Source organism: Falco cherrug, chromosome 9 (assembly GCF_023634085.1).
Source record: "Falco cherrug isolate bFalChe1 chromosome 9, bFalChe1.pri, whole genome shotgun sequence".
In the NCBI taxonomy this organism is placed as follows: Eukaryota; Metazoa; Chordata; class Aves; order Falconiformes; family Falconidae; genus Falco; species Falco cherrug.
Window position 1 is genome coordinate 50,439,059 of NC_073705.1, and position 142,503 is coordinate 50,581,561.

At 45.2% G+C, this 142,503-nt stretch overlaps 6 protein-coding genes and 1 long non-coding RNA gene across 10 annotated transcripts in view; 4 read left to right on the forward strand and 3 right to left on the reverse strand.

The window, feature by feature from the left end:
- The window catches only part of VDAC2 (voltage dependent anion channel 2), a 12,825-nt gene extending 10,102 nt beyond the window's left edge, over positions 1–2,723 (reverse strand). Inside the window, exon 1 of the mRNA XM_055720442.1 lies at positions 2,559–2,723. The gene's annotated coding sequence lies outside the window, so the exon portion shown is untranslated. The remainder of the gene's footprint in view (positions 1–2,558) is intronic.
- A 15,731-nt stretch (positions 2,724–18,454) lies between these two features.
- Positions 18,455–36,977, reverse strand: SAMD8 (sterile alpha motif domain containing 8). Of its 2 annotated transcripts, none has more exons than XM_055720620.1 (6): positions 36,793–36,977; positions 28,823–29,432; positions 26,958–27,053; positions 26,130–26,247; positions 25,175–25,325; positions 18,455–24,198 (listed from the first exon to the last, which is right to left on the reverse strand). In XM_055720620.1, exons 2-6 carry the CDS (start codon positions 29,401–29,403, stop codon positions 23,894–23,896), a joined length of 1,251 nt encoding a protein of 416 aa, XP_055576595.1. In that variant the 5' UTR covers positions 29,404–29,432; positions 36,793–36,977; the 3' UTR covers positions 18,455–23,893. The 2 variants fall into 2 exon arrangements, with proteins under 2 accessions (XP_055576595.1, XP_055576596.1); XM_055720621.1 differs by having other exon boundaries at positions 36,783–36,977.
- A 7,631-nt stretch (positions 36,978–44,608) lies between these two features.
- On the forward strand, positions 44,609–46,625 carry DUSP13A (dual specificity phosphatase 13A). The gene is made up of 3 exons (XM_027805500.2): positions 44,609–44,824; positions 45,110–45,327; positions 46,376–46,625. Exons 1-3 carry the CDS (start codon positions 44,664–44,666, stop codon positions 46,573–46,575), a joined length of 579 nt encoding a protein of 192 aa, XP_027661301.2. The 5' UTR covers positions 44,609–44,663; the 3' UTR covers positions 46,576–46,625.
- A 3,626-nt stretch (positions 46,626–50,251) lies between these two features.
- LOC102057132 (dual specificity protein phosphatase 13-like) lies at positions 50,252–74,576 on the forward strand. Of its 2 annotated transcripts, XM_027805502.2 has the most exons (5): positions 50,252–50,701; positions 53,392–53,587; positions 70,744–70,951; positions 72,072–72,292; positions 73,453–74,576. In XM_027805502.2, the coding sequence occupies exons 2-5, from the start codon at positions 53,464–53,466 to the stop codon at positions 73,677–73,679; spliced, it is 780 nt and encodes a 259-aa protein (XP_027661303.1). In that variant the 5' UTR covers positions 50,252–50,701; positions 53,392–53,463; the 3' UTR covers positions 73,680–74,576. The 2 variants fall into 2 exon arrangements, with proteins under 2 accessions (XP_027661303.1, XP_055577348.1); XM_055721373.1 differs by lacking the exon at positions 50,252–50,701 and having other exon boundaries at positions 52,170–53,587.
- On the reverse strand, positions 53,608–76,363 carry LOC114015868 (uncharacterized). 2 transcript variants are annotated; one of them, XR_003560042.2, is made up of 6 exons: positions 76,265–76,363; positions 73,866–73,917; positions 69,214–69,340; positions 65,966–66,049; positions 58,525–58,953; positions 53,608–55,295 (listed from the first exon to the last, which is right to left on the reverse strand). It is a non-coding gene; the product is annotated as an uncharacterized LOC114015868 (long non-coding RNA). The 2 variants fall into 2 exon arrangements; XR_003560040.2 differs by having other exon boundaries at positions 53,608–58,953.
- Positions 76,364–90,907: 14,544 nt separating this feature from the next.
- On the forward strand, positions 90,908–100,197 carry LOC102056957 (dual specificity protein phosphatase 13-like). The gene is made up of 3 exons (XM_005439209.3): positions 90,908–91,113; positions 91,823–92,043; positions 99,777–100,197. The coding sequence occupies exons 1-3, from the start codon at positions 90,923–90,925 to the stop codon at positions 99,989–99,991; spliced, it is 627 nt and encodes a 208-aa protein (XP_005439266.1). The 5' UTR covers positions 90,908–90,922; the 3' UTR covers positions 99,992–100,197.
- Positions 100,198–127,005: 26,808 nt separating this feature from the next.
- Positions 127,006–142,503, forward strand: part of DUSP29 (dual specificity phosphatase 29) — a 16,205-nt gene continuing 707 nt past the window's right edge. The window contains exons 1-3 of the mRNA XM_005439208.4: positions 127,006–127,216; positions 136,765–136,985; positions 142,100–142,503. The exon at positions 142,100–142,503 is cut by the window's right edge and continues 707 nt beyond it. Coding sequence (XP_005439265.1) covers positions 127,032–127,216; positions 136,765–136,985; positions 142,100–142,347 — 654 coding nt within the window. The 5' untranslated portion in view covers positions 127,006–127,031 and the 3' untranslated portion in view covers positions 142,348–142,503. The remainder of the gene's footprint in view (positions 127,217–136,764; positions 136,986–142,099) is intronic.

The window sequence follows — 142,503 nt, forward strand, 5'->3', positions numbered from 1 at the left end:
TAGAAGGAAAACTCTCCTGGAACACCTGATCCAGTAAAATTTCCTTTAGGACACCATTCCTCTACAGAGATTGTAGTTTCAGAATAGCAACCACATTAAAAAAAAAACCAAACCAAAAACTAACTCAAATTACACCTGCCATATACAGCCTAATTGTACGAACTGCTACTGGTTTTAAAAATTCCACTATTTTAGCAAGCAATGGTAAGGCACAAGACTGTTTCTTACCTTGCTACAATTTCTAATGAAGTTTTCCAAAGTATCTTATTCCACCTCCCTACGCCATAAGAAGGTAACTTCAACCTCCTCTGAGCAAAAAAATTTACATTCACAGTTTAACTAAAAAAAAAATAACTAACTAAACCCACCCTTCTTTAGTAAGGAGTTTTAAATTCTACAAACAGGTCACTGTAGTAAGACATCCATTGCTTGTTCAAGAACACAAAACAAGTCTGTTTTTCCACAGAGTTAAAGCAAACTGACTCTTAATAAAAGAGGGAAAAAAAAAAAAAAAAGACATGAAAATTACTTAAGAGCATTGGAAGTTTAAAAAGGCTTAGCCCAAATTTGAGTCCGTAATAAATAACCCTAAGTCTTGAGGGAAAACAGAATTCTATAGCAGAACAAATACTAATCCCTAAACCAAACTATTAAATGGTTCCCATTATTTATTCAATAGAAAGACGCAGGTGGTAGACCAAATTACAAAAAAGTGTGGGAACACTGCTCTTTCCTCTAAATTTCTGCTGCATGGCAACTGTACAGTTCATTAGCAATTTAAAACAATTTAGAGATGGTTTAGCTGTGTATTTTTTCCTTTAATGAATAGGTCTCACTACTAACTAGCATCTTCAGAAGAATAATTACTTCTAAAGTTTTATAATAGCCTTTAGCACAGACATGCTTCTACAGTACAAATGAGCTTTTCACTTTTATTTCCAATCTGACTAGACAACCATTACAGACAGCAGATATGCTAAGCAGTAGTGCCCCGAGAAGTTACCAAACTGGTACCTGTGTCTAAATTCAAAGGTTTACTACAGTAAAAAGGATGCTGCCATTTCATCTGGCCTAGTTAAGCATCTTCCCATTGCAAGGAAACCAAACAGTATTTGTCAACCAGTCTACAAGATGCAAGTTTTGCAATAAAAAGTTGAAACAGAACACAGCTGTCACACTGCTGTTCTCATCCTATACTAACAGGGATGGACAAGGACAAAAGGGGAAAACAAGGAGTTAATTCTGGGTATACTAAATACCCCAGAAGCCATTGCCATCACCAGAATGCTCAATAAATGAAAACAGGACACCACCACCACCCCAAAAAATAAAATAAAATCATTCCTGTGTCCTCCAATGTTGGCAACTTAGCTAGGTTTGCAAATTCTTATAATCAAAAGTGATTTTCTTCTACCGTATTTTCAAGTATCTTTCACTTAACAACTACTAATTACAAGTCAGTAAAATATAAGTAACATTTAGCTACAAGAGGTTTGCTGTGAAAGTGACTACCAGATAATCTTATTCCTCATTTCAAGAACACAGAATCCACTTGAAGCAAGCGGGAGCTCCACCCTGAAAAAAAAAAGCGGCAGCTACCACCCCAAAAAAATAAGTTTAATTAATCTGTTACTCAAGAGCCATAAACACGTTTTCTTCTTCTGTTAAAAAAAAATAAATCCCAAGAACAGAAAAAGGCTTTAATGTTATCAGAATTATTACATCGCAGTTTTCCTCAGAGTTTTGAAATAACAATCTCAACACCTTACAATTAAAGGAATGCCAAGGACTTCTACAAAGATTTCTAGCAATTTTAGGACCTCCGTATGTCGAAGATCAGGCTAGAGATTAGACCTAGCTATAATAAAAAGAGCTTCAGTACTCACGCAATTTAAAAAAAAAATAGCAATATCTACAGGGAATTTTTTTTTTTCCAGAGATGTGAAGAGCAGCGGAGAAATTACTGGGAAAATACTTTGTTAAAACACATGAAACACGTAGCGATCTTTCAACCTAAGCTGCCGCTACAGCTTAATAATTAAAAAACATATGAGAGCTCTCGCCACGGGCAGCGGCCGCGCCGCCACCGCCGGGCCGCGCACCGGCCCACGGCCCACCGCCCTCCGAGCGGGGCACCGGCAGGGCCGCGGGGAGGCGAGGAGCCCGGCCGGGAGGCGGCACACCCTGCCCCGCGCCAGCTCCCTCCCGCCGCCGGCCCGCCGCAAGGTGAACTCCTCGGCGCGGCCATCTTGGCCATCCCGGCCTGACCCCCGCGCGCCCGCCGCGCCGCCCCTTATGTAACCGCGGCCCGGCCCGCACGCCCGGTACGGCGCGGCGCCCGCCCAGGCCGCGGGGGCAGGCGGAGGGGGCAGCGCGCCTGAGAACCCCCCACACGCAGGCACACGCCCCGCCGGCCACCCCCGCCCCGCCGTCAGCCTGGGCGCTGGGGCTGGCACCACCGAAGCCCCCAGCCCCGCTCACCACCCCTCCGCCCGCCCGGGCGAGCCCCGCCCGCCTCCCTTGCTCCCGCGGAGCCGGTCGCGGCGGCGGGCCGGCACCTGGCTATAGCGCGGGAGGGCGGCGAGGCCGGGGGCTCGGGCGGGTCTCGCCGTGAGGAGGCCGCACTGCTGCAGCCGCTGGCACTGGAGGGCGAAGTGAAGGAGACACCGATCCGCCCGCCGCCGCGCAGGACCCCAGCGAGCCGGGGCCGCCCCGCCCGCCGCCTGGCCCGCCCGCCGCGCCGCACCGCCACCCGCCCGCCCGCCGCGCCGCCGCCCGCGCTGCAGAGCCGGGGGAGCGGCGGGAGCGGCCGCGGGGCCGAGCGAGGAGGCGGGCAGCGGGCACGGCGGCGCGGCAGGCGCTCGGCGGGGCAGCCCCGGCGGCCAGGCGGGGTCCTGCGGGCGGGGCGGGGCGGTAACGGCCGCGCCAGGGCCGGCGGGGCGGGAGGGGCAGCCTGCCGGGGGTGCTGCGCGGCGCGGCCGGCTTCGTCAGGGGCGGCGGAGCTGGGCGGCACAGAAAGGGCTGGGGGAGCCCGCCGCCCCCCCCCCCCCCCCCCCCCAGCCCCGGCCGTCTGTGGCGGCCGCCCCCCAAGCGCATTTCGCCGTAGGAGAGTTTATAAAGAAATCGGCGTTTTCCTCCACATGGTGCTGGGAGGCTGCGGCGCGGCGCCCGGCAGCGTGCCCGAGAGGATCCGTGCCCAGGGGCGCTGCTCCTCCGCACTAGCGGTATACTAGTCCTCCGTTCAGGGCCCACCTGCCATCGCGCCTGAGCTTGCGACGCCCTTTGCCCAAGGAACAGCCACCGAGACCGGCTCCGCAGCCAGGCACGGCACTGCCGGTGGCATTGGCCGGGGAGCACTGGTCTGGTCGGAGGCAGCCCTTGCGCCTCGCAGCCCCCCAGGACCCCTTCCCCACAGCAGCGGCCCTCGCGGGGTGCTGGGTGCCAGCGCAGTGCCCAGCATCCCTCCGCAGGGATGCTCGCCTTGCCTGTCCCCTGAAAGTTGAACACATGGCACTCTGTGTGCTCTCCTGTTGCTGCCCCTGAACCTGCAGATGCAGCGACGCGCCTGTCCCACAGCTGATCTGGCAGCTTCTGCACCCTCTAACCAGGTTTGCTGCCTCTTCAGACAAGTGCCACAATCTCCACGCTGCCTAAGCTCCTTTCTCACCTTCCAATCCCCAGAAGACCCCACAACAGAAGACAGCCTGTAACCCTCGGAAAGCTTTCTTAGTGGTGTCCGGATCATAAATAAGACCTCTTGGAGAAAACAGTCAAATGACTGTTCTGCAGCAGCCACTGCACTGCTCTGCAGCAGGAATCACTGAGTCACCCAAGGCAGGCCATTGCTAGGCCAAGGAACTGCACAACAGGCATTTATGAAATTCCTGCTTCTCCCCTGCTTGCTTATATTATGACATGATCAAAATTCCTCAAGAAAGTAAAAAACATTTACAAATACACATTATGTTTGCATAGTATGAAAAGTATGTATTATCCAGCACCACCAATTTACCAGAACACGTGGGACAACAGTACTTTTCCAGGTTATTAAAAAGAGAGCAGGTTAGCAGCAAGGTCTGACATAATACCAGTCAGCACCTGCTAGTTACATCTAAAGATAAGCAACTGATTTATTTTTTGTTGTTATGTAAGCCCAATACTTTCACATCAGAAGGCACAATGGGTTAGTATGTTTCATTCTGATATTTTTAAGTAAGACAGCTTGGCATTCCACAGAAGGATTTATATTGATGAATCAAGGAGGAAAACCACATGCTAAGAGAATGCATAGCAGTAGGGAAACTTGTGTGTTACTGTATACACGAACGTGCATTTCAAATAAAGGTCTGATTAAGTAAAAATAGATTATGGCTTAAGTTGTTCATTATTTAAAGGCATGCATTTGTTACTCATACCCATAGTATAAATCCATTCTGAATAAAAGTTCAGTCACATACACGAAACATCAGCTTTTTTTCCTTTTTCCTTCTTTTTTAAAGATTAGTATTTTAGTCATGGCTCAGCTTTATTTTTAGCAATCCAGGAAAGTAATTACTGCCCCACCCTGAGCAAAAAAAAAAAAAAAAAAAAAAAAAGCAATGAATCACTTGCTTTGTGTGACAAAGCAAAGACCTAATCTGAGACAGACTTACACAGCACACAAACTCCTCTACATTTATGTTCCAGGCTTCTGTGGCGACAGTCCCTGCTCGCCAGTGGTTTTCACTCTCACTCTCCCTGTTCCTCACTCGTACAACCAGGCCTTACTTCTCACAGCATATCTGCTAAAGCTCAGACTGCCACGAAAGGCATGCCTTCAAGCTTGCGATGGCAAGCCATCTAAATTATTCTGAACCTTTCTTCTTAGTCCTTTCCTCATACCACCCAGTACACACACCTCCTGCGCTCGCTCTAAATGGGCTGGTTTTCCATTCAAACTAAGCAGCTCTCGGGTTTTGTGCCACTTGCAGTTTAGTGATTACTGCTTCGTATGAATACAGCCATGTGTATGCATAACTTAGCGAGTCATAGGTTGGTGCCACTCAAAAAAGAATTTTAAAAACCCCAACACATCACTGCAGAAGTTTACTGCCATTTGAACAAAAACTCTGCTTATCTCTCCGTATATTGGAATCACAATTACGTAAGTAATGAACGTGACCAACAAGAAGCGAGCATGTGGCCACAGCGCACATCAAACAACTTAGATCCAAGTTTGTTTGCTTCTAACACGAGCCTAAAGTTGTCTGCTTTTTCCTCCAGATGCAGAGCTTCAAGCTGGAGATTCAGTGAAGAAGAAACATTAGCAAAAGCCTAGCAATGAACAGCTAAGTAAATTCAGACTCCTTGTTCTGAAACAAGTTGACCTGAGGGATACCACAGAGACTATGAAAGTATAACCAGCAGGGAAAGTGTGGAAAACAGCTGAAGCTAGCAGGAAACAAGTTCAGAACAAGAAAGCAAAGATGTTTTTTTCAACCAACGAGTGCCATTTGGTGCAATTACCTGCCACAAGAAGCTAAATGTTTATATGGGCTCTGGGGGAAGCTAAACAGGTTTGGGGAAGAGAAATCTAGTGAGGATTACTAATTATTAATCCATTCAACCACTACATATGGCTGTATGGTCAGAAAATCCCTGCGCTGCTAACAGAAGTATCATTTAAGCTTACTCTGTTCTTACACTTTTTTTTTTAGGACCCATTGCCTAAATCATTGCTTAATTCCATTGTCTCAGAAGCAGGAACATTAGGCTGGCTACACCTTCTGTTCGATACCATACATCTGCCCTTATGCAAACCAGGCACCTGGAAAGCCCCAAGAGACGGCAGAAAAGGCCCAATACTGCCAGGATCCTTTAGATTGACAGACTTCATACCTTTTAATTTATCTCACACACACCGCCCCCCCAGCTATTTTAAGTAGCCTTCTTTCAGTTTAGCTTAAACATTTAGGAGGAAGTTGAACTTAAACCAGATTTTAAGACACACTCAAAACAACAGGTCCACACAGAAGCCAACACATTTAAATTGTCTGATACAGACACATAGGCAGCTAATCCCTTAGCTCAGAGGACCACCAATAAATATTAGTGATTTTAGAGCTTAGAAGGCAAACAGAAAGCAAATTTGAGAAAGCCAACAAGAGAATCAACTTGTTTTCAGGCCCTACTGAGACTAACGGAGACATGGAGCACCTTAACAGCTACGCAGCTAACGAAAGCTTACTGCCCATGGCTCTGTAGCCAAAGCAAACCGAAAATCCAGTCCTCCTCCTTATGACCTGTGGAGACACTGCACACTCTTTAGTACATGTTCAATGCTAAAGCACCTTATTTCCAAATAAATAGCGGAAGGGATGTGGAAAAGGTTCTGTTAAAGACCAATGAGAAATTGAAATGAAAACCAGCCCCACATGGAAGAGCCTGTACTTGTTCCTTCTTCTGGATTTATCTATGACTGTAAATTCTTTTCCTTCATTTTTCTTTCTGTTGCAGTTTCCATTCCCTCAGGATTGGTGTTTTTTTATCCTCAGTAGCTCAAGCAATAAGCAACTTTTTAACAAAGCTAACTACTACCTGATAGATCTACAAACCATCAGGTTTCCTGACACCTTGAAATAAGTAAATTAATAAGCTTGATTCCTTGGAGGAGGTACCTCCTGGAGAGACAACCAAGTAATCAAATGCCGATCTGTGAGCAAAACACAGTCATTCATGCAAAACTCACTGAGAAAATCAGAGAGACTTGTTCAGTGTTCCTAAATCACTTACGTGGAACAGTAGGTTTGTGTGAGTGGTGCAACAATTCTCAGCTGACGTAAGTCTGAGAATGACGACTGATTCCTCCGGTACTGCTGACATTCCTGCTCACGGTACAGACTAGCAGTTCCTGTGTCTGGTGGATGCATGGCACTTTGTTTCAGAGTTACAAATTTTTCAATTATCTGAAGTTTTTCATAAGTTCCATGAGGATTACATGCCTCAGAAAACTCAGTGTATTTTACACCAAAGAAATTACATCGCAGAGCAACAGGCCTCTAAGGTGTTACTCGCCTAGCTGCAAACAGTTTGGTGGCTTCCATGAAACTGATCACTTCTCTCCTTGTAAGGCTTGACCCAGTGGGGGACACAGGTGCACAAGGTGCTGAGCGATGGTTTTATGGCCTTGCCTCTCAGTGAAGCCACGCCAGGGTTACGCCTAAATTCTGCAGATGACACCATGAAGGTGGTGGGGGAACAAGCAAAGCTGAGCCATGCAGGAGGAAGAACACGTGGAGGGCTGCGCCCAAGCTATCGCACGCTATGTACGGTGTGCAGAAGTGCTAACGGGGGGCTCGGGGAGGGGGAGTGCACAACAGTTTGGCCCCAAGCAGATCCTTCCCTAAAAAAAAAAAAAAAAAAAAAGTGCTTCCCCGACATTACAACTTTTTACATTATCTATAGGGTGTCCTTATGACGCTCAGAGAATTCTGATGATGGCCTTTACTGTAAACCGCTCTGGATGCGCAGCTCCAAACCCGAAAGCATCTCTACGGTAACAACACATGCTGCCAGCCGTTTGATTTGTGAGGGATTACGTTCTCTTCTTCAACAAATAAACCATGTAAACGTCGTAAGAATATTTGCTGTCATTCCAACCTGCATTTCAAACTATTTCCTCCTGAAAGCAAGTCTTTCTTAAGGTCACCTCTCTTCCTAGGGTGACCGGTGGTAGGAGGCTTTACAAGCGCAGTAGGTGATGGGAGGCGGTTCGGGAGAGCCGAGCCACAGGGTTTCAGGCTGCAGTAACCTGAGCTGGGGCCACAAAGGGCCTCAGACTTCGAGGACGCTGCAGCCGGGGTCGGGCTGGCTGAGGGCTGGCGCGGGTGCCTGATGCCACTGCCCCATCTGGGTACGTAAGGCAGGCTGACTTGGGGTAGGACCACGTGGTGGGACGTGGGTCTTGAAATAGGTGGAAATCAGCAGATTTCTGGAAGCAGATATGTTAGGGGTAAGTTGGTGGTGCTGAGCAACAGGACAAGGTCAGCGGTGCCCTGCACCACGCTGTGGCCATGGCTTTTTTCGGCTGCATGTGACGTGATGCCAGTGAGCTCAGGACCAGCCACCGCCCACCCTTAAGGAGTGTGGGGTGGCCTCATTTTTATCCTGTAGGCACACAGGAATAAAGTCTGCACACGTCTGCTCTGTTCCTCAGCCCCAGCAGTCAAGAGAGTGCTGAACACCAATTCCCCGGCTGCTGCCTTTCAGGAGCGCAGGCAGTGGAGGGCAGGCTTTCCCGGCTGGCTGAGCACGGCCAGGTCGGGTTGTAGGAGGGAAACGCAACTGTAGATGCTGAAATACAGCCCAGACTTTGGGAGAAGAAAAAAAAAAAAAAAAAAAAAAAAAAAAAAAAAGAGAGAGAGGAAAAGAGTGGGGATTTGGGTTTCTTTCCACGGTCCTGGTAAAAGCAAGCCGACCCCCTGGGTTACGCTGAATGCTTGGTAGCTCCCGCACCACCCGGCAGTACATCCCATGGGAAACAGGCAACAGAGAGAGAGGTGACCTAAACCTGATCGATCTGTGATCAGCTAAAGTTTCGCCGGAGCAATCTGACACAGCTGGTTATCTGGGAGGAGAGGCTTATCTTGATAGGACAAGCCTGTTATAAAACCTACAAGAAGTGATTTACCTACAGATCTATTTTGACAGCTCTCATGCTAACAAATACAGTAGTAGTGAGTGACTTACCTTTTCCACCTGCATGATTTCCTTGGAAAACTTTGTAGTCCACACCCTCATGTGGCACAGGCATGTGCAAAGCAAGCAACCTTTGCCAACATATCTGAATCCTCCACTCCCCCAAGGGTTTTAATTTTCATTTGAATACCAAGGGTTTAGAACACACACAGAAAAAGAGCTGTGGCATAATCTACTCACTCACTCTGGCAGATTTTCCCTTTCACAGAAATTTGACTGTGATTATGCACTCTCAGGTTCTAGTCAGTTGCCAGGTGTAGGTGTCAGTGCAGCAGAGCTGATGATAATGATTCTTAGCATTAGGTCTGCCTAACAACCCCCAGTAAAATGTCAGATTTTAGTAATAGATTATTTCATTGACTCCTTTACTCAGAGAGGACGCGCTAGTCCAGAAATCTGTGTCAGCCTGAACGTTTGTTTGAAAGTTTTGATTAAAATGCTCAGTGTTTTATAAGGGGAAAATGCTGTTTACCTAGTTGAAATAGTTCTAATGGTTTAATTGAGATGGCTCTGTGCTTGTCATGTCAAAACAGGTATTTCAGCCATCGCCTGGAAGGACTGCCCTTTTGCTGTCTAGTAAAACTCACCCAAAGAATCTCCCCTGGTGCAATTTGGCAATTGATTTCTTTAAAAGACTTACTGATGGAGCATGCTTAATCTCTGCATTTAGCGTAATTGGTCAAGGCCATCTCCCAGGAGCAACTGTGCATACTTCATCCCACAGCTGAACAAGAGGGATGGGATTTCTTACGTGATTTTAACTCTGTATTGTAAACCCAACTGTGATTCTGAGCAGAACGGGAAGTCCCTACAGGTAACTCTTCACGAGCACGTGAACCCCAAATGCCTCCTGTGCGGAAAGCAAAGAACAGAAAACGATACAGAAACAAAAGGCAAGACAGTCAGAAGCTCTGAGTACTAACACAAGAAGATAATGAACTGTGACAGGAACAAGGGCAAAGGTGTCTGTTGCTAAGAATGAAGAAATCAGGGCTGTACTGCAGATTTACCTGCAGCAATTAATTTCACATCTCTTTCAGACTCTTTGCCCTTCTGCAAAAAGGGAGTAATGATATTGACCTCTTTTGTAGAGCTCAGCACAAAGCGAATGTTGGGGAAAAAAAAACCTGTCCTGCTTTCCAACCATTACGTAACTACAACTTCTTTTTTTTAGTGTCACATTGAAAAACTTGCACGCTCAGATGTAAAACAACAGAGCACGTAATAGAAAGGTAAGATATTACTTGAAAATCTACACAGCCAAAAATCCTCCACATTCAAGGGTGACGAGATAGGAACAACTGTGGCATCTCACAGACAGAAGAGGCAATATTACTTGTACACAACCAAACCACCAGGAGAACACACACACCGTTCTAAATTAAACAACTTCTTAGCTATCCCCTTTTCCTTCTGTTTGGAAGGAAGGTGTGTCTAGGCATACCTATTTCATACCCTGAGAACACATTCACATTCTTAGAATTCAAACATTTAAAAAATTTCTCCTACACTATGGTTTGGAGAGACGTTGGTCTGGCACTGCTGCATATTGGTTTATGAACAGTGGGAACGCATTTTATAACACAAATGCTGAGCAATTTGTAAAATAATGAAGCATTAAAACAAATTTTAGATCACCCAAGAGTTCAGGCAGAGCAGAGGATGGACATACAGCCATGCTGTTTCATTAGAGCCACAGAGAGCTCCATCTCCCCGAGCTGGGAGCAGAGAGGAACCATGGCATTCCCGGGGTGGTGAGCTAACATGGATAATCTGGGCATTCATAAGCATATGCCACACGGAGGCTGACCCTCGATCCTGTTGCTGTACCTCCACATTTGCACTGCAGATTCCATTCTAGCAAAACAAGAAACAAAGCAAGAGTAACAACTTAAAGGTTTTTACCAAAATAGAGAACCCCATCTTTTATATCTGATGCTTTGGTTTAAATAGGCACGTGACTACTTTGGGTTAAATATTCATATGCAGAATATGAAAACTGAAATTTACTCAGCCTATATTTCACACGGACTTTGCCCGAGCACCCAGAAAGTAGCAGTTTTATCATATAAGTGGCTATAATCAAAAAGCATAAAGCTTACTACATATTGTAAGATTAAAAAAGGTCAATTTTTGAAAATTTGTATTTTGATGGAGGAACAGGAAGAAATACTTTTTGTATGGGTATCTGTATATACATGTGTTTTCAAAACTAGCCTAGACAACATGCATCAACCTAGGAAAACCATCAAGAACTATTCTAATGATCACAATGTTATTGTCTATGCGGCCTGGAAGGCAAATGGGCATTAACTTTTTTTCCAAAAGTTATCTTGTGTTAGCCAGATATAGCAAATGTGACAAAACTAGGTATAAGTTATTGCTGAAAATGACTGGCTTTCAGATACAGCGTGATGCAGAGACTTGAAAAGCCTGCGCTGGGGAAAATGGATGGCATGTGTTTGCAGACAGGCTCACAGGTGCAGGCTGTGGAAAAATTCAGCATCACTCACTTCATCAGTGTCAGTTACAACCAAAGACAGATCTTCAGAACAAAGACCTGCAAGCAATGACCCACGCAATACACATTTCTTTAAAAGAACATCACTGAGGACTGGCAACCGAACAGAGCTCTCTCACTTGATGGGTACTCACAGCAGGACACAGGCCAACAGTTCAATTAACCCAGCAACAGATTAAGGAAGCCATAAACATTAAGAGGCTAGCTAGGGCATATACAGAGAAATAGCATCTGCTTCATAGGCCATAGGGAGTGATAGCAAGGAAGGAGTCCTTTCGGCAAGAGAAGTGAGCCTTTGCTCCATTTTTGTCATGTGGAGGTAAGTCTTCTAGAAGGATGTTCTCAGACCCAGGAGGAAAGGTTCCAGGCTTCCACAGTGATTCAAGCCGAAAATAAAACTTACAAGATGCTTGTACACTGGCATCTCTGTTCTGCTTGACCACGGGAAATAGCTCCATCAAGCAGCAGCCTGCCAAGCCTCAGCTGGATGACTGGGTCATCCAGGGTCATGCCATCATGGAAGATTCACCCAGCAGCAGCAAACAGAAACACCTACACTTTGGGAGTGTGAATTCCCTCAGACAATTAAGTTCATGGTTTTTTCAAACACTTTTAAGCCAGGAAGGGCAGAATCACCTCCCTTTGAAAGTCAAACCCTGTGAAATTCAAGTTTTTTGACAGTGTCTCAGGTTGGGAAAAAGCAGTAATGAAAGTTGAAACAAAAACCCTAAAATAATGACCTTTGCATTAATAAACTGCAGTTTCAGCGGTATATCCACCAGCACAGTCCAGGACGACCGATTCAGTGGTACGATGGACTTCTGACCTTTGTGCCATTATCTGGCTGCTCCCATTTGTTCAGTACTACAGCGCAACGTTAACTGCACGGGCAGGTGAGCGCCAGATACGGGACAGGTCACACCGTGTACAGCTTCACCCCATCCCAGGCGGTCTCAGCTGAGCTGTGCTTGTTCCTGTGAGTGACACCTTCCGTCTCCGGGCTTCCATGCTTCCAGCACCATTTTCAAGAGTCGGCAGCTTGCTTCTGACACAGGCTGCAGTTAGTGTGAAGCGATGCTGTGGATGCATTCTGAGGCACCTGCCTCCCTGCCTTTCTCTGCAGCATACAGCATCACAAACAGCCTACAGCCTTGCCTTCTCCGTGCCCCTGCGGCTGTCACTGCCAGCAGCCCGTAAGGTCGTGGTGAGCTGGCTTACGCAGACTGCTAGATGCGTGGGACTGAGAACAATTGTGTATGCTTTCTTTTTCTCTCTCTCTCTCTTTTTTTTTTTTTTTTTTTTTTTTTGTAGTTTCACTCAGCCGTTCATCGCAGGCACAAACAGGCAGTTTTACTAGCAGTGTGTTTATTTTCTTTGACTGCAGTCCTGATTTCTTACTGCTCAGGGAATTTAGATACAAGAGACTATTATTTGAAGATACTCTCACTGTTTTAAATAAGCTATCTGAGAAGCCAGATGCAGTATAATAGGTTTGTCTGATTAAGCCCACTGCAGTCTTTGGCATGCCTGGGACTACTTCTGTGCTTTCATTTTCCAGGAGGATGAATTTCAGATGTGCTTTGAAATCCTCAGAGCAGGATACAGATGTTCAAGTGACAAAAGCCAGCGCTTAGCAATCTTAATGCATAAGCATACTTCTTTTGGCGGGATCCTGGCACTCCAGCTTGCTATTCCGATCTGATGGCCGACTGCTTTCCATTAATCACTTCTGGCAGAGAAAAAAGGCTTTCCAAAGATGTTTTACCTTTGGCCTGTGCTCAAGCAGCAAAAAGGACGTCACAGCATGTAAGGCTTGTGCCAGAAGGGATCTCCAGCCTAACAGACAGCATGATTCTGAGTATTTTTGCCATGACATTCCCCACAGGTCCATCCTAAAAGACTCAACTATCTTGTCAGCCACACAGCATCGTAGGTTTCTATATCTAAATAAGGCGTCATTCCTCTGTTACTCTGCCTGTGGTTGTAGGTAGCTGATAGGTTAGTTCACGCCTAGCAAAGATCTAGCAAGACACCACCACAGGAAGGATGATTAGAAGACATAATACAACACAAGCTTTGTAAGACTTCCATGGTTGAGGGGAAGAAAAGAAGGAAAAGGAATCAGGAAAATACAGATGTCAATCCAAGTCAGCCTCACCCTTTCTTTCCTGCATTTGGGAACATCAGTGTACAGAAATCCTTAGACAAACCTAAATTCCTCTTAGTGACCTAAAAAGGAGAAAACTTTTCTAGAACACTGCATTTCACTCAATATTAAGATTAAATATTTAAGGAAGACAGTGCACTTGATTAAGGAACCCAAGCTACCTTTATTCTGCTTCTGGTAAATGCCCTCAGAAACACTGATGAGTTTATTTGTCTCAGTGCGCTCTCATCAAACTCCCTCATTTCTTACTAGAGGGAGGTAAGGAAACCGCCTTCCTAAGCCAGCGTCTGTCTTACCTGTCTGAGAATGAATTCACACAGTTCTTCAGCTGTTAGACTGGAGTTGGAGATGCCAGGGACCTGCATCCAACCACCCACTGTCCCAGGATCCAACCGAGTTTAAATTACCACATCTTTACACATCTGGAGACTGGGGACCGGCGCCTCCTAAGAGCTGAAACAAAGAATGATACTGAAAGCTATATGCGCATTTATACATATACTATACATTATGGGGGGCGGGAGGGTGGATTTCTTAAGATCAAGTCAAAGGGTTTCCGTAGGGTTCTTTAGTCTTTGCGCAACTCTAGGTGTAAACTATTCCTGCACCTGACGTGCTAGCATTTATTAGTATCGGATTAGTTGGCACTGGGCTTTGGACACCTAGATGGGACGTGGATACATACATACACCAGGTAGCCCAAGGTAAGCTCAGGCTACTGTCTTCTCACGGATAACGTGCTCACCGCACCAGTGCTGGCAGGGAAGGTCCTGTGACTTCCTTTTGCGCTGCAGCAATCTGGGCTGTTCTGTTGTTCCCCGCCTGTTCCCCCATGCCGCAGGGAAAGCGGAGGAGGGATTTCTGTGTATAAATAGTATGCGGAAAACCAAGGGCAAATCAATAGCCATCGCATGACAGTCTACATCCCCAGCGAAAAGCCAAAGTGAAAACGACACAAGTTGTGATGCATCCATCGACCACGCCAGCAAGCGCAGGCGTGGATTTAACTCAGATGCAGTTGGATGTGGTAGAGAATGCCCGAGCGGGAGCCTGGCCGGGGATTTAGCTGCTGCTGTAACTCTGTCTTGTAGGCAACCACTCCTGGAGCACAATAAGCTAATTCTGGCATGTAACCCCTGGTCTGTTCCCAGCCAGCGTGCACACTGCAGCAGCATGACACACGGTCATGCCATCGCACCAGCCCATCCCTGCTTGGACAATCCCCGTCGGAAGCACCGAGGCAGCATTTCTGCGGCGCTGGGGCAGAGGTGGCACCTGACTGTGCTTTCACGTTGCCAGCTGGCCAGAAGCAGTCATCAGCCTTCTGCTAAAGCTCTGGTTTTCAATTACTGCAACCCACAGCTCGGAGAAACAGCCCAGTTAAGAGAAAACCAGAACAATGCTTTGAAGACCGTCGTTGTGAAAGACCACCTTTGCAAGGAGCCATCTCGGGAATGGCCAGAGACCTTCAGCACGGGCTGCTTAGCAGAGACCTTCCTAGTTATTTCCAGTCTCATGACTGACGGCGTGCGATTGTCACATGAGGGGCTGTTACGCCCCTTGGCATTAGCCAGGGTGACTATTCTTAGTAGGCAGGACAGAAACGGAGGCAGAGCCTTCGGATGAGTACACCGCAACCCTCTGTTACTCACAGATTGAATCACTTTTTGGCACCCTCATTGAAGCGTTTGGCTAACCCCTGCTTTCCTCTTCAGAAACACTGCTATCAGCGAGCGGTTCCCCCTGTAACACACCGCAGAGGCATTCATCAGGGCATGGCTAACAGGGGTGCCCCTCCCCCCCAGCCCCCGAGTCAAGTCAGTACCTCGCAAGAGAAGGCAGAGCTTGCAAAGACACATGGAAATCTACTGAGAAATAAAATAGGGGCTGCAAGAATCTAGGCCTAATGTGGGCATTGACTGCGATTTAGCTTGGCCGGAGCTTGATCTGGTGCAAAACAACATATGTGGTTTCGCAGAAGCTGGAGCCAGTGCTTTATGTTACTGCCTTCGCTCTCCCTAACCTGGGCGCTTGTTTCTAGGTCAAACTGTCCCTTTCTGCCAACAACCGGGGCACGCCTCTGAAGGCCCCCTGGAGCACAGCGCCGCCGTCACCCCGCTCCTCGGGCAGGACCCGCTCCCCTTTGCTTCCCACCCTCCACGAAGCACGGCTCGTGCTTACCTTGGAGCACAGGAGGGTGGGGAGAACATCACTTACCTCTGGCAGAAGCAGGCACAAAACAAGTGTAACAGTTTTATGGCTATTGTTTAAACATGCATAATCAGGTTATTGTTCTGTGCATATTCAGTATTACAAGCCTCCCCCCAACGTTAAAAAAAATCCAAAACCACTACTGAATTTTTTTTTTTTTAAAAGTACCATTAGGATACAGAAGTCTTAATGTCTTGGAATTGCCACTGCCTAACATGATGAAATCATTTCAATCCAAAAACTTAAGCTCTGGAGGGGGCCTTTGTGATGAGACTTGCAACGCAGCTGCAAAAGCCAGCAAAACTGCCGTTTGGTCTATCAGCCCCTTTCAGTGCTTCCGTTCGTACAGCAAACTGATTCCTCAGTGGACACAGTCACCTCTTTAATAATATGTTTTGGTAATCACCCCGAGCTTCATTTTCCACTCTCCACAGTATTTGTGAAATGAACTGCTTTTCCCTGCTCTACTAAAGACCCTCTGCAGTGCAAACTCGTCGCCAGCCGCTGTCTCCTTTTCCTCTCTACCCCTCTTTTTAGGGCTATTGCCTCCAATTACAGTACTCGAGACTCTACCAGTGAGCAAGAGAGACAGGCTCAGTTTTAGCAGAATGAGGGACAAAAAAAGTTAATTGCTTTTTATATTTAAATTGAACTATGCTTCTTTGAAAAGAAGCATTCCCTGTCTCTTTTCAAACTTATCTTGCTTGCTGTGGTATGCTAGAGATTAGAGCTCAAAAAGAACCTCTGGAACATACCAACACTGTTATGAAAAAACACTGTTGGAAAAAAACCAGTTACCAAACTGGATGTCAATACTTTGCACAAGTCAAATTATTACTATAAACAGTCCAGCGAGTACCTGTCCAAGCATCAAACTTCAGTACAGTTTTGACAGCAACAGGAATTATTTATTATCTGGCAGCTGTTTAGCAATCCAGAGAGAGCCTGGAATTTCACCAGAATTTGTCATAGGCAAGTGCCGAAATCAAAAACCAACCTGTCCTAGGTAGCTGCAGGCTTAAGACTGTCGCTGTAACCTTTAATTACTATCTCACCCAGAGCAGCTATTTCTCCAGAAATAGTTTGAAGTATAGGCACATACTTGTAACAGATTCAGGTAGCATGTCCCAACTATATTTCTGTCAGCATTCCTGTTTTCCATACTGGAGAAAGAGCTCGTAATACCATCACACCTATGCTTCAAGAAACCCATTTCAGTTAGCCCGCAGCGAGTTTTGAAAACATGCTCAGCCTTCATGAACTATGACAGCTCTATGAATGGCCAAGATTAACAATTCAATACATGTTTTGAGTGCTGAACGGTAAATGAGATTGACACCTTCACATTTAATAGATAAGAATATACTTCCTTGGAAGAGTTCACTGGAGATAGAATGCAATGATATAATTAAACACTTTGTAGATCCTAAAGGTATTTTCATGTCATGCATTTCACTAATCAGGATAGGAGCTTCTGTTCTGTACCAATTTCCTTACAAGAGTTTTGAAAATACACCTGAACAAAGCGGTCTGAGAAGGACCATCTGAAGTTGATTATCCCAATCGCACCCAGTAAGAGCGCAGGCTAGGGAGAGGTGTTCCACCTGCATTGTAACACCAAGCTCGAGCCCATCTCCATAGAGTCTGGTTTATTTCTTCATTACAGGTAGCAGCAACTATTTCTCTTGATAGCTCTGGTTGTAACACTGAGAAGTGCAAGTTACTAAAGAGGGGAAAGATTTTTTTATTCAAAGTCCACATCTCTGAGCAGTATTGTAACATATTCTTGGAAGCAGGCAGCTGTTTTCCCTGGAAGTTTTCCCAATCTGTTTTACCAGGCACAAAGCACATACTCAAAGTTGCCTAGAACACAATCTACTGCTTCCCAGAATATTAGACTAAAGGCCACTGTAAGTACTCTGCAACTGGTACACTGGATGTTATTGCTTTTGCTCCCCCTCTTTCCCTGTACTTTTTTTTTTTTTCCCCCAGAAAGTTGTGCTGTGCCACACACACCCGTTTCCTTTTTTAATCTGGTCTTTAACAACTGAGTTAAGAAAAAAAAAAAAAAAAAAAAATCACACTGAGGAAGGACTTCATATCAAGGATTCTTTCTCTAAATTATCAGATCGATCAAGATTTTTTAATTCAGAGCGAGGTAAATGAAAAACTTCCTAACAGTTCAGTATGCTAAGTTTACCTGGCTCACGCTAACTGACGAATGTTTTAGCTGGATTAAGGTCACAAAACACATGTCAAAATTGCCATTTACAAGTACGAACATACAACTCCAGGGTGCACAGCATGCCTGGTGTATACTGTTTTAAGAACAAGTACACATCCTTTCACATACCAGATGACTGAAATCCATGACTTAAAGTAACAACAAACCTAACATACAATCCCATTAGAAGGGTATAAAAGTTTTCAGAAGTTATCTTTACTCTTTCACAATTTTTCCAATAGTGTTTAAACTCTTGATTTACTGTAACGCTATTCACCACCAATATCCAGAGACATTAAAGTTACTTCAGCTGAAGAGTCTTTGAAAGCCCTCTTCTCATACTTCACTGAGATCTTCAAGATTAAATAATTTTTTTAATAACACAAATATTAAAGCTATCTGCCAAAACAATTTACAACTGACAAAAACATCAGGCATACCAATACACGCATTAGGCAGCATATGTTTTCACACCAGTAAAACAGAGCTTTGGGGAGAAACAACTCTAAACCCTAGATTACTCAGGCACACTTTTATGGTCACAACACTAACAGAGATAATAAGCCATCATTTTACATATAAAATAAATCAAACATTTGCCATCTTTCAAATATTTATTTTATTTTAGTCCTTTTAAATACGTTTTAATACAACAAAGATATAAAACAATATATTAATTCAATCCGAGTTTAGAATCAAAACAATATTTACTTATTTACAGTACTCACTTTAAACTTCACTGGCATACCTTCTAGCCATTAGGTAATACTATTTTCTCTGTTGGAACGAAATTGAAGGAACTGTTCAGTGTCAAAAGCCACGTTCCTGCATCCCTATTATGTTAAGTACCGTGTATAATGCAGTTTGTGGTTTCTCACATCTGAGAAATTTCTCAGATTTGACAAAACTTAATTGAAAGAGCAAACTAAAGTTAGAGTTAGTCTTTCTAACTACGCAGTCACGGGGCATCTAGGTCAGGTTATTGTGTTCCACATTTGTCACCTTAAGTTTTACACACCTATTACAAACTGGCTTTAAAATGTGCATGTCACGGAATTATGTACATAATACTCACTGCAAATTTCTTAAGATGCAAATGGTAAGTATGCAGGACACTGCTACATGGAAAGTTCAGTGTTCACAATACTATAGTGTTTGAGCTGAGGGCTTATGAGGGTTTTTTGGGTGTTTTCCTTCATATAATGAACAAGACATCAGTAGGTTCACTCCAAAGGACTTTTTTTTTTCCCCCCCCAGAAATACTGTTTCAACTAGAATAGCGACAATGTCAAAAGATACATCAGAAATAGTAATCTGTATAAATCATCAATGGTTTATCAATTAACACTTGATTGATAAAGTCCACATGCACAAAACAGTTCAGACGGTAAGCTGGCTCACTGCTGCCAAATATACTTCCATCTCGACAAGACTATGATGGGTTTCATAGTTACAGGTCAAGTTTCTACAAAAGTATCCTAGACTATTCAAAAAAACCCAGGAAAATCAGTATTGTCTGTACATTACTGCAATTTGTCAACTCTTCAGTAGGAACTACGTGGACAGGATGAAAAACCACCGTCATTACAGCTTGCTCTTCTTGTGCTCCTCATCCACAAAATCTACTTTTTTTTTTTCCCTAAGATATCTGCTATTTCTTCAAATGTGTATTTAATGATTAAGACTCAGCTCCACAACAGTTTTGGTGCTTGAAAACCAAATGGACTTTTGCACATCAAAAAACTAGCTAAATAATAATGAACAAGTAGCACTAAGTATGCGAGCACTGCTTAAAAAAATCCAAGGAATTGCAAAGGCCTTGCAAAAGACTGATGTCCCAAGTTCAACCCTTCTGTCCTCCCCTTCGGTGCTCTTTTTGGCACTACATGAGACAGCTGTACAGAAACGATTATAGGAACCCATGCTTTTATCCTCATTGCAGGGTTTCAATACTTCTAAATAACCTTATTTAACATGCGTGCATCAAAAAACATCTTCCCCCTCCCCCCCAAGTCATTTAACTGACTCTTGCTTCTCAAAACGGCTATCAAGGTTTTATTTTGATGCTTTGTTGGGGCTTTTTGGTTTTTTGTGGGGGTTTTTGTTTGGGTGGGGTTTTTTCTTTTACTGATTTATTCTCTGAGATCACAGTTAAGTAATAATTTCTTTGAAATTCTACTGGAATGTTTCCTTCTATAGTAGATGGGGGGGCGGGAAAAGAGGGAAAACCAAAAGCGACATTACCTGTTCCCCATTACTGTAGCACGACACCACGCACAGCACGCGCTTGGCCTTATCCACCAGAATGCTTGAACTAAAATGGTAACCCTCACTGAAATCCAGAGTATTCAGTGATTTGCTTAAAGTTAAGCATATCTATTTGCTTCATCACAAGCAGTATACCAACAGGATCCATCCAATTTTTGCTAGTGTTGGACATGTAAATACTTCAGGCCTATCTACATTTCTGTACCAACACTTGTGTTACCTTGCTTACCAGAGGACATTAAGATAATTAGCATATATGGAAGCTTTCTGTATTGTTATTCAAGAACAGCTGGAGGAACCTTGCTAAAATATACACCTACGGAAGTCCAAATTCTGTATGCAGGTGTGACAGCATAAACTCACTAGTTTAAGGGATCTTCCAGAAAGTGAAAACTAAAGGCAAAACGTTTAGGAAAGCTATTATAAGCAGCTGTGTCATAAGATACAATAACAAGAAAACAAACAAAACAAAAAAAAAAAAAGAGGGGGGCAGTGTCTATGTGTCTATCACTTGCAGGCATGGGCACATATATCCCCAAACTGATAATAAGGAAGAGCTCAAGACTATTGTTAAGTCTCAAATATTACCAATTTGCTAAGCTACCAAAAAAATACGCCACCCTCCCCTGCTTCCATATATCCAGAGTTATTCAGTTAAGACTTCTCTACTTGATTAGTTACTGGACTAGATTACTAGTGTTGTTAAGACACTTGCACTCGCTGACGTAACACAGTAATTCATTGATTCCTCTGAATTCAGATTATGTGCGCGCTTCCCACAGACCACTGAAGATTGCTTTGCACACAACAGGTGCAGCAAGTTAAAGGACAGCAAAAAGACCAGCGCACAAACAGAAGGGAGAAGGACAACCTAAAAATACTCAGCATTAAATCCAAGGCCCAATGATGCTTTGCTGCCTTTACTTGAAAGTGCTTGTCAGCAGCAGAGAAGCTGCAAAATGTTTTTAGAACACCGACTCTCTGAAAAGAAGATATAGAATTTTAAGCCTGTCAGTTATTTGCAACTTGTTTCCATCTATTAACAATAAAGCTTACATTACTAACTTTACAGACCAACCTGTGCTCTTTGGCATGGGAGATCAGATTTTTTCTGTCTTCTAGCAATTTCAAGCCTTACCCTTGCATGTCTATAGACAGACAACACAAAATTCCAAAAACAGAAGCGGAGAATTGTCCTGACAATGTTTTAAACCCACTTTATGCTCACAAAACCAACCTCTGTTTATTACTTATCTTGGACTCAGATACTTAGCATCAAGAAAAACAGCACAAAAGAACAAGCTTCCTTTAAAAACCACCGACAGCCAATGCTGATTTAAAACATGGATTTACTTAACAGAATTTGAAAAATTAAATTAGAAAAAAAGAGAAGCCTTATGTTTCAAAGTATATGATCTCCAGTTAAAAAAAGAAAGTATTGAAATAATAGCTTTACTTTATGTAAACATTATTACACTGGGCTGCACTTGAAAATTCTCCTGCATGTCCAAGTTGCAAAGTAATTTTTCAGTTTAGACACAGCTACAGCAGTTAGCACTGACATGGTTCTTTTCAGAATCAGCAGCTTTGCAAGTTTAACTGCATACCTCTCCATATGTTATAACTCAGAAAACAATCCTGCACATACAGAGAACAGATGCTTCCTAGAGTTTAAAAAAAAAAACCCACCAACATTCACAACTGTGTGTGCATTGCAAAGGCAAATATAAATTAACAAATAGAACTCTTTGATTATAAAGTCTCAAGAGGAATGTTCAAATTGCTTTTCTGAAATCAGAAAGGTAAGAACGAGAAATGAAAAATCTTTCAAATCTTTCAGAATATTTTTTCCTTTTTTTCTAAGTGTCAGCATACTCCCCCAATCTGGATGGCAAGAGCCACCAGGCTACGGCAGATAGAACAATACAGCATTAAACCTGCAATTTTGCTAAAAAATTGGAATGTTACAAATATCAAAGTCTGCGGAATAGTACAATGTATGTGTGCTCAATACAGCTGGCAGAGATACTCTAAGACACACAGTTCCTCTGTGGAATAGGAGCTAAATTAAGTTACAAGAGTAACGTACTACAGAGAGGGGAAGATAGTCAAGTTAGTACAATCCAGGTTTATAAAAGAAACACAATACAGCAAGGAGTAGCCCACAGTAAGTTACAAGCCTCCAAGACATGTCTTGCAAAATTCCCAAGGGATTCCTTTTCATGCAAACATAAGTAATTGTGGCCATTAAAAGTCAGCTTGTATCAAACTGGCAATGCTTAATCTAACTTTCCAAGGCTGACTTACATTACCTTCTGCACATACCTATTCTGAAACTGCAATAACCAAATAAAATGCTCTAAAACATTTTTCTGATTTGCACCTTTTACCTATCAGTCTTCATTTAGCATAAATCTAACTTAAAAGTCTCTACAGCCAACGTTAATATTGCCCCCTCACAAACCACAGCACAAGAAATTACCTACCAGCTGTGTGACCCTTGTTTACACATTATGGACTCGGAGTGTTGGTTTGGGGTTTTTGTGGGTGTTTTCTTGTGCCTGTTTTGTTTTTTAAACAACCAAAACTCAACTGCTTATGGTACTTTTATCTTTCAGTATAGTAAACGAGCAACTTAATTTAAGAACTAGTCTCTTTTCACACTTGCTAGAAGAACTTATACTGCATGTGTTTACATATATATAAACAAATATACTGTGTATATATATATATCCAGAGATAGTCACCATATTGTTGACACCAGAGTGCTAAAACATACATCAATAAGAGCACTATTTCCAATACTCACTATTACTTTTCCTGATAGAGTTACTACATGCATTTTCCCCATCCATTTATGGGACAGTAAGATATATGAAGATAACTGTTCCATTTTTCCAATGTTAAAGAGCTGCTCCTAAAACACATGCACAGGTTTGGGTATAAAGCAATTAAAACCACACAGAAGTCATTTTGTGGCTTTAAACTCACTAAAGCTAAATTAACATTACTTTCAGTGCATGTAGCATTTACTTTAACTCATTTAGTTAAACACAAAAGGGAAAACTTCCAAGTGCTAGAACAATCATACAGACAACTGATAGACTAGACTAAATAAGCTGTCATTAAAAAAAGACATCACTGCATAGCCACAAGGCAGACTTTCATTTTTGGCAACCTGTATGCAGACCATTTATACTGTCAATTATACTTTAAGACTTGTTATTTAACAGTTAAGAGACCCTTTTAGCAAGGAACTATACTGCTTTCTTCATTATGACACAGTACTCCTCAGTCTTTTAAGTATACACAGAGTTTGTTTTGAAAATTACATTTATGACTGTTTTAGAAGAAAGTCTTCATCAGGTTCTAATGTTTTAGTGTATGTAAAGGCTGGCACGTCAGGTAACGAAGATTATGTGGACCTGTAAAGGGTCTGTTCTATTCAGTACAAGCATGTGTTTGAGGTTACAGTTACATAACACTCACATACAACCTTTCTAAGGGTAACAGTATTCTGGTTTATATTCACGGTTCACTGATAGCCTCTACCGTTCCCTGCATCGTTTTCTATTTCAGCAACAAGAAAACAAAACACATCCCTGTGAAGTACAGGAACCCTATTTCACGGTTAGGAATCTAAGAAACAAGACAAGGAGGAAGAGATCACGGAGTGAAAAACGTTACTTTACATCCCCCCACAGCTAGCCTTGTAGGATCTTAAGTCATGACACTTCACAAAAATCTGAACTGTCACACACACTCTTCAGCCAATCAATCTTTTCAGTATGGTAGGTTTCGAAAAGGGCCAGCAATACTCGTTGGGAACAGTTCCATTAACATTGCACTCAAAAAAAGAAAACATTGGAAACCAGATCCTTGCTCTCCTACTCTGTTGATATGCTCTAGTATTAGCCAACGTATGGTAATACAAGAAGAGTCTTGTAGTGATGTAAAAGGCAATGAAGACGTCTATAGAATAATGTTCATGTGCAGCCAAAATGAAGAAGATTCCAAAGAGATTCAGGACCCAGGACAAGGTGTGCAAGAAGTTCCAGCTCCTTGGCGTATCTAGGAGAAAACAGAAAGCGACTAACCTTGAATGTCTCAACAGTCTGGGTCATTGTGAAATCCAGGCCCAAACGCTCCAAGTTTTTGCACAGATTTTTTTTTATCCAAAAATGTGATGAAGTCACTGTCTTCATCTGGAAATACTGTTTACATCTACAGGTCCAATAAACCCAATAAAAGCAACCACAGAAGTTATAAATGTCTATCGATGACTTCCTTTACAAATACAGCTATTACACATTTCTGGATTAAGAGAGCATCCTGAAATGGTTTAGGACCACACAAAGCAGAACTGTTTGTTCAACTGATTTCTTTTAATGAAAATCATGCCTTTTCCATGTAGTAAGGGGAACTATGTCATAAAACATACATTACTTTGTTACTGCAGTCATTCAATCATAGATTAACTCAAACTAATTACCTTAGTTATTATTTACTTACTGTATAATGTATCAAATCACACTTTGTATTTACAGAGAAGCACTACTGTTTCATATACTCTTACTCATTATGAGGTTTTGTATTTTGGCTTTAGGGCTTACACTGAACATACAGCCACCTAGTCAGGTGTTTCCCCTGACGGGGGGGGGGGTGTCAGTGGCAGATACCTACAGAAGCCTACAAAGTAAGTATTTTCCCTAGTATTCTCTCAGTAGCAAATCAGAGAGCCTTCCTAATTTTCTTGGCTCACGTGTTCTGTCAAATGTGCCCTATCCGTCCTTTCATTATTCTGAGCAGTGCTGTTCCTCTCCTGGCTGCAAGTAAACAGTCACAAACCTGAGCAACAGCACAGAAATCCAAATTTCTATCTGTTTGCTTAGATGTAACGCTCTGAACTTTTTGAGGAGGTCACGCCGCAGATATTCTTAATACTTAAGGACATCTAAGCATTTACACTCTCACACCCTTGGTCGACAGCAAGCAGTACGTATTCTTAACACTGAGGGACACCGAAGTATCGACACACTGTACTTACATTCTGTGACAAAGAAGTTGAGCATGGTCAGGACGACAGTGTGGCCACTGAACATATAATCTCCACACGTATGTACTCCAGTCAGAGTCATTCCAAAGCCACTCCATATTGCAAATGCCCGCTGGAGTTTTGCCCAAACATTGCCATACAACTAAAAGACAGTAACATTAACCTTTACTAAGTTCCAACCCCACTGCCTGAACAATATGTCCTTACAGTTAGCTGTACAGCTATGGATGTTTAATACCGTTTATCATGTCGGGTCTTTTATTAACATGCAGGTTAGCACATATTTGGATTTCATCGTGGCAGTGAATCACATTAGTAACTACAATTACTAATTGTATACATCATACCTCTGGTGAATACTGGAATTTAGATAGAGTGTTTTATTGCAAGTGATTTACACACAGGGTCTTCTTGAATATATTCAACCTCCCAATGTGTCTTTGTTAAGCTCCCAATATATTCAGCTTAAACTGTCTTCTAACTAAAAGTTAGGAACCATAAAATCCCGTGTTCTGGAATATCTCTCAGGGTGAAAGGGTGAAATAATAATAGGTTTTGGGGTTGGGTTTTTTTTTTTTGAAACCATACATCCAACAAGACAAAGACGCAATTACTCCACTTTCAGACTTTCTTCATGAAGTCATTATCTTAAGTGCACACTTCTATGATGTATTCTTTCCAGTTTACATTGTGAAATGCTCTGAACACCCTTCCACAAGGAACTGTCTCCTTTCCAATGTGGCAAGTGCTTCTAAGACCCCTAAGGATGCTTGCCTGCATAATGGCAGTTAATGAAGGTGTGTGGAGGGGAACAGCAGAGAAATGATGATGCCGTTTGAACAAACACACATCTAACATTATGGTCACAACAATCTTAATCATATCTGAGATACAATATTTTCAAAAGGGAAACAAGAAAATAATTTAAAGCATTTTAAGTTTTTACCTTTCCAGTACATTGCAAGTGCTGGCCTGGCACAGAGAGTGAGGTAACAAACATTGTAATGCAGCGTAGTAAAAATACTGTCCCCATGAGGCTGCACAGCCTTCGCAGAAGTATAGATCTGGGAAAAGTACAGAGGAACTGATTGCAAGAATCCTGATACAATGTATCTTTAAATCAGGAAAGCTACAATAAACATCCCCTTGCACCCCAACTTAATCCCATTAAATCCCTTCATCATTGTTGCAAGTTTCACAGTAAAAAAAAAAATTTTTTTTTCAGTAGTACTGTAAAGGTATGATTCCACATGGCAGGGTGAAACACTGTAGCAGGCTTACTGTATAGGTAAGCTCCACTTCACTGCAGCTACACTCCTACCAGCTTTGGCACTCATACCTTCTGTTGGCAAACTGATAAAAATCAACAAAACTGGTAAAAATTTAACTTAAAACACACACAAAAGGATTTCCTACCCTTTAGTGACAGCAAGCTGCTAGGCTGCCTCAGTCATCCTGCAGAATTTCACTCTCATACAATTTTCTTATATACAAAACTGTTATCGTATGAAGGTATTTACTGACAACTCTCAAACACGTGTTCTGAAGGAAATTACATACAAATCTGGTAGAAAAGTAAAGTCAGATTACTCCTTTGTAAGATTCACAAGTCACCATTCTTGATTAAACCCTCCCTAATCCGTTTTTACAGGGACATATTAGAAGCTTACATGATTCTCACTGAACAGAAAGTCTTAAACAATCACCATGAATTCTTGCCACAGTCCTTTCTCTGAATCTAAGTAGCAGTTAATTTGGATTTTATACACCGTACCTGTGTTTGTGAAGCAGAAGAACCAACAGCCAAATATAGCAAAGAATGACACCACATACTTCAGTCATAGCAAAAGCCCATGGTATCCTAGGGACGCTAAAAAAAAAAAAAAACAAAAAAAGGATGAAGCAAGAACATTAACTTACAAATACAAAGGTTTATTTTTTCTTTCTAGTCTCAGTATTGAGTACAAAGGCATACAAAGTCCTTACTACAAAACTTGCATTAGTCTAACGACAGTTTAGACTACAACTAAGAATTATTTTGTTAGACTGAATGAAATAGAATTTGAATTATTTTTTATTTACATTATCTCCTTTCTAATAATGTATTTTCAGCAGGCATTTACCCAGAATTCATTAAGTCAAAGAAAATCTCTAGTATGCTCTCTTAATTAACGCATCATATACTGACAGGATGTGTTCCTCTACCACTGTTGCCCAAGAACTTTTTTCATTGTGACACAAACTTGCATCATGTCAATTATGCTGCTTATGCTTATAAGAACGCCTTGTCAACACAATTAACGATGCAGTCTAAAATCCCAAATACTTGTAATGAAGCACAACTGCACAGAAGTGTTAGAAAAAATAGAAATTGTTTTCACAGTTAGATTTCAGTGATAATCACTACACATAAATCTTTCAGCCTTGCTTATCAAAAGATTTAAGAATTTCTTGCACACGTATGGCACCAATAACAATTTCCACTCTGCAATTAACCAAAATACATATCAACAGGTTTCAAGAGAGGCTGCTCCTCATAGTTACATGTTCCCCCTGATACAAAGGGGTAACAAAGCACTGCTCAAATTCTAGCTTTGTAGTAATCCCCTCGCATTGTTTTGTGAACTGCTGCTTTCCAACCTCCCCCATCCTCCTGCCCACTGAAAACCGTGGTAGTGCCCGAGGAACAAAATCCAGTAATGCCATAGCTCCTGTCCTCTCTCCCCTCTTCCACTCTGCTGGATGTGGTCCATTCTTGCTGAGTTTTATCTAAACTTATGGGGGAGTCTGCAACTTACTCAAAAGATTAAAGTCCTACTGACTTCACGAAAATGGAAATTACTGACAGGGATAAGGAGATCACAAAGACTGAACTCTTAAATGGTTTATCTTGTCTTTTAAAACTTTCTAGACAATAAGTTCTCTGCGATGCACCTGCACTTCCTCAAAGGGAGCATTTATTCTCTATTAATCTGCAGTCAATGACTAGAATTTCACATGTGCTACTGTCTTTCTCTTCTGCCTGAAGTGGAATATTTTCTTTACAAACTGAGCAGGGTGCCTGAGCAGTAACAGTGTTTTAGTACACAGATACCCGACAGTTAAAAAAGATACTGGTCTATTCATTCTGCCTCAGAGTTTCCCTAAACCACCCAACAAGTTGACAGCAGCTCGGGAGACAAGAAAAATACAGCATCAATGCTATTCCCTTTCAATTTCCTTGCTCACTGGCAGACCAAAATACTCCTTCATCAAAAGTTTTTCTGCATCAAGATATGTTAAGCTTCATAGGAAACATCTGGATTTCAGAAAAAGCATATGGCTGCTTACCTATGCCAGCTGACCATTACCCTTTTTACTAGATTAAGAGGATGGAAATTCCCATGTTGTGATTAGATGAAGACACAGAATTAAATAAAAACTGGGTAGAACAGCAGCTCAATTTATTTTCCCCGAGAATACTAAATCTCTGCATTAACTGATGTGCATTTCAATCTTAGCAGATGGGTTTACGACAATCTAATTACTACTATTTTGCAGAGGCATCTTCCAGAGCGTATGAAACTTTGAGAATGAAGAAAAGACAGCCTACACTTTCACCATGAGGTTACTACTTTGTTTTAAAAGAAAATTTCTTACCTATCTAGAAATATGTCTGGTAGAGGTGGATATGTTTGCATGTCAGGTACTCGCTCATGCACTATAACCATGACAAATGATGTAAAGCCAAACACTATGAAGACATACACACAACTTAAAACCGTCTTCCAATACTCTGGGTCCAGTCTTCGTGTAGTGTGTTTGTTTTTTCCATTTGCATATTGATACTGATCACCATTCAAGTCAGTAATTGCTCCGTCATAGTCCCGAGGTACTTCGCCGTTACAAAACCAATCTGTGCCCTGTAGTGAACCAACACTTGGGCATGTTGTGCCAACATGACTATCGCTGTTGTAACCAAGCTCTTCCAGGACATCAATATGTTGCTTCTGCAGTTTGCGTATGGACAACATTAGCCTTTTGATATCCCCCAGGACTTTGATTTCCAAAGGAGGGGATCGTAAATCATACTCTGTAAGTGTCAGCAGTGTAATTCCATCTAGCCTGTGTCTATAGCACAAAACATCCACATATTCACAGAATCCTTCTTCCTTCAGCCACTTGGCCACGTTCTTGGTAGTCCAACGTCGAATGCAGAGCTGGTTATTGCCTGCCATCATCCTTCTCTATCCGCCAATAAAAAAATCACCTGTTACATAACAGAGAAAGAGAAGACTTGATGTTTAACAAAGATTACTGAAATGCCACTGTATTTTTGTGTGATTTTAGATCCTTCATTAGCCAAAGGCTTTTTATGTAAGAGCCAGCTAAAAATCAGACCTGTAATTCATTAGGTAAATAATATAAAAATGCTTTAAAAACATTTTTATTCAAACAAAGTTAAATTAAGATTTTTCTCACTTGTTCTTAAATAGAAATTTAAAGCTGCCAAGCAGCAGAGTACTTCCTAGATGTACCCAGTTTACTTTTATTCTTTTGTTAAAAAAAATAAATAAATCCAAGTTTGTTAATTACACTAGGTGATGAAAAGCAAAGATTACTCTGTTTAAATACCAGATTAATCATTAGTCTTTTCTACTGTTGGTAGTTCATAACTTAAGCAAGAATATATAGCCAGCAACCACATAAGACTGAATTAAAGCTAAAATAGTATATTACAGGTCCAATACATTCTGCTGTTTTAAAACATATACTGAAGCTTTGGTGGCACGACACTTCCCCCTCCACCTCTTCCAAGTAAACTTAAAACTAGGGATCTACGATTCTATTGACCTGAGGCACCTTAGTTGTATGTTGACAGTGCAGTCATCATATTTCTTTGTTCAATCTCACTAATTAAGACAGATGCTTGCTTACTATATTGTGAAGCCTTTACAAATATTCAGCTTTCGAAATAACATAACTAGAAATTAGAGCATAAGCTTTAATTCCAAAGCATCTTCAAAAGCAATGTGGTAATAGCTAACATCACACACCAAACTCAAAAAAAGAGGTATTCTCTTCATACAGATTTCTCAATAATTGTTTTCTTAAGTCTGGAATATTCCTTGAAGGTAGGCAAGACATCTCAGCGCCATTTTAGTCACATGTTGATGACAAGTCACCAGAACAAGTTAGAACAACCACCAGGAAAAAAAATGCACCACTGAATGTTACATGGGATACATGAAAAAACTTTCAAAGGCTACCGGTGATGTAAAAGTAATAAAAAGCTTATCCAATATTTAAGACCCACAGCAGTACAGAATGGATTTGTGCATAATTTATATTTGGTGGCTTACGTACAGCTACAATCTAAGAAACAGCTACAATTTCACAGCTCTTTTGTACTTGAAAGAACAGCTTAATTAACTAGAATGCTTCAATCATGCCAATCAAATCTCAGAAAATACAAGATAGTACAATACACCAGTGCCACATATATCATTCAAGGTTTTCAGAATGAAAGCAAGGAAACAGCCTATTTAATCTATTATTTAGCTTCTCTATATAGTAAACAGGTACTCAAACCCATCACGAATATTCAACACAGTTTTACATCTTTTTTAGGGGCAGAGATCTTGCAAAACCAAGAAGCTCTTCCCTTCTCCCTTCTCTTTTTAAAGAGGTACTGTACCTATTATTAGAAGTAGCTCTTATTATTGGATGCAACTTTTTCTTCCATCTAATTAGCTTACATCTACCAGGACCACACGCTATTTTATTCTGTATCAGAGAAGATTCAATTTGTCCAGTGAGACCTCCCAGCAGTACAAAAGCTTAGATTAGAAACAAGCGCAAAGTTGCCCTTCTAAAAGAATCAAGGGAGTGACACTTCTGAATATATTCTTGAGTTGATTGTGTATTAACAACATGTACTTAACACCTAGTTTTAATTTCTCAAAACTCCATACACAGCCAATATGTATACATGTGTTCATACCTTGACTTAAACAGTTGACAAAACATCCATAAAGCCCCACTAGAATCTCTGCATTTACTGTATACTCTTCCTTCTACACACAAAAGGGTATTTTCTCACTTCTGTGTTACCTTACCATTTTCAAAAGTCTTGTTCAGAACACCTGTAACAACTACTTGGCTCACACAGCTATTAACAAAAGGAATTATGACATATAATTTGTAATTAGTGATCAATTAATTGAGCTTCTTTGTACTACCTATTTTTACCTTACTCCAGCAAAACAAGCAAACAAACTTGAATTGCTTATCTGGACTTCCAGCTTTCCTCGTTCAGAAACACAGATGAAATACTGAAAAAATCCTTAATCAGTGTTTTTTATAACACTGTAACCATCACAAGTTTTCTAAAAGCAGTAAATTCAGACTCACCAAAAATATGATCCACTTACTATTTTGTCTTCTAAGCAAAGCAACTTGTGAGGACAAAGTCAGGCAACGCTCCCTAACGAGAATTCTGTTCATTCGTCACTAGTCAAGTAGCCTAACACCAGCCTGGCATTTCTTCATCGGGCGTTACAGGAATACAAATCAACCCTTACCAAACACGCAATAAAAGTAACATTACAACACGGAGTGAGCATACTCATCAAAGGTCACTACTGAATAGGCTGGACCTGGGAGAAAGTCTACATTAACTTTAAGATGAACCTGATAGGACCCGCTCCTGTTTTTAGAGCTGTCAAAGACAAGACATGTAACCAACTGGAAAAGACGAAGAAATCAACAAAGAAACAACCACTTATGCAAAACAAATTTAAACCACTGCGCACAGCTGGTAGCTAATTTCATCTCAACAGCAACAGTTAAGGATCAGTTTTGATGACAAGGCAATTTCTTTAAACTCAGAAACTGCCTCCTCCTTCAGACTACTCATTTAAGCGCCACTCTTGTGGTTTAAAGGGTAAAAAGGGCCCTCCCTAAGAGTCTCCGCACTTGGCATACAATACAGATCTCTGCGCCCAACTGCTCCTATCAACTTTTGAAGCTTAGGAAGGCCAGGCCACAAAACATTTGTTACACTAACGTAGCAAGAGACCAACAGATAATAAAGAGATTACCTAGATAACTGTACTGGTTCTCCTGAAAGAAAACAGCACCAGTAACTACTTCGCCTTCTACATTACTGGTTTTATCACTGAAACCAAATAACGGATAACATTATTTAATGATGAATAATATGCATGAGTAACACAGAGCAAGCAGACTTAAGCATTAGAGGGCAAAATATACTTTTCGCTTGACATCAGCAATATTTCTAGCTAGCTAGTTGATTACTTTCCTGGTACTGTGACTTCATACTTAGTCAGCTCATCAGCAGTACATATCATGTGTCCCATTTCTCTTTTTCCTTCCCCAGCCTCTCAGTTAACAGCAAAACCACAACTGAACGCGCACTTCTTGCACACGTGTTACATGTTTATTTTTTTCAAAGAAAAACTTTACTTTATGAACCATGAACATTTCTACAATTTGGTTAGGGCATTTTAAGAAATGAGATGCCAAGTATACCCTAGCTGTTATCACAATATTTTTCCTAGATGTATATTTAAACATGGAAAAGTAACCTTTCTCAGAATGACTACCCAATATTCCACCATTTCTTCCTCTACTGAATTACTGCCAGTCAACCATTAAATACCTAACTTTCCCAGCATACAGACTTTGAGTCAGTATGTTTAGGTAAAAACACAGGAAGCTGAACATGCTTATCAGTACTCTAGAATAGCATTAATATCACACTAACTGCAGTCTTGTTACAAAAACAAAATGTGATTTTATATATATATATATTATACCAGAATCATGGCTGAATGGTGAAATAAGAACCTAGTTATGTCCGCAGCAGTTCACAGCACGTTGACTAGATTTGTTTACTCCGGACAGGCATGCAGAACTCTACCAGCACTATTACTGCTTCACCACCTGCCCTCATGTGCCTGGGAGAGCCTGTGATGATATGGGCTCTTGATTTCAGCCCCGGCTAGGTTCAATTCTCAATTCCTTGAGAGGAATTTTAGGAAGAACGCTGAAGAACTATCAGATCTCAAGTGATTTAACCTACATTTCTTTGTGGAAGGTTTCAGGCTGAAGTCTGAATATAGGCAATTCCAACTCAGCCTCTCCTTCGCTGGCTCTGCTGGCCTAGGAGCACGACATCTCGCACCCAGGGGGAAAGCTGTTCTATACGCAGGCTGCTGGTTCACAATGTGGGTGAGACCCAGGTTTGAGGCCTCGGCTCCCCAGCACAAAAAAGCTACACTCAAAAACATGTGCTGAGCCAGCCTGCAATAATAAGGCTACTGTCACATACCAACTTAGTAATGCTGTGCTGGAAAAGGAACATACAGCACTGCCTTGTTATGTGTCAAAAGCCTCGGATGCTCTGCTGACTTGCATCAAAAGCTTGTCGCTTGCGCTTCCTGAAAACTCTGAATTCTCCAGTGCTTATTTAAAGCAAACAGCACCAAAGGTTTCATTGCCATGTAGTATACAGTGACTTAAGCCTTACCCTCTAAATGCCACCATATACAGTACAGTATCTTGTAAACAACTGGAGAAAGAGACTGCTTGCAAAAACAATACATGATTTTTCAAGGGTTTTTTTAATACAATAGCTACTATAGTATATATAAAACTGATCAAACGCAGCACAACACCCACCACGAGACTGAAAAACTGGGTATTTTCCTAAGGCAAGCATACAACAATTTCAAATGCAGAAATATCCCTGTAAAACTTGCATTCAGTTTTACTTAGTGCCTTTGCTGTCAGAGTTGTTTCATAAACATTTATAGTTAGTGAGATTATCAGCAGTACCTTAGCTGTACCCAAAGGTCTTAGTGCTATTTATGAAGGTAAGATAAGAAATCTCATAAAGTAACACTTGTTTAGTTTACTGTATGTCTTGGGTTTTAAACCATCAATGAAGACGTGCTTTTCAAGAAGTATTTATTGAAGTGCTGCATTGTGGAAAATATAGAACCAGTACTGTAAAATCAAAGATTGGCTCTGTACACTCAGAAGTCTTTCTGTTGGAACGCCTCCATGCAAAACTGACAGCAGCTGCTACAGAAAGTCCCGAAAGCTAAACATACTTGTCTTAAGAACCACTAAAAGCAGTTACATACAGCGGCAAGCTGAACAGAACACATACTGCTCCCTGACTTTTACACCTCATTAAACCAAAGGGGTTGTACTGTACTCAAGTGAACACTAAGAACAGCTCAACTCCTAATCTACTAACCAGCTAACAAAACATTTTTTATCCTATCACCATACTTCGAGGTACACACAAGTGATTTTTAAACAACTGATCAAGTACTCCACCACTCATCTTAGGATGCAATTCACAGTACTGCATTAATATTTGTATAAGATCTTGAACATTTCACATACTAAGTGTCATGTGTCAAGTGTTTTTTCCTCCAGCTTCAAGAAACAGCATATCCATCTCATAACGGAACACTTTCTGCTCTTTATCCTTATACAACTCATCAGCAAAACAATTCAGATATGCTTTTCCCCCTTTTATTTCTTTCTTCTCTTCCCACAGCCTCATCTTCGGATGGAAACAGGGGAAGATATGAGGAAACTCCCCATCCAGATTAAAACCAGCACACTATCTTAAATGAAACTCTGTTCTTACTCTCCACAATCATTTACAACCTCATCTTTCTGGTCTAATGAAAAATCTAGGAGTCTTCCTTATTCCAGATGTATTAAAATAAGTAAGAAAAAAAAACCCTTAAAAAAGTTATGTGATTATCAAATCAGCATCTATAATGTAATATGGTTTATGGATCTCAACCTGCTTAGCAGGCTGCAAAACTGAGCTCTGTATGAAGAGTGATAGTATAGAGCCTGAAAGATCTCAACTCCTAGGACAGCTTGTGTTTTTAATTGTATATTACCAAAAAAGACCCCAACCAGCCAGCAAAAAGAAGGTCACATAGAATAGCAAACAAGATAAAATTCTTGCTCTTTACAAATCTACAGGATGTTTCCTTCACATCCAAGTAGCACTTTCGCAACAAAATCTTGCAAAACCTCCCGAAAAACTTCCTTCCACTGGGTATAAAAATCAGTTCGCCCCAGCCCTGCGTTAATTCCACCTTTTTTCTGTATCACAGAAAGCAAAAGGAAGAACAAGACTACCTCCGATACCCAGAAAGGGCCCCCACCCATCAAACGGGAGGGGCATTTAATTACCAGGAAACATCTTGCTGAGCTCTTGCCGCTCCAAAACACTGCATGAGCAGCAGCTCTGCAGGGGTGGCACTGACGCTGTGCTACACTGGGCCAGCAGCACGAGGGCTCCGTGGAGACGGAGCACACTTAGCACAATTGGAATGTTCCATCAAATCATCTTACAACATGCAACATGTGTCGGGTTTTTATAAAACAAATTTTGCAAACTGAGGCATCAAATACAAAACCATGAGACCACTTCAACTCCAGTTACAAACCCACTAAACACGTGGATGTCAAAACTGCCTCTCATTTACCTCTTCCGTCAACTTACAGAGCTGATAAACCTATGCTTTTTAAGTATTGTTTTTTAAACATAGCAATCAGCAATCGTTAAGTGAGTAGCGCCAGAGGCCACCTAATGCACTGTCAGCATAGGTTTGACAGCCTGAGTGGACAACAGCTCCTGCAAAGTTTCAACTTTCTAAATACACCCAGGCCTTGAACTCACACAAAATCTGTCGGGTCCAGGCAGACTCCTCCATTTAACCCTCAAACCTGAACAGCAGGTGTGCAAACCAGCAGCAGCACTCTCCCATGATGCCTTATCAAATCCTACAGGCTCAAAAACTTTTTGACTCAAAACTAAGTACTTTGCCCTTAGAAAATCCACTGATTTTACACCACTGGAGTTGAAAATTGCAAGATAGCAGCCTCTGTTTGCCTTGGCACGACTGGTTTGTTATCCAACTGTAAGACTGACACAAAGCATCATTTCCAGAAAGGATTTGTTTCCTGGGCAGGCTGACACAGGACTGAGAAAACAAGTGATTTCCCTCTCCTCCTACACCTGCTACAATAACAAAAAATAAACCCTGCAAGAAGCCAGCCCCCACCTGCCTGGGCTGGGAGCCCCCATCCCGCCCAGCGCCTCCCCTGCCCCCTCAGCCTGTCACGGAGAAAACGTGCACGGTTCAGAGGGAAACCGACCCGGCTGGGCACAGAGCCTAACCCCCTCCTCCTTTCTACAGCAGAGGGAATAACTTCAGGGAGAAACGAGCAGGATTTTAGTTTCTGAGCAGAGTGGTTTCCTCAGCAGCCGGCAGGGGAGCGCCGGGCCGCCAGCACGGGGAGCCGCCGCACCTCAGCGGAGCCCAGCCCGCGCACCGTACGCGCACGAACCACGGCGGAGCGGGCTTCAGCGCAGACAACCCACGCCGGAGGCTCTTCCCGCTCCTGCGGCGGGCGAGCCCACTTCCCTCCCCTCACACCCCCGGCCCGAGGCAGCTCTGTCCCTGCCGAGACCCGCGGAACACACACACCGCCCTCAGCCCCACCTCAGCGGGACGAGCGCCCGGCCCCTTCCCGGCGGGAAGAGCCTCCTCACCTCCCCTCACCTGCCGCCGCGCCAGCAGCGCTAAGTAGCGGTGCCGCAGCGCCCGGCCCCGGGGCGGCGGCAGCGGCGGCGGCTCCTGCGCGCCCTCCCTCTCTCCGGCGGCGGCGGCCACCGCCAGCACCCCATCACCCCGCCGGAAGTGGCGGCCGCCGGCGCCAGCTCCTCGCGGGCGGCGGAAGGGGCGGAGACAGCGCGGGGGCCGCTTCCGGGCGAGGTGGTACCTCAGCGCGGCCTGCCGCCGCCCACCGGGCCCTGTCGTGGGCCCCCGGGGCCCTGCCGCCGCCGCCGGGCCCTATTGTGGCCCTCAGGGCTCTGCCGCTGCCCGCCGGGCCCTATCGGCCAGCGCACAGCCAGGCCGTGGGCGGCCGGACCCCGCCGCTGCGGGCTCGGAGCGCTTGAGGCGTTGCCTTCGGGAACGCCTGCAGCCCTGTGTTCCTCTGCGTTCCTGCCGCGCGGAGTGCAGGCCGTGCAGCTGGCGGCGGGGTCACTGGGCTGCCTGGGCCCGGGGAATGGACGTCTTAAATCTTAAGTATATGGAAGTACAGTCACAAGTGCTTCAAGCTGTGTGAAAACCTCAAAATCTGTATACATAGGGCAGCATATTTTCTATTAAAAAAGAATGTCGAGATTCTTTTGTCCTAAGAAAAGAACAAATCATCCATAATCACAGAGATCAGCTGAGGGGAGAAGGAAGGGCTTTTTTTTTTTTCTAACTGAAGAACAGAACGTGCTTCAACAAGGCTAAGAGTATAAAGCTGTACTGGAAGATGCAGTGGTGTGTTTTCCCAGTATGATCTTTCTGTCCATTGTCAGGAAGTACCTTGGTACAGCCTGAACCTGAGAAAGATGGAGGTTTCTAACAACCTAAGTAGGTTTTTTTCGCTGACTTTTTTATGCAAGATGAATAGTCAGAGAATGATCCTGACGATTTAAAAAACCACTAGTGCAGTAACAAAAATACACCCATCCTTCATTTAAAGGCATATGTCAGGACAAAATCACAGAGGAATCTTACAGGAGTCATTCTGCCAATTTTCGTATCAAGCAATCATTACAAAACATTTTCCTTCCCTTGAGATGCACCGGTTTTTGCAACGTTACTCTTTTCTGATGTCTGCAGGAAAAAATACATCAAAACTGGCAGCTGGCCGACAGCGCTCACTCAGGTCTCTCCAAGGTGATCCAAAGCACAGATGTGAACAGCACAGATGACTTATGAAAGCCTCAGCAAGGCACCTTAACTTCAGGAGCCAGGGACTCCATAACCTATCAATAATACAGATGGAGGGGATTGGAGACAGACATTTTAGAAACAAATTGCTTCAGAAGTAAACTTATTCTGCAAATTCAACTGAATGTGAGAGCAGCCAGCCCTTTGCAGCAGTCTGAAGAACATGCAGAATTTGCTTTGTTGGTGATGTAATTACTATCAGGTCCAAGACAAGTCTTAAATTGTAGCTTCTGTTGAAGTAAAAAGCAGGTGCCAACATAGCTCCATTAAATCAACTACACCAGCCTTTTCAGAGAGCTTGGCCTTGTATTCTTTCTCCACAGAGAAAAAAAAAAAAAAAAAGATCTTTTGCAATGCTTACATGCCACTACAGTGAAACAAGGAAATTTTGCATTTCAAAATGCTTCAAAGCTACATCAACTTGCCAAGTCATCAAACAAGCTAATACAAATGTGCAATCCATGACTGTACAATCTCAATTGTAACAGGCTATACACATTTTAAATAGATCAAGTACTGGATGTTCAGAACCGAAACAAGCTCTAAGAACTTCTGCTCATTGCCACATGCCCTGATACCTCTTCAAAGATGCTTATCTCTAAGCAGCCTGTTCCATCCTGCTTTTATTTTTTTACACCAAAGAATGTGTAGTTTTCCAAATGAGTTGCTGAAATTGGATGGAATATACCACTGTTTGCCAGTTTAGCAGCTTCTGCAAATAACGTAGGAATTAAGTACAATTTCAGTCCTCACAATGTTCCCCTTCTTTTACTATATGAAAAATGGACAAGTCTGAATTCATCAGTGACAAACCATAACATACGCATTAATCTGAAACCTGCCTCCCCCCCAAAAAAAAACCCAACAAAACTCCAAAACCGCAAATGGACCTTGTCTTCCTGTTAATAAAGCAGATTGAAAGTCGAGGCAATTTTGCTTACTCCATGTCCACATAGTCACATTCAAAATAACTAGCAGTTATCTGACAAGGAAAACACAGAGTTGTAGCAAGTAAGGCACTTCAGTTAAACAAGAGATTGTGCTTCTCTATTACATGCATTCTTTGCTTTTCCTGCCATCAATTTTTCTTCACCAACTGCTAGTCAATCACAACTTTTTGCACACTTTGGGACGCCAGGTTGATACAACTTACAATACTTTACCACATTTGCTTATATCTGAAAAACTGGTTTAAGCTACAAATGTAAAGCAGAAACTGAAATTAAAAAATGCTGCAGAAATAATTGTAGCAGGCTACAGAAGTATCTCATCACAGAATTTGTCACCCTGTCAGTGTTTGAAGCACAGTCCTGGAGCTAAGGCACCTTTTGGGATCTCATTCTTAGCTTTTTCATGGAGGTGCCAGGAAAGTGCTGCTTTGGTCAGTGCTATGGCTTTGGTGTGGGCTTTTTTAACATAAATATGCACTGGAGTCCACCAGCCCACCAGACTGCAGGAAAGAAGCAAAAATGAAAGCAGAATTTTCCTTACCCTGTTTCCCTACACCATTTATAGCAAGACCAGCAATCCACCTACAAATGACTTATCAAATCCAGCCTCCAGAAGCCCAGGCTGGAAAATGAACAATATTTATATGTGCATGTGAATCCAGGACCATCTGAAGTTTACAGGCCCTAAGTATGTTATATCAGCAAAAGATTTCCGTGCAGTGAACCCCTGGCCAAGAGTTTCATCCACAGTAAATGTGGAGAAGACAAGACATACACCGCCTGGCCACACATCATTGGAGAGAGCCCTGTGCCTGGCTATGGAGGCTGCTGGGCTGGTTTGCAGCAGTGATTTGGCAACCTCTGCACTGGGGAAAGCCTCAATGGTTAGTTTCTGTCTGAAGTTATCACTTCTAATAGCATTTTTCTGTTCTGTCTAGTTTCATCACCTAACAAATATTTTGAAAATGACCAAATTAGCTTGCACAGAAAGGTGATAAAGAGCGTAATTTAAAACTTGTGACTTTTAAATGAAAGTAGACATGTAATAGCTACTTAGCCACTGCACTTCAAAGCTGAAAACTGTTTCTCCTTGCTAACATATTATGTTCTTTAAAAGGGTGAATTATCTAAATAGTTTGTGCTTTATTTAACAAAAATTTCCAATAAACCTCATTCCGTCACTTTGAGTTATGTCACTTCATGCCATGTGACATGAAGGCATTGATGTAAGTTTGACAGGCAGTGCCAATGCTGACATGTCAGTCTGAGAATTTATGACAAATTATATGCTACAGATATTTTTAAAACTACCACAGATTGCTAAGAAAAAAGGTCTTTAAAATGTGTAATTACACTGGGTGCATCTTTAGATTGAAAACAATTTATTCAATTCACATAGTTACATTGATTCAATGTTCAGGATGACACTTAATCAAAAGAAAAAGAAAGAAAATTTATATTGAAATCTGTATTGAAATTTCCTGACTAGCTCCAGTTACAATATATTATATAGCAAAAAAAAATGAGCTGTGTTAATGTAATAGGGTTTTTATTCTTTAAACACTCTGTCATTAAGTAATACTGTTAGCATTTAATAATTTGAAACAATCAACCTCAAATAAATCTCAAGACCCTGCACAGGAAAGAAAGGCCCCAGCTGAACAGAAAATGAATTGCTTATGAAAACTCTCTTCCAGCAAAGAATACAACACGGCAAGAGGAGATCTTTCAACAGAAGAGCTAATTGATCTAAATAATTACGTTTTTTCTTTTTCCAGGTTTTGGGGCGGGGTTTTTTTGTAATCTCATTTTTGTACAGATCAGGTCCTGCCTTATAATTTCTTTGTAATCTCTGTGCCTCAGTTGAAGGCTACATAGGTCAGTCATGTGTGAACTTTCAGCCATCTATTTTCTCTTCGAATTTCTTACTCCCTTAACAGAAGAAAAAGAGACTAAATGCCTAAGAACTAATCAAATTAGTGAAACCTAATGTTTTCCAAGACAGAAAATGAACTTATTGGGGGGTGGGGGTGAAGAAAGTAGAAAAAAAAAAAAAGAAAAAAAAAAAGATTAAACTATGTGCTAATCAGACAAAATTGTTCCATACATTAAAAATACATTAATGTTGTAGGACACCAGAAAACAGTGTCACTTAGTATTGACCTAAATGTACCAGAACTCAATTAGTTCAATCTTCCTCAATAGCGAACCATCCTGAAAATCAAATCCTGGAAACAGGCTGATGCGTGAAATGAGTAGAAGTTTTGCAGTTGGAGATGACTGTACGTATGGAATCATAGCTAGCTGAACTTCCATGCAGTTAACACTTTCAGTATAAAAGCTTTCTTCTCTCAGGATATGTGAAAGGAGTTTGATTTTGGCCCGGTTTTCACTAGAGAGAGGGAAAGATGTCGCAGGCGTGGCATCAGTTATTATCGACAGCAGTATTTTCAGTAGAAGAGCCTTCATGAATGTCCTGGTTTCGACTTGCACTTTTTCCTGGTACTGCCATGCTGCATGATACTAGAGCATTCCATGGCAGTTTACACTGTTGCCACTTTCTTAGCCAGGGAATGTTTGATTTAGATTATTGCACCAAGTACTACCTACTAAGTAATCACAAAAGCATAGTCCAATTAGAAGGACTCCTTCTGTTGGGTGTTCCAAAATTAATCATGCTCTAATTTCACCTGAAACAGCAGCTATTTTAACATCATATATAATTGCATGCAAATGTTTGGCTTAGAGCTGCCCACCATTCTAACAGTGAGAATGTCCAAATTCTTCAAATCTCAGTAAGTCCCTACTTCACAGAAAACCAATTTTGCCTCTATTCACTGTGACCATGTATCAGTTAGTTGCTTTTTACATCCATCCTTAGTAGCTTTAAAAGGGCCAGGCAAGAAGCAAAGCTGTAGAAAGCTAAATCCATCCAGACAGAAGATTACACCTGGAAGGAATCTCCTGCCAAATTTGAGGACAAAGCTAAGTTCATGCTTTTCACAGTTTTTTAGCATTTGCATTCAGGCTACTTTTATACAAACTAAAATACAATTATTCACAAAGTCAGAGAATCATGGACTTTTCCTGAATGTTAACTTAAGGACAAAATAAGGCGCTGCAGGAGCAAGGAGATGCTGGAACAAAGCCTTCAGCTTCGCTTAGGGGAGTTTGCACTTCTGCTGAGAAGGATCTCCAGCTTCCTGGGCGCTACCTGTCAAGGCACATCTTGGCAGCAGGGAGCCTGACTATCCGCAGACCTGATGGCTAAATCCTGCATAAACACACAGAAGGAGACGTATACTCTTGAGACATCTGACTACAGTGCTGTACGCCAAACAGCAGCCCAGGGGGAACACGGAGTGGGAAAAGATGGTCTTGCTCTCTCTAGTGGGGTTACATCCTGTGGGTTGGTGTGTAACAGAGCTGGCCTGAAAGCCGGATCTTTGCCTCATGTCTGTTTCAAAGACAGCTCTTAACAAAAAAAGTCAGTAACAGCTTAAACAAAGTCGTGTTTGCAGACTATTACATGTTTGGATGATGCTAAACAGTGTGGAAGGCTGGAGTTTTGCAGCAGATGGCTGTGTGCCATACAAATGTTGGAGGCACACAGGGTTTGGAGATCATTCTTCTGGAGTTCCTGTTTTTCTGCTCATCAGCTTTCCTGCTGCAGCTGAACTCTGAATTCTTAGCCAGTGCACTTGGAGTGGAGGCCAACAAAAGTTTTACAGCTGAAAAGGGCTAGACTTAAACAGGAGTGTCACCTTTCTGACAGAACTTGATTGGCAACAAATGGGCTGTGCTTATATTTTAAAAAACCCTGCTAGTAAAGCCTCACCTTGGGCCTCCACCCAGAAGCTTGAGAAAAGTAAACTAAACTACACATCTGCACCTGCTCAGTCAGTTAATTGCCCTCATTCATGAGCACAAATAAATCAATCGGCTTAAAACCTGCTAGTTTACCAAAGGAAAAAAGAACAATAAAACAGAAAACCAAGGTGACATATTAAGGACATACACATAGTGCTTGAAGTACAACCATTTTTGCAGTCCTCTCCTCCGCCTGGATGCGGCCAGCTGGCTGCCTGCCCCCCTGCCCCCTCTAGATCAGCACTGCTGCTCATAGTGCCTCTTACTGCACCCTTTAGGCCAGAACCTATGTGGCAGTGGGAATTTAACAGTCTCTTTGTAGACAGGAGGCTCTTAAACAGTTTCTTTGCTAAAATTCCGTGGATTCAGAGATTCCTGCTTCATGAGAGACTCTAAATGAAGTCACCTTTTTTTCTTCTTGCATATAACTTTTGCCCCCTGATGCGGCAAACTATTTTCTTGTATTAGGGTGATCTCTCACCGTAAGTACTCCTAAGCATAGTTAATTAGTCCAGACTTCAATACCCTGGTTCACATGATATGTATCTTGGTAAGATAATATTAAGCAAACCTCCTCTCCATCATAGTAAATAAATGCCTGTGGAATAAAGGCAGCTCAGACCTCACCAAGGGTTCTTTCCATTCATCACCTTTTTTTCTACAGAGCAGCAAGCTCCTCCTCTTGGGTCACCTCTTCCGGACTGCTTTGGTAGAAGAACTACGACTCTGCAGGTCAGCTGCTAGGGTTACAAAGGAAGAGCATCAGCATTCCATGTGCTTTGCCCAGTAGCTCCATCGCTGACAGCTTTGCAGCCCCCTGCCAGGAACCACACATCCCACAGACCAGAAGCACAGGCGCTCCCTTGCTTGGAAAAAAACTCGCTAACATTACAAAGAGATACAATAGATCTCCACCCTGTGGCTTACCAGACCTTCCTATATAAACTATCTCAGTGGCGTACAAGTTTCACCTGACAAGCATTATCCTCATGTTCTCTGTTCTCCTTTCAACAGAGGGAGCTAGCATACAATACGTGGCAGGTGTATTGTATTAACACAGTGATGAAAGCAGTAACTGCGACAGAAGTGATTGAATGCATAACACACAGTTAGGCTCAGATAATTTTACTTGGTGAAAAGACAGTAGCTTCAGAAACATATTTCTCTAGATTATTGATGATAGGCAAGGCATCATCATCATCCACTTGGTGTTTAACCTCCTAGTGACCATGCCGGTGCATTTCTGACCCTCTCACAGCTATGTTTTTAAGCACCTCAAAATAAACAGGAGACAGTTGTTACTGGGAGAGAGCTGCCAGTCTTCTTGCACTGGACAGGTTGCTGGTTTTCCTTTATCAAGCCTTTAATTGCTTGTGATGAACGGCCAGATCTCACTGGCTGCAACTGCTGCATCAAGGACCCACTGAGGATGGTCACAGCCATGTCTTGGTGGGCATCCTGCAGGCTAGAGCCCCCAGCACCGAGGCTGCTGCGCAGCAGAGCAGAGCAGCTCTAGGGACGAGCCCTGGGGAGTGGACTTGAACCAGTGAGGACTCAGTAATGTCCAGTTTGGTACATGCATCTGTTTCAACTGACTGTGCCTGTCAGGGGAGCACGCAGGCGAGCGGCCAACCCTGGGGAGGGGGCCTGGGGGCCGCTGCAGCACAGGGGCAGCGTGGCTCTGTGGCGGGAGCTGCTGCCCAGCACCTGCCCCGGCCCATCTCCCAGCCGCCCCCGTGACTGTGCCGGTGGCTGGCGGCACCCCAGCGCTCAGCAGCATGCCACCGGCCGGTGGGAGCCACGTCTCTCTCGGATCTCAGCATGTCGGGGTCAGAGGTGCAGGGGCCCCCCGGACCCGAAGGTGCTGGGGCATGCACAGGGGACGTCCCCTCCCTTAAAGAGATCGAACAGCTCCTGAGCACTGGCCGGCCCTCTTGCAACCATGTGGATGAAGTGTGGCCTAATCTCTTCCTAGGAGACCTGTAAGTACAGCTTTACGGACACACCTCGCCACACTGTCTGTCTGTTAGTATGCCTCATAGGTGCTTAGACAGCTCATAGTTTTGCTAATTGCTGTCATTTACACTGCAGACAGCAGGGTTTCTGAGGTAAAATTATGACTAAGCTGGGGCTCACTTCTCAGTTAGCCCTTAGAAGCAATGCAGGGGCTGATGCTCCAGCAAATGGCTTGGGACATAAAATTGCAGCGTTTCTGCAGCTCCCTGAGTGTCTCTGCACGCATCTCAATTTGTTTGTCTTTTCCTTAGAGTAACAGCTCACAACAGATTTGTTTTGTGGAAGATGGGTGTGACCCATGTTTTAAATGCTGCCCACGGCACAGCGTACAGCCATGGAGGCCAGGACTTCTATGGAGTGACCATCAATTATTATGGTGTACCAGCCCATGACCTCCCAAGCTTTGATATAAGCCAGTTTTTCTTCTCTGCAGCACAATTTATCCACAACGCCTTGAACACGCCAGGAGGTATGAAAACTATCATTGGTCACATTTTGATGCGAGTCAGCAGCCTCTCATAACAGGTCAGCTCCACGAACTCAGTGGTGGACAGGTCACTCCGTGGTCTCCTGCCAGCTGCTGGTAACCTGCACCGTGGGTGGCAGCAGGAGGGAGTGCTGGGTGTAGCTCTAACTAGGTACCAAAAAGTTGACATAACGGATGAACAGTGCAGGAGAGAGACAGGGGCAGAGAGGAGAGGAGGCAGAGACAAAAATACCTTGCATGAAACGCTAGTTCAAAAAGGGAGAGGTAGACACCTGTATTTGTAAGAACAAATGAATAAAGAGACAAAAGTCCTGATTTCTATGGCCACCGACTGCACAAAGAGGCTCCTATATTGCAGATGAGCATCTTGTGTGAACGGCACCTGTAGGGCTGTGCCCCCAGGGAGAAGATTTACCTTTACCCAAGGAGATTTACAGCATGTTGCACAAGAGACTGAGCTTCTTGGCACTGCTGCAGTAAAACACTAATTAACCTGTGTTGCATAAAAGGCTATTTCTTAGCATGAGTAAACTGGCATTAATGGAGCTCTCAGTTTGTATCACGTTCTGCCTTCAAAAGAGAATTACAGTCACAGCAAATTGCCTTATGATGCAATGGTACTAGGCCAGTCATTTTTCTTGGTGGCTAATGTGTTAGTGCCACCCTTACGGGCCAGATTTTAGCATTCTTCACCTAAGTAAGCCCTTCTGAAACCAATGGTCTCATTTTCCTCTTGTTCACAACAGAACAACTTCATTACTTCAACAGGGCTTTCTTTGATTTACCAGTGTTTCCAAAATCAGGTTGGGATCTCATGGCAATTCTCACACAAGTGAGTGTAACAATTGCAAATTAGAGTTAATTGTTAGTTCACACGATCTATCATAAGGGTAACATCATGTTTGTGGTGTTACTCTGACCAAGCTGGAGAAGGCAGAAGGGGGTTTCCTTCCTTTTAAATTATCCTTCATCCACTGTACTGCTTCTCTTCTATGGTTATAATTTTTATTTATTTTCTTTTTTTAACCAGCTAAAATTTTGGTACATTGTGCAGTTGGAGTAAGCAGGTCAGCTTCCCTAGTCCTAGCATATCTCATGATAAATCACCACCTCCCATTGGTTGAAGCCATCAAAACAGTGAAGGAACATCGATGGATTTCACCCAACCGTGGCTTCCTGAAACACCTGCGAAATTTGGATGTTCAGCTACGGCAAAAGAAAGGCTGCTGAAAGGGCAAATCCATTTACATTCACTTTTCTGAGTTTCAGCCTTCATAGCCATTGTGCATATACAGCTTCCTATCATCAATGCATGTTGAAAAAAATGAAGAAAATTACACACCAAAGGAAAAAGTCAACAGAACTGTAAATGGATTAATTCTGATAGCTCAGTTCTTCCAAGACCAGCGAGCCAACGCCACCACCGTAAACACTGTGTGCTGCAGAGCTGCTGTGCCTAGCGTGGTGCTACCAGAATACTCCACCAGAGTGGTTAAGATGGGCTGAATTTATTCCTGGTTTGTGCTAATGCCAGAGGCAAATTCAGTAATTGCATTGAGCTGTACAGTAAGTTTGAGTCCCCTCTACTTGGGAGCGCAACATAACCAGCTTCCTTGGTTTGGTTACAGTTCTCATAAGAAAGGTTTTTTGTGTTTCAGGCCTGGTGATGTGGCGAGGGCAGTTTCTTAAGAGCCCAGGCACTGCTATGGAATGCTACAGAAACATTCCTCTCTCACTACTCATAAATATTCCAGTGCTACTGAGAGCTGTGGCAGCCTGAAGACCCACACCAGCAGAACAAACTTCTGTGCAGCTCTTGCTGCAGTCTCTGGGTCAGCAAACCCATAAACATTTTCTTGTGTAAATGTGTTTTCAGCAAGATGATGTATATTCTGTAGTATATTGAGGACATTAACAAAGAGATGTCAGATCCTCAAAGCATTTTGTAAGCTTGAACTCATCAGTTTGCTTTCCCTCCAAATTATCCCAAATCAGTTCTGCGTAAGTGGCTTTGAATCGTCCCTGGCTGAACATTGGGTAGGAACTTAGTTAGCTTATATCAGTGGCTAGGCTTCATTGACACAAATTCATTTTTAGCTGTTTCGAAGATGTCACTTTTCCTATTGCCAGTTATTCGGTACTTAACCAATGTGATTTTTAATACAGCAACGGCATTTGAAATTCATGCTACCACTCTGCCTGAAAATTAGCTTGTTAACTTGTGGTGAACCATGAAGTGATAATCAAATCTATTTTTTGCCCTTTGCTACTGGTTTGATTTATTGATTAGCTGACCTTATAAACCTTCCCTGTTAGATTAAGTAAATACATTTCTGCTTGTTTGTTTGCATCTGAAGCATCAGTTCTAATCATTTTCCTCTCTGCTGGAAGCGATTTGCAAGGTTATTAGAAGACTTAAATAGTGGTGACTTGTGAGTTGAACCTCTTCCTTCTCAGACCCCCTACACTCCTTAATTCTTGGGGAGGTTTATGACATGAATGCTGATTCTGGCTAGCGCTTATGGGAATATGGAAATCCCTCTCTACTTCAATGTACACAAATGCATTGCAAAATAAGTATATTTAAGATCCTTTCAGAGCTCTATTTGGCTGTCTGTTCAGATTTTCCTAAATCTTGCCAAAGAGCTCCACTGGCAAGAGAAAGAGAAGACATTGTAGTGTAAAAAGATCAAATAGAAAATCACATTTACAACCCAACAGTGCTAGGACAATCTTTATACCTCACAAAGCAGCAGAGTGGGGAAGGAGGCGCTGGTTTTGCTTTGAAGTTCTCCATTAGAGTTAATAGGGATTTATATGAGTTAATATTTCATTATAATTTATACTTCATTCACCTTACAGTAGGTTTTAGTCTGGAAACCTTTTGAAGATGTGGCACTGAAAAATCTGAAATTCATGTGAGTGAAATAACACATCTTAATGGCTTTAGGCTGGGCAAAATTAGACACATGTGAGCAAGATTAATGGAAACCTCCATCAGGATAATGCCTTGCATGCCCCTGAACATCTGTCCCACAAAGCCACAGCTGTGAAAGCTGCTCCTGTTATAAATTAGTACCTGCTCTCAGACATACTGCTCATCCTGGGAGAGTATTGTTTCACCAGGGACAGAGAAGAGGAGTACAGCGCGAAGCTGAGTCAGTATGGCATTCATACCACCAATGACATGCTAGTGATCTTGTACAGAAGACTTACTTATCCCAGTGGAGGGAATGAATTAGAAACTCTTTTCAAGGGCACTGGCAAATCACAGCAGTTTTTTTAATCTGTTGGGTTAGTGTTGCCTATATTTCCAGCCTGCCTGTATTGCTCCCTTCCTTCCATACAGTTTAGCTTCGGCTCCAGGTCTGCTCAGGGAAAAAGATTCCAGGCAACATAAGAAAAAGTGGTAGAATTAGTCTTGTAACTTCTTAAAACAGAAAACATTGTCTGCTGTGATGTTCTAGGAGGAAAAGAGACCTTCTCACCTGTCACACTACCTGTAGTCCAAGTCATGATGTGATGTGACATCAGTACGTCACTGGTTTTTGCTGTCCACAAGAAAGCTTGTATTCCAGATATTGGTGTGGCAAGTTAGACTAACGGACCCAACCAGAAGAAAAATACTGCCTCAGCGGTGGCACTTTGTTCAGAAAATGCGTGTCTTTCAAGAGGGTCTACGCAACGTCGGGAGACTAATGGCACTGAATGTTAACCCCTAACTGAGGAAGGGTCCCGTTTTGGAAGATACTGAAGTACCTAAAGGTAGGCTGGGTCCTGGCTAAGCCGACCAAAGCACCTAGGCTCTGGCAGCAGTGCCTGCCCAGCCTCCCAGGAGCCCGCAGGAGCTGTCAGGCCTGGAGATCCAGCCTGACCAGGAGCCGATTGCCTCCCATCTCCCCTGAAACAAGCAGATGCGCAGGTCTTCCTGCCCCAAGGCTTGCCTTATCATCCCATCTTTCCTCAGCCTGTTCTTAATTCCTTTATGCCTTTTCAACTACTTTTAGTGTTTAGCTGAAGAATGCATCTGGCAAAGCCCACTGCAGAGTGCATACAGTTCAGGAATGAGCTTCTCCCGTGGGAAAAGATTATGCCTGAAAGAAGAGTTAGAACTCCTCTGAAGAGGATCTGAAAACCAGTGTTTTGTTCTTTTGAGGCAGTTTTCATCTAGATCCAGTTCCTGAGCCACCTTACCAAGTGGGTCAGGAGGGCTAGTGCAGGCTCAGTGGAGGCTGCGTGTGTTGGCTGCGGGCAGAGAGCACAGTGAAAGGGACTCTTGCAGCTACAGCTGTGGCAGACTTAAATCTGCTTAAAACAATCACAAAACCACAGTGTCACCTGAAGGGAGACATGTAGAATTCCAGTGGAAACTTTCCTTAGTTTTATTTTCCAGTACAAGAACAGAGGGCATGAGATGGAGTCAGTAGAAGCCAGGTCTGAAGCGAGGAGGGGAGTTAGGTGAGCTGTGCAACGCCTTGCCGCAGGGTGCTGCAGAGGGTAAAAGCCTATAAACATTCAAGGCATAACTGGAAACGCTTGTGGGACAGAAGTACATTCAAGGTTACCCAACATTTAGAAACTCCCTCCAGATCAGGAAGCTGATGAACTGCAGCCAGCTGGAAGGTGGGGGAATGTTAGAAAGCAGTGTGATTCATGCTTGTGCGTTCTTATTTTCTGTAGGCATCCATTTAGAGCCACAGTCAGGTGCAGGACAGTGAGCTCAATGGACCTTTGGTGAGGCCCAGGACAGCTGCTCTCACAGTCTTTATTTTGAACTCACCCTAAGATGAGCTGTCCCCTCTTTCCTGGTAGCTTATTATTAGAACTGGGTCACATGAGGCTTTTGGGACTGTGTCTCAGTTGCATTGACCGACATTTCCTTCAGAGGGAAAGCTCTGTGCTGGCAGGCACAGCAGTATAGCTTACGTGGGGAGGGGAGTAGCCCTTTTTTTGCATAAGATCCGCTTAATGCAGAATTTTCATTTTTGTGGCCGTTCCCCATCGCATCGGGGATGCAGCGCTGAGCTAATGCGGCGAGGCGTCAAGGCGCGTGCCGTATTTAGACACAGCCACCTGCTTGCGAACATCAAGCGGCAGCAAAGAGCACGCTTCAGCAAAAAAAAAAAACCCTCCCCTGTGGATTCTGCAGCAGCGGCATCCAGCAGGCTCTCCCTGCCTAAATCTGCGGGTGGCCACCAAAGGGGGCAGCGCCAGAAGACGGCCAGAGCCCGTCAGCCCAGGAACGCTCTGAGCCTGGCGCTCCCTCTGCCCAGGAACTGCCAGATATTTTGGACAGCTGCAAAGTGGAATTAAATCACATGGGTGAAGAGTGGCCTAATCTCCACATAGGCAATATGTAAGTGTTATTTGAGGCTGAGCTGTTCTGAAGGGCTGGGGAATACAGTTCTTGTTAACATATGCTGCCCAACTACTTTATTTAGTTAGCGTTGTTAAATTTCATTGCCTTAAAATAGGTTTAAGATTAACACAGAAGAAAGCAAAAGGACTATCCATTAAAGAAAGAACCTACAGAACAGAATAAAATTACTTTAGAGTAAGACTCTTTTTATTGCTTTGCATTATTTTATAATTATTCAACATATAGATTTTATGAATGCTAAAACATTTACCATATAAAGCACAAGACAGACTCATGATTCTGAGTAACCTTAAAACTGAACTATGATTGGGTTTTACCTTTTTCAGTTTAATTTTAACCAGAATGGAAATTTTCACATTAAAAAAAAAGTGTTCTAGTTTTTGCAATTTGTATGACAACTTGATTTGCAGTTGAAATTTCTGGGGAAAAATTAAAAAAAGGTGGATATTCTGTGTGACAGCAGACTTCACCGTTTATTTCTCAGACTTGTGCGGATGGTTGTTTCTCTGTGGAGCACAGCGAAAGCATGCAGTCATCTGCACTCAACATGCCTAGTGCCCAATGTGATGCCAAAACAAGTTCTGTCCACCACCAGTGGGTTGCAAACCTGTTGAAATACCTGGAAATTACAATTACGATAAATCCTGAATGAGAGAAGCAGGAAGAACAAACCATCCTTTGGCTAATTGCCCATTGATTACAGCTAAATGTAGGCATTCTTTTAGTTACCAAAAAGCAAAGCCTAAAAACGAGCTAAGGTGATGTCAGGGAAATAAAATGGCATTTACCAAACGTGATTTTACAAATTGCAGCCTGCTTCCTAACGGCAATAGGGTTCCAGTCTGGAGTGTGCCATCCTGCAGATAAGCCCTACGTGTAGCGGGTGGCCGCCTGCTGTGACATGCCGCTGGGCACCCACCGACACGGCTCTGCTGGGCTGGCCATGGGTGCAGACAGGCAGGAGCCAGCCCACCGTGCGGTGCTTCACCGAACTCCTGCCTTGGTGACAAGAGTGGGAAACCAGCCTTTGCCTTTCCAGTTAAACCTCATAACTATACTCGGAAATTAACTTTTTTCCTTTATTAGAACCATTTGGAGAAATAAGGATTTGCTGAATTGAGCCCAACAGGTAGTAAAAGCAAACATTTAAGACTCTGTAAAAATAACTGAAATTGTATTGTCTTAATACCATCGTTTGATTTTAGGTGTTCTTCTAAGTGCAGTTTTAAGACCTCCTTTTAATGCCTGTAGGTGTATATGCTCCAAATTATTCTTGCATGTTTATTTGCAAACACATTCTGTCTCTTGGGGTGTGTGCGTGAAGAATGGTGGGGAAAAATGTGTGGATAACAACAGTGTGTACATGCAGTAAGGAAAAGATGAACTTGGAGGACGTTCAGCTAACAGGAATAAAAATGAAAACAGGTTGGTTTGCTGATGCAACAGCTGATCACTAACATTGAGCTTCAATACGACAAGTTACAGACTGAAATCAGTGAAACTGGAACTTTATGAAGTGCTATAGATAGAACTTTCTTTATTCTGCCAACACCGATAAGATAAATATGAATGACACCTGAGAATAAGGTTTCCTGGGATCTACCTGAGGTGGAAATGGGGAATAGGGGAAGTATTTGCATTTAGGGCCCAGCCCGATACTCAGTGAAGTCAATAAATGGAAGGTGTTTCTGAGCAAACCTGTGCCAGCATCAGGACTTGTGCCAGAGCTAAAATAACCCGAAGCAGTACCATAAATTGTCACTGCTTGTTTCTGTGGAGCCAGTTATGTGCAGTTTCTAATGAGCTGCTTGGAAATCAAAGATCAATCTAGAATTAATGCTGTATTTTATAAGAATTCTCCTTATGACTTTATCAGAAATATGATGGTCAGCTTCTTCAAACAGGTTAAATATCTCTCGTAAAATAAAGTAGGGATGGCTGACTATACATGATGTCTTTCATCCCGGAGGACTTTGAAGTGGTCAACAAACATTATTAAATATTTGTCTGGCTATCAGCCATTGCTGATATGCAGGGCCAAGGCCAAGACCCTTTGGGCTGAAAGATAAACTATTTTTTAAAGTCCTACTTAATAAGCAGCTGAGGGCACAAGATGTAAAACGGCTGGCACAAATCAAACTTCATGCCGACCTTAAGCAGGCAGGTTTATCTGCTGGAGTTTAGCCAGATTAGCAAGGCTAATACCACTCCAGCAAAGGAACACCGTACAATTACCGGCTGAGGCAAAATGGTTACAGGCCACGCTAAAACCTGAGCATGTTCTTTCAGCATACATGTTTCAAGTCAAACTACAGGAGGACCTGAGCTACCTCATGAAGTGGATTTTTGTCAGGGGGTTGGGCCAGTAATTCCTAATGCTTTTGTAGTCAACTGGAGCCTGTAACACATGTTAAATGTACAGGAACTTAGAGGCAGTAAACTGTTTTGCAGAAGTGAAATAACTTGGAATTCTGCATTTCCACATAGATTTTGAGTATATTCAGAAATCACAACCTTTTACCTTTCTTTTATTGCCTTACTCTTTCTTCTACAACATGTCTCCAAGTGTGGTGGGCACCAGGCCCCACAGACAGGAATGCACGGCAAGGCAACAAGAAACCTTCAGTTGCTTTTTGTCATGAGCTTTCATACATGATTCTCCACAGCTCCATAGCCCATAACGAGGAAGACCTGAGGAGGCTTGGTGTCACCCATGCACTGAATGCAGCACGATTTGCATGGGGAAGCAAAGGAGACCAAACTTTCCACGGCCAGGAAAGGCGTTACTATGGAATAACTGCAGCGGACTCAATCGACTTTCACCTTGGTGCGACATTTCTGTACTGCCTCTGAAGCCAAATGGTGAGTCCCTCTCCTGGTGGTAAACGGCTGCTCTTACGCAGCACTTTGATTAAGCAATCACAAATTACTTTAGCAGCATTAACTAAACCTCACTCAACCACTTGGGTAAGCCTAATTATCCACTTACAGACATGTCTCCGTTGGCAGGTGGGAGGACAGCAGGATCCTGAAAGATTAGGAGTAGCCACAAAACTGTGTCCAAATCAGTGGCAAGGATCACACACAGTCTACTGGTAATCATCAGCATGCATCTTCTGTAGCAGGAGAAAAAACCCAACCAATTATAAAAATGAATGATGCTGTATTTTGGTGGAGGAGAGAGTTCCGAATTCTCAGTGGGAAATCACTGATTTTTTTCCGGTTTTCTGTATTGATTCATCAGAATACAGAACACAAACCCTGTTACTTTCTGCTTTGAGAAACAGCCAAAGGCTGCAAAGAGCTATGGCAGAGACATGCCAATTGGCCGTTTACAAAACCTAACGCCATGTGTTTTCCTCTCTTTCTGGATTTAGATCTCTAGTAACAAAAAGCGGTTCTTGATTTATGAAAGGGATGAATGTAATACCCTGGAGGCTACTTTATCTCAGCTACCATAAATTGGATCTCTCAGAGATAAGGCGAGATGAGATGCAAGTGAGGCAGTATGAACTTACGCAATCTGTGACCGTGGCACCATTCCGTGCAGCCTGGAACAGTGCTACATGAATTCATTTCTATTTTGAAGGTAAAATCTTCGTTCCCTGTATTCTTAGAAAAAAGCAGATCTGCTTCTCTTGTGCTGGCTTACCTCATGATCTTCTCCCGCTTTGCTCTAGGCAATGTTATCCAAAGAGTTATCCAGTAGCAAGCAATTTCATCAAGCTGCAGGATTTACATATTGAACCGAGATACAGGATACACCTATGTAAACTCTAAACTCTTATGAAATAAAAAAAGATCAAAGTGACAGGGAGGAACATCAGACAATCTGAATATGAGATAAAGATGAAAGGAACATGACCTAAAGCTTTGGCATCCAACCTATCTTTCCTCTCTGTTCAGGGGGTAGAAGGTTTCTGAAATTCAGATGCTCCAGTCACTCCTCAATCATTTGGTTAAGTGGAGGCAACAAATGTGCTAGATACTCCATTTGGATACATTCCCAGTTTGCTGTCCCTTCTGCTCATTAAAACTCAAGTCCAAGAGAAAACAGGCTCCTGTTTAAAGCTCAAGCTCTTAAGGATATCCCTGGACAGAAAGAGAAGCTAACCTGTTTTGCTGCATTGGGATCAGCAAGTGAAAAGGGGGAAAAATGCTGTAGTCCAACATGTACAGGAAGTCACCAAGATGGGAGACAGAATTTTCCCGCCCCAGTGACAATATATGCTCAATGGCTGAGGACTTCCCAGAGGTACCTTCCTGCCGCCATGCCCTCTGCCCAGCTCTATCTTAGCTTTAGGGACCTGAGATTTACAGCAAATATAATATTTTTTCAGCCACAAATTAGCCTTCTTTTCATGCTCAGAATTCCCCATTCCTACCAAAATTCTTTTTACACAAACATTGCTGTGTCTTGAGCAATGGTGAATGCACAAAGAGCCAAGTTCTTTAATCTGACAGGGGTGTTTCATAAAGGAACTGGTCTTTCAGCCATACCTGGCTTGCTCCAAGGGCAGGTTTCTCCCAGTATCCTGTCTTTCATCCATGTCTCGCAAAGGAAAGGGGCCTGCAAAGATAAAATACTAATCAGACTTTTGAAATGACTACCCAAATTGGAAAGCTAAGCTAGACCACCCTGGGGTAGTTCTTATCTTAGAACAGGTCCGGGAAAACAAATTATAGTTTTAGACTGAAGTCCTAGACATGCCGAGGTAAAATACCTGGGGAAAGTTGCTGGTGGCAATTCCAGCACGTCAGCAGAACTAGGTAGGATCTGCCCAGATGTCATTTGCCACACACATGCATTCCTGTGCGAGACAGCGCAGCGCAATGTTGGAACACCAACACTGGGGCCAAATTAATCGCGGGAGAAACTCCCACCAAAAAACAGCGGTGCAACCCCGGGCTGCATCCACCCTCCTGTTTCTGAAAAGAGAAGCCTGCCAAGGACGGCATGGCCTAAGAGGTACACAGAGCTGGCAGGCTCTCAAGTGTCAAAATAGAACCAGCATCGCCGGGTGCGTACATCCCGTGCCTCGCAGGCGAGACACAGACTAGAAAAACAATCAAGCTGTCTGGTGGAAAAAGCGGCTTCCCAGGATCGCTCAGGCCACGGTGTAATTGTGATCAATCCGCATTGGCAAGTACCAGCTTTCCATGTGTGTTTCGCCTAATGCAGGCTGCCTGCGGAGAGCAGCTCGGGCAGGCTGATGCATGCTTGTTATCGCCGGTGTAAATATCTCTGCCTTGTGTTATTGTGGCACAAAGCAGCTGGACCATTTGAAAATCATTTAAAAAGCACTATAAAATTAGGGCTCCAGTGCTCTTATTTTATGACTTTCATGAGCAGCCATTGCCTAGAGAGAAATTATCCTCTTTATTTTCAAGGCTAAAGGTTCTTCTAACATTCATCAAAATCAAAGTGCACCCTTGATAACACATCGAGCTGTTACTTATCTAGTACAGACTCTTTACCTTCTGCATAATATCACATTTGAGAGCTCAGTTCTTCGTATACAACTCATTTCATTGTGTCTGCTGTTGTTCTCACCGAGTGAATTTGCATAGTTTCAGGAGGCTGGCTGATGCCCTGAAACATATTCTTTCCATAATTCCTAATTTTTTTTTTAATTTCTAGAACAATAACCTGGAGTGGTTTTGTTACTGATCCTTCTATAAAAATGGTCAATTACCTCTTCTGGCAATGGATTTGCGCAGACCAATTAAGCACTGTAAGCAAAAGATTTTCAAGGGCATAAATAGTACTCAGGCACATAACCTGATAGACTCTCCTTTCTGCCTTTGAAAAATCTCTCCCCATATGTAAAACAAATTCCAAAAGTCTTTGATAGTTTTCTTTTTCTCCATTCTTGTTTTCAGAGACAGCTTCTTTAGCAAACTTGGGAAAACGGTGGGTGAACCAAAGCAGCATGACAAAACGCACACAGTACAAAGGGACAGCCATTCCTTTTAGAAATAAAAAAGAAGCGCGACTGTATCGACCAGACTGCAAGCCCTCATCTGAAGGGCTTAGGAAGAGACGCTGCATGAAATCCTCAGGCACAGAGGCTGCGAGTGAGCAATGGTGAGGCTCTGCACATCCTCTGTCCTGCAGCTCAGGAAAACCACTGTTTTCCTCTGGGTCATTTAACCTGCCTTAGGTTTCCGTAGGAAGCCGGTCACCTTGTTACCCAAACATCAAATACAGACTGAAGATAAACATTTAGGCAGCCAGAACCTTAGCTCTGCTCTCATGGCTCCTGCTTTGGCCAGGATTTTGTCTTTTATTTCCTCCGGGGGTAGCAGGCTGCATTCCTGTGCCAAGAGGTGCCAGGTCTCTGCCAGGGTGGGGTGGCTGGTGCTATCAGATCCCACTAGGAGGCTGTGAGTAGCCACGCAGAAAAGCTGTGAAATCCAGGTGCAGCATCCTGCACGGAGACGTAAGCAGCCAGCAGGTGAAGGGAGCCTCGCCACCACCATGCCAGCACCTCTGCTAGCAGAGGGAGCCTGAATTTTCAGCCATGGAGGTCTCGCCTGCCATCAGTCGGGTTGTGACCGATCAACAGGATGCTTGAGCTAATGGAGGGGCCGGACGGAGTCACTCGATAATGACAACTGTTTATGACTTGAGAAAGGCAGGAAAAGGGGCAGGGGGGATCAGCAGACCCTAGCACAGCCTGCTGTCACCACGGGTGGAGAAAGCGGGGCAGGCATTTAGCGCGTCAGGATAAGAAAGCACCTCAGCTCTACGGGCTGCTTTTCTGTTCCGCTAGTCGGCAAGTGTGTAACCGCCTGCCTGTGCCTGATGGTGCCAGGAATACAGAAAAGGGCGCAGGTGAGCTGAGCCACCGCTGGGCTCCTGCATTTCAGAGCAGATCTGACCTTTTGGGTTAGAACTGACCTACGCAATCTCAGCCTTTACTTGTGGCAATGGTCAAGAGTAAGTGGCAGGAGAAGGGCAGAGCTCAGGGCAGCCCTCTCAGGACCCGATCCAGCACCACAGCAGCCATTATGTCCCCTGAGCAGAAGCATCCTCCCTTCTGAGCCGACCTGCACGTACGCTTGTTCCCTCACCGATACATGCACCTGCACAACAGAACAGAAGCAGAAAACTCTGGTATATACACCTCACCCAGCAGAATAGAAATAGAAAATCCCTTCTACCCAGAGCTTCCAAATTCCTGGACAGCCATGAATTTGCTTTTGTTTTGGGGGTAAACCACCTGTGCTGAACAGTTTCTCACTATTGTCTTCACTGAAAAAAGACAGCAAATTGGCATTTGAAGGTAAAGGTTCAGTGCTGAAATGGGAGGATTTTCCTTTCAAGCATGGAAGGCAAACAGATGTCTGTAGTGTCGTTTCCCCCATACACACATACCTACTAAAACCTCAACATGTAAAGGATATGTGCTCGCTCACCTCGTGTCCAGAGCAGGATTAAGCATACCCTGGAGCTGCGTTTACCTAGATGCTGGAAGCCTGGCAAAAGGACCCAGTTGTAGGATGTCCTGGATGAGGCAGATTCAAAGTAATTTTGTGCTCTGTTAAACCTGTTCATTTTCAGAAAGGCTTAATCTCCCTCCGAATAGCAAGTGGGACCCTGTAACTCAGAGGTGGGCAGCCGAAGGGCAAAAGAAAGCTCCCAGATGCTGGCAGTGCTCTTGCAGCATTGCCAACAGCTGCAGCATTTCCATCACTTGCCTTCCTCCCAAGATGAAGGGGAATCTGTTCCTAACTGCAGAACCAAGCTGGGAACAAAGTCATTTCACCAAAAGAAGCAGTATTAGAAACAATACCTTAAAAAGCCAAGTAGGATCCAAAACCTGAGGGGGAAGGTGTGAGGGCACTGGTGTCTGTGTTAGCATCATTGCATGGGGCAAGGGTGTTCCTGCCCAGGTGATAGAGATCCATATCATCAGTTGTTTCTCCTCATCATCTCAACCATTGAAAGTTGCTTTAAATGTTTTTCTTTTGCTGCTTCACTCTGGATCTCTCGTCATCCTCCTCCTTGCTGCCACTGTGAAATGAATCTTGGTGTGTAGTGACAAATATATTTCCAGCCTGTGAGGCAGATGCTGGCTGTTTGCTGGCCACATTATATAATTCGATATTTAGTAATGGATATTGTGGACACCTGATTCCCAAGACAGGTGCAAAAAGTGCCAAGGCAGGTTTGACCTGAAGGTCTGGCTAGTCAATCATTCTCCAGCAGCCCAGAGTAGAGCCTAGGGGAAGACAATATAAGAAACAGGAAAACTTTCAAGTCATTCTTTCCCTGTGTATCTTCCAGCTTTTTGTCTTCAATAGATTGGCTGCCTCCTAATCCTCATGATGCTTTTAATTACTGCAGACTGGACAGAAGGGCTGGTCCTGGTACAAACCTTCCCCTGACACTGCCCCCAACAAGCCCCTTGCCTCCATCAGCTCCAGGGAGGTTAGCTCAGGCTGTGGGGATAAAAAGAAAAGGAAGGGTGAGACATAGGTGAGAAAGCTGGCACTGGAGGAGGGCTCTGGGCTGGGCCCGCTGCCGTGGGCTTTCCAGCATGCCTGCCGTGGCCGTGAGGCTTTGGCCCCTGGTCGGACGAACCGCAAAGGCTGCTGATAAATTTCCTCAATGCTCGTTCTGAGGTGGACTACAAGCTAGTCAGCAGCAGGCTCCAGCTCACATTTCCATCGGCTGCAGCAGCCAGCACAGTGTTGCAGGGACACTTGGCGGGGGGCACAGGGCAGCCAGGGCCACAGCTGGGACTGGGACCCCATCACCAGGACCCCCAGAGTCTGCACAGTGCTGCCGCTCGGAAAAAACTCCTACCAGTTAATAAGCACCCAATAATGTCCACTGATGCCCAGTAACCTTTGCAAGTTTTCTTTGGCTCACTTTTATCTTTTAGAAGGCTGCAAGGGAAGCATCACTCTGGATGGGGAGGAGGAATAACACCTTTGGTTAACTCAAAGCCTCCAGCCAGGCTGACTGCACTTCCCAAACCAATTTCCATTCTTGTAGAGGGTTTATTTCCTTTAAGCACTTGAAGTGAAAGCAGCTGGGGAGAGAGCATCAACAGCATGGGCTCCTCCATCTAAGCCCTCTTTCAATTCCCTGCCAGCTCCTGAGAGAGGCTCAGTTCTGGCAGTGGAAATGTCCCCTCGGCAAGACCCATGTGACTGTAGGGCCAGTTTTCCCCTGCAGAACAGGCAGGAGAGACGCTGCCTGAGGTGACCACCACTGCTAGCCCACCACCCAGTCCAGCAGCCCAGGGCAACAAGTTGTCAGCGCTCGGGTGTGTTAATCCACCCGGCACCTGCCCCTCACGCCTCCCTCGCTTCCTGACAGCTGGTGGAGAGGATGTTTGCACTAGCTGGGCTCTTTTCCTACCACTGGAGGTACTGGGAAAGGGCAGATAAATATATTTGGAAAGAGAGGGAATGAAAGACTAAAAGAATCATCCTGCTTTTTACTGTGAGCGATTGCATTATGGCCTGAGCTGGTTTGTACAACCGATTTTGCCAGTGGAACAAAACCAGGCCAAATCGCCCCACGAACAGGAAAAACGAGCACCGTGACAGGCCCTTCTTACACAGCAAACCTGCATGGAAAGCAGGCAGTGTAGGTCACTTGATGGATACACCCAGGTCAATACCAGTTTAATTCATCCGGTACATTTTGCATTTTTCTTCCACCCAGCCAAGTGCAGTTTCTTGTGCATCGGTAGCAGCTCCGTTTACACGCCGTCCCGAGGGTACTGCGCTTTTGAAGCCTTCAGGCTTGCTTTCCTCTGCCATCTCCTGGTAACAGGGGAAACCACAGCGCTTCAGTAACGGCACTGCTGCTGCGCTGGTCTAAGGCAAGGGTTGTCAGGAAAAGCAGCGTATAGATCAGCTGACATAACTGGGACAAAACATAGCCCTTCTTGCATATTTAAAAGCTAGGCTAATTCCTCCAGCTCTACCAGTTGATCTAGTAGCGGTGGTTCAGTGGTTATCCCAGAGCAAAATGTCTGGTTTGTAGACCTTGAATGTCTTGTAACAGCGAAGGAGACTTGCCTAACACGTGAGGCTTTATCATTTTATAACAGGACCTCATCAGTGTACCTTAAATATTTTTGAAGAGAGTCCTTTTTGACAGCTTTGCTTTCAGGTCTTCATAGCTCCTTCACAAAAGACATCTTCGTTTCCTATGAAAGCCCGGGAAGATCCTGTCTGATAGGCATGTAAAGCTTTTCCTTCTACTGCCACAACTGTTTCTGTCTGATCTCTCGATGTAAACACCACAAATCATGCCAGAACATCTTGCATTGTTTGCGTAATTCTAAACCAAAGCATTTTCAGTATTTTCTTGAAAACATACATAAGATTTATATATATAAATATATATATTAAAAAAATATATAAATATATATATAAATATTTATATAAGATTAAGTTTGGGTTCCTCTGTGTGTGTGTGTGTGTTTCCCTTTTCCTGCAATCACACAGAGGTTCTTTGCAAAGGACTACTTGTGATGCCCACTCTCCTGTCACAATAGCTTTTCCCACAGAATTACGCTAAAATTATGAAAATGATATATGACAATTACAAAAAGAAAAAAACCCAAAAGGAGAAAATGCCAATATTTGCCCTTAAAATAAAATAATAAAAAAAAATAAATCAGAGTCAGTAAGAAAAACTACTCACAAAATTCCAGCCTACAAAGAGAACATAAATAAATGCCATTCAAAGCTTTGTTCATTTTCACTAGCACCAGCAAAAATGACTGCTTGGGATGCCAGGCATTGGAGGGAAAGGATGTTAATGCTATTTATAGCTCATGGATGGCTCCCCTTATCATTGTACCTGAGAAGCGCGCAGTCCTTAATGTATTCCTGCTCACAGCAACTTTCTCAAGCAGAGGACAGCCTTCCCAGGGCTGTGCTGGAGGCGCTGAGGTTTGCTTTGAGAAAATGGACTGTTACATTTGCAGCCTGTTCCCAAACTGTCTATTATAAACCGCCTGCAGCAGGCACAACCTCCCGCAAGGCTGCACCCCTCCCTGCAAGGCCCCAGTGGCATCAACGCGGTACCTGCAGAGTGATGCAGAACCGCACTGCCAGCTCCTCGCAGAGACAGCGCAGCAGTGCCTGGTGAGGAAACTCCTTCCCACCAGCCAGCAAACGGCAGGACAAGCTCTCCCTGTGACTGGAATTCCATAAAGCAGCAAGTGTGTGGCCCCAGCTCTTGGCCACTCATCCATCACAGCCCGGAGAGGGGGCTGCACACGCCGCTTTACCCACACCCCCTGACCTGGCAGCGCCCTGGCTCACTCTGCTTTACCCGGTACCCCAATACCAGGGAGGAGCAACAGGAAAACCACCCCCAGCTTTACTTTTTCAAATTCAAGATAAGAAATTAGGAGCAAATATTCATCAGACACATAATCAAAAGTTTGCAAGAGAAAGTAAACTCCAGTTCTAGTTCTTACTATCTCCTCTTAGTTGTCATGCACCTCATCAGTGGTCAATTCCTTCATGGCATGCAGTCACCCTACATAAAAGATGACTTAATCAAAAAACAAATAATGATTTTTAAGTCAGCAATTAAAAAAATCTAAAGAAAAAACATTCCACTCCTCCCCAAGTAAGCAGAGAGTGTCCCTTGAAAGCTCTGCAACATGCCTGAAAAAACTTCAGTGCCAAAATAGATCTTCCACCGTAGAGTTTTGAAGTCTTTTTGCTCTTGATGTCACTGCAAAGAGTTTGTACAGCTTTGCCAACCTCAGAAAAAACGTGCCTTTTTCAGATGTACCCTTTCAAGCATGGCAAGGCAAGGCAAGCACTTCACTGCTCATGTTAAAAGTGCAGGGAGAGGCAGACAGCTCAAAGATACCCCTGCCAAATGAATGAGGAATATCAAACCCCCTTTACTCGTGCCTTCAAACATGCTGAAGTCTTGCAAGCTTGACAGCATTGTCAATTTTGTATTGACAGCAGCAGTCAGACAAAAATCATTTGAGGAGTAAATCAAGAAGAATTTTCAGCCATGGTCACACAAATCTATACCGCCCTGCAGAAGGGCAAGCGCTTTGGAGCCCCTTTTGAAAGCAATATATTAACATCCTTGTTTGTCTTTGCTGAAGCTCGCAAGGCATCCCCCACCCCACCCCTGAGCCTGGTCTCTTTGACATTATTCATACCAGAACTGCCATAACTTCCACCTACGGACAGCCCGTGGCACGGGCGAGAGCTCGGCACAGCGCTGGCTGCGACAGCACTCACTGAACTGTTATCAATGTCAAGGTCACTTTGTTTTCCTTGCTCTGGCTGGAGCTCCTCTGCCCTGGGGGCACAGGCTGCCCAGGGAAGCTTTCTGTCTAAGCTCCTCACAAGCCCCAGCCTTTCTGCTCTATCGCTGCCCTTACGTAAGATCAGAGTGAAGTTTCTACAATTAGAAGCAGTTAGCTGCACGGTGATGGTGTGCTCTCCCGATTACAGCATACAGCACAGTTATGGCTGCTGGCAGCAGGACTCAGAACTACAGCTATTTTAATCCAGGGAGAAGCACGACTGTAGCTGAGATGCGTCAAGAAAAACAGCAGGTTTGGGGGTTTTAATTCCTAGCTGTGGTACCCTGGACAGGAGTGCCCCAGAAGAGAATTAAAGGGGAAAACATCACCCTAGGCTTGACAGATACCCGCAGATGAGTTGGAAATTACGGTGGGAGCCGACAGATACTCACAGACGAGTCGGAAATTATGGTAGGAGCCTGTGGAGGGCAGCGCTGTCTTGCTGGGGATGGTGCATTGAATAGCTCAGAGATGCCAGCTGCTAAGGTAATACTTTTTTTTTTTTTTTTTTTTTTTTTAAAAAAAAAATTCTTCTTTGAATCAGAAAGCTGCAGATGTAAAAGCTGCCGTCCTGCCACATGTCACTGCAAGCACGATTCCTCATTTTTTCCACCCACCACCCCCATTTTTCTAAACATCCTTTCCTGCAGCATTAGCCCCGTGTGTGGGCACCTGCCTCTTCTTGGCTGCCTGGCTCTTAAATGGGAGGGTTGGGGAGGCGGGGAGGGACTGAGGGCAGCACGGAGGTTCTCCCCCCTTGGAAAGGCAGGGTCCTGGGAAAACATCTGCAGACGTGTTATGCTGCAAAGGAAAGGAGCACTTCTATGAGCTAGCCGTGACCTCCTCTCCCCAAAAGCCACTCAGCACTGGTGGGGCCACACCTCGAATACCATGGTGTTGTGGGTCCCTCGCTGCAAGAGGGACGCAGAGGGGCTGGAGCATGTCTGCAGATGGGCAACAGGGCTGGGGAAGGGGCTGGAGCACCAGTGTGATGGTGGGGCGGCTGGGGGAGCTGGGAGTGTTCAGCTTGGAAAGGAGGATGCTCAAGGGGGGACCCCATTGCTCTCCATAGCTGCCTGAGAGGGGGCTGTAGGCTGGGTGTGTGTGGTCTCTTCTCCCAGGTAACAAGCCACAGGACAAGAGGGAACTGCCTCAAGTTATGCCCCAGGAGGTTTAGATTGGATATTAGGGAAAAAAAAATAATGATGGAAAGGGTGGCCAAGCACTGGAACAGGCTGCCCAGGGATGGAGTCACCATCCCTGGAGGTGTTTGAAAAATGCATAGATGCGGCGCTTAGGGACACGGTTTAGCGTTGGCCTTGGCGGTGCTGGGTTAACAGCTGGACTTGATGATCTCAAAGGTCTTTTCCAATCTAAATGATTCTGTGAATCTAAAATCCAGCCAGACACAGGTAAAGTTCCCCCTGCCAAGCCTGAATCCTGCTGGCAAGGCCATGAGCCCGGCTGGGCAAGCTCTGCCCCTCCTGGGGCTCACCTTGTCCAAGGACATTTGCAGCTCCGCACCCTGGGATGGGGCTGCTGGAAGGAGCTGCGGGGGAGTCTTCGCTGGGGCTCCCCGCCTCGCCCAGGAGCCCACCCGAGCTGAGACCCTTGGGCTTCATCTCTGCCTTGTGTCACCTCGCAGCTCTGCCCGCGCCAGCCCTTGGCTTCCCACTTGACCTGGGACCTGCCCCGCTGGTGACCCTCACCCGCCCCCGCCCTCTGACTACTGCCACTCCTGGAAGCGCCTGGTGTGTCCCTGCCGTCACCAGCTGCCCACAGCTCCCGTGGGGCAGCAGCAGGCTGTCCCTGCCCCACAGCCACCCCACGGGCAGCCCTGCGCAGGGACGGGAGGCTGGCAGAGGAAGGAGCCTCTGGCTGCCCAGCTTGGGCTCCCTGCAGGCAGGAGTTGGTACCTTTGAGCTCAGTCTGGAGGAGTCGGAGGGCCCCATCATAAATGTACACGGCCAGACGTGAACGCAGGTGGCGGGAGGGAGACCAGGCAGTGAAGAGGTGTGAAGACTCAGATTTTCTCCCACCCAGTAAAACACGGCTGCCAGTGCAGGGCGAGGGGCATCTGCGGGCTGAGCCGAGTGGGTACCCTGGAGGAGGCCCGCAGGGGCTCCCGCTCCTTCCCGATGCTGCGGTTAAAGCTGGGGCTGTGTTTTCCAGAGCCCTCGATCTGGCATCTTTCCCGGGTAGTAAATTCTCTTAAAAACCGAACCAAACAGAGCTTTAATTGTACATTCTGCTTTTCTCTTCACTCTGGAATAATGGCAACGGCATTAATACAGTGCTGCATTGAACACGTACCCACAGTGAGGCCGAGGGACCGATTCTGCTTCCCATTATGCAGGGGCACTGCCTCTGGTGAGGCCGATCAGGGTTTAAACAGCGAGCAGGAGCAATGAACTTCTGCTGTTCCCTGCTGTTTGAGTGTGGGCAAAATAAAAGGCCATAATATATGATGCAGTCAGCCAAGAAAGCAATATTACTCTGCCATGTGCACGGTCTATGCCGAGACGAGTCCAGGATCTCATTTCTAAATTCCCATAGGTGCCTCATTTAAACCATCAGCCATAACCTGCTTCTCATTTTCAATACCACTTGGTATTAGAGCTGCAGTGAACTGCTGGTGAGAGATTCTAATTCCTGCAAACAAGCCCCAGTAGGCTTGCAAGGAAAACAGAGAGTTCCCCTCTCGGTTGCCTGCTAGGTTCCCATCTGGCTGTTTTAACTTTGCTATTGCTTTTAAATGTGCCTGTTCCTGCACACGAGGCTTTCAGCTCTACCTCAAGAGACTCCTGGGTTCTCTTAGCGTCGGATTCTGACCAAAACGTAGAGACACACACTGGGTCTTCTTAACAAAAAGGAAGATCAGATTTCACATTACAGTATCTGAAAGATTAATTCCACTTACATGATCATTTCCCTGTGAACCACACTTCTTTCCATCTGGATTTTTCCATCAGGAGGACAAAGAGCCATAGTGTTAAAGCACTACCTGAGAGAAAAGAGCAAGAAGAGTTCAGAGATGCTTGCTGGGAGAAAAGAGAAGAAAACCCAGAGCAGACAAATTTCAAATGCATCGAGAGGCTTTTTCTTTTTTCACATAAATTATATTCTGATCTTATGCTTTGCTCTTTTGAACCATTTAGTTTGTCAGCTTTTGATTCAGGGAATTTAGGATATTTGGCTGCAGGAGCTTTCTGTATCATGTTATTGTTCACTAGTGTTTGTGTTATTGTAGGAACTACAGGTGCAGCCGAACTCGGTGCCCTGCGGTGCCCGAGGCTAGCAATAATCTCACGCAAGACCTTGTTATTGAGAGACACCTGTCCCCGGCTGGGCTGGTATCATAACCACAAGCAGAGCTGTGCCAGCTAGGAAGGTGCTTGCGAAAGGGAGAGGAACGATGACTTGGGGCCCAACTTACGCCCTGCTACGGACTCCTCCTGGGGCTTCAGACAGTCATTTCATCTCTTTGCGCCTCAGTCTGGTCTTTAGGAGACAGCAGGTAACAACCACGGCACAATGGCAAGAGGCTTGCTCTGTTACAGCAGGGAAAATGAGGGGCAGGCAGATAGGTGGCTGCTCAGGTAGTTTGTGTTCATTTTTAATTCAAGAAAACGCATTTTTCTCAACCAATTTTTCTCAAGCTACTTCATCTTGTTTAAATATTTTAAAAGATTTTGTGCAATGCTGAAGTAAAATTCCAAAAACAAAAGTAACTTTGAATAGAAAGATGGAAACGGTCATTTTTTTGGCAATAACAAGATGAACCATTTCAAACCTACAATATTGGAGGGTTTGCTTTTTTCCCCCCCCCCAGAACTTTGCTGAGTTTTCTTTCACTGGAATCTGCAAATGCAACACAAATCTGCTAAATGCTTTAGCCAATTCAAGTCAGTGGGGGTTGTGTGGGTTTTTTGCCTTTGCCAGAAAAATCTTCAGTAGAATAACGGCAATTGTTTCCAGCGCAGAAAGGGGGGGGGTGGGGGGGTGGGGTGTCAGGGAATAAGCCTTGCAGACTGTAGTAACTCAAGTGGCCAGATAATATCAGGGAGATACAGAGCTCAGCTAGGGTGTTGTAGATGAGGTCCCATGGAATGACTGAGTCCCTTGGGAGCCGCGTTCAGCTGGACGTGGACAGCGTGCGGAGCGACCCCCGCAGCCCTTCCTGGGCGCTCCCCGCAGCCTCTGCCCCACAACGCATCTCGTCCCCCCCGGGGAAAGCCGAGCCCCCGTGACCCCTCAGTTCAGCCATGGGGCCAAACAGGCCCTGGCCATTTGGGGTGCACCCCGGTGCTCTGCCTGTTTGGGAACTGATGCGCAGTGATGGAACAGTTCTAGAGCTTGCACTACCTTGTGTGAGGCTAATACATCTGGATTGCCCTTAAAACCTCTCTCTGGGCTTGAATGTCTCCTATGAGTGGAAGTCTTTTTTTGTTGTTGTTGCTTTTTTTGGGGGCGTGTGTGTGTGTGTGTTTTGTTTTGTGTGGTGTTTTGGGTTTTTTGTTGTTGTTTTGGTTTTGGTTTTTTTTTTTTGTTGCTGCTGTTTTGTTTTTAAGAAGAAAAAAAAAAAGAAAAAAAAAGAGGAAGAGAAAGGAAGATAGAAAGAAAGAACCTAACGAGATAGTCTTTCAGTACTTCCAGGCTACGGTTTAAAAGAAAAGTAATCCTATCCAGCTTGCATGGTCTAGATCTCTACACAAAACATTAGTGACCTTGTAAGACATGGATTATTTTTTTTTCCAGTTACAGGGGCTCCTGCCCTCCTGCAGTCACTGGCTGCTTCCAACTAGAGCAGCTTCTGGGAGCCACCCAGAGGGAGAAGCTTAGAGAAATTTAATCAGCGGCAGCACTTTTGCTAGCTTTGCAGTATCTGAAAGTAGGAGGAGGGAGGGGGGGAACCCTCAGCAAAGTCCCTGGCCTTCAATTAAAAAATTCATATTACTTTTCTCATTAGTCCAATCATCTGGTATAACTATTTCCAAGCTTACCCTGAAGGCCCTGCAGAGCATTTCCATTCAAGGCCAGGGCGGCGCAGGACGCAGCGGCATGCTCGGCAGGAGCTACGCTTCGCATCGACACGAGGAGCTCGCTTGTCTGGCACTGGGCGTGCGAAGCAAACCCCGCTGGCGCACTTGGAGAGAGCACTGCCCTACGAAAGGGAGCTTGGTTGCAAAGCGCTTCCCTGGCTGCACCGGCTGGAGTCGCCTTTGAAGTTTCACCAGCACCAAACGACTCGGTTCTTGGAGAACCTCCTCAAAGTCAGGTTTTGAACGAGAGGCCTCGCAGTGTAATTCTGCTGATCATCCCTTTCCCTCTCTCTGCTAAGCCCCTCCACTGCTGTAACTGGCTGACAGCTACGGCAGAAGTTTAAGGCAGTGAGGGCTAGGAGAACTGCAAGTTCAGCATCCATCTGCCAGCCTCCACAACTTCAGCCTCTGAACACATGCAGCGACTGAGGGTCAGCCACGCTCCTTGAAAATGAGCCTGTGGCCTTATGAATCTCCTGATGCAGAAGCTGTATTATCTTTTTCTTGATTTCCTTTTACTGCCTCAGCTTAACGTTCTGTGTCGGTGAAAGTACAAACAGGTCATCATGACGATGCTGGTACTAACTCTTGAGCATAGTGCATGACTTTTGCAAGGCAGTAAAACTTGTAGGGCAATGCACAATACCTTTTCCTGTGCTATTCTTCATGCTAATCTGTGCTGGGATTGCACAATGTACTCCTCTGCCACAGCTCTTGGTGTTATGTTATCTGCCCTGAAAAATTCATGGGCTTTTTATCCCTATATTCCTCTTGACTTCCCTGCAGTTCTTTTCTTTCATCATTAAAAGTAAAACCAGTCAGCTTTTTTTCCATCTCTCCCATCATTTTTATTGCGCTTTTCATATTTTGCTTATTAAGTAGTTACCCTAGGGAGACTTCCTTTTTATGGGAACATACAAAAAGCTATAACTGCTCTTACCATTTGTGGGGAGGAGGGAGAAAGAGGCAGGAGAAGCAAATTTAGGCTGAGGTCACAGAAATATATGGGGCATGTTCAACCATATGCCTTGCCTCCTCTCTACTTCTTTTTCCACAAGCAACAAGATATACTCCCTTGCTTTCTGCTTGTTCCCCAAATCAGCCTACACTGTTAAAGGTAACGTACCTGGATGTTTGGACAAAGTTGTGGTTGTTGGTTTTGAAGCACCATCCACCTGGCTGCCGCTGCTGTGGGGCAGGGGATGGAGTAGATGACTTCCAAAGGTCCCATCTGCACCCATCTGCTAGAATTGCTGAAAAAATAAACCCAAAGTCCAGATTTAGGAATTCAGGCATTAGAGTGAAAGCTGATGCTGCATCAGGATAAACACCGGCCACTCCACTTTGGGAAGAGTTCTGATGTGGCTCCCATGTTGATTATGGCTTTAAACCCACACAAGCGACCAAAGAAAGCTCATCAATGTTCTCCAGGGGCAAGAACAGCAGTTCAAGGTAATGAGATCCTGGCAGGAGAAATGCTCCTAAAGTCTCAGAGAAGGGACTGCTCAGATATCTTTGAACTCTTGCTCTCGACTGAGCTCTGCTCCAGGCTGGCCTGGCTGGCTTGAGCCTGACTGGGTCTAAACCAGCAGACAACGCTGCCAAAGGGATGCCCGTATTCCACTGCATGGTCTGTGAGGGAGCAAAACAGTCCTAGATGGAATTCTCAATGGGGCAACAAAGCCAGAACTTTCAGTTCTATATTTCGCCCAGGTTCAGATACTCTTTTTTTTTTTTTTTTTTTTTTTTTTTCCCTCACCTCCCAGGCAAGTACCCTACCCCTCAGACAAGAGAAACACCCTCTCCCTAGAGGCAAATAGCTATCACGTTATTTATACAAAGTGGAACAGTTCCCAGAAGAGGGACTGAGACAGACAGACGCAAGTATACCAGTACAGCTGAGCATTCAGGGGTATTCACCTGAGAGAGAGAAAAAAACTAGTTCAAATTCTCTCAAGTCCTATTTGTATACATACAGACACATATATAGATATGTACATATGCGTGTGAAAATCTGCTCATATGTATAGCCATATGTATGTGTATACATGTGTATAAAAATACATCCCTGTAAATGAAAGAAAATTGCATGCACACACATTTTTTATACATGTACACACACACTATATGAGTGTCTAGATATGTCTTATGTCCACCTCCTAAGATTTCCACCTTGGCCCTAGAAGTTTTTTTAAGTATAAGTCAGTCCAATGATTGATTCTTTCAAAAAAACTTCCAGTTCTAACTAACCAGAATTAAGTGTGCACAAACACTTCGATAACTCTCTGACATAAAGTACCGGAGCTTTCCTGCACACACTTATCAGCACTACAGTAACAGAAATAATACCTGCACCTACGAGGTTCAGCCAGCGCTGCGTTCGGGTGGCACAGGATGTTCTTTTTCAACAGCATTACTTGACAAGAAATTAAATCACACCGCCTCATGCTGCTGCTGCTTTCTCAGGGGATGAATTACATGCCTGCAGAGTCCTACCACCGACTCAATCCTGCTCCCTGGATGCTTTTAGCAACACCTGCAAGCCCTGCTGCACACACTAGTTAAAATAATGTAATGCTATTTGGAGGGTAATGAACAGGACTACTTCCTAGGGAATATAATTTCTGTATGAAAATTTCCTCTTATTTCATTTCAGAAAAGCTGTCTGTGATACAGCCCGAGTGCATGCAAGAGAGCAGCAAGATGCCTCACACCAGAGACTCTCCATCTCCGACCAGCAGTGCAGGGAGCAGAGCTTCCTACGAAACCCCAGCGTTACCAGACCTCCAGCGGCTCTGTTGGTTCAGAGGAGGGTCTGATAATCATGTGGACCAAGTCTGGCCAAATATTTACCTGGGAGATGCGTAAGAACATATGGTCCTATCATTAAGCTATTACTGGTCCCTGGGAGGAGGAGGAGGAGGGGGGGGTATGGTACACTGGGGAGCCCCTTTTGGGTCTGCAGGAATGTTTTTGTGATACAGGCTTCCAAAACTCGTAACGTGAGGAGCCTGGATGTTGTGAAAAACACGGCACACGGGTCGGTGACTTACTCAGTGTGACTGAGTTGGGGTTTCTATATTCTGTGAACCACAGCGGATTTGGCAGGGGAAGAATTATTTGTCTTCTAGACAAAAATCCTTAAAGAACCCATCCCAAATTGATGTCAGTTCTGAGATGTGTTATCTGCCCTGGAAACTGTGCTCTAAGGCAGCAGAGAAGGGCATAGGAGCCCTCCCACTCCAACAGGAGCAGCAGGACCAAGAGCCAGATGGAAGAGGGCCCAAATGAACTATACAACAGGGCTTTTGCCAGTCCAAATCCCAGCTTCCTTTCAAAGATGGTAAAACTGAAAATATCAAACAGGATTTTTTGTGCAAACACCTTAATCTTGTGATCACTTCTATTCATTGCTATTTCCTTCTATTTGGATTATTGCAGGTTACATAGCCCATTTTCCCCAGCTCCTCCTCATGAACACCTCAGTTAAGGATCATAGTTTTGCAGAATAACTTCAGTCCCAGTTCATGGTGGGAAGCAGGGGAAGAGCCCAGCTGGTGAGCACGATACGGCCGCTCCACATTTGAACCAGGAACGAGGGGCTGCTGCACCTCTGTGGGTTCTTGCCCTCACGACTCACACACACTACGAATGAGAGATGAACTCTAGAACGTGCTAAACAACTATTTACAGGAAAACCTTGACCACTTTATACCATCAGCCATGTTCCCAGGGATTAACTGCTGGGAGGCATTTGCTTAACTAACAGCCCCCCACTGGCAAACCCGCGCTCTTGCTGCTCTCACGCCACCATATCGCATTTTTCACATGCAAAGCACTATGGGCTTCTCGAAGCCTGCTACCCTGGAAGCAAGGTGCAGTTCCTGCCTTCTTCCCTAGCGGGAGGAAGCACTGACTTTAAGCCATGCTATTTTAGCAGCACATTAGGAGCGTTGCCAATGAGCCCTTCATGTCTTTCAACAGGTGGGCTGCTAGGAGCAAAACCACTCTTCAAAGCCTCAACATTACTCATATCCTCAATGCAGCAGATGGGCCATATAGCATCAACACGGGAGCCAAATATTACGAAGATCTGCAAATAGAGTACTACGGAGTAGAAGCATTTGATGATCCTTCCTTTGATTTAAGTATCTTCTTCTACGATGCTGCCAATTTCATAGGCAAAGCCTTAAACACTTCAGGAGGTAAGAGGGAGGCAAAGAGAAGCTTTGGGAGGAAGTTTCAAAGAGCCAAATGGCTTCTCCTTGCAGGAGCAGGCAGCCAGCAAAGCTCGGATTCAGCACACAGTGTGGAAGGCACACTGGAAACCGCGGCGCAGAGGATGGGAGGAGGGTGCCCGCGCCATGCCCTGCGTGGAAGGGGCAGTGGCCAGGTCCCCGGGAGCTGGGGGAGGCTGGCAGCACCCAACCCAGCACGGTGGAAGGACGGACCAACTCCAGGAGAGGGAAGGGCAGAAGTTACGGCACTGCAGGTGCTCCCCCATGGGTCCATCCCGCAGGCATTGGTGGGATCCCTGTGCCTCCACACGTACATCACACCCCTCGCACGGTGGCAAGGCTCCAGCCTGGCAATCCTGCCCCGCACGCCGCAGCCCCGCTCCCCTTGGGATGCTCTCGGCTGGGAGCGTCGGCACTTCAGCGCTGCCTTAAATGTTTCACATGCTTAAGTGCTTCATGGAATTGGAGCTTTATTCAGGCTGTCTATTAAGCTAGAGAAGCAGCAGAAGTTAATGAACTAAGTAAAAAACTATGAGCCTGACCCACAGCCTGCTGAATTTTTGTCAGCAGAGTTTGGATTATGGCCTAGTTATCATAATTTCCATTTGTTCCAGAGTTTGCTCCGACTCTGACTGGCTGCGAGATCGCTGCTTTCACTGGAGTGCTTTATTAAATCCCCAGTTATAGCTCACACTGGGCTGCTGAGATACAGTAAATTATGAGTCCATTTTTACAGGCAGACTATCCTACAGAGTTTATGGGACTTGCCAGTGATCGCGCTCAGGGCTGGACCAAAATTTTCTGCCAAAAATGTTTTGGGTTTGGTTTCGGGTTTTTTTTCCACAAAAAACTATACTAACAAGTTTAGTTGCAGAAAGCTTTCCCTTCCCCAGAATATTTCAGCTGTTTTAATCTGATGCCTAAGTTAGATGCATGAGGGCATTATGAGATAACGCCTTGCCTGAGATGTATGGCGCGATGGTGTGCCAACCCGCCCTGAAAACAGGAGTAGCCACTAATTTCCCAACTTGTCTCTAGTAGGTTTTGTCCTCCTTGTGTCCTTCTTGCTTTAGAATTGCTAAAGCCCGCTCACATTGCTGTGCCTCGCTTGTTGTTTTTTTCTGCAGGTAAGGTATTTGTTCATTGCGCCATGGGGGTCAGCCGCTCCGCATCACTCGTGCTTGCCTTTTTAATGATCCATGAAAACATGACACTCGTGGATGCTCTGAAAACGGTGAGTGCTCACAGAGACATCTGCCCGAATTCAGGGTTCCTGAGCCAGCTCCGGGACTTGGACATTAAACTAAACGAAGAGATGAAAGGAACCAGAGCATCTGCTACCAAAGAGCTGTAGGAAAGTATTGCTGAAAGAGGCCAAAACGATATTTGAGTTTCCGGTATCTCTTTTAAATGAATTGCAATTGTAAACTAAGGATGCAAGTTTATGATACTTATGATAATAACTAGAATGCATGTTATTACTAAAAGTAGATTTTACTTGATCTTTCCATTTTTCAAAGCCCTCTTAGATCATACTTACGATTGGTTGGATATTGTATCCTTCACTCTCCACCTTAAAACATTGCTCTCTGCTGGTAAAATAAAATAAATAAATTAAAAAAAAGGTATCGGGTTCCACTTCAGAAATAGCTGTGTTTCAGCAACTAGTGAAGCTCGTATCACTTTATGAAGTGTTAGGCTATTTGAGGTGAAAGATGCCATATTATTTATGTTACAATAATACTTAGAAGTTTTCTTATGAGCCAGCCCCCCACCCTTTTGCTCCCCACATCGAAAATGGTTTGTATTTTGAGACTTGAATCTGGCACTGGTTAGTTCTTGCTTTTACAGTTGGTGGAGCCCCTGATTCGGGGCTAGGAGGCTGTTTAAAGGCAGAGCAGCTGGGAAACAACACAAGCCACTCTTTAAGAAACTATTCCAGATCTCTCTATGGTGGTTTTTTTCCCCCCCTTTGACTGTTCATCAGATTATTATTTTTCTTCTGTGAAAATGCATTTGTTTGAGAGGACATCCAAATATTGCTCATCATCCCTAGTAAGTGTCATCCAAGAGCTGCTGTGGAAAATGCTTCTGAAGAGGAAGGTGGGTTCCCAGCCGAGCCCCGGAAGGGCTGCATGGGCAGGGGGAGTGGGTGCAGGGCACCATTTGACAACAAAGTTCAGCATATCCCAAATTTGCCTGACAGTTCAGTGTTTTAAAACTTGGGATGTTCTTTCTCAAAAATAAAGGTCATCGTTAACATTGATTGCGACATCGTGTTCTGTGGCATTTGCTTTTGTGAGGGGACTCGAGTGAAAACTGAAGGGACACAGGAATAGCAAGGGAGGTGCTGACAGGCATCAGGCTTTCATCTTTGTGTCTCTGGGCCACCATAAGAGTGCTCAATAGTTACTGTCATCTGATGGACCAGTGCTGCCTGGAAGAACATCTGGCTCTCTGTTCCCAGTGGACAAACATTCGCAGCACAAAGCCAGCTCAGGGATGGCAGTTCTTTGCATTCCAAGTACCAAACTGGGGAATGCAAAGGCACGAATACTCCCCACCGTGTGAGCTAGCTACTCATGAACAGAACAGCAACAAGGGAAAACATTCCTTGCCGTTCCCAGTGCTGTCTACAAGGCAGATTCCTGCCTGCAGGACAGACAACTCAGCACCTTTTGTAACGCACTATGGCAACATCCCCATCTGCCAGGCGGGCCAGGCTCCAGCAGCACAAAGCGCAGCACCAGGGGCCTGACCCTCATGCCCAGGGCATCTCTGGGGGCTTTGCTTTGGGCTGGCCCCGTGGCTTGGCCACCCCCGCGCAGCAGGGCAGCAGTGCCGCAGCGCTTCGCTGCTTTACTTCCCTGCGTGGGGAGACCCATGCCTGAGCTCCAGGGCAGCTCTACAAGTGCAACACCCCCACAGCGGGCAGGAGCGGGCAGCTTGGAAGTCTCCTTCAGACCCAAATGAAAAACATCACCTGCGCGCCACGGTTAGCCTGAGAAACCCATTTCAAGTCACAGAACAAGTGGCAGGGGGACACGGCGGATCTGGCTGTAGAGATGCCCCCAGCCCCAAGCACAAGACCCACAGTTCCTTATGCTCCCCACCCACAGGAAAACCCTCCTCGCCAGCAGCAGCAGCCATTTACCCAGCCAGTTTCAGCTGCAGTGCAATGGGCGCAGCTGAAGACACACTCACTGGTGGTACGAGGGTAGTCACCCGTTAAACCCAGTTCGTACCATAAAAACTTACCGCGTTTGCAAAATACCGACTGCTGCAACGGGAAAAGCTGCATCCTGCTGGGGTGATAAATCACTGCGGAATAAGGGGCAGGGTGCGATTTCTCTCGCTGCGGGGTAAGACGCTCGGGCCTCCCCGCTAAAAGCGCAGGAGCATCCCCGCAGCCCCGGCCCGGGCGCTGCCCCCGCGGTGCGGTACCGGATTATGCCGCCAGGTGGCGCCATACGCACGGCGAGCAGCGGCGCGGGGCCACCACCGCCCCCCTCGGGCCACCACGGTCCCCCCCCTCGGCCACCCACCGCCCTCCTGGGGCCCTTCTGCTGCAAATTCGGGTCAAACCCCGAGGAAATGCAAAACCCGCAATGCAACGCCCCAGGCTGGGGCAGAGTCCATCCTTGCTCACCCCCCTGACAAAATGGACCCCAGCCCCACATCCAGAGTACAGCCCAACAGCCCCCCCTCCCGCGTGTCAGGGGTGACCCCAACCCCGCAGGGGGCTGGGGCCACCCGCCTGCTGCGAGGATGGGCCCGGCTGCCCATCAGCAGGTGTGGGCCGGGGGTAGGCCCTGCCGGCCCCCAGTGGCTCCATCCAGGGTCAGCGGCACCACCCCCACCGCCACGGCCAAACCCGGGGGTGTCCGCCTGAGCCCCACCGCCACGCTGCCCTCAGCACCCCCGGTGTGACCCCTGTACCTGGCGTGCCTGACCAGCCACGTTGGCTGGCACCGCCGGGCCACGGGTCACCATCACCACCCGGCCACCGCCCTGTCGCCTGGCTCCTGCCGCCGCTCGCAGGTCCAAAGAGGGCAGAGGATGGTGGTTTATAATTAACACCGTTAAAAATAGGCTTTGGATAAGCTGAAGGCAGAGAGGCTAGCAATCTGGTGTGCAACCGGCATGTTAGGAGGAAAGCGAGGTGGCATCACTGAGACTGCGGCCAGCCAGGACACGGCGCGGGAGCTCCCACGGCCAGGCAAGTGCGTTTGAACCAGCCCCTGCGACCTGCACCCCCGCACCAGCAGCTGCACCCCGGCTGGCGCAGCCAGGCTGCCGCCTCTGCCCCTGCACCCCAAAACGCTCAGGATCTGTGAAATCCTAGTTCGCTCCCCTGCTGGACTCCCAGGCTGAGGACCGCTCACTGAAAAAGATGCTTAAATTCGAGGGGCTGGGGTTTTTAAATAGCAATCTGGCTTGTATTTAAATTTCGTACCAAGCTATCTTTAAGATAATAGCCATGAAATGCTGTAGCTGGGTTTCCTTCTTCACTGATGTTCACAAGAGCTGTTTCTGGGAAGGGAGAAATTGGCCAGGCAGTGACACGGGAGAAAATGTGAAACAGACTATGAATAAAATGCTGTGCTGTTCAAAACCAAAACATGGGGGGAAAGAAAGATTAAGAAGTTTGAGGGTGTGTGCATGAAGGGGTTTTTTTGCCCCCTTCCCCCCCCCCCTTTTTTTTTTATACTAACTCGTTATAGTTGGGGGCTTCTATAGATTATTTATAACTAGGATAGAATTTTCAGACAGAAATGGGAATTTTAATATCAGCAGCCTTCCTCAGAAGATTTTTATTGAGGAAATATATTTGTATGGCTGTGGAAGTCATCGGGATGCTTGGAGTAAAAGAGTACAGAAAGAGAAGACTGGGTTAAATTAATTCCTGCTAAATACCTACCAGCAGACTTGCTGTCTATATGGGGAGCCGGAGACAGAATTGTACCAGGGTAAAAAGGATACTGCGACTATTTATAGCACTGCCTTCAACACTGTAGGAATTCAAAGGAAAACTCCAACTCAGCACACAGTCTTCTCATCATCTTCTTCTGTCAAGATTAAATCGGGGTGAGATCACTCCCATCCCCTGCAAATCCCAGCTAAGAAGGATCTGTTCCCTTCTGCAAGTAAGGAACAACCACAGTGCAGGGCACTCCAGAGTTCACACGGTCTGGGCTCCGGGAGCCCTCACCCAGCCAAATGTCACCTCTTTCCTCTTGGTAGTCAGAGGAGAGGGAGAAAAAGAGCCTCACAAGCCTCGGCGCTTTAGCAGGAAAGCCCGAAGGTGTGCTGCCTGCCCTGCACCCCTGCTCCCCACACCATCCCCCACCCTTCTCCTTACCCCAGGTGCCCTGGGCCACTTGCAAACAAAAGGGCAGCATACCCCGACCATGCTCCCAGCGCCAGGCAGCAGGCAGGGGAAGAGGAACAGGGCTCCGGCGCACGCTCATGGTCACTCGCGACATTGCTTACCAAGATGAGGCCCTTACCCTACAGGGGTATGTGCCCATGTTGCTGCTGCCGGGCCATCCATCCCTGGGAAGTAACGGGCTCCAGTAGGTGTCCAGGGCACCTGTCCATCAGTAGAAATTATCTCTGATGTTAAGAGTACAAATGAGAGCAACCTTGGAAACGGTATTAGCAAAAACCTGACCGCCACTTGAAAAATGAGGCGGGCTCCCGGAGTTCCTTAGCTTCACTCTTCCTTTAGCATCATGGTGCCTCAGACCTTTCCCTCTCATCTTCCACCTTCCCTTAGTGAGCGCTGCTCTTTTCTTCTTTGCAAAGCATTGCCTACTCTACTCTCTTGGTGCTCCTCTTTTGCAATTCCACTATCTAGCTGTCTGCTAGGTGGGGAGCAGAAGGTGCAGGACTTGGTGCTGCCTTTGAGGTGCAGGTAATTATTATGTGCATCTGTTATTGTGGCTGCTGCCTCAACAGGTGGAAAACATGCTGTTCTCCAATAGGTTTGCAGCACTCTCTGCTCCTGCCTCGTCTTTTCTCTAAAGCCAGTCGTGTGGTGTTCCTAAAATAATAAACACAGCCTCACTGCTGCCACAAAACCCCCTGGTAAATATATTTTTATGGGAATGAAATATTAAAGGATTTGAACAGTTATTCACTGAAAGCAAAATATGAGCAGTAAGGTTGGGTAAAGATTCAAAGGCTGGTTTGCTTCCTTTCCCTAGGGCACATCAAGGCTGTACTGTTTGCACTTTAGAGATGGATAGTGGGGAATTACTTAACCCAAAATGATGGAAACAATTCAGACTATAATAATACAGCACGAGAGTTTCTCACATTACCTCTATTCCCCATGCTGTTGGCTATATTCTGCCTTCAGATTCATGTGCACAACTCTCATTGGATTCTGGAGGAACTGTATCTGAAGCCAAAATGCATTTCATTGTCTTTCTGAAGTCTCTCTACGGTTTAGTTGCTAAATCCTGAGCTCAAGGGCTGAGGACAAAGCTTGTCTAAACATTTCCCAGTGTCTGTCTCTGTGAGATTTCCATCTGCTGTATTTTATTTTGAATTTCATCTTCCTACTTTCCTAAAAACACAAAGCAGAAACACACGTTTCCTCTGCCCTGGAGTGCAGGAATCACCATATTTCCCAGCAGGTTCTCTCACAACACACGACAGATCCAAGTTTGTCGAAAAATGCTACAAACCCTTTGTGGAGCAGAAAAGGGAGGAGGACCAGAAACATGGGCCAAGTTTCTGAGTGCTATAAACGCCCCCCACCCCCCAAAGGGACTCCATATCCTGTTTCCTCTCTCCCAAAAATTTCACCTGGCTTTGGGTTTCATTAGGAGAAATACACATTGCTGGAGTCCAGGCTCTGAGCCTTCGGTTCGTGCTTCCTGCTGACACTGCAGAGACTGTAGAAGCCACAAAAGCTGAGTCTGACCTGGGGGCTTCAAATTTACTACAGTAGCAGAGCAAATTAAATGGAGAGCACGTTAAGCGGGTTGGGAGATTGCTGTTGACCAACAAATCTTCATTAAGCTCCTGCATCAAGCTGTGCTGCACCTCCGATGAAACCGATGATTGTGTCTCCATCCGTGCTTCAACTATTTCTCCACTGGGCTTGGAAGAAATTCAGACTTTAGGTCTAATTAGAGATAAAACATAATATTAATCCACCTTGCCCCATGTATGCACCCAGTTTGGTGGCGTTGGTGCATTGTTCAAACAGACCAAGTCCCACTCTGTTCACTACCAGTTATTTACTGCCCTGCTTTTTGCTAGCTCTTTTATTTACTGCCAGCGTCTCACAGGGACTTTGTTCACTGTTTTATGGTGACTTTCTGGATTACTGGTTTGCATTACTAAAGACAAAGTCTGAGATCAGTTCCTGGCACTGCTCTCCAGACGTTTCAGCTCGAGAGCCACCGGCGTGAACCCCACGAATTCATACGACGCGCACCTCCCCACAGCAAAGCCTGCGCTCAGCAGCTTGCGCAGGATTAGAACAAAGCCCTTCTCCGATACTCGTGGTGAAGGGAGGCTGCCACAGCTGGGGCCTCTGACGGCCTTCCCCGCAGACCACCGCTAGAAATACAGCTCCACGGGCAAAACTCAGGTGCCAAGCTACTCTGCGGTATGGGCTTTAAAAACACTCTGCCCAGCTTTGGCCAAACGTAGAGGGGTTTGAGGAAAAAGCGCGATGGAAAGCAAGGGGAATTCAACAGCGGTGCTGAGAGTTACGTAGCTTGAGCATCTGCAGCGTATGTGCAGAGCAGAATCTTCTGCCACAGACTGTCCTCGCCCTAAGGTAAAGCAAAAAATCCGTATTGGGTGTTCCTCTTCTAAAAGGTTTTCTAAAAGAAACAAAAGGTTCATGCAGATACAGCATGAACAAGGGAGTTAGCCTTCAGTGTTGTTCTTTGCCAGATAATGTTTATGGGGGCCAAACGACGAGTTAGCCACAAAGCCTGGCCGCACCCCGTAACACCATGTTGTCCTCAGAGTCAGGTAACACTTCAAAAACACAGACAGGACTCGACGTTTTCTGTATCAAAGAGAAGGCATCAGTTACTGGGGCTGACGCAGCAGCACCTGGGCGCACAGGCCGCCCCCGGTTGCCGGCAGGCGGGCACCGCCAGGCCGCTTCCCTCGGCACAGCTGCCTGCTGCGGCCCTGGCAAGGGGCATCACCTGCCTTTTAAGTGGATCCAAATTATTTTTTGCTACTGGTTAATTGGTTTCTATGCTCTAGAAGAAAATGTATTCTGTTCTTTTTGCACCAGGTGATTGATGACGTTTGGGGGCACATATTTTTAACTGCTAGTTTGCTTTAGGAAAGTGGGAAGAGTTAACCTAAAGGACAAATGATTAGAAATACCTGTAGTCCCAAGAGCTAAGACAACTGTGGGGAAATTCTAGACCTCAAATCAGCTGTGCTACAGAATATGATGAGTTCCTATTTTTTTCCCCTTCAGGAGACTTAGTAGTGAGATTTTACAATGAGAAGAAAGCAATTTTCTTAGCTGACTTGGGATTTCAACTCTTTCTGTTGCATCTCTTAGCCTATCCGCACATCAGCAGGCAAGTCTCAGCTCTGTTTAGTCTTAGTCTGACCTCTGTACTGATTTGATTTATTGTTTTCAGTTCTCAAATAGTGTATTACACATTATACCCCAAAGGGTCTGATTAGAACTGGCCAGTATTTTCATGATTTATAAGGGACATCTGGGACTGCATGGGTAGCATACGTGTTGTGTCAGTGCTATAGGAGGAGTCTGTATTGACCATACCAGTGTGCTCCAAGACAAGAGCGTGTCAAATTCCAATAAGCTTTAGTGCACAAACCTGATTTGACAGGTGGCCAAGCTTGCTCTGGGACTGACCATAGTTCTCATGGTGGGAATAAAACAAAACAGCTGGATTGCTTCTAGCCGTTGCATTATGAGAGGATTTCCATTCCTTTCTCTTGTTCTATTTCTATCTTGCAGTGCTTAAGGAGGTGTTTATCCTTCCCAGTTCTGTAGCCAGAGACCTGGGCAACAGGAGCTTGCTATCAGCTCTGTAGTTTATCTTTCTGCCAGAAGATACTGGTGAGAAATACAGGCTACTGGAACTAGCCTTCCAAACTTTTCTGAGTCCTGCCATGGCTATTACATTGCTAGAGAGTCTCAGATCAGAGAGGCTAGGGTGAGAGAAAGGAAGATGAAGAAACAGAAAGACAGTGCAGTTGGTTTTAAGCTATAATGTCAGTGCATTCAGTAAGGGCTCATGCTGGTTTTTTAGGGTATCTCTAAAGGAGGACTTTGTGGGCACCAAGAGAAGGGTATCAGGAGCACAGCACGGTGATACAGGGTTTCTGCATCCTTGGTTTAATTTCGCATGTTCTGAATAATTCTATTTTGAGCACCAAGGCCAAAATCTGCCAAAGCATTCCTAGGAAGCCTCATGCCCCAGCATGGAAGTCCGAACTTGACCATGGCTTTCACCTCATCATATAAGCTGCCTTTGACTCACCAGAGGTAGACATAGCTTTTGATAGAAATTAAACCCGAGGGTGACTCTTCACCCAGGTCCAGCTATCAGTACCAGCCTTTGGCAGTGCTCTGCCCCTGGGCTGCCCTGCAGCTCAGACTTGTGGAGAGATGCAGAAAAATCATATAGCTTAACTTCACCATCTCCACCTATGTGGTGGCAACGGCAGTGCCTTCCTCACAGGCCACGGTGGTAACAGCTGTAAAATGCATTCCAGTGCTCAAGAAACACCAGGGAACCACGGCTGCCTGCCTCCTGCTGTTTCCCATCTTCCTTTTTATCAGGTTACTCAATGCTCCTGCTACGCCTGCATAGGGATATGTGCCTGCTGTCTCCCGTAAGCTAGCATGGAGCTATCTTTGTGGTGCTGGACCACAGGACAAGAACAAAGAGCAGTGAAGCTGTCAATGCCCCCAAACAGAATAGACCCCAAAAAAGGCAGTATATTGTTTTTAAGATAGAAGAACATACCAGAACTAGTCACAGGGGAGAAGGGCTTTGCATTGTGCCATCCTTTCGGTTAAATCCTTGGGGCAGAAACCATTCATTTTTAATGGGATTCTTTGAATACTGAAGGCTGATGTTTCCAGCGCTGGGCTGGAGGACTCTGCTATATTAGTTATTGTTACAGCAGCCTCATTCACCTTCAGATGTGGCCTGCTAAACCCTGGTGAGGACACAGGACGCTGACCTAAGGGACTGCACTGCAACCGGGGTTCTGTGCTAGGCACAGCACAGGAAAACCTTGGCCTCTGAACGTCGCAAACAAATGTGACTGCTGTCTCAGATCATTTTGGGGGTGACCTATGAAAAAGAGATCAGGCTAGATTAAGAGTATGCAACTCAGAATAAGCCTGAAGAGTAAAACCACAGCTGAGAGACTGGAAACAACACCCAAGTGACACTTGGTCCTTCTTAAGCTAGATGCAATGCGCTCAGCAACCCATCTGTGACTTTCGTGCGTTGTGCTCCTTTGGAAGTGAGATGTCCAGATCAACACCTCTTACAAAGTAGACAGTATGCAAGAGTGTAGTAGTGGGGCTGGTCACAGTTCCACCCCAAACAGCCACAGAGAGGGAGCAGAGAATGTACCCTGTGGTGTACGGCACTAACAGCTTTGCCTCCCACACAACGACAGTGCAGAGGCTGCGATGCATCTCTGCAAGCGTGAGCCTCTAGCCCACTGGATCTGCTTCAGAGAAACACACTCCGCACATTTTAGGCAATCTGTGAATAAACCCAAGCTTGTACCTCTCCACAGGGTCATGCTGTACTAACATCATCCAGTAACGAGAGCACCACATGCTCTCTGCAACTGCAGGCTGCAAATACCGGTAAAGCATTACTAAAAGTCTTGAAAAAGCAGCTAGGCTTTGTGTCGTCAAGGGAGGATGAAGACACTGGAGTGGTTGTTTCAAAACACCAGTGTCATGCAGACAATCCAGCTGGTTACTGGCAGCTCCAAGAGGAAACCAAAGTGCCACACGTTCCTCCTGATCTACAGCAACTTGCATCAACTTGCCAGCCTGTCTATCAGAAACGTTTCATCCTTCCAGTTTTTCAGTAACTGTCTGCTGGTGCTTCCAGAAGAAAAACCAGAGTTTAGCCATTCAAAATATACCAGGCTTCACCTCGACAATTTCTTGCTGGAGGCAAGAGAGATACAGCAATGTAACAACCCTCGTGCACAGAAGAGGCAGCCTTAACACAGAACTGAATTTTAGGCAAGCTTGTCTTTAGGTGGGAGCACAGAGATAGCAAGCATGTCTCATGAGTGTAGCATGTCCAAGAGCTGGTTAGTGCTAGAATACTGTAGACTGGGATTTTTGTTTTCTTAAGAGGGAGTGAAAAAATATCAGTACTGAATGGAGGAAGGAGTTACAGACTGTCATTTCCAGTCACTGGTCAAGTCTGCTGGCTGAAGTCCATTGCAGAAGATGCCAGCAATGATGTTTGATCTAGGAGTGGGAGCCTGGCAGGGAGCTAGAGAGACTCGAATATGGGCATGCTGTCACAGTGACGAAGAGCATGGAGATGGGGCAGATGCATTTTGGACCAGCTGCCACCTTTGGGTCATATGCAGTATGTCTGACTCCCTACCACATCAGGCCAATGGGTGAATGGGTGTAAGGATGCACTTGGCAGCTGAGAGCACAGAGGTACCAAGGGGCTTCAGAGGGCCCCTTGTTGCCGCTGAACTTTTGTGCTCATGGCCAAACGCCCTGCGTCTTTGCTGGGACTGGGGCTGGAGGGGAACCGACCTTCCTTTACTTGCTTGCCAAGAGCCAAGTTCAGGTCCTTGGAGCTCTACAGTGCTCTCGCTCCAGCTGATGACTTCATGAACACCTAGCGTCGGGAGGAACACAGCTCCCCGCACAGCTTTCAGTGTTTGTGTTTCCCTGCATATGCCAATGACATCATTGCCACCTGAGGGCCTGAACTCTGGGCTTGGCAGGTAAAAGCCTTGAGGGTCACCTTACATTGGGGTTCTTGCTCTCCATGCATATTTATGTAATGATTGCTAGATGGCTGTAATTAAATGACTGTAAAGCACCACCTAAAATGCACTAGTAATAAATTCTTAATAGCTGATGCTATAACAAGCACTTACAAAAAAATATATTGTAACATGCAGATTGTTAACAGTGTCTGGGCCTGTTTAACGCACAGCTTTAAATAGTTACAATGTACACTATTAAAATGGCATGTAAAATTTGTAACTAGTAAATAAAAGGTCCAATTCAGCAACAAAATTTAGCCAAGCTTCAGTGATGAAGCAGCCGCAGAAAAGCTCGGGGTGGATGCGCTATCTCCTCTTATCTCTGCAATCCTCCTGGCAGTGCTACCTGTCGGCCATGGTTTCCATACAGCATACTCCATGTGCCCACCCCTGCCTGGTGCAGACTCTGTCCTGTCTCAGAAACGTGGTTAGGATCCCATTTATACAAAAATGCAACCGTGTCCAGAAAGCCTTTGGTTTTGCACTCCATGAGGAAGGAAAAATCCATTTAGCTGCCCGTATTTTTCACTATTCTTTTATCCAGCTGAAGCTGCAGTGTGGGCAGTATCTCTACAGAGATGGTTTCCCGGGGCTAAAGAATAAAATAAATATACATGCAAGACCCAGAAAAATTAGCAAAATCAGCAGGTGGCCAGGTTTTGCACATTTGGTACAACATTGCTGCACATGAAAGGATGCCGGCTTCTGCCCAGCTACCGCCAGGAACCACACACGTGGTCGGTAAATACAAGTGTACTAACCAGCTGATGACAAGAGAATATTTTATACTAGAGTTACAGACAAAAATGAGGCCACCCTGCCTTGGGGACTGCAGGCTAATGTACATCCTGAAACAGTCAAGACCATCAGGTCTGAGCCCTGCTGGCTGGCCCACAGACTTGCTATGAAAAAATTAGACATTTTTGAGGCTTCTGAGGCCTGGCAACCCCTAACATCAGTGGAAGCTGTGGTAAAGTCAGCATATTTGAGAACCAGGATGGGTTGATTAATTTCTTCCTTACATTTAAGTAGTGCTTTGCATCAGAAATGTTGCTGATTATTTCCCTGGATGTCACATGGAGGAAAATTCTACCCGGACAGAGGACAGGCGTCACGATCCTTCTCCAGTTAAGACAGAAAATTCGGCATCAACACAATGCTGAGGGGAAAAAAAACAAAAAACCCAATCAGATATTTTCTTCTTCCTTGTGCTGCTCAAAGCTGTCTAATGCAGAGATTCATTTAGTTTGTCTGCTCCTCAACACAGGGTCTGCGTGGTCTGTTGAGAGCAAGTCCACCTACGTGGATTTTGCCAAGTCACACCAAGCGGGTGCCTTACCCCAAATGTACAGCTGGGTTAAGGTTGGGGGGCTGGAAGCCTCCTCTAAATTTGGAAGTGCCGTTCAGATTACATCCTCCAGCTGCCGGAGAGATTTTCTTACAAACAGTTGGCGACTCAAATACCTCATGCCTCCCTGGAAACTGCCTCTATCTCAGCTTTCAAGTCCAGCCAGCCCTACCTCAGTCACCGCTGTATTTGATTCATACCATCTATATCCTGTAGCGCTCCTAGCAATTGATAAATTACGGCTCCAGCAAGACTATCGGGTTAAACACCAAGGAAGAAAGAATGATGACAGTAATACTTGTCATTTGTGTGGAGATGTAGCAACACAAAACCCTCTCTCAAACATACGTTACCTTGGAGGAATCTTTCCAAGGGATAGGCTTTCTGAGAAACGTTTATGACTTTTGAATACACGATAGGCATGAACTGGACACGACCTACTTTGGCCAAGCCCTGGGCTTCCAGCCTGGTCTTTCACCACCACAAATCAGTCTATTTGAAGTGCAGTCAGACTGATAGCTTCACTGAGATGACAAGGTTACAGCACAAACCAGCTTGAGAAAAAAAACAGGATGTAAAGCACACTGTTCTCAGGATTTAAAAATTCAGAGATATTTCTACTGAAGGCAGAGGAAAATGGCTGTGCTGTATCCATGCATGAAGCCAATACAACACCTGGGAAGACTGAAAAACTCAATAGGCCATTGAATGGAGAGCACCAGCATCATTATCTTATTCTCAAATCCCTCCTTTATCTTGGCATTGGAAAATGCAAGGAAAAGCAGAGGATGCAAAGGCTTTCTACTAAATATCCTAGACACAAGAGCTGATTTTTCCTCCCGAGTTTCCACAGCCTCACGCTGCAGGGTTTCGCATTGCCCCACCTCCCAGCCTTCACACCAGCCTCTCCGCTTGATCTCGTACCAGTGTAATGCCTAGCTGTCGAATTACACTGACTTTTGAGTTTGTTCTTATTTAATGAAATACTGTGGTGTTGGAGAAACTAGAGACAAGGTGGCACACATTTCCAAGGACCGAGGTGCCTGTCACGGGATCCCCGTCTCCAAAGGCCCTCTCCTCAGCACAGCGCTGAGTTACGTCATGGATAAAACCAGAGTCACCAAATGAACTCAAACGCCACCAAAGCACCCACAGGTGTGCAGTCCGCAGGGGCACTCGCTGCCGGGAAGGCAGCAAGCCCGAACAGCCCGGGAGGAGCCACGCTGCGGGACCTCTCAGAGGGTCCCTCCTGGGACGGCCCGTCTGTAGGGGCCCACGGCTGGGGCTCAGCCCCACTGCAGCCAAGCACTAATGGGTCTCCAGAAAGGTGGCTACAGACGCAGGCATGGCACGGTGACATGGGTGGCCTGTGCCATACGCCAGGTCACTCTAGATCATCCGAATGACCTCCCGCTCTGCGACAGACCTCTTTGATTGCAATTCTCCTGCTAGTCATAATTAAGGAAATTCTATTACACAGTTCAGATACAATTACCGTTGTAGTACAAACCAATTCAAAATTCATCTAAATATAATGGTGAGATTTCTCCTACGTGACTGAATAATTACTGCAATACAACTCCAGCAGGGCAAAGATCAGAAACATTTAATACGAGTATCATTCAGAAACCGGCATTTTAAAATTGCAGTGCTCGTTCATACGACACACATCACAGAAACAGATCCACTCCAAAAAGCAAATAGAGGAACTGAGCCGAGAATCATTAAAAACATATTTAAAAAATGAAGAACCACCACATTATTACATATAATCATTTTCCTTTCACACTAATTTGTTTTAATCTATTCAGGCTCCTCATAAAACATTGCACAAAATTTTAATCATAGCATTGTTTTCTTTAAATATGTGCATTTCAGTAAGTGACACTTGCATATATAAATTTAGTGAGTTAAAAATGTTAAGATTGATGCTAGAAATGAGCAGTCATTTATTCAGGAAAGAATTGCCTTGTTTTCCTGTCTGTAAATTTTCTATGGAAAGCTATTATTTTTTCCAGTGTGTTCATTATTCAATATATTAATTGGATAGTCCGACAGCGACTTCTCTGCTTTTGAATCATTCACAGCCTGCTAGTTCCAGTTATTTCACATTTGAAATTTGAACTCCAGTCCTTCCCTTTTATTGGACATAGATTTTACATGAACTGATGCTGCTCTTCAGTTGAAAAAATGCGACCAGGATGCAGATGGAATAAGTTTTGCACACAGCATCAGCAGCTTGTGTTTCAACAGGAATAAATCCCTTAGCTATAATACAAGACCAATGCAAGCACAAGCTGAAACCACCTTAAGATAACTGTGAAGCACACACTTCTTCTAAAGACCGTTATTCCCACAACTTTCAATGTCTGTGTAGCACATGCTACCTTCTTTTCCCGGGAGCACTTTTCCTAAGGTGTGCTATACTTCAGAGTTATCGGCCCAGCTGTTACAGGGATGGAGATATGGACCTGGAAAGCACAACTCCCAGCAGGGCTTTGCAAGTTGCTGCCAGTCCCTCTGCATCCTAACGGCAGCCTGAACGCTGCAACCTTTCCAGGACTTTGGGGCAGTGCCCTCTAATTCTCCACTCCCATGAACCCTACAGGGAAGTGCGGCTGCCATCAGCCTTCAGTCCTCTGGGGCTAGGTAATACGAAAATCGAAGTATTTATATAGTGGAGGGGGCAAGAGGAAGGGATAAGAGGCAGCAGTAAATAGGAAAAAGACCAAACCAGTTGAAAGCAACTTTATGGGGAGTGAGATCTGCCCTAGAGTGGTCGTTAGCCATGCTGCAAGGAATGAGATACATCAAAAAAAGGGGAACATTTGCTGCAGATATTATGAGGTGGGAAGGATTGGAGGAGGCTGTTATTCTTGAAAGCATTTAATGAACTGGCAGATGGCCCTGTGGTCAGGCACACGGGAAACGTGGGTCCCATTTTGGTAGCAGACCTCCTGTGTGGGACCAGAGGAGCCAGGCTGGTGTCTGAGATCACCACTGGGAGCTAGGCAGACTGGGCACAGTGGGCACTGGGGTGGCTGGTGTCAAAGAAACTATTGAAGACGATGGGAGCTGTCCGTTCCAGTATGGGAATTCCTCCATGCCTCCTCTTGCATAAAGCCATCCAAAATGGGCAAGAACATCTGCTTTTGTTTTCACAGTAAAAGCTGACACTGGAGGAGATATGCACATTTGGGAGGGGAGCACATTCCACAGTGGAGCTCTTTGTAACACAAACAATACAAGACCATCCTGGGAACATCATTATTTGGTGCAAACTTACTGTATTCAAGAGGACAAGGCTGCCTGCAAAGGTGGCAGAAGGTGGTGTACTGAAATAACAGAGGGCCCCTCTTGGCAGCTGGGTGGCAAGGGAAGCCACCCAACATGCACGGCAGAAGGGGGGCTCCTAGTCAACCTTCAGCGGCCTAATACTGACACAACAGCCCGTGCTTCCCTCCTCCACTTCTGTGGCCTCTTCAGGGACTTAGTTGCTCCACTTCTCCATCAGCAAAACAGTGGATTAATATGAAGGTGCAACGACCTCCCAAAGCAGGCTCGTCTTCAGACTCTGTCTTTGTGCATGCAAAGACACATATTTTTAAACAAAGGGACAGCAAAATGCAACTTAGGGCTACTGGAAGTACCTTGATGGGAAGCTAGGAAACCCTTCCACCACAGTTAGTGTTTGAATGAATTTGTAAATGGAGGTGCTTGAACATGAATACAACCTCTTCGTAAACGATACAGATACAGTTCAGCAGAAAGACGGAAGATTTCAGGTTTGCTGTTCTAGACCGTTCTGCCCCAAGCCACCCCTCAAATTATTTATGCAACGACATTCAGTAAGGCAGTGCCCAAGCAAGACTGAGTCATTAACTACAACTTCACGCATGCCCTAGACAGACGCTTCTATTCTAAAGCTGCATGAGTTGACAGGCTTCCTTATATCTCTGTAATGCAGATGCTCGACTAGTTCTTAGAACACAGAAAAAAAATAAATATATAAATTTAATATTTTCTTAAAAAAGAACTCTGGTAAAAATACAATTTCTATTTCCTTCTTAAAAAGGCCTCTCAACAGTTCAAATCTATAGCTAACACAAGGAACCACTGTTTCAAAAGTAACGTACCACATGGGAACAGAGTAATTCCAGAGATAAACCGCTGCCTAAAAAAGTGATTCTCCTTGTAATTAGAGCACTTACGTCAAGAACAGAAATGGGATAGTTCTTGGAAGGGGCAGAGGGGAGAGGAATGCAAATGAAACAACCATTATAAAAAAAAGGTTAATGCTCAGATGAATGGCAGCTGGAATCACTGTAACTTCCTCACGCAGATTTTCTCTATTATGAGCATTTGTCATGAGGACAACCAGTATGGCTGGTAACAACCATCGGAAAGAACCAAAATACTCCTTACAGCGTTCCCCCTGCTGAAGGTGACAATTAAGAGCGTTTAACCAGCGCATAAGATTTTTGAATGACCAATTCTATTCGGCTCAGATCAGTTTGTTGAGTAAATTATAAGTCAGAATAAGTATATATAAGGAAGTTCTAGTTACATGGTTAAGGAAAAGCTCAGCATAGCACATCAGTGACTTGTTTCTGCACTCAGTGAGTAGCTACATTTACACAATACCTTTTCCGTAGCATTAACTTTTTCCGTTCGAAAGCAGAACTCTCGTGCTGGCGTATCAAGGGCTGGGCTGTTTTACTGCGGTAATATAATAGCGTCTAGAATTCCAGGCAGTAGCATGAGCTTTCCCACTGCCTACGAAAAAAAATCTTCCAAAATCATGAAGTTTTAATCGACTGTTTGACATACCTAGAAAGAAAGGTTGAGTAGTCAGGTCAAAATGAGCCTGCTGAGGCCCCGAGCCTTCCAGTTTGCAAAAGCTTTCACTTCCAATTTGCTCTAATAATACAGAACTTTATTTTAGGAGTGCAGGCTTTGAAACTGTTGTCTGAACCACGACATGGGGCTGTGAGAGCCGCTGGACCATCACTGTTCAGATTCCAACGGCATTCCCAAGTCCAGTCACGGCCTCTGCTGAGATAAGCATATACGTAGGCAAGAGAGAGATGGCGTCTGCCCCAAAAAGCTTACTGCTGTAAATTGTGGGCAAGCTTCGTGAGGGGGTAAGGGAAGGTGAGAGGAAGAGAGGGCGACCTTGGAAATGTCTCTGGCTGGTGGTGAACATCTGCCCTCCACCTTTCAGGATGGCCTGGGACTCGCTGTGCAGCGGGGACTTACTGCGCCCCAGGATCAGAAGCGCCTCAAGCCGGATGCCTGGCAGCCAGAGCAGGGCCAGGACGCCGTCCCTGGAGGAGCTGCGGCGCATGCTCTGGACACGCACTCACCCCACGGGACATGTGGATGAAGTCTGGCCAAACCTTTACGTGGGAGACCTGTAAGAGAGAGGGAAAGGTTGAAGGTCTTAATGCAACTCTTAGCCCCCACCCTATTTCCCCCCAAATCTTCCACTAGTTATCTTTAAAAGTGAGCTAGGCACTAATACAGGGACCCCTCGCAGTAAGTCTAAGTGCTGAGCAAGGCTGAACTGTACATTGGATGCTGTAGCATAGAGAACAGGCATCCTAAGTATCCAAAAAAATACTCCCCCTCTTGATTTCTCCTCCCACATTAGTACAGGAGTCCCACGCTGCAAGAGCCTGGTGGGGCCATGGCATCGGTACTGCAGGCAGTCATGCCAGAGCTAGGTAAAACAGTATCAGCCTCATTCTCTCCTCACACTGCCAGATGGCATCAGTCCCCTGAACCGATGGATGCTCAGCAAAGGTGACTTGGTGAGAAAGCAAACCAGAAAACTCTTGGCTTGTGCAGAAATATCACCACCACCACCACCACCTTTTTATTTTTTATCAGTTGAGAAGAACTCAAACTGATGTTTGGGAGAAAAAAGCAGGGCATGTAAAAGTCAGTTTCTTAATGAGTCACTTCTGTCTTGAAGCATTTTGGTGGACACTTGGGACCCGATCAACCTGTCAGAAAACAGCCACTACAATTTCATGTGGTTTTAACAAACCCCACCACCAGCAGCATGTTGTACGCCACGTTGTAACGCAGCAGGGGAATATAACTCACTGTCCTTCTTCCAGGTATGTCGCTCGTGACAAAGCGCAGCTGCGCCACATGGGCATCTCCCATGTTGTGAATGCTGCTGCCGGGCGCTTTCACATCGACACTGGACCCAAGTTCTACAAAGACCTGCCTGTGGATTACTATGGAGTAGAAGCAGAGGACAACCCCAACTTTGATCTCAGCATTTACTTCTACCCCGTTGCTCGATACATAAGAGCAGCACTGAACTCCCCAAGAGGTAACCAGACCATCTGTGACTGCTGCATATCTTCTGCGTAGCAGCCAAGTAGGGCAAGTTATCAAATGGTTTTTGGCATAAAGCGGCTACCTGCAGATGTGGGTAAGGATGGAGGTACCCAAACCAAGTAGCATCACGCCTGCCTCCTGAACTCCCACAGGAACTGGGAGTTCCCCTGAAACAGGGAAGGATGTGCTGAACGGGCTTTTAAAGAGGTTTTCCCTACGCCTAGTGCTATTCATCAGCAAGAGACAAAATAGCAAGTCATCTTTATTACCTGTAGGGACACACTGACCTGGGAGGAGGCACATACACTTGATATTTTCTAATTAGCGAAGGGGTTTAAAATAAAAGCTGGGCTGGGGTAAAAAGACAAGGGCAAGCATCATACTTGAGTAAGAAGAATCAACTATAATGCTACAGTCTGGCCCAGTCCTACAAACACAAGATAAGGAAAAACTTGCTGGGAAGGAATTCTGTCTAAAACCTAAGCAACACCACCGGCCAGGAGATAATGTCAGGCTGTTGCTGGACGTAGTTAAACTTTGAAATAGGAAGATAACCCCCAAAATCCTTGGACTCACGAAATATGGGCCACGTACAATGCCACAGGCCTGGGGCTAGCGGGGGGATCATTACTATTAAGGACAAACCTTCAGAAAGGGAAGTCTCCACTGCGCCACACAACTGTACAGCTGCCCACTCAAAAGCAAGCGATTTATTAAGAGAACAGTTACACGCTCAGCAAACTGTTTTGCTTGCGTCACGGTGAACTCTATTATCAATGAGGGTCCTAAACCACTAACTACCTGGCTTCATCACATGCAGCTAGTAGATCTGACCCACACCATACAAGCCACAAAAAGGAGACACAGTCACTGAAAATAACAGACCTCTGTCCTAGACGCCTCAGTGCTTACTGCTGTTTGGAGGGCTTGACCCATCCCATTAGAAATTATTTGCCTTTGCGCAACTGAGGGCTGTGTTTGGATTTCAAAACCACTTTGGGGAATTTGGATCTGCATCCATTTCTATTACAGCACATGCTATTTGCAATTGAAGTTGTTACTGGTGGTGCTCCAGAGAAAGATAACATCCAAAAATCTTTTCATGCATTTTTAAATTTAAGTTCCAAATCAATTGACAAAAGACAAAAAACAATAGATGAATTGTGGTGGCCACAAAAGCAAACAAAAGCAGTGCTTTGCAAGATGCATGCCCAAATACTGAAAGTTATGAATGCAGAACAAGTTAGGACTCAAGGCATATTTATCCCTTCTCCCATGCTTTTAGATATTGCTTTACTGAACTCCATATGGAAGCAGGGTTCTGGGAATGGAGACAAGGTGAAATTCAATCATATACACTCCAGCTGCTGCTGACATTCATCATTTTAAGGAAAGTGCAACAGTTTAGAAAAATATATAAACAAGATGTTCTGGAAGCACAACTTCCTGAGGTACAGAAATTTAGCAGCTAAATACCCATGACCCATACAGGGATGAGACAGGGAGAGGACTGTTACTCACATCATTTAGAAGAAGGGAAAAACTGGCATTTATTATAACCAGTGATGCTGAACAAAAATTTATAGAAGGTGACAAGAAGCTTGTTCATATTAAATTCAGGATGTAACGAGGTACTTCTGTTTGATTGAGAAGTCATTTAAGGCTGCTGCTTAACTATTACAAGCAAATTCAACATCTTTTTTTTTTTAAATGGAATTGAATTATCTTTTTCACCTGGGAGGATAAGTCAAAGTTAAGATTGTATGAGGCACAAACACATTTTAAACTGTGAATCAAATACTCATTAGAATTAAGTGAGAACTGTTACTCCCATCATGCTTGAAGAAAAATTCTGATGCTTTACACCAGAAGTCCAGAAAAAAGCATGGACAGATTTATTTTGGATTTCTACCTTAGCCGAACAGAGTATGTCCTTGGTGATGTAAGGAATTTATTCTTAAGGCAACTTCTTCAGACCCTGATGCCAGAGCATGAACAAAAGGAAGCAGGGGAGTGTGCACTCACATGCTTCTAGTTGGGAGCTATTCCTGCCACAGCAGTCAGCAGCTGCATCACACCCTGCATGACTTCCTTCATCATCTTGGTTGTACAGATTAAGAAATACATGCTCTACTAGTGCAGCCATGCCATTTAAGCAATATCTTATGAACCCTGCTTTTCCTTCAGCACAGCCCTGCTGTTCCTTTGCCCACGTAACAGACCTGTTTGGGAAGGCTCAGCCAAGAGCATGCAGATGTACAACCTGCCCCTTACTCTGCAAAGAAGTGCACGGAACACTGTGTCAGGGAAGTACTGGCCTTCTCCGTCACGCTCATGCTCAACGGGCAACACTTTGAGTATCAATCTTGCCCCTTTGCATGGCCATCTGTACAATTTGCATTTTTCTGGGATGCAGCCAAACCTAAGTGTAAATCAGCAGGGTTTGGTAAAGTCCAGCAGAAGAGGGAGAGAAAGACAACTTGAGAGCACAGATGAAAGCATGCCACAAAATCTATTGCACTAACGCTGTGCAGAGAGAAAGGTTCCCAAGCAGAGAGCTTCTCCTTTCATTGACCTCCAAACAGGTTTAAAACAAGGAGGTTCAAGTCACCTGTCGACTTCCTCTCAAAGGCGTTCCCCTTTTCCCACTCACTGGAGCAAATTAGAAGCTAGGCTCCCTCTCCTGCTGCTGCCTTGGTGGCGGCAGTGATGAAAGCGGCTTAACTTAGGAGAGAAGGGTCCTCGCTCTAGACTCTGCTGCAGGTGCATCACATCCATCAGTTTTTGGCCTCCCACTCTCCGGCAGATGACAACCCTTACCTATTCCAGGAGGTGTGGGAAGAAGGGACGCGCCACCATTTACAGCTCTCTGTAGGCTTCTTGCTATTTTCAGCTGTGACAAAATAGACACTTGATTAATCAAGAAACGGACAACTGATTCTGCACCTGGCTACGTGATTGTGGCTAAAACTTAAGAGGAGATGAGAAAACCACAGTGGAGTGGCAAAGCCCCTGGGGCCCACTAGCCCAGCTGAGCTCTCCTCCTGGTGAGCGGCATAATTCTGCTGGATTCAATGGAGCAAGGGGAGCTGGGGCGTTCACTCTGGATGACGGATCTGGAGCCTGATCTTAAGCCAAATTGAATCCATCCTGCAAGAAATCAAGGGCTAGTTCAGGACATTTAGCTCAGTTAATGACGAGTAGCAAAAGGACAATAAGATATTATGTATTTTAATGACTGATTTGTTCAACAACATCAAATTTCCCAACTTGAATTTGGCTAACAAAGTTGAATGTACAAACTTTATCCCTAGTGCAAACCCTTTGATGTCAGTAGAGTTACAGCAGGCATGAGCTGGTTATAATATCCATAATCCGTTGTTAAAAACCAAGTGTTATTGTTCTGCACAAATCCCAGCCAGATGACAGTTATTGTCTGCCTCTGCAAAAAGTAGCTTGAGATGTGCGGTGCAACATTTCAAATAAGGATTGCAAGATTTAATAATGCCAGAAGCTAAGTGCCCCCACTTCTCCTCAGTTAATCCCATTATTCCCAAGGGATCTTGTTACACGCTCAGAGAGAAGGCTGCAACACGGCCCTCTAATGTGGGATCAGTCCAACTTCTCTTTGCACTGGATGTAAAAACAAATGGGGGCAGGGAAGGCAGCGTTGCAGTATGTTGGCTTGTGGCACGGATTCTGTGGCACAGAAGAGCTGGTGATAAGCTCCTTGCCCACCCCATGACAGGGTACGCACCACAACAGCCTCCGTGGCCGTGCTTTCCCAGGCTGTGGTCCAGCAGCCACCCAGGAATCCCAGCTCCGTGCTGGGATGGTGCAGAGGCTCCGTCCTCCAGTCAGAGGCTGATGCAGTGCGCTGTTATCAAACCCACGGCAGCCAGCCCACGCGGTGCGGGTGCTTCACGTGCTAGGCGAGTGCAGTGTATCGTGGTGGGCTCAGTGTCACTTAACCCATTTACTGCTAAAAGACAGGGGTCTGCGCCTGCGAACAGACCCAAACAGCAACACAGCTTTTGTCTCCTGACTCAAGTTTAACGTTCAATTTGCCTGCTACAAATAATCACATAGTAAATTTAAATCTGCTTTCATTAGAGCAATTTTACGTTAATTAAGTCATTTCACATGACTGATTTATCTACAACAAACAGTCATTTCATTGTCAGCATACCAGCATTTATCATAACCATAACCTCTGTGCATGGTGAAACAAAGGCTAACAATGCAGAACAGATAATGCACGCATAAGAGAGATAATATACCTGCATCCTCATGGGAACAAGTGTATCGGAGCGCCATGCAGATTAGGTCCAAGGTCAATAGTTGGTACTTGTCCATTTTTTTGCTGAGACACCTTCTCAAGCTAGTTGCTGATCTAGGAGGACTCTTCTGAAGTGCAGAAAAGCAGGGTGGAAAATTCACTGTGCTCCTGCTCTTGGTCACAATTCTATATAAAATGATAGAGAGCCAGCCTGAGCAAGCGGGAGTGTGGAATTTGTTCTGCTTTCTGTGCCCCCAACGAAACCACGTCAGGCAGCAATATCTAACGGCAGCGTCCATACCTGTGCTCACCTCGGTCTGCAGTTCCGGACTGCAGGTGGGGCTGAGCATTTTCCAAGGTGATAGGCTCTACCTGGGTGGAAGAAAAACAGAACCAAGAACACTTTTACAAAAACTAGGTTCAGAGCAGCAAATCTCCTGCCCCCTATCCAACTTCTGGCCAACTTTGGATTGAATTTAAAAATATTTAGTGGTTCAAAATCAAATCTACCATCAATGGCATCTTTTTTTTTTTTTTTTAAATTATTTTATTTTTCCCCGTCCTGGTGCAGTTGAAACCATAAATATAATTTTTTTTTCTTTTAGTCGTACAGTGCTGGTAGCTTAGAAGTCTTCACGAAAAGAAAGAAATTTTTTTTAAAAAAGTGGTTAAGTTCCAAGAGAATTTTCCAGCATATGCTGTTCTTTGGCTGCTGTTACATAGGGTGTGCATTGGGTGAGTGAGTCTGGATGTCCCCAGTCCCTGCCACTGTTTCATTAGGCCTACTGCAAACTGCTGAAGCATGGGTTTTTCCAAAGACCTTTTGGACTTAGCCCTATTCACGGTATTTCTCAAAGAGAAATTGCGCTGCTGACTCCCTTACGTTCCCTCTGCAAGTCTCAGACCTGGGTTATTTGGGTCTGAAGTGCCTCCTCTGGGGAGGATAATACAGCATACATGTCCCACAAGGCTGGCGTGAAGGCTATGGATAGTGCAGCACATGGGAAAAATAAAGTCTAGTGAAAATTAAATTAGCATTATCATTTAAGCAAGGGTGCGAAGCGTTTCTCCATATTCTGATAAAAAGTAGGACTTCACTTCCAAGAATCCCCATGGAGTTAATGGAATTGACAGATAGATGCAACTGAGCTTGAATAACGGCATCGGTAGCTCAGTAAATTCTGTATCTGAAGGGGAAAACACAGCAGAAATCACGTGGTCCTCTAACGCTGCAAAACTGACATTGCGTTGGAAAAGCCTTTTCCTTCCCCCAAAGGTTTCGATGCCCGGTCCAAGTCTGCTGTCACCAGAGCTGTTTTCACCACTTCCCTGGAGACTATATTTGTCCCTTTATTTCTACTGAAGACAGGTCTATCTTTAGGGCTGAGCTCAGATTTCTCATGCCAGGATAACGCAAGGTGGCTGTGTCACATTGACTGTGGAATCCAACACTTCTCCCCACCAGTCGGCCAGAGCAGGTTCTTACAACACATGCTCGCACTACCCGAGCACGTGGCTATGCCATCATCGTTAGTCAGAAGTGGAACGGCTGCTGAATAAATATTCTGTCACAAACAAAATGGGATTTAAGAGTAAAAGCTGTGCACAAAGTACCCGGAATTAACACCCAGGGAGATGGGGGCAATCAGACCGAGGGGTTTGGCTGGATCTAGGCTCGTCATCCAGCAAGGGTATTTTTGTCTCCTTCCCTGGTAATAGAGAAATTAAGATGCTGCAAGCACAAACAAAACAAGGAGCTAGCCCTGAGAAGCTGTCCATTCTTTCTACCCCTCCTTACATTTTTACAGCATCTGAGATAGTTTATTCCATCTCCAAAGGGAAAAAAAGCAGCAACAAGGGATTGCTTTTACTAATTTTCCTCTTTTTCTGAATAGAAATTTGTACAGCTATACAATTAGTAAGCAACAGGCGACAAATGTGAAAGTCTAAAAAAAAATTAAAAAAAGTATGAAGGAAATATTTTGTTTTAAACTTGTGAATACATTTCCAGTGAAGACGACATTTTTTTCAGCTGCCTTAATGGGAGACAGAGCTGCCCATCAGGCGATCAGAAGTTCAAATCTGATTCTGATCACTGGTCACTTTAATAACGCCCAATTGCTGAGCCATGGTTTCTAGAAAAGACTAGATCTGGGTGCAACAAAGGACAAGAGAGTTTGAAAATTTTCAGGCATGGCTATAGTCGTATAGAACAACAGCAGATTTTTTCCAATTAAAAAATTCTCATCGAATCATACCATTTAACTACCTGTTGAAGCACTTCATGGTATTTACAAGGTGCAGGTTTTCAGGTTCCCGATGAGCTCTTTGTTCACATCCAGAGGGAAAGAACTACAAACCTAATTTTTTTCCATCCAAAAGCAATCCTTTTGACAAGATTTCCTTTAATGTCACAGAAGACTGTTTAAGGGAAATGTTTTTCTCCTTCCAGCATGGGTCAGAGACACACCCTAGAAACCCAGGAAGCACTCATGATACAGATTTGTGTTTCTCAGGCTGCTTCCATTAGGGATCACAGCAGCAAAACCAAAAGCAGAGCAGAGGAGAGGAGGGAGCTATACTCCTGGATCCCTGGCAGGTCCTCCCAGAGGCTTACTTACAGTGTGGAAGGACTCATGATATAACTCTTTTTAATTTAAGAATCCTTTAATGAAGATGCACACCTCTCATTGAAACCTCTGGGGAACTAAAACCATTTCATAAATTGTTTTTTCTAGTGGTCACCTAGTACAGATGGGAAGACAAAGGCATTAGGGAAGGACACTGACTATAGATGTACAGGGTAGGCTACAGAAATAAAAAAGACCTAAGGAAGCTGGTGCAAATGGCAAATGCAAAGAGGAGCTGCTCTTAATGGTAACAGCGTGTTCTCATACACTTCCAACAAGGTCTGGGCAGCAGTTAGCACCCTCAGAATGCATTACTGCCCTAAGCAACGAGGAAAAAAGAGCTTGTGGAAAACCAGGAGTGTTCCTGTAATAGCAGCAAGCACTCCTGAGCATTGTACATTTGAAATCCCCGTTTTCCAGGCCCTCGGGTAGTAACCGACCTGTCAAGGCTGCTTCCCAGAGCGTGGCCTTCAAGTATGACGACTTGAAGCTTTGCCAGCAAGTACATCGTTCCCAAAGCCACACATGAGCAAGCAGGGACACCGGGGATGGCAGGCCGGGCGGGAGGGCTAAGTTAGGCTTACAGTTAAGCCTAAACAAGCAATCATGGACCTTGGAAAACAATTACGAATTTTCTGTTCCTCAGCCATTAAAAACCCCACGGTTCCCCAAACAGCACTACACCAGGTCTGCTCCACAGGGCTGAGCACACCTGCTTGCTGAGCTCCAGCATCGGCACCCTTCCATCTCTGCTCCAGCACGATCAACCCCACCATTTGGCCTCCTGGCATAATTGCTTGTCTCTCCTTTTTCCAGGCAAAGTACTAGTTCACTGTGCAATGGGAATCAGTCGATCTGCAACTCTTGTCCTCGCTTTCTTAATGATCTGTGAAGAAATGTCCCTCGCTGACGCGATTCAGACTGTGCGCTCACGCAGGGGCATCTGCCCCAACTCTGGCTTCCTCAAGCAGCTTCGGGAGCTGGACCTTCAGCTAGGAAGGGGGAAAGGCAGAGGAGCAGAGGCTTGCTAGTGCCAAGGGGGCATCTCTCCCGGCACCGGACCGAGGGATGCTGCCCTCACTGAAGGCAGTGCAAGGATGCCGTCAGGACTGCTTTCTAGCTGCACCGAGAAGTTCCTTGGGAAATGGCTGAGCATGAGCAAGCTGGTAGGAGTTCAGTGTGTGTTTTTTGGATAAGCCCGCTAATTGGAAAGAAAATGAAATAAAGAAGGATTCAAACTGCCAGTTTTGCCCACCTGGGCCTGTTTATTTAACTACCTGTTGGGCAGGGCACAGGGAGCACTTGGGTTTTCACGCAGAATTAAAAGGCAGCACAGTCAACTCGAAAAAAGACTTTTTACTTGCTTATAATTTCATTTATATGGCAAGAGGGAAAAAGGCTAAACTAGTAAAAAGCAAAAGAAACCATGAGGTTTTTAAGCAAATCTTTAACATTTCACATCCAGCTGGCTTAGGGTGAGACTCCAGGTTTTGCAAGCTGACATGTTCCTTTGGTCTGACATGGTGACACCAGTCAGGATCCAGCTCAGACCTTGGGCTCCCGCTGGTACGAGCTGTGGAGGCTCTCGCTGGGACCTTCACACGTCCTTTTAGTTTTGAATCCATGGCAAATACTCAGAACTTCAAAAGACCATGAAACCCTCAGGAGCCAATACTGGAGGTCACAGCTGGGTGCCGCACCCTGGGGCGCAGCCACGGGCAGCCTCACGGCTGGCCAGAGGGAAGGCAGCCATCCCCTTGCATGCATAAAGCGAGGGGCACACTCGGGGCACCCTGCCCACTGGTGCACTGCAGGGCGGCAGCAGCGCCAGGCAGAAACGTCCTCCTCTTGGCTTGCAACCCGATGCTCCAAATCGCATTCCCCACATTTCCCTGTTTTAACGGAAAGCCAGAACCTGGTGTCATCGTGTCAGAGCAAAAATGAGCAATGCCTCCAACAAATCCAAAGCAGCAGCTCTGCATTTCGATTACTCTTTTACGCCCAATTGGCCACATTTAATCTTGTGAAGAACTCGAAGCAGATATTTGCTTCGGTGCAATTACAGCCACATACAGAACATTGGCAAATGCAAACAATATAGAATTTCCACTTGACGGCAGATTAATTTGGTGTGATGTTCTCCCTTGAGAGGTCTTAAAGGCTTGCAGTTCTGAAAGTACCCTGCAGTTTGTATTTATAGCACTATGGATGTTGAATAGAAAGAGAGAAGCATACACCCATTCTGAACTGAATTTTCTTTTGCCTCCATACATTAAAAAAAATTAACTGAGCATAGCACACTTCCACTGCATTTCTCATAACGCAATATGGAAACGTGATTTCCCTGCAGAGCCTACAGAAAAATTCAGGTGGTGCTTCCACTTTTATAAACATAGTAAGTTAAGCACAAGCGATGCTGCAGACTAATTTCCTCCCAGGGAACAGAGGGATGGGTCTTCCCTCCAGAAATGGTCCCATCCTTTGAGACTGGAGTAAACGGCCAGAAGGGAGGTCATGGCTAATGATGGAAAAATCACCAAAGTTATAGCTTTCGCAGGCCTCTTACTGGCTGCCGCCGCAAGGAGATTAGATTTCAGTGAGCGCGGTGGCTGAACCACTCCTGGCACTCGGGTCTCCTCCACCTTGGTCTGTCTGGGGATCGTTTTTTATTGCAGACCACGCCGAAACTGTTTTGTGAGTGGTCTTTTCAGTTGCCTTACGAACCACTCCCAGTCTCTGTACCTCAGCCCATGCCAAGCCAAATGGCACTGTGTTAAAGCACAAGGGGCGTATGAAGCAATGGTCCAAAATCCCCACGCACGGAGCCCATCAGGACAGGTCATAATTCCCAGCAATCTGCGCGTCTGGAAACATCTGTGGTTGCAGGGTAGAGTTTAAAGCTAACAACTTCTCAGAGTGACTGAGCCTAAATTTACCCCAGCTGAGGCCTGTTGGCCACTGCAGGGCTGCTTCAGCCGGCCAGGGAGAGCCACAGGTTCCCTGCCAGGCATGACTTGCAGCTGGGAGCAGTAAATCTGGCTGGAGCTGCCACCCGCCGGGAGTCAGGGCACTGGCAGAGCAGGGCTGCTGCTGGACGGCACCCTTACAGGTGTGTAGTGGAAGCTGGAAAAAAATCCAGCCAAACAAAGAAGAACAACAGATCAAAAACACTGACCCAAAGATAATAAAGTAGCTACCCAACCCCAGAGGGAAAAAAAAAAAAAAAAAATCCCTTTCTAGAGCAGCCTGAGCTGGTTCCAGCGCTTTGCATCGCTGTGAGGTTCAGCCAGGGGGAGGCAGGTCCCCCCATCTCCTCGCCATTTCTCCACCCTACCCTGAGCCCACCATGACCTTCCCTCTACGCAAGGGCTGCAGCATCGCGGAGGTGGCCAGGCAGAGGCGCAGGCTCCATAGCTGATGAGAGTCCTAATCTCCGACCCACACGCGATGCACTGAGGTGGCTTATGGCCCCTGGGCTTAAAACTACAGTTGGAATTGAAGGCAAAGAAAATGAAACAATATTGGGGGTGGTTCCAGATACACCTCGTGCTACATTTTCAAGATCCAGAGTCGCTGGCTGCGCAAGCCACCAGCTTGGCCCCAGAAGAAATAGCTTCTCACCACAGCCACCCTCGCTATCACAAAGGCATTTGGTCCCAGCGCGCAGCTGGCGATTTGGCTGCTGCCAGATTGGGGCTCCGCAGCCCCATGCACTGCCCTGCAGGTCAGCGCCTCCGCAGCCCCAGTCGCACTCCTGTCTGCCCAGCGCCCCCGCCACGTCTCACCTGCCAAAAGCCGCATCAGTTGAACTGCAGGCACGGCGGGAGCGATTGGAATGGCAGATTCAGACATATTAATGGACAGAGCAGCGTTACTGCTACCATCTTTTCTGTGCCTACTTCTTTACCCTGAGCAGAGCAAACACTGAGGTTTATTTATCCATCCCACGCGCTTATGAAGGAGCACCCGCCAGCATGGTGGAGCTGGTGTACTGCCCACCCAGTACGCTCGCGAGGGAGGGCGAGTGCCTTAGCCCCTTCTCGCAGACAGGTGCCGGCAGCCTGCCTGAGCTGCAGCAGGATGCTTGGGGAACAGCACGACAGGACTGCTCTCCAGCCTCCAGAACTGGCATGAAAGCATGAGAATAGTTTTCTCACATAAGATATCTTGCCTTCACCAGCTTTTCCTCCCAGACTTTCAGCAATGATAAATACAGAGAATATTGCTGCAGGCATGTCTGTGCTGTGTTATTTATCCTTTGGATTTGCACTTAGGGTTTTATTTGTAGAAGGAAAGTGCGACCATAAATCTGCTCTGCAAGGAGCCAAGGGAAAAGAGGACAGAAATTTTCAGCAAGTTGCATAGGAAGAGATGATGTCAAGGACAGGTTTCCCATGGAAAGAAATGATAGCCAAGATAGTACCCAGGTACACACCACCTGTAGCGGCAACAGCTAGAGCGTCAGCCTTTTTCTTGCAGGTGCATTAATTCCTCCTTGCACAGGTAGCTTTGGGGTTGCCACAGCAATGATGGCCCTCCTTCAGGATCTTCTTAATTCATAGCTTTTGCCATTTTTCTCTTACAGAAATTAAAAATAATAATACTAAAAAACACCACAAAGCTGAAAAACCAAGCGTGACCAACTCCAACTTGTCAGGGTGGAGCACCAAGCCACCAGACACGCCTAGGTTGACCACCCTCCAAGAGCACACCTTGCTCTTGTGTCGTGGCCTTCAGCGTACACATGGCCGCTCTTTGGGTACAGTGCCTTAAGTAAGCATGGCACCTGAAGGCCAGGATGGAGGCAAGCAGCCTCACAGGCAGATCCCCTGGTTCTGCACTACATGGGCCTGCTCCACTTTAGCCAGTGGCCCCCACTTCTGCTTTAACTTCGCACTGCCCACCAAGACCCGCTGACTTTCTCCTGCATCTCCCTGATGTCTAGATCAGATCTGCCCAGCTTCTGCCAGCCCCTCCAGAACTGCAAAGCCCCATCAAAAGTCCACTTGCCAGACATTATCCTCCTCTCATTATTTTTTGACCCCAGGACAAGGCTGAGCTATGTGTTACTGTGGAGGAGAAGGGCTTCAAAACAGCTTGTGCTTTGCAAATTTACTCCGTAGTCAAAGGTTCAGAGTCTATGCAGCTCCTGGAGCCAAGTCAAACAGGAATCTAGGGCCTGTGAGGCTTTCAACAGTTAAGGTTTCTTTAGGCTAGTTATTTTGCTTAGAAACTAGACCCCTGATCTGTTGCAGGAGGCTGCAGTTTAATAAAGTCACACAATTCGCTCTTTGCAAGGTACTATTTGCAGTACAAGTATCATTGAGTTACCCCGCTCCCCCTCACCGCTGGCTCCTGCAACCTCCGCTGTTTACATACAGAAAGCACTCCCAAAAATACCCAGCGATGTTAGCTGAGGATCTGGCTCTGTCTCTCCTCCTCCTCCTGCCTCTGCCTCCACAACATCCTTCCATCATCTTCATGCTCAACAACCCTGGCTGTTCAAGCAACCTTATGCCTGTACCACCCTCTAAAAATTCATCCTTCTCCTTCCTGCTGTGCCGATAGCCATTCTCCACCCTGTCAAGGAGCAACTTCCCCGACGTTGCCGTGCTGTGTCCCATCTAGTGTTTTCTCACTTGGTCACTAAATTACAGTGAAGCCCACATCATCTTCATTGAGTCCTTGAGTACACCGACACGACTCTGCCCACTTTTGAGACAGTCAGAAGGTGCCAAGTCAGGGCAAAAATAGTACCAGAAAAAGAAGAACATTTTTTACTTTACTTCATAAAGGGGCATTTGAAAACTGCAACACAAGACACAGTACTCTCCAGAGACTAACTTTTGAAACCACCCTCAGAGAAGTTACCCTGAAGACAAAGCATCTCCTAACGGAAATACTATTGCAAATAAGAATATTTTTGCAGTAGTACAGATAGAAAACCTGCAAGCAAAAATTCAGCCAACTGACAAAAACATCCAGGTAAAATTCAAAAGCAGGTCTGGGATTCAGCTTAAACTTCTGATTCCCATGATGTGGAGAGAGCCTCCCATCACGCAAAATGCTACTTGTCAAAGGGTATGGTCTTCCAGTTGCTCCAACCTGATCCTGCTAGTTGCCAATCACCCATGACCACAAAGATCTTTCAGCGCACTCAGCACAGACCAAGACCCATAGCAGCATAAAGGACCTTTGATCCTTCAGTCCATCCACATATCACCAATGGACTTGAACGCTTCCCTTCTCTAGGTGGTCAGCAGCAGACCCTAAACATGAAAGCTCAACGACTCTGCTGCTGGAGTAGACAACATCTACCCTTGTGGTTACTCCCAGTGCAAAACTCTTCTGAAAGCCAGCTGCTGCTCTACAAATCCCTTTCTATGAAAAGAAAGCATCTAATTCAACTAATTCCTCCTAATTCAATAATAATTCATCAATTAATCTAATATTAAATATCAACAACTTAAACAGTCTCAAAAATTTACAACCAGAATGAATCATCAAAGCCCTTGAGAATGCTTTTGGAGGACCAACAGCTCTTAGAGGAAAACTCCCCAAACCCGAGAAGCACAGAACTGTAATAAAGGAGACACTGGCAATTTTTGCACCAAAACCAATTAGGCTGCTTGCAATAAATAAATAAATACGTACATACATACATCCATCAGTTCTTTACAAAAACCCCACCCATCATTGGAAAGCCATCAGCCAGCAAAGAGCGAGCAAGGAATTATTTGCTCAGCTCTGGTGACAATTGGCTGTTACCAGAGTTATTCTGACACATTGTTTTGGAGAACATCTGTTTCCACTCTGACTCCTTTAACTTTCAGATGTGAAAAACAAAAGCTCATTTTCATGCCATGTCTCCCATCTTCAGTTGGCAACAGTTGCGTGATTATGAAGTTATTGTTATGCTGGATGATCTGTTTGTCAGTTTATATTTTCCTATCATATCTATTTTTAGCTGCTCATTAGTATTACTTGGAGCCTCTCCTATAAATCTTAAACATTTATAGCACATCTCGACAATTCATCAAATGGAGCCAACCTCCAAGGAAAGGAAACCCAAACCACTTCCCCCTGCTCAGCTGAATGAGATTCAGATTCTTGTCTTTTAAACTTCAAACTCAACATTTTCCCATCTGCTCTTTATACACAACAGCCCTTGCGCTCCGCACCAATATTTTATTCTCCATTCATAACTTTTTACTTCCCTCCAGAGGTTTCCTGATGCTTTTAGTCTGCTGGACTCATAGAAGACTTGGATTTTGGAGGGTTCCCCCCGCCCCCCTCCATTCAAGGGGAAACATAATCATTCAGCAATGAATGGCCACTTTTCATTACTCATTCACAAGAGAGACACAGCAGGATCCCAGGGCTGGACTCAAAGACACTTTTCTTTGCCATTCTCACAAGAGGAAAACAGCATTTTATCAGAGGCTACTCAAACTAAGGGTATTTGGAAAATTAAAATTACTTTTTACTCCCTGTTCTATTCATTGATTCGCATTTCTAACCCTCTGCGCGTGCACATAGAACGACCAACCAGCCACACAATTCCTGTAGCTATGATCACACCTGGAGATACCGCCACGTGTGATTGAACCAGGTCGCTCAGGCACGGGACATTTCTAAAGGGTTCAGTCTCTACCACGGCCAACGACAAGATGATGTCAAGACATAACAGGCAGAAGATGTTGCCTGGACAAGGGTGTTGCAGAAGAAAAATCTCCACTAGGGAAGAAACGCTGCCCACCCCCCCCACCCCCCCCCCCCGCCAGGCAGTGGTTGGCTGCTGGGAGAGGCTGTGCAGCAGGTCCTGGCTGGTGGGACCAAGCACCGCCAGCCAGCCCGGGGAGATGGCCCTTCTCCGCTGCCTCCTCCTCCTCAGCTGCCCAGGGGAAAGCCCAGCCTTGCACGCTCTGCGCATCTGAAAACTAAGCAACACATTTCTCAGACGCGACTGTTAATTGCCTGCATGTAATTAGCTGATACCCGACTGGAACACACAACTGATTAAAAATCAGACTGACCGTCTTTTTCCATTTCCTACATATTTGAATTAATCAAAGGTGACATCATACAACAAGAAATGAAAACTGTACCAAGGAAAACAGTCCTGGCATGCATATTAGTCTTACAGGGTGGCTTTAATTTAAACAGCCCATCTGATCAAGCAGAATAGCTGTATGATGCTCTGTAGGGAGGTAGGGAGTGCTTGGGAGAAGGCAATAACAGAGAGGAATATTTACATTTTTACAACCAAAGTCACTTTCCATCAATTCATGCAATACTTCAATTCATCTGATGCCTTTTCCTACTGTACACTTTCACGGAAGAAAAAAAAAAACACCAAACCCAACACTAGACTCACTTGTGCCTCCATGTGGTTACATCCTGATTTTATGATCACTGTAACCTCCAGCAAGTCCTACAGTTTCTAACCCATTCTGCTTGGCATCAGACATATGTCAGCTTACCTGGGTTTCTGCTGTCCCGGATCCTTCTAGTCAGATGTCAAATATCAGTGCCCCAGCAGTCCGGCTGACCAGTCATCCTAAAGCATTCCAACAGACAAATACTAACACATCTTTTTCAAGCTAGTCATGCTACCAACAGCCATCCCAAAGCTCAGAATTGCCTGCCTGCCAATAAAGGTGCTGGCTTGCTAAAAAATAAAAAAAACAAGTTTAGGGCAACTAGGAAAAAAAATAATCCTGGGAAGCTAAAAAATCTTTATATTCTAGTAGTTAGCCCATGCAATGTACTCCAAGAGCGCTGCTGTGACTGTACTGGCAGAATATCCATGGAGTATCAGCTCACAATGTGGAACAGACATTTTGGGGAAAAAAAAGCAAATTGTGCGGGCACAATGACTCAGAGATGAGAGATGACAGCAGCAAACCCAAGCGAGTCCAAGAAAGCGCCATGATATCAGGATCCCCTCCCCACCCCAACCACTTTTCCCATGAAAAGAAGTATGCCAAATCCCTTCCAATTCTTTCATATTAAAACATAAAATTAAAGTGAAGATTGACACAGACTACAAGGTTCAAATCTTATCCAGATTTCCCTTCGCACTAGACACTTAAGAGATCTGGGATCTTAAAGTTTATTATGGTAATCGCAACCTTGGATCCAGAATCACAGTTAGTCTCAGACACGCATACAAATGACCCCTGTATCTACCTTAGCAAGAACTGTATTTCTGCCAGCTCCAGATGTTCAGAACTCCCGTATCACACGGCCCCTTCCCCATTGTGAGAGTATCTTTACAAAGCGTGGGATTTTATTATTATTATTTGTCTTAGGGTTCATTGTTTTCATGATTTTCTTGACAAGGGCAATAAACTTACATTCCTTCTCCTCTCCCCTGCCAGGAAAAGCTGAGATTCTCTGGTAGATTTAGGAGTGTGTACCATGTTATGAGACACGGAAAAAGCTAGGAGAGCTAGAGTGCTGCCACCTGGTACGCCACAGCCATGTCCTAGGGCTAAAGCAGCTGGGAACACATGCTGTTCCATTTGCTCGGCTATGCCTTAAAACGAGCAGTGCCAGGGAAGGATGTATACAGAGAGATATATTACGGCATCATCGACATCCATGACATTGGGACATTTAACAAATCACTTCGCAGCAGCTCCAAGCCCTGCTCTGTCAGCTTTGGGAAGGAACGGCCCTTTGTGAACTGTCAGCCACACTAAGATCCCTACTTAAACCAGGACGATTCCCATCAGAAAGTGGAAATTTGACCAGGCCCTGTGTTATCGCATACAAACTGATGGGAACAAATCTGTGTCTCAGTTTGAAGGGGATTGTTTCCTAGCAGAGCCATAACCAATCAATTTATTTATTTCATATTTTTTTAAACACTTGGAAAGACCATATAATAATACGATTTATACAAGGTTTCAGTCTTTCGAAGGAAGATTTAGCTACACTAGCCCACAAGAGGCACGAATTGCCTGATGCTGAAGCTATCCTTTGAGCAGTCTTGTATACACATGCTCAGATGAGAGTCTGGCTGTAAAAGCAGAGAGAAAGTTGCACGTCACTGAAAAGCAAAGGTTAAAAGATGAACCACAATGGAACCCACCTACAAAGATGAGAACATCATTGCTTGGTTTAATAACTAATGTTGCAAATACTCCACAGCACCAGGAAACAGAACGCACTTGCAACCCGCGCTTTGCCCTAGCGGGACACAAGAGCCAGGTCCCACAGCGCAGGCGGCAGCACGAGCTGGCAGCGGCTGGAGCCACCAGCAGCCTGGTGTGTCCCAAATCACCATCCCTCTGCGCTGGCCTTCACACCTTCCTCAGATGCTACTGCTCACCCCCACGGAGGCAGAGGGATGCTTTGGCCCCGAGCACAACTGCTGCATGACTGCGGGGGGGCTAAAAAGGGCGAGGAGGGGGCAGGACATAGCGGGACCACGGGGGGACCAGCACCCCGAGTCACTCCTGCGAGCCGCAGCTCATCTGGTTCACAGGCTCAACTCCCCCACAGCACGTGGTGATGCTTCACCCATGTCATTTTTTACAAACACTAAATATGGGCTGGAGGTTTTCACTGTCCTGTCATGGCTGCCCGGAGGATTTAGAGTTCAGGCTGAAGACTTTCAGTAATTTCTGCCACTGCAGCATAGCAGGGCTCTGGAGACACCGATGGTATTTATAGCAGCCTGAAAATTGTACCTCTTCTCACCAACAGAACCAGTTCCCCGAGCTGAATGCTACAGCTAATTGAGAGAAGACTGTCATATACCATCAGCTAAATTTACTGCTGATGCTCAAGATCAGGTTGTGCTGACTGCATTGTGACAGCAGCGTCTAAAGGGAGGTCATCGTCACTTCTACATTCTCCCTCTAGGAGCAAGAGTCTCTCCCGCATCTGCACTGCTAGGTTTCTATTTATAGGCTTGAACCCTGTGATGTAATCTTCCTTTTTGTTTCCAAGGAAACAATATTTGATGTATTCTACTTTCAAGTTTTCCTTTCTTTAGGTTGTCCTGTGTCGTGTCCACGCCCCCCCCCCCCCCCCCCCCCCTTTTAAAGAGATAAGTAAGTACAGGTTTTACCTATTGACTTATCTCTGGTGCGCAGCATAGTTCTCTCTCTCACCAGGCTTATTCATATCACTAAAAAATTCAAGACATTTCAGAAACCTGCTTAACAGTTATTTTATGCACTGTTTATACATATTACTTCTCTGATAGTAAATGAGCTATAATCACAATAGGCAGCAGCTCCTATTGATAGCTCCATTTTCTCAAAGCTCTCAGTTCTGCATCCCAGCCCCAAGTCCTCTTTTCCTGGAAACATTTTTAAAAACCCTCTCACTGACCACCCATCTAGCTTTCCCATGGTTTTAGCCCTCAAGCTGGGGCTCCTGGTGGCCAGTCCTGTCCCCCAGCCCTCCCGTCCTAGTGGCAGGGTGTCTCCTGACACCCCTCCACTCCTCTGGCACAGGGCCACGTTCTCGGGTCTGTTGTGGCTCTGAGTTCATTTTCACTCACGCGAAACCCCTCTGTGTTGGTGTTGTTTTAAAACAATTCATTGTTACTTCACTGTCTGCAGGTTAGGAAAATGCAGGGGACCAATTCCATAATCCATAATTTATACTGAAATTAGTATCTGTAGCAGCTGGGAGAAAGCGTGCTGAATGGATTCTTGGAGAAATGCGGGTGCTTTGGAGTCTTAATGGAAAAGCAACGGGTCAAGCTAAAAGCTTTCCTTAAAATTCTCAGTGTGAGTGTGTTGATGTGGATGGGTTGAAACGTGTGGGAGAGACCGGCTGGTTTCACAGAAAGAGACTATCTTAGCACTGCATAAAAATTGAAAGCAGCAACTCTCATAAATGTAGCTGATTAATTCTAACTGGGAAAGGCGTGCTCGTTTTTATTACTTGCACCTTGCTCCTCCATGATATAAAACAATAAATGAGCTGGACCGATGAGCTGGTCTTTGTACAACGAAGTTACAGCCAGAGGTTTTTTAGGACTGTCCCATTCTGGAACATAAAAGGGCAGGCAAAATCCCAGCCTAAGTGAGATGATGCAGACCAAGAACACTCAGTAAGAGTTTGCGTGGTGAAGAGGAGAAAAGGTGTTAAGAGTCCATGCTGGATATCAAGTCAGCAAGTAATACAAATTTTACGCTATCAAAGAACCTTCCAAGTGAACATGGAAATTAGCTGCAGTCAGCATCTTCCATTTTGGGTCATATGGGTTGTAGACAAACACTCACCAATTCCTGTGCCGGCTCCAAAGAAGGCCAGGCTCCTTACGGTATCTGATCTTGATTCAGAGACCCCAAGTCATTCCACAAGATCTCTACCTTGGCAACCACAAGGGACGCGGGATGGGAAGACTTACATGATCTAGACCTCTGCCAACATCTCTGGATCGTTTTCAAAAATCCATCACAATTTTTCCTCAAACCCCTAAAACCAAGGGTTTTCCCACACTCTGCATTCCTACTGGAAGCTGCTCCAGGAGGCCACTTCTCTCCCTCTCCCACCTCAAAAGCATTCATAGTCACTTTTGTCCCAGATGATCACAGCTGTTACCGAGCTTTCATATATTCTAGTCCAGCCGTGGCTCCGTGACTTGACAATACTGCCTCCTTCCCAGCGGTTATGCAGTCGCTTGAAGAACCTCAGTAGAAATCACGTTTGACAGGAAAGGGAACAGTAGCGAGCTTCAAGAGTTTGTCGCAAGGTTTTGTTAGTTTATTTCTGAAGTAAAACATTTCTGGTAGCTCAAATGTAGAGCACATTTCACGGTCTGGCAACGCGTTGCTTCAGAGATTGCGGTTCCATAAAGAGAGAGCTCTATCAAGTTTGTTTGCCTCTCGGAGACACTCCTTGGCACCGGACAGGTCCAATTGGGTCTCGGTAAATCAAACGCTTATTTGATGTCAGTGAAACTAAGATGCAAGTGCTGTTTTGCTCAAGGTTGTCAGAAAGCTCTTCAGTAATCACTTTCAGTCAGGATAGATGTTCAATTGTTCTTTCCTGCTGCAAGGGGGAAAAAACCAGCAGATTGCTCTTCCTCAATAATTCCCTCATATTTCATTTTTAATCTCTTAAGCAAATTACAAGTGAAGACCTTTGATGTATGCGCCAGCCAAACTCATTCGTTTCTCAGTACTTGCTGGACTAGAGAGGATCTCCCGTTCTTATGCATGTGGATGATAACAACAACTTCAAAGCCCCCAGGCATGTGTTAGCTTTCCCTGACTTCCTTCCTAAGCATGCCTTGCGTGGGCCAACACCAGTTAAGACCCATAAACAGCTGCACTTGAATGCCATCTATTAAGGCAGTCTTGCTATCTCTCGCAGTGCAACAACTCTATTTCTGCTTCACAGAACTAGTCCGTCTGGCTTTTGTATTTTTCCTGAAATGGAGTACCTCATTTCCAACATTTATGGTGTTCTCAGCTTAAAAGAGTCTGGAACCTGATCAAACTCGGAGCAAAAAGCCATTAAAAGGCACTTGCCCTGAGGTGGCGTGGAGCATTCCTGGTGGATTACGAGGCATTGTTTTGCTGTTGTGGGGTTTTATGACATGAAGTGTACTTGATTACTTCTAGGAGGATGGTGGGTCATAGCCATATGGTACCACAGGACCAGATGTTCCAAATACGGCGGAACAGCTGCACCTGAGCAGCGGTTGGGCAAACTTCCCCCGAGCTTGCTGAGGAAAAATGAAAAGGGAACATATTTCAAACCAGTTAATGTTATAAGTTATAGTTATCATCATTATTTAGGCTGTTGAACTCATTATCAGAACACTTGGAGGCAAAGAGCAAAGAAGAGTTAAACAGAATATCAGGTAGTCACATAAGTAAGAAAAACCACCACCAGAGACAATCTACATTGGAAGAAAAGAAATAGTTTGGGAAAAGCTGTAAAACTTCAGGCTTCCAGCCAAGCTTTATCTAAGGAGGTGGAGTGGGGAGATGAAACAGCTCTTCTGTGGGGCACAGAATTTATCCCACAAGTGGGGAGCACAGATTCCACGTACTTTCCTTTAAGGCATTTGTTACTGACCGTGGGCAGCGGCACAGACCGGACCAACGCACCGGCACGGCAGCCGGCGTTTCCTGAGCTGCGCTGCCAGCCAGCCAGACGCCTGGACCAAGGGGACAGCAAACATCAATCCAGCCTCCGGCTCGCAGCTCTATTTAAGTCTAGGTTTGGCACTCGTCATACCGTGAGATTACTCTGACCTCAAACCTGCTCTCAGCATGTCTGGACAAAACTTTCTGTTCAGACTTACATACCAAGTATCTATTATTTTTGGGTTTTTTGGGGGTTTTGGTTTTTGGTTTTGGTTGTGGTTTTTTTTTTAATATGCTATGCTTAGGAAATAGGATGGACCACATGATTCTGGAATCTCTGCAGCAGTATGTTATTAGGGATATAGAGAGGAAGAAGAAAAACAACAAACTCCAAACTTTCTTATCCCAATGAACAATAAGCGCAGAAACGGACTGTGGCAGTTTCCCAGTGTGTTGTGTTAAAAGAATTTAAGTGCAATCCTGTGTGCAACACTGTGGTATATGGGGGACAAACCCACCTGGACCGTTGGCAATGCCATGGTCTTCGTAGGGCAGTTTAAATGCTGTGATCAGTTGGAAGCGCCCGCTTTGTGGACCTCAGGAGCACTTCAGGATGCCCTGCCCAGCCCCGAATGATGTACTTGCTGGCTAGGACTCTCTCTGTATAGGATTTCCCTGGTAGGTGCTCTTATCAGAGGGCTTCCCCTTAGCACCGCGTAAGAAACGGGGCCGGGGGAGGGGGGCTGAAGCAGTTTGGGTCCCCAGGCTCCTCCTGTTCCCGGCATCCTTCGGTAAGGGGAGGTTACAAGAAAGCCCTCATCCCTTATTTTCCACATTACTGTGCCTTGGGATCTCTACTCTATTTCAACACCAATCTCCCAGAACATTTTTTCTGCTGACAGCAAGAGAAAAAACAGAACAGCGAACAAAACTCCTTTCAGAGCCCTGGCCCCAGCCTCCCCCCGCACGCCCAGGGAACCTCATCCAGGGCTGGGGTCCCTCCTTCCGGGCCCCCAGGGAGCTTGCTTCATCCCTAGCCTCAAATACTGTCTTACAAACACTGCCACTGCTGCTGGGCTGTTAGCCCTGTCGGAGACGTAGCAAGAGATGCACCAGCCAGTAAATGTGACCCCTACCAGGTCAAATCCAAGCTCCCCTCCTGACAGTGCTGCCTAAGAAGCTCCTAAAACAGTATTTCTATTTGTCACACTACTTGGACAAGCATCAACTCTTATCTACAGGAACACTTCCTTATTGACTAAAGAAAACAGCATAAAAGGTAACGTACCATGAATCTATCATTTCTGATGGACCTTTCAGTTACCCCCGTTTTCAGAATTTCAGAAATGCTCTTAATGTGTTGACTTAAAACACTCAGACACCAAAATCCTTGCCCTGTGAAGCAAAGCTGCCCCTTTGATTTGATCTGCAGAACGGTCTCACAAGTCAACATAATTCTGATTCCCCTGCTGACAGAAGCTAGCACAACCGGCGGTGAGCTGCCATGATGAACGCAACAGATGATGCCTATTAAAGAACTGAATAAAACTCCAAATACATCAATCAAAACTAAGTACGTGACCAATAGTTTCTGGTAATCCTTAATTAGGGGATGAAGAGAGAAGAACAAAGTCAAGCTCACAGGGTAGGTTACGCGGGGTAGCAACTGTCCGTTCCATTTTATGGGTCTGCAGTGCCTGCTGCAGCTGAGCCCCAGCCTCGGATGGGGGCCATTAAGCAATACTTCAGTATAAAAAGAAATCAAACAAGTAACACCCAACCAGACACTCTTGCACGCAAGGTATTGTCAAACAAGTTTTATGTAGTGCCGCGTAAATGCCAGTTGACTTCAGCAAGCATAAAGGGCATGCAGCATTTCGCGAGGAGGGCGCACAGTCATTTAAAACATTTCTCTCTCTATCTGCAGTAATCAAAACGAGTTATAGCCGGGCTACAGCTATATGTCTAGTTTGAAGCCTGCTTGTCTGTGCAAGAGAGAACCATCTGGATTTACTTTACGGTTAACTTTAAAATATATATATATATATATAAGGTTTCTTAACTTTTGCCAAACAACTGGAAACATAATGGTTTCTGCATGCTGTTAGCATCTCAGTACAGCTGCAAATGTCCATTAGGACAATCTTATATAATTATATACTTATTCTTCCCATGCAATTGTTAAAAACCCAGCTTTTCCAAATAATAGCATATTTTCTAGCAAAGAGGAAAACTTTCAGTCCACCAGGTTGGAATGGGGGAGGGAAGTCTTCTAAAGCAGAACTTTACTCAAAGCTTTTCTTTTAAACTACCATAAAGATTTCAAGTCTTAGAAAACTTAAGTGTCAGATTTTTCCAACTGTACCTCTCGTGTGGTCTGGCCAGAAATCTATCACTTCTCTCCCATCTCCTTTTCTTTACCCAGTGCTTGTGGAACAAATTCAGTCCTTTTAAGATGAAAAAAAAAAAAAAAAAAAAAAAAAAAAAGGCAGCTTTCCCCCCCCCTGCCCCCTTCCCACCCCCGCCCCACTTGAACAGGACTTCAGCTCTCATCCTTCCCACAGCTCCATACTTTGTGCCACAGAACCCACCACCTTGGAAGCTGGTCAGTGGCATTTTTTTTGGCCACAGCCTTGCTCATTCTGCTTGGGTGTCATCCTTTTTCCCACCTAAGCCTTTGTCGCTTCTAGCCAGAACATCAGCTCTCAAGGATAGGAATTGCTTTTTACCATGCATCCAAAGAGTGCCTTGCACTGTTCTCGGTTGGCCCTTTGCCACTTTCAGAATACACATGAAAAATAAAGGGATAATTCATTTTTTTTTTGCCCAGGGTCATGTTCTGGGGCTGGTGCAGTTGCTTTGCGAAGGCATGGGGCCAGTGGGTGACCACACACAGGAGCCGACCGCCAACAAGCAGGACCTGCGCGCCGTGCGAGGGCAGGCCGAACGCTTGCAAGGCTCTGGGAAGCAGGAGTGATTCTGCATGTTCAAAGCACCATCATCAGCTTAGCCAAGATTTTCAGAAATGACCAATAACATGGCAAACATCTGCTTTTCGGAGCCCAAGGCAGCTATTCAACTTTCCAGCGGGCAGGTGCTTACCTCTTCCAAAATAAGAACCTCCCTGCTGTGTTCCCCATGTGTCCAGGCTCCAAAGCACTCTATGTCATTGGCCACTCTCAAAACATCTCAGCAGCTAGTGCTTTTTACTTAACAAAAGCAAAACTAATGGAAACACACATACAACTGCTCCCCAAAATAGAACATTTTTCCAGGAGGTGAACGATTCCTCCCTACTTGTTCTTGTGACCCTATGGAGAGAGGGGCACAAAGGCTCATATTGTTTTGACAGCCAGGCAGACAAACAAATCCTTTTGTTTCAGCTTAATATTCTCGGAACTCAAAATGCCAGCCTGAAAAAGCAATACCACAAAACATTGTCATGCCATCGGTCTGACATCAGGAAGACAACGCTGGGGAGTGACAGCCCGGCAGAAGCACCAGCCCGCTGCCCATCCCTGCGCTGCGCCCACCGGGGCGCACAGACCTTCCCTGCACACCGTACAGAGCCGCCCCCCCACCAGCACTGCCAGGCTGCGCTATCATCTTACCCTGCTCCCCCACACCGGGTTGCCTGCAGGGATAAAAATAAACCCACTGCTGCTAGTTCCTGTTACATGGGGTCTGTATCGCCTCCTCCACAAAGTTCCTCTGTTATCAGTACAGAATTAATTTGCACAACAACCTTCCAAGGTAACTTGGAAGGCACAGCAGGTTTCTAACATCTAAGCTCTTTCTCATTTTAAGAGCCACTATCTGAATAATTGGTAGGGAGGAGCTTGGCTGCTCTGAAATACAGGAACTTGGCTAAAGCGATGCCGTGAGCATAAAACAGCAGCAGATCCAATGCCCAGAACTTGAACTGAGACTGTTTGTTATTAGTTCACATCTGTATTGCATGACCACGTCTGGTCCTGGTCCTTCTGGGACGAACTTTAATCTTTCAAACAAGACAGGGAATGACAAAGGTGGTTGGAAGGAGCTGAAGTAAGACTAAAAGTAACTGACATAGTCAGGGACTTGTGTCCCTCTGAAAATCCATGGCACCTACTGTGGGACTTGGATACTTCGGAAAAAACACTTGGGCAACCTGCAGCTTTGGTCAGGCACAGGCATTTGCATTCACTGAAGCCTCTTTCTGTCCTTGCAAGAGATGAGGAAGGTTCCCCAGTGGGTGCGCACCAACCGGCTGCCTTCTGCGTGCGCTGGGGCGAGGGCAGGGAGCGCTGAGAGCCAGGCAAGCAGCACACACAGGTCTGCCAGGAGAGATCACTCCCACGATGGTCAGCTCAAGAGAAGGGCTGGGAGCCCCAGAAGGCAGGGACGGAGACCAGCGGGCTACTGCCCGGTCTCACGCGCTTGTCCTGACTGGTCTCTGCCTCCTCCCCCCGCTTGCAGGCAGAAGGCAATGGACCTGAAGAATTTCCCCTGAAAAACCTCAATACTCATGTGACAGCTGGAGCTTCTTATCTCATTGCAAGCCTGGCTCCAGCAGCACTCGTTACTCTTAATGAAGTCGTCCAAGCTGGCCACACTGAGGCAGGGTTTGCTACGGAGCAAATGCTTGGGGAGAGCACAGTGTGTGCCAGCTCCTTGCACGCGCTGACCCATCCCCGAGGCAGGCAGCCCTGCCGGCCTGGAGGTCGCACTCCTGCAGCAGGTGAAGCGCTGGAGTGGAAGAGGTTTGGCCCTGGCATCGGGGAACCAGATTCCATCTTTGATGAATACGGCCATAGCTTACCGCGCGAGTCTTAGGCTGTCTTCAGCCGGAAGGCATGGAGCTTTTCAGGAAAGCTTTTTAGGGGAGTAAGGCATTTTTCCAAGGTTGGAGGGTGGACCTCTGCCTCTTTTTGGCGAGCCGTGCCCACGTCACCAGAGCTGAGCACCGCGTCGCTTTCTCAGCGGGAAAAGGCATTCCAGGAGTCAGAGGGATAATGAGAGTGGCAGGGCTGAAGGAAACCGAGGCAAGGGAAGGTGGCCTTCTGGTGGTGCAGGTGCGAGAGATGGGGACCTTGTCAGGTTGCCACCTTTCCCGTTGCCATGCCAGTGCCAAATCCCTCGTGCCAAGCATAACAGGCAACAGCAGGGCAACGCTTCTAACCCACGTGCAGCAGGAAGTGGAGCATCGGGCTTGACGAGGGGACAAGAAGATAAAGATGAGTTTTGTTTTCTTGTAGTCGACACGCAGGCATCACATAACCTTAGTCATACCAAGGCTAGGTAACTGACTTGCCAGGTTTAATGTTTCAGGTCACATCAGGGAATAGTTTTACAAGCAGATGTAAAGATCCTCCTTTGGAGTGGGCATCACTCAAGGTCAGAGTCAGCAAATCCTCCCCTAAAAATAGACTCTCGTTGCAAAGTTGGTAAGATTTCTTTTGTCGTTCTTTGTGCCATACTTCACAGGACCGAGCTGCCTCGAGCACCCACCTAAGCTTACAGGTAAGGCTAAGCAATGCACGTTTTCTGCTGTACCTGTGCTCCTTTTTCTTGCTTTTATAACCTAGTTTAGTAAGCTAAACTAGGGAGAGGACTGAGAGCTGGCAAACTTTCTAAGGTAACTAATAACTTCATAAACTTGTTGCAGAGGAGTTAAAAAAAAAAAGCTGAAAATACTGCAGAGTCAAAAAGGGTTTTGGAAGTATAATTTTTAAATTTCAATTTTAAATTTCTTTAATAAATCGGTCATGTTACAGAAGTGACTTTATAAAACAGGAAATGGGGTACCATAACTGTATTCACCTGAGAGATAAATTCCATTTGAAAGTTAGGAACAGAAATAGAAAAAACGAAAAGCAGTTTTTCAAGCTTCTGTAACATCCGTCCCAGAATATTTTGCTTGTTCTTTGGTAACTGCTCCACCATCCAGTCAAATCTAACTTTCCCAGTTGAATTGCAGTTCTCTCAGATGATGCAGTGTTTTAAGTTTCTTTGGGCACTCTCATAATATTTAATGAAATCTCAGCTTAATCTGTTTTAAATTAACCAGTTCAGTCAACAATAAAGAATGAGGGCAAAAATAAGTTTTTAAAAAGTCATCAGTGGCTTAGAAATTCATTGAAATAGCTGGTTAGTTTTGAATAGTCACAGCAGGAGGGTCTGGGAAATAATTGCACAGATGCTATGATTCTTCTGGTTTTAAACTGTTTAAAGACGAATGCATTGGATGAACTATTTTACAGTCCCTGAACGCTTCCAGCGTAAGAATGCAGGGTGAAATACAGGGACTGGAGTAAGTGGCAGTTTTCGGTGGACGCTAAGACAGGAATAAGGAACACAGGGTTGTGTTATTCTTCACTTAAATACACTGCAGGTACCCCGGGGGGGTCCAGTTTTGGATGTACAACACTGGTTAATTTTTTAGGGCTCCTTTAGAGAAAGGTTTTTTTCAGACTTACTCCTCCCTCCCCCTCCTAAGAGGTATCTGTACTAAATTTTTTTCATCTAGTGTTAGGGGAAAAGAAACACCCAAACCTACCACGCAGGGAACCTTTGCAGCACTGTCCCTCACTGCAGCACCCTGGGGTGCAACAAGTAACCCGAGTTACACGGGAAAGCACAGAGCTCTTCATGGTTATTGCCAGTGTCTGAAGCCAGAGCCAAATGTCACGCGGATGGCGTATCAGGGAGCACCATTTAAAATTAATTTAGTTAAATCATCTGACAAAGCAAGCTTTTGTTACCGCAGCTAACCAACCCTCAGCTCAACTGATGTACTTTTGAGTCATTAAAAACTTAGAAACCAAAGCACTGTTTAGCCTCCCCCCGCAAGCGCACACACTGCACTCCAGACAGCACAGGCACCGGCTTCTGCAAAGAGAACTTTCCAGTTTATAAAACCACCCTCTGCTTAGTCATACTCAAAAACGGGTGAGTACTTTTTCACCCTGAAGGGAGGAATGTACCTGGCATGCTGGCTGGAAATGGAAGAACAGAACATTTCCAGAGGATTCAGGAACTTGCTCAATAGATCATCCCTCACTATTTCTGAAGACCCTCAGTCATGAGATCTGATTTTTGTCTGCCCTGGGCACCGGGAGAGCGCTTACCTGCAGACAGGCTACTATGCTGGATTCAAGCCTTTTGCACATTTTTTTGAAAGTGTAGGAGAACTGGTGCCCTCCATCCTTGCCTGCTCTCCGGTGCTTCCCTCTCTTGCAGACACTCGTTACAGACACTGTTTCTCCACGAAGGTTTTGGATAAGGTAGTTATTAAACTGAAAGAAGTAAATAAAAGCATTATTTTTGCAGTTGTCTGGAAGCCAGGCAGGTCTCAGGTTTGGACCACATGGAAGGCAGACGTTCTTTGATTTCAGCGGTGCTGAATTCTACCTGATAAATAAAAACATTCAAATAAGTCAGCTCTCCATACATCAGAGAATGGGACTCTTTGCTCAGTAACATGCATTTCGTGCACAAAAATAATTTCTTAATCATAATTTATTCTACTTTTTTGTTCTTTCAAATCTAGTGTTCACGGCAGTAGATAAATTCAGTCCCCAGACCGGGTCAAACCACTGACTAATTTCAAGGGCACCGTGTTTATCTCCTGCTGCACTAGTGTGGGCATAAAGTCTACTGGAAACATCATTATTTCTGTAGACTTCTCAGGAAAGGCCCAGAGCCCACAGATAGATGGTCCACTTTGGTTATTTTCTTTCCCTCCCTTTGCATCTTTGAAAAAAACACAACCCAAATCCCCTGAAACCAACCTTCAGATATCACAGCCCCGCTCCTTTTTCAGAGCTGTCATGAGGGAAGAGGCAGGAAGCAAACTCTGAAAGCATCAAAACAGGAATAAGATTAAAATCTGCCTCCACATTTACAAACAGGTTGTATATTTAGGTGCTTGCTGGATGCTGCAAACCTTCAATTCCCAGCTAAGCCAGAAAAATTTGGGATTGCTTGGTATTTTCAGGGAGAAGGAGCTTTTAGACAACCGAGTACAAACCCGAGGCTGGTACACTTGTGCACAGCAAATTAAATTTAATAAAGCCAACATCAAAAGCCCCACTAGCACAGGTGATTGATGACATATGGGCTGGGAGAACTCCCAAGAGCAGAAAACATGGGTGGTAAAGAATTTAAACTATTCTACTATATAAATATGGACAGAAGCGGGCAGAAAGGCAAGCAAGCCCTCTGTGCCCTCCGTCAGGCAGGACAGAACAGCTAACAGGATTACAGTTGTTCCTTCTGAAGGAAGGAGCAAGGAAAATTGTCTTCTGTCTCCATTTTTCTTCCCACCTTTTATTTGGTTAGCCTGTCTCGTTGCATGTTTGTACCAACACCGTTGGGCTCTGACCTGATTGGGGATCTGCAGCTTCAGGCACACAAACACAGCTACAAACTGGCAGCCAGAGCCAACACGCCTGGGACAACAGCGGTGATGGAGGGACCCCCGGCCAGGGAGGGTGCAGAAAAGGTGGGGAGAGGGTACATAGGTCCTTGCAAAGGACAAGGGCAAATGCAATCCTTCTCTGTGTGGGTCTGCTTTTTTCTTTTCTTTTTTTTTTTTTTTTTTTTTTTTTAAACCTCTACAGCTGACTGGATCTTAACTCCCAGGCATAAATCTTGCCAAACTTTGGCATCTTTATACACAGCACTAAGGCTTGCACAGCACACTGAGCTCAAAATATTAAGAAACATAGTATTTTAGTGTAGATCACGACTTGGAGCTTTCAAAGTACTCGGAAGCTTCCACTACAACTGGAAAACCAGCATTAGAGATGGCACCACCGCTGAAGCTCTGACACTCGCCTCTAGACGCGAGTCTCAGTGTTTTCCCCCGTCTGTGGGATCACCAAACCGTAGAGCTCACGACTGATGTTTCCAAAAGCATTAACTAACCTCCTACAAATTTTGGGGTGGGGGAAGACACATCCCTCCAGCTGAACACATCTGAAAATGGGCCACTATGTTCTGTGGCTTCCCAGGGCTTGCCTGGAAATTTTGGATTAATTTGAGTAGTTCAAGGGACTCGGCACAAGGTGCAGAAAGGAAATCCTTCCCTGCTGTATCGCCGCTGCAGCCACGGACTGCTGTTCGCTCTCCGAATTAAACAGCAGATAGGCTGGCAGATTTTCCTTCCCCCCTACCCTCTGCACTTTCTTTCCTCCCTCCCTGTTTTGTTAAAAATAAAATGAAAAAGCTGAAGAGGTCTGTAAGAAATTCCATTTGGCAGCTGTAGAGTGGATAGCGAACATAAAGAAGAGATTCCTTTGCTGTGCCTAACGCATGCTGCTTATCCAAATTAGCCACACAATTACTTCTATCAATGCAAAAATAGTTTAATGTTTTTTTTCTAGTGCACAGCACTTGAGAACGACTTAAAATGCAGTGTAATTTGCCACAGTGTTATGTCCTGAAGTGGCTCGCTAATGAAAAGAGGATTAACTCTCCATTATTCTGAATTACCATTTTGTGAAATCACTAACAATATTTTCATTTATATACATATAACCCAAGGGGGAGAAATATTCCAGCCAACCAAGTGATTAACAAATAAAATTCATTAGATAACATGCACTTTGGTCTTATTTATGAAGAGAAAGATTAGGGTATAAAAATGCAGATGACTGAATTTTTATCATCCTTGTTCTGATAATGCACTGAAGCCCACGACAGTGTAACGGGTGGGCTGGGCAGCGGAGCGTTACAGGCGCCCGCTGGGCTGGGAAGCGGCGCCCGCAGGACGCCAGGCCGGGCAGGGGGAACCCCACAGGCCCCAGCAGGGCCTGGGCACAGGGGAAGAGCAGGATGATGTCCCTGCCACGCCGGGAGGGAACTCGCGGCCCGAACGCAGGGCTCTGCTCCACACGACGCCCCGAAGCCGTGCTCAGACCTCCCCGCTGAGAACCTCCCTGGGACAAGGGCAGCTCCCGCTGGCTGGGTCCCCCTTCCTCCCTGCCCCGTGCCCCAGGGCTGCCCCGGGGTAAGCAGGGTGTGGAGTCCCTTGGGCGAAGGGCACGAGGGCCGTCCCTGCTCCAGGGTGCTTTCCCACCACGGAGCGACCGCCGGGCTGGTGCAGGGAAGCCACAGCGGCACCTCCATCAGCCTGCGCAAACTGGCCTGGGAGGCAGAGCAGTCGGCCCCAAGGCAGCACGGCGCGGGCTGGCAGCCTGCTCAACCAGCCTGTGCAGCGGCTGAGCGCCCTGCCAGGGATGCCCTGCCCTCCCCAGAGCCTGCAGAAGGGATCCCAGCTTTCCCTGCCGGCGCTTCTGCTAGGCGGTCAGCCTTACAGCCGCAACAGCATTAAGAACAACCACCAAAACTAGTAATGAAAAAAAAATATCCAATCCGCTTTTAATTTTTTAATCTAAGAGAGCAGGGCAGGCCTAGGAAACAGTCCTCCCTCAGCTCCATTTGGTGTGCTCTGAACGCTCCGTAAGAGATGAGGTTAGACATCTTTGGTTTCCGGAAAGACATGAGCCTTTCCGTCCTTCTCCCCCAACCAAATGCTTCACGGCAATTAATTCCAGAGCTCAAGTAGCAAACCAGCCCCCTTTCCCCCCTTCCCCTCCTCCTAGTTAAACTCTATTACTTCTTACTTAGTCTAGAGTCAAATCCAAAATACCTATTTTAGAGGAATTTCAACTGACGCTTTCCTGTGCTCTAATTCAATTTAAAAATCCCTGCAGCAGATAACATTGGCAAGGCATGAAAGAACATAGCTCGCTTGAAAGTTCAGGGAGCACATGGCTTCCCAGGACAGACAGAAATGAGTATTTCTCGGCAGTGGTCTAACTTTCAGAGTGCTAACCAAGCTTCACACCGAGGTGGTGTTACCGCACCACAATCGATCACGTGCAGATGCAACTGCCCTGTTCTGATGCCTGCAGTCTACACGCAGGAGCAGCAGTGTAACAAATCAGCGCGCTGAGGCCACCGAGCATGATAACCCCCTGCATTGCTTTCTCTTCTTCATTTCCTCCCCTCCCATTTCACGGAGCCATGAATAGAAGCGCAGTCAATCCTTCAGCATCAAGGCACCAGGCTCTTTCTTGGTTAAGATCATTCCTTACTGGACAAAAAGCAGTTCTTACCGAGTTCTAGATAACAGCCTATTTGCTCCAGAAGTCAGACTGCGTTAGATTTCTGTCTCTGATGGTTTTAACATTATCTACGCTGCTGAGTCCGCATATGGAATTAGCATAATTCTGGCACGGGAAGGAACAAGGCTCTCCCAGGGAATGGCTGCAGGGGGCACAGAGATGGGACTTGGTGCTACTCAGAGGCACGCAAGCCCGAGCCCAGGGTAAATTGGCTAGAGGCTGGAATTCTCAGAGCCCTTTACAAATCTCAGCAGAGGACCACTTAGCTAAACATCATCATCACATTTTAGGAAGCTTGGCTGAAAGATAGATCTTCTTGCCAGTGAAAGCAAGCCAATTTTTGAACAAAGGTGTACGCATGCCAAACAGAAACCGACTCCACAATCTTGCCTAACTTTGGAGCTGGAAAACGGGAATCATTTTGCTTTCTCAAGTTTTGCGGAGAAACAGAACATGACAGGCACAAAGAGCCCAAACTGAAGAAACAAACCCCATGGGTACACAGGATGTCAGTGAAAAATGGTCATCCTGCTTTCGGGAGAGCTCTGCAACAGCTGCATGAAGGCATTAGCCAGATTTTTGTAATTACAAGGACACAAACGTCACCAGTGGCCAACACAAAAAAATTGTGGGAATCACTACAGGATGTGTTGCCTGCAAGAAAGGTGGATTTTTGGCAGGCTCTACTCGCACACTTCATATCAAGCCCAACTCCACCTCCTCTTGTTACAAGTCTCTATCAGAGCTGCAAGGTTCAACTTCTCCCTTCAAGGGGGATAAGAGATGGGAGCAACCACTGACCTGAGACATCAGGGACCCCAGCAGGAGACACAAGACAGACCCAGCAGGGAGATGGAGCCGACAAAGCCTGCAGCAGAAGACTGGCACCATGGAAAAAAGGGAAACTTGTTTCAGAGGACAAGAGGGGAAGGCCGTCAAGCGACAACTGGCAACAGGGTAAACAGGAGGTCAGGCACGTGGCCAGCCCCAGATTCTAGTTCCTACAGGTCTACTGCAGCGTAAAGATCAGCCGCACAAGTGGTTTGACTTCCTACAACTTGCAGAACACAACCTGCCTGGCCTTCAGAAACGTGCACATCCACAAAAGAAAAACGAAAGAGACACTGTAACACCCATGTCCCCCAGAACAATCCTTCTCCAACACCGCACCTGGACCTGTGACATGAGTATTTGGTAGTGTGCAGTTTCTGCTCTTAACTTGGACTGAAAAGCTCTCATCGACACCTTTATTGCTTGTCAGCCACTCCCTTGTTTCTTCTGCACTCAGAATACATGGATGTGCTGTACCTTAGCTCTCCCCCTGCAAAGTTTTCTTCAAGTAATCAAAAAAATAAAGTAAAAAAATAATCCGAAACACCCTTGAGCTAACCACACCCAGCACTGCCCATGTGGGGACACCAGCTGCCTCCCTGGCAGGACAGCGCGGTGCCACACCTGAGCGAAGGAGCACAGCGTCGCGCTTGCAGCTGTACTGCACCTGCAGCGGCTGGTACGGTTGCTGCTGCTGCTGCAAGGGTTTCTCCATCACATGTATTTCAAGGGGCTCATCCCTGGGATACTTCACCTGCAGGGGATCAGGAAAGGTAAACACAGATGCAAAAATCCCACCTATCCAAGAGATAAGAACATTCTTGCAAACCCAGAGTTACCTGCCACGTCCTAAGGCAGTGCCTTCATAAAGGCATGGACTGGGGATGCGTGGAGACTCAGGTTAGTCTCTGGCCTTTAACTTCCCTCACCAGCTTTGCCAAAAGCCCAGGCTCTGAGCTCCCACTGCTCCCGGGGCCAGTGCCCAGCTCCTAGGTAAGGCACAGCCTTGGGGAAGTGTGGGAGGAGGGAGATCACCTAACTGGGCTGCAGCTGTTGACCTCAGAGCTGAGAGGCAAACGCTCCAGGGCAAAGCCTCCATCAGGACAGCAGCTGAGAAAAAAAATCACAGCAAGCAGGAGAGAATCTGGAGCTTCGAGAGATCTGTAAAGCTGACACCAAAGGGTGCAATACTAACAGAGAGCTCAAAACACAGAGGACGTCAAGGTTGTCAGTTCTAAGCAACACAGCTCTGACAGCATGGCTGAGCTAACGTTACTCTGATTTTAGCCACATGATAACATTACTCCATTGCTCCCTTCTCTGTGTTCATCAGTACTTCTTCCTACCCACTTGGTATGTGTGCACCTAGGTTAAAACAAAAAAACCAAACCCCAAGCCAAGGAAGTCCTTGAGCCCCTCCTGGCTAAAAATATGGAGTCGATCAGTCAGTAGTGCTGCAAAAAAGGCAAACTCTCATTCCTGGAAAAAGCCCATGAGGCTCAGTGTGCAGGGCTGCGCTAAGATATAAAACAGGTACCCCCAGCATTCACCTGAATGGACACGTTTAATTTCCATGTGTTGCTGAGGAAAAAAATAATCATCACATAAAAGAGAAGCCTTTAGGAGATTCACCATTAACAATAAAGAAACATCTTATATTTCCCCCACTCAGTTCCCCTAGCCACTCTAGATCCCTTGGATTGTGCTGCCAGACCTACCAAATCCTTACCAGTGGATTTTCCAGGAAACTAAGTTCCCAGTGGAGACCAAACTGCAGTGGTCACAAACCTGTGGCTTTTGTTCCCGTTGCTAGTGAGCTCATCCAACAAAATATTCCTCGCCTAGTTCAGGGGAGGCAGAAATCCAGGTGCAAGTCTGTGGCTCCCACCGAGCAGGTACATTCACCTCATCTCATTCCCGAGCCCCATCACACCTGGCCAGTGCTGCTCCCCATGTCCCACAACTGGAGAAGAAGTCGCTTGCTTTGTGCTTCCTCGGGTTAACATTCTTTTTTTGGTTGCATTCCAGTTCCTTGGACATCCTGAGCGCACTACTCCATGGACAAGATGTCATCAGCAGATTTGAACGCTGGGAAGAAAAATGCATACACAGCAATCAAAGTAGATCCTGAGGAGGATTACTGTACCCCAGGTGCATTTGAATTGGAGCGACTCTTCTGGAAAGGATGCCCAAAGTACACTCACGTCAATGAAGTCTGGCCCAACCTCTACATTGGAGATGAGTAAGTGTACATTACACCTCTCTACACAGCAGATAAGTGTACATTGCACCTCTCTACACAGCAGATGAGTAAGTGTACGTAGTGTATCTTTTCTACACAGAAGATAACTAAGCTGTACTAAGTAAGCTCACCAACACAGCAAGGTGTTTCTTTCTTCTTCCTACCCACTTGTTAGTATTTAGCAGTGATGATGAGGTTTGTTGAGCTACTGACAGATGACAGAGTACAACAGAGCAATCAGAGCCTGGCGTGGCCTGCAAAGATAGAGGTGCACACACATAAAGATACATTGGTGATAAAGATACTCTTGAGTGCAGCGGGGTCTGCTGCTACAGACTGAGTAACAGGAGCAGTTGTGGCACCAGAGTAAGCTGCAGAGGGTGAAGCTAGTCGTGATCTATTTGTAAATGGCTCATTTCAAGGAGTAGCTTGTCATTTATCTTGGAGTGAAAGTCCTTCCACAGCTACGCTGACAGAAAGGCATGGCCTCGACGTGCCGGACCGCAGCCTAGATTGTTTAATCTTAAAACTTAATTCTCATCAAGCGACTGCAGGGACAGCTCAAGCTGCAGCAGTATTTCTGCATTCCCAAGCCTCTGCTTGTGTACGTGGAATACTCCCCATCTCCAAACCGCTCAAGAGATTAAAACAAACAGAACCCTGTGGAAGGCAAAGCAGCACAGACGTGTCTCGCTGATGAGACCAAGTGTGATTTGGAAACAAACCAAACCCACAAACCAGACTTCGCACCGCTGAGCACAGGACTGAACTAGACACAGCCCATTCTGACAAGCAGAGATGAGTGCTGCAGCAGGGAGACAGGCCACCAGAAAATCCCCCAACCCCAACCCCGAGCAGAGCAAGAGAGCTTTTCTTACCCCTTAGGCATTATTGGTCCACTTCCCATTTTCCTCTACACCCCGCGCTAACATGACATTTATTTTACATCATCACTGTAAGGCACAAGCAGGAGCCCCACTGGCTCCAAAGTTCTCCATAATTTTTTAAAAGGTCCTAAAATTCATCTGTTGCCAGCTTATAAAAAAGGAAAGATATACAGCCTCGAAAGTTACAAGACTCCTAATATCATCGACCAATTACTTCTGTGGCGCCAGAGGCAACAGAAAGACACATAAGACTTCTGGGCTTTAACCAAGCGGGGGCTCCTACTTTAAGAGACAGAAATAAAAAAAAAAAAAAAAAAAAAAAAAATATTAAGCCATGGGAAAAGTCTGGCCAAATGACTCAGGAACAAATTAAAAGGGGGTTGAGCTGTCCTCTCCCCATCCTATCCTGCCCCTCTTGTTAGATTTTCAAACTCAAGACTCTGTGTAAAGAACAGCCTCTTCTGGCATTTATTTGCTCCTTCCCCGTCCAGAATCACCAGCAAAATTAATGTGAATGAAGCCCTTGAGAGAATTTCCCTCGCAGCTCTGTGATGAAGTTGCAGCTCTGCCCTCAAGCAAAGGGACCTGAGGAGACAGCAGGTCTTCAGGCAGCCAGTCTCCAAGCCCAGGACCACCAGCCCCCAACTCTCTCCTGTATGGGTCCCTGCAGCAGTGGCTTGCTCCACCTTGCAACTGCAATCGGTGCTCGGAGGTGCAACTCTGCACGCACACACATGCCCGCGCTAGCACAAACTAACCGGAGGAACAGAAAAGCAGGCTCCTGGAGAGGTACCTGCAGCTGCATCCACTTACGCTGGGCAGCGGGTTTCTGCAGGGGACTGCTTGGCAAATCAGGAGGGAAAAGCAATGGCGCTTCAAGGGAAACGGGTTCCCCACATGACTGGGACAAGAGAACAAGAAAGCCGATGAAGAAGCAAAAAGATGTTAAGGAGCAGGTGGCGGGTGAACAGAAGTAAAACTTCACCAGAAAATGGGGCTCCCTGAAAGAGAACAACTATGGTCAGCTGGGTAAGGGCCAACTCAACACCCAGTAGCAGAAAATCTGAGATGAGAACTGGTCTACAGGCAAGGTGCAGCTTTCATCGCCAGAACTGAAATCTGATTTGAGGCAGGCAAAGTCCAGGGACCTCTATATCCTCCCTCAGCCAGCTCCACATCTTACTTCTGACCAGCAGCTTCCCCCTTCAGCGTGGCAGGGTTTTTTTAGTAGTTTTATTTTAAGATCTTGCTGTAGCACTGGTCGCCAAAGAGCTGCCATGGAGACGTGAACAGATGTTGGGTGCATTTGCATCCTTAGCCATGCTAAATTAAGGTTGATCTTGAAAGAATTTAGTGGAGCTCATCAACAAAAATCAGCGAACACACACATGCAGAGTTTATCTTCAGAGCCTTTACATCTGTGCTTCATTCCTGCCTCCTGCATTTACAAGGTTAACAGGACTTGTGACTGCTTATGGAAATGCTAATTAATTACCCTGACTACGTAACCACATCTTCCTTCTAATGCAATACAGGCTATCAAGGAGCCCTGTGAGGCCACTCAATCCTTTTGTTACAAGGCTTTGCTGCAGATGTTGCCCAGAGGCAATGAAATCTCCATGAGCCTGTCAGGCCCAGAATAATCAAAGCCTCAAAATATAACATGCTGTGTTCAGCTCCAATTGAAATTTTCCTCCAGCAAGTTCCAAGGACTTTTAAAGACCAGACACTGGAACTCGTAGGAGACAGCCCAGTGATAGGAATAAAACATGCTTTGCCAAGATTTTGATTCATCTGCTAGCAGGATTAGTGCTTGCGTGTATCCTCCTCATATCTAGATGTCTTCTAAAGGGGTAGAAAGCGGCTTTGCCTTGCTCCCTTCTCTCTCTGGTCACCAGGTTACTTGCACGGGCAGTTTTGCTGCCTAATCCCAAGCCTGCCTGGTTCACTGCAGCCACAGGGAAAACCTCGGCCAGTTGCACAGCTTGTAGTTTGCAGCTCTTCAGTGATCGCCTTATTACCTGAGATGCCGCTCACGGTTCCACATTTCTAAATTTCAAAGAATATTTCAGCTGAAGACAAAGGCCTCCCAAGATTTTGCTTTCCTCTTAACCGTCCTCTAGCTGTCATTAGGATTTAAGGCCTGGTCACAACTTCAGACCTTTCTGTGTTCTCAAACTACTCCCAGAGAAAACCAAGTCCTCTAGAGCTTAATACCTTACAGGTTAAATACAAAATGTAATTTTCTGGATATGCAGCTGAACTGAGCATGCACTTCAAGGTCTGTGCTTGCCCCAGCTGAGCCCCAGGGCTTACGGTCTTGAGAACTAGCACAGGTGAAGTTCAACAAGACACAAGAGTAACTCAAGCCTACACACTGGAGTGTATGATAATTAAAATATGTAACTAAACCTTAAATACATGCCAAACTAAACCTCATTCTCTACTTTTCCCTTGCTCCAGAAAGAAACAAGACTGTATGGCTTTTTCCAGGTAGCTAAGTAGAACGACAATTTATACTAATGTAGAAGAAAACAGATGGGACTCACTCAGGGTAGAAAATAGTTACCTCCCACTCTTTAGTATTATGAACTCCTAGGATCTACACCAGTATTATTCATACGGAAATAGGAGCGTATGCGGATTCAGATTATAACAACACTCTTGAGGACAAGGTTTCAACTCCGTTAGTATGAGAACCTGCCAATTGTAACAACAGTTTTAACAATTCAGAAAATCGGATCTGTAACACCGGACCACAAACCTCTTATGGCAGCAACGGTTTCCAAGACAAGTAACACTTCCCCACGCAATGCCACCTCTGCCTACAGGATTTCTAACGCTGCGAGCGACCAAAACCAAGAGCAGGAACTGACCGATGACACCACAGGCGTTTGGTGCCTTCACCGTACAGAGAGCAGAGAGGCATTCCCTGCATCCAGGTTGTATCACTTACAAAACCAACATCCACCGTTCTGGGTGAGAGGAAAATGGACTCATAAATCTTTCTCTACCGTGTACGATCAAGATCCTATTCAGTCTTTTCCATGGTACCTCAAAATTCTTGTAACTCATGCTGAACAGGAGGCATCCACAGAAATGGAGCAACACCTCAGAAGGAAAAGGGGATACAATGCTACACTATCTCTAGACTCCCTCAGTGCTGGAGTTGCTGAAGGAAACTGGGTCAGTATTATTGGAAATTCGCAACATCTCTCCTCAGAAGGGAGAACTGCCAGATTTTCTTAAGAAAGTGTCAGTATTGCCTATATTCAAGGAAGCTTCTTACTGCCACTGACCATCTGGTAAATTATCATCCTGCATCGATCCTTCCTTCAGCGTTTAAGAAAATGGAAAAGTTTGAGAGAGACTATTCTTCTAGTTACACGTTGCCTCAGATTTCCCTGAGTTTTGTCTATGTGGGTCATGTCAATCTGTGGCTTTAACAGTCCATACTGAAACATGTTTGCATCGCTCAACCTTTGCATGAAGCTTCAGAGACGTGGCTCTGCCAGGGAGTTTACAAGCATACCAGTTGTCTGGTTAACCGGTACCAGCTGTAAGGCGCTGACTTACCCATGGAGGAAGCTGCTCTGCCCGCAGCCTCCCAAGGCATTTTGGTGGATTACTTCCCTTCCTTCAGATGCACTTGGCTTTTCATTGTGAGCCACCTTCTCTTCCCTTTGTTAGCTGTTCTTAGTACACTTAATGCCTGACGTGGAGGCGCAGGCTGCAGTGCCTACAAGCTGCTTTTCCTGCGCTTCAGCTCCATCGGTTTGGGCAACTTCCCGATGAAAGCAGCTGGGACTAATGCTTGCTACAACAGTATATTTGAAATGAGAGAGAAGGGATTTGGTACGCCACAGACAGCAACTTGAAAGGAAGGATTTTCTTTCGTGTTACAGCTACTTACATTGTTGCTTCCAGAAGAAGGCAGAGTTTGCTGCAGCACCTGCTTTTAATCCTATGAATCTTAGCTTTAAAACTGACAGGCACAGTTAAAGCCTTGGACCAGCCCTTAACTTGCCCTTGCACAACCCGAGATGTAAATAGCCTTTTGGGAACCGACTGAAAACAGATGACATTTTTGTTTGGGTCCGTTCTCCCTCTTGGTGGTAGTCTGTTATTATCGATATATCCCTGCGTGAAGAGATTTTTATCTCCAATTTTCACCATTTCGGTGGCATTCCCATATCAAAGTACTCCCCCTTGCCTCAGAACTTTAAAAACATGTTTATGAGTCCATCTGTCCTACAGTAAATGCAGGGTCTGATTCAGCAAAGCACCGAGCTTTTGCTTAACATGTTCTGCTGTAGAGAGGAGGACTTCTGGGTATGCTTAACTTTTAGCATATGTTTATGTGCTCCGAACTGAAGAGCTGATAGTTTTACACGGGACCAATCTGCCCAGTTCATCTCCTACTAAACTGAATTACACTGAAATTTTCACTGCCACCTCCCAGTGCCACACTTCACCTTCTCTGCACAGGAACACATTCCAGGCACAGACTGGAGACCACAGTTGCACCGTGTAAAGGGAAATCAAATGCTAATAGCACAGATGGTGGAGATTTGCAATTGTTTTTGTTTTGTGTGAGTCGTCAAATGTTTATGGCTTCACCTACACTGGCATTTGTAGCCAACTCTTCTTCACAATGGCTACTTAAAATTCAACCATAATCACAAAAATGAAAATATTAATTGCAATGTATTGGGAAACAGCAGCAGCCAAAAAGAGGGAAGAGAGGAATACTGTTAGAGCTTGACTATTAAACTCTGTAGTGAGCCAATTGCAAGGGAAAAAAAAATCTGTGCCATTTCTAGCTGAAAGTGAACTAGAAATAAGAGTTATAAATCCTCCAGTAAGGTAGATGATTCATATACCCCTGAATGATCCTATGCTATTAGTCACCTCAACAAATTGGATGTTTAGAGATATTTATGCTTGATTTATTCCTTCCTTTCATCTGAAATACTGATACCTCAGGCACAGTAAAAACTGCAAGGAAGACCAAAAGCATTCCCCTCGCCTTGGGACATGACCAGGAGTATCCATGCATGCTGAAACCCCCAAAAATTAAGACTCTGATTAAAGTAAACAGATAATGAGGGATGCTTCTGCTATGGCATCTACACTAGCGATTCAACTGAGGTCAGAAAGCAAGGCAGTCCTTCACACAAAGCCAGAGTTCACTGATGGCTAAAGCCAGTCCAAGCCAACCAGTATTTGATCAAAGTACGAGGTAAAAAGGTGGCTGATGGGAGCGAAAAAGAAAAGCCCAAGTATGACAAGTACTGGTCCAGCTGGGCTGTCTGCCTAGCTTTTGGGGAAAGATTTTATAAGGGAGGTGTGGGTGGGGGTCGGGGGAAGGGCAATTTTTGAAAGAACAGTAGAGATTTTTTGTGAAAACACAGTTAGCAAGTGCAAGACTAGGGGGAATGGAGAGAACGGAGAAAGAGCATGCCTGCTTTCTAACCTCCATACCAAGTCTGAAACCAAGCACTTTTGCTCGAGTGTCATTTCAGTTTTATTCAGAAGATGCAGATGCTAAAGGCAGGCACCTCTTGCAATCCAGTGAATCCATTTTGTATTGCACAGTAACTGCTTCCTCCGATGTCTGCACAACATTATGTACTAGAAACCCTGGGAAAAACCTTCCATAAATAATACTGTCCAGGTACCTGCTGGAAGGAAGGTACTTGACATCCTCGTTACAGATGACGTGCAATAGCTCAGCCTGCAGATGCACAAGCCACACACCCACAGGACCTCCACTGACCCTGCTCCACTTAGCCAGGGCAAACGTTTTAGGTCTTGGTTCAGCTAGCAGCTTCTACAACACCTACGCACAGCACAGTCTGAGTATCTATTCCAGTGAAAATGTCACGATCTTAACAGATTTGAGTGTTTAACGCTGAGCATTCATTTCTGTAAGTTTTCCAGATTAGCAACGTCAGTAGAAAATGTGCAACCATATTACAAAGAAAAACATTACACTGGGCAAAGTTACACTCTAACAGGCCAAGGGCAAAAACATGGCTAATGCCAACTGTGAGGCAAAATGAACACCTAACTGTCTTGGCTTGAATTGATTAAATAAAAATGAGAACTATTAATTCCATTCTGGGCCTGAAATTCACAGCACGAAGCTACAGGCGAGACTGGGAGGTAAAGGGGGAAGGTCCCAGGAGCTTGGCCAGACTGAGCTGATTGCTTATGCAGTAACTTAGTGGAAGTTATCCCTTCTTTCGGAATACCTATCAAAATGCTTGGGCCACCGAATATTTAAAAAAAATAAATAAAAGAAGATCAAAAGACATAGAACAAGACTGTAAGCGTGACCATCAGAAACAAACGCATTAGTTGCACCCACTGTGTCAAAAGGCAATCTCCTGAGAACCTAATCAAGGCGACAGGAAACCTGGATTTCAGATGAATGTGTGTCAGATGTTAATGATTGTCATGCGACCTATTGTTTGACATGGCCCTTGCTTGGAACAACTTCATCATTTAATTCAAATGCTATTTATTAGCCTGAGCAGTGCTTGCAACAGCTGACAACTAGTAGTATCCACAGCCTGTCAAAAGCCTTATTTTTCCTCCAGCCCCAACTACACTGCTGTCCTACTCGCTATTCAGCATACAGGGGTTCCAGTTGAGCCCAAGATCTCTGACCTGAAACCGTCAGTCTTCCATGGTTGTTGGATACGTGCTTTGGGCCAAGTCTGTTAAATGGAAAATGCTTTCCTCTGTCCCAGCATCCGGGAGGCAGAAGAAAATAACGACTATTTGAAAGCAGAATCTGTAGTTCACCTTAAGCACATCAAAACCAAAAGTAAGTAATTACTCACTGCACCTTTACTCTTTGGCCAGGACATTTAATCTGGTTTTCCTAAGTACTTTTAATTACTTATTTTTTAAGTACTTTTGAGGTACTTTTAAGTACTGGCCATCCTTACAATCCAGAACGGAAGTGCCTGAGCTGGTGAAGTGTGTGGAGTTTATGCACCTGAAAAGAATCCTAAGGCACACATCTCCTAAAAGGAGGGAGAAGAACCCAAGCTTTTCTAGGTGAATCACTGCCACAGGAATACAACGGGAAGAAGCGAGCATTATTTAACACGCGGTGAAGGTGGCGAGTCACAGCACCACCAGCAAGATGCTGCCGCTTCTCTGTCCTTCAGCACACATCACCACACTAACTGGGAGTTTTTATTTACTTTTCAAATCACCACATAGGAGACTTGGGATATCATTTCATGGCAAAAATGCCAGTAGGGTCAAGACATCATGCCTGTTCAGGAAGGAATTTTCTGCAGGGAGGAATACCTACTCAGAACAGCTAATTGTCATGAGCTTAATTTAAAGATGAGTGAGCATAAGCAGGACCTTCGGCACCCATACCCAGCTAAACTCTCGCATCACTATGTTCTTGACCGCTCAAAGGGGGATTCTGACTTCGGCAGCAGCTGGGAAGGTGGAGCCAACCTCAAGCTATTCTGAGCTGTCAACCACTAGAATTTATGAAACACAACAGGTAGCCCACGCTGTCCTGTGTGACAGCAGCTGCATTTACACATTGAAATGTTCAGGAAACATTCATGGAGAGAGGTATTTTTGGCTGGAAAAAGCTGTTGCACATCATGCACTAATTATGGAAGCAGTAGTTATGTGCAAATACATTAACAGAATAAAGCCTGCACAGTTTTTTGCAAAAAGCTTGGTACCAGCTAGGTACTAATGAAACCCGACAGCTTTTCCAGAACAAAACTTCTCAAAACTAAAAGCCTTCTGTAATGGAACAACAAAAAGTTTCTACATGCCTGTCCACAAACTCTGCGCTTTTGAGGCATTTCAAGCCATCAGCAAGTGCTAAGTGTGTATTGGGCACACAAAAAACTAGGATTTTTCTCTCCTATCTGACTTCTCTTGTCCAAGGGAACAGAGGACAAGAATAAATTAAGAGTATTTGTCTAAATATATGACTTTCAGCTTTCACTGAAGGCTAATATCCTATTTCCATATCTAGTTCTTTTTGCTTTAGATCTCTGTTTTAACCAAACATGACAGCAAAAGGAAACCTGATAGGGAGTTGTGATCACAGAAGGGCGATTTTTTTAATATTTTTTTATTTTTAAAAATAAAAATAGAGAAAAAAACCTCAGTAACTTCTTTTAGGGATGAAAAGCTTCTTTTTGAATCCCAGATGAACTTAGCACTCACATATCACTGACTCTTTTATTACTTCTGCAATATCAATTGATGGGACAGAAGGGGAAAGCAGCATTCACGGGTCCTATTTCAAGTTCTGCCACTTATTTGCTTTTATGACTTTAAATAATTCATTCTATTTCTTTCTGTATCTCAAGTTTCTTCTTGTACAAGATGGATAGAAGCCAGTATGCCTACTTTACAAAGGCACCAGGAAAATAAATTAATTTTTAAGGTGCTCTAAGGACCTGGGAGAGATAGTTACGAACTCCAGAAGGATCATTCACTCTGAATGACAGTATCTTAAGATCTTCACAATGGTAAATGATGCATTTTTGAAGCATTATCAGTTTCATTAACATTTAGAACACACCAAATCAGAGATTTTTTTTTTCCTGGCTTGCTGAGTGAGAAGCTTCTTCACTTACATGACAGCTCTTGTTTTAACAGGAAAACTGCATTAGATCGCTACAGCCTTGAGAAGGCGGGCTTCACCCACATCCTCAACGCAGCCCACGGTCAGCGGAACGTGGACACAGGACCAGAATACTATCACGACATGACTGTGGAGTACTATGGAGTGGAAGCGGACGATCTCCCCACTTTCAAGCTCAGCCAGTTCTTTTACTCAGCTTCTAAATTCATTGATAATGCACTTCAGGATGAAAGAAGTAAGGAGGGTGCTGAAAATGGGTAAAAACAGTACAGTATTTACCTGACTATAAGCTAGTTCCATGGCATTCAGCCTGGTGGGAATGAAAGAAGTCCAATACCATTTAACAAAGAATATGAAACTAGTAACAGGGAACTAGTTTAAGAGAAGGTAGTCATGTAACTAGGACCATTCTCGCTGCAGAGCTAGTACCAGTCCGAGAGCCCCTTACCCAGCGCTGACAGAAGTCCACATTGCAGCTTGCATTAAGGTCTCTCATCAGATAGAGATTTTTTTGTTGTTTTGACTCCTTTGTAAACACATCAGAGACAACTGGACACTGCAGAAGTTCCACGAATTAGCTGTCTTTTCCTCAAATTAGTCCCCATTAAGAAAGGTTTAATGAATATTGGTTGCATAGTGGTGGGAGTGGAACCCGAGTGCTCTGCAGAGATTCCAGCCTGTAACTCCACAGCTTCGTGCTCTGCAGCACTCAATCCACTCTACGAACAAAATCCACCTTCCCACCTGGCCATCAGATCTACCCCAAGCTGTAAAATTTCTCTCTGTGCCATCTTCCAAGCAGCAGCGGACCCACACAACTTAGAGCTGAGGTCTAGAAACATTTCATTAAAGCCTTTGTAATTTCTCAGCTTGATTACTACAATTCATTATTTGCTGACCTCCAGCAGCGTTCCATCAGAAAGCTTTACACTGATGTGAAGTGCTACAAGCCTAAGCCTCACACAGGCTTTCAGTACTACTCCTACTCCATCCCCACACAACTGTTTTTTTATCGTTTTGTTTTCTGTTTTTGTTGTTTTGTTTTTTGTTGTTGTTGGTTTTTTTGTTTTGTTTTGTTTTGTTTTTTTTTTTTTTTAACAACAACAAAAGAAATCTCTACAGGGTATTTTACTGGAAACCAGCAGAGAAACTTTTACTGGAAACCAGCAGAGAAACTTAACTTTCCTGCTGACCTATAAAGACCTTAATATCAGAGGGTCACATATAGAGTTTCCAGCCTCATGTCAGCTTCTGTTCCTGGCTGTTTAGCTCAGCTGTAGCCAGCTACTGCCTGGCTTGCCCCCAGTAGCCAGCCAGATCTTTATAACTTTATCCTTTCAGCAAGAACAGTCTACAGCGACAGTCCCTTCCCTCGTTCAGGAAAAAGTCTTGAAAGCAGTTTGGTTTTAAAAATCAAAGTCCTAATAGCAGGCGAAACTGCTTGAGGAGCTCACGTGCTTGGAAGAAAGGAACGTGGCATTTCAAAAAAGTCTGTCTGAAGCACTGCCTTTGGGCAGGAGCGGATAGCTAACACGCACCCTGTCTAGCCACGGCTGGGGGCCAGGGGCCACAGCCAGACTGCAGGAGCTGAAGTAAGAAATGCAGACTTCCTCACTCCTACCACCCGCCCGTTCCTGCAAGACCTTTGCTGTACTGAGGTAAAGAACCAAGCACAAGGGAAGCAGCACAGGCAAGGAAAACACCTTGCATCCCAATAAATACTGGGGCAGGGAAAGAGGAGACAGGGGTGGGGGTATTCACCTTTTCATTCCAAAATCACATCAAAGTCCAGGAAGTTCTGAGACTGTATCAAGCACCAGTCCAGCACTCAAACACAAGAGCACAAAGAGCCACTGGATGAACTTCTACAAAACAAAAAAAATCTGCATTTATGTAGATACTACCAACTGCAATCATTTCAGTAGCTGCGTGCTGCCTGCCACGTTCACACAGTTTCTACACAAAATAGATAGGATCTTTTCTGGTGGAGATCAATAAAACAAAAGAATGTTCTATAATGCCCATGAAGAAAAAGAGCAAGCTCTTAACTTTCTCATGGAGCAAAATAACACTAAATGTACATCTCCGATCCCAGCCAAAGATATGCATAAAGGCACAGCTGAATGGCCCCTGAAAAGATGGAGGCTGAATGCATGACAACGGCTTTCCACTATGCATTTGTAGAACCACAGGATGACTCCAGAAGCTGAAGAGCAGACTGAAGTCTCTTACACTCACAGAAGACTAGGAACAAGTAACTAGTGCTTTCCTCCAAAGATATAAATGCAGTATTTATGAATACACAGCTAGTGTAGAAAGGTGCTCTGTGTTTAAGTGCCTAATGGAAGGCCTGTTCTGGCATTTTCCTGACAAAGAGCATCCAGATTCCCGCACAGCATTTGATAGCGAGTGACAGAGTAGTTACCTCCAGTGGTAATAACAGGGCACTTCGGTATAGGATGCTAAATGCTTCGGATGAGTAACACAATCACAGTCATTTGCTACTTTGCATTAGAACCCAGCCAATGCAAAGTGAGGGAAAAGGGGAAAAAGAAAAAAAAACTTTCTACTTTTGTAAACAGAACGTATGTATTATTGAATTTAATTGGGCTGTATGACACCGCCTGGGGTGTGACCTTCAGCCACCCAAGTGATCAGATCACTGAATAGATTGATGTCTTCACCCAAAGCTCTCTGCTGGGAAGATGCTCGGCAGTCAATGTTATGGAAACAAGTTGTCATGCCCATGAAGAAGCCTCTTTCTGCTACAGGCCAGAAAGCTTGGCAATTTGGATGCTGTCAAAGTAAGTCCTAACAGGGTAATTCTGACAACCACTGAAACCACCTTTGTGATAGCCAAGAAACTCCCTGATCAGAGCAGGATTTGCAGAGTTTAAGCATGGACAGATGGACTTCAGAACAGTGAAAGCAGCTCAGTTATAAGTTTTAGAGGCAAACTCAAACTGTTCACAATTATGCATGCTATCACCCAAAACATGCAATTCAGACCATAGGACAGCTTAAATTTTAAGTCAGTGAGGCTTGATTCACCTGAAGGAAGACAGTATTTTAAGAGGTTTTTAAGCTCCCTATTATGCTGTGGCTTTAGTAATCATTCCCTTGGTGTCTTAGTTCCTCGGAACGTAAAATAGAGGGGAATAGCATTTTGCTTTCCTGTGAACATATAATGGGAAAAAATACACTGAAGATGGAGATAAAAAAGGCAATGTGGGAAGAAACACGTGGGACAAAGACTCTAGGCATTTGACCAAAGACACATTCATCACTCCGTGTGACTCTGGAAAGGGGACTGCTGAATCTAGACAGATTTGCAAGAAACACAAACCCAAGCTGAATGACCAGAACAGTTTAGGGACCTGTCACCACTGAGCAGACCTCTGGCTCTGTGCACCGGTATTTTTTATTCAGCCACAGCTTGAAGGATGTAAGCAGTCAGAATCAAAGAGCAGACTCCCTCTTGGGGAAAGGTTCAGACTGGTCCTCAGGTCAGAACTGAAGAGACTACAAAATAGTACAGAGGGGACGTGGCTCTGCAGAATAGTACCCGTGTTTTGCTCTAACAGTCACTCACATCTTGACTATTCACACCCAGGAAAGGACAGACGTCGTTTTACTACAACCAGGGGGCATTTCAGCAAATTGTATGGCCATTTCTCGCCTTTGTTAACACAAAATGAAAGTGTACATTTTCTCCTAGATCCCCTGCATTTGCCACCCACACAAAGCAAAGCCTTCCTTGTCCTATCATGTATTTTATCACCTCAACAGCAACCCATTTACAAGGTGGGAAGCTCTAAAGAGAAGCATGAAGGGCTGAACAAATGAGAGTTTCCATCCGTTTCAAATATTTGCAGTAATAATAGAAGGGATTATCATTTTCCAGGAGAGGAAGAAGCACTTTTAGTTATCAGAGAGACTGGAATTTTGCCAAGATGCCTCTAAGACTATCTGCTGGGATTAGGATGCAGACTGTAGCCATTAATCCTCTACTGTTGGCAATTCTTGATGCATCCATTACACAGCAATGCTGCTTGTGCCAAGACATCCTCTTGTGCCTGGAAGCAAAGGAGTTAATCGGCAGGAGCCATAGCTTTGCACCCAACACTTCTCACTAGGCATAGCTGACAGAGATAAACTATTATTGGCCCTGATAGGATTTTTTTTTTTTCCTGTGGCAATTCAGCTTAGCAGGGTGTTAGAGAGAGTGCTCCAAATCTACTTCCTTCAGCAGTTCAACCCTTTGTGAGACCCCCTCAAGGGCTCCGAATCATTTTTGGAAATCTTCTGAAGTGTTTCAAAACCTGTCAATCAGACCTGAACCCACTTACTGTTCTCTTCCTCCACCTCCCCCCAACACAGCAAATGGGGAAGGTTCCACTTTGGCTTACGTCCTTGCTAGTACCTGAAGCCAAGGACTTTCTGCCTATGAAAGTCCAAAGTTAAACCAAGCGATGTCACAAAGCTAAATCTTGAGGCACATTTGTTCACAGATGAAAACTATTAGCAAAGACTCTGCGTTCACAGCATACGAGGCAGGCCACTACTGCGAGGAGATGATCATATAAAACACGCAGGGAGGCGGTGCTGAAATGTTACTTTCATTCAACACAACAGGGTAAGGGTGACAAGCCAGTTTTCTGTAGAAGCTTTTCTACAGTTTAATAGTTGGTTTCTTTCTATCCTTCCTGTTATATGCCTGTTAACTTCTGTGGCCTTTCTTATCCTCTGTCCTCAAAAATATCACCGAGCCTTAAAAACCCTTGTTAGCTCTAATTTACAAATCAAGTATTTGGGCATCAAGTGATGCAATCTAGATCTTGAAGGACATTATTGTCAGAACAAAAAATAATCACATTCTGTTAGTTTTTCTGTCTGGCTAGTAGACCCGAGAAAGGCACCTCTGTGCATCCCATTTCTCCCCATGGAAAGGCAGTCCGACAGCAGACCCAACCTCCCACACCCTTGTGCTCTGATTGCTATGCCCAAACACAGAATTACATACGTGCTGCTGGTGAGGCACATACAATCAGGCTGCAGCGGAACTTGCTACACTACCTCATGCAAGGCTACAGCCCCCAGGCCTTCTCTGCAACCTTTGTACACAAACAGTACAAAGATACCTGGTTTAGGATTAAATGGGTAATGTCCAGTGTCGATAGCGTTCAGCCACTGCAACAAGATTTACACCTGTAAAAAGATGGGCGTTACAAAAATGCTGGTATGGGTAGTCAGACTGCCAAACAGAGCTGGGGCACTGCAGAAACCCTCACTGTCAAAAAAAGAAACTCCCCAGCATCATCTCTGCATCATTTCTCTTTGTTTCCACAGACAAGGTTCTGGTTCACTGTGCTATGGGCCGCAGCCGCTCAGCCACATTGGTCTTGGCTTACCTGATGATTTACAAGAACATGACAGTAGTGGATGCCATTGAGCAAGTATCAAGACATCGATGCATCTTGCCAAACCGGGGCTTCTTGAAGCAGCTCAGAGAACTGGACAAAGCGTTGGCACTGCAGAGGAGGAACACCAAAAACAGCCTACCATCTCATGACGAGGAGAACAGCACCACGATCTAGTGTTGTTCCTGGCAGGGTTGCGCTACTGGAAAAGAAACCCCCAAAACAGGAGTGGAGGGGAAAAGTGTAGTTAATTACAGTCACAAAGATCATTTCTTATTTGGAAGAAAAAACAAAGTAATTTCAAATGCTGTCAAGATGAGAAAGAAGGGAAAC

What these genes read in the sequence shown, in the direction of transcription:
- SAMD8 (XM_055720620.1), bottom strand. Translation starts at nt 29,403, where the DNA reads ATGATGGCAGGCAATAACCAGCTCTGCATTCGACGTTGGACTACCAAG. An exon ending in CTTCTGCTTCACAAACACAG is followed by an intron (nt 26,248 to 26,957) that starts GTACGGTGTATA and finishes TACTTTTCCCAG; the next exon opens with ATCTATACTTCTGCGAAGGC. An exon ending in CAACTTCTTTGTCACAGAAT is followed by an intron (nt 24,199 to 25,174) that starts GTAAGTACAGTG and finishes GTTTTCTCCTAG; the next exon opens with ATACGCCAAGGAGCTGGAAC.
- DUSP13A (XM_027805500.2), top strand. Translation starts at nt 44,664, where the DNA reads ATGTCGGGGTCAGAGGTGCAGGGGCCCCCCGGACCCGAAGGTGCTGGG. An exon ending in AATCTCTTCCTAGGAGACCT is followed by an intron (nt 44,825 to 45,109) that starts GTAAGTACAGCT and finishes TCTTTTCCTTAG; the next exon opens with AGTAACAGCTCACAACAGAT. An exon ending in CGCCTTGAACACGCCAGGAG is followed by an intron (nt 45,328 to 46,375) that starts GTATGAAAACTA and finishes TTTTTTAACCAG; the next exon opens with CTAAAATTTTGGTACATTGT.
- LOC102057132 (XM_027805502.2), top strand. Translation starts at nt 53,464, where the DNA reads ATGGGGAAGCAAAGGAGACCAAACTTTCCACGGCCAGGAAAGGCGTTA. An exon ending in ACTGCCTCTGAAGCCAAATG is followed by an intron (nt 53,588 to 70,743) that starts GTGAGTCCCTCT and finishes ATTTCATTTCAG; the next exon opens with AAAAGCTGTCTGTGATACAG. An exon ending in AATATTTACCTGGGAGATGC is followed by an intron (nt 70,952 to 72,071) that starts GTAAGAACATAT and finishes GTCTTTCAACAG; the next exon opens with GTGGGCTGCTAGGAGCAAAA.
- LOC102056957 (XM_005439209.3), top strand. Translation starts at nt 90,923, where the DNA reads ATGGCCTGGGACTCGCTGTGCAGCGGGGACTTACTGCGCCCCAGGATC. An exon ending in AACCTTTACGTGGGAGACCT is followed by an intron (nt 91,114 to 91,822) that starts GTAAGAGAGAGG and finishes TCCTTCTTCCAG; the next exon opens with GTATGTCGCTCGTGACAAAG. An exon ending in AGCACTGAACTCCCCAAGAG is followed by an intron (nt 92,044 to 99,776) that starts GTAACCAGACCA and finishes TCCTTTTTCCAG; the next exon opens with GCAAAGTACTAGTTCACTGT.